The following is a 144,179-nucleotide window of genomic DNA, read 5'->3' as shown; positions in this document are numbered from 1 at the left end:
GAAGAAGAAACGGGACGTTGATGAGGAAGCATTCGAGGAATCGGACGATGGAGATGAGGAAGGTCGGGAGTTGGATTACATTTCGGATTCGTCGGACAGCGAGTCGGAACCGGAGGCGAAGGCAAACAAGGAGCTGCAGTCGGTAGCGGAGGAAGATGCTCTGCGTAAATTGTTGACTTCGGACGAAGATTCCGAGGATGAAGAGAAGAAATCGGACGAGGATGAAAACAAGAAAGATGAAGAGAAGAATGGTAAAGCAAAGGACAAGGAGAAGGAAACGAAGGAAAAGGATACCAAGGATCAGTCGAAGAAAAAGAAGAAGGACAAAAAGAAGAAGAAGAAGCCGGAGAACGATAAGAAGGATTCATCGAGCGGTTCCAGCTCGGACACTTCCGACTCTGATGGGGACAATAGTAATTCCAAGCAGAAGAAGAAGAAGCACAAGAAGGAGAAGGAAGGTGCGGCGTCGAATCTGTCCAGCGCGAACAATTCCCGATCGGCTTCACCGAGCATGTCCCAGCTGGAGAGTAACAAGCGAAAGCTGGCCGGTTCCAACATGCCAATGACTGATTTCAATGGATCGGACAACAGCAACAGTCCGATGTCGACGCCGGCCAAGAAGGCCAAGATGGATTCGGGATTGTCACTACCACCGACCTTCACCGGGCTCGTCAGTTCCAACAGCAAAGAGTGAGTTTGTGATAGGCTTATTTCTAAAATGTACGGATTCTTTAACAATTGTCTTGATAATTTTGCAGTGACTACGGCATTACGGAGGAGGCCGTTCGGCGCTATCTTATGCGTAAGCCGATGACAACAACCGAATTGCTGACCAAGTTCAAGAACAAGAAAACGGGTGTCTCGAGCGAGAAGCTGGTGGAAACGATGACCGCCATACTGAAGAAGATCAACCCGGTCAAGCAGACGATCCAAGGGAAGATGTATCTCAGCATCAAGGTTCCCAAGTGAGGAGGAGAAAGGTGCTTCCATGGGGGCAGACGAGGTAAGTTTGCTTCGGGTTTTTAAAAAAGTATATCGTATTCTAGCGTAATTTATTACTCATAGTTCCATAATCAAACAATTGAATACAGACGCCAAGTCTAATTTTGCAACAAGTGTTTAATCATATTCGAAATCCTTTATCAAACAATTATTTAAATAGAATCATGTACTTAAATCTAAAATTTGAAAACATCCTCCCCTAACAAGTCAGTTTCGTGTATGGCACCTTTTTCACTGGTTTTAAATGCAGCACTCTGGAAACGAGTCTGGTCACGCGCCTCCTCATGGTCCCCGTCTTGCGATTGCGATGCGAGCTACTTGTACTCATCCTTCTCGTGTGACGCTTCCGCAGCGATCTTCGTCCGGTTAGATACGGTGACGTCCTCGGCGTCAGTGGTCGTTTGTCGCTGCTGCCGCCACCCGTCGATGGGGTGATACTTCTGTCCAGATTGCTTCCTTTCACCGAGGGAAGCTCAGTGGGTTCCGAAATGGGTTTCCTCACTGATGGCGAACGTTTCACTACCGGTTGATGCTTCTTGAACCGGATCGGTTTCCGTAGACGCGATGATCGTTCGAAGAATGTACTGTGCTGCTCCATATTGATTGCCGCTGGGATATCACTAAACTGATGGCAATGACCTGCTGGGTAGACTTTTAAGTAGCAATCATCCCCTCTCCATGCACACTATCAAAGCGGTCGAGGATGCTGGGTAGTGTTTGATCATTCGCTACCTGGCGAAACATCGGAGGATAAGGTGACGTGGAATTCTACCAGTAGCTCTACCTCGAAGGAGGTCAAGTTTAGTGGATAGGTACATTTGGGAATAAGTATTAGTGTAAAGGGAGAACGTGACAAAATAAGTTTGGCGACAGGAGAGATTAACGTTTATAATCCTGTTATTAAGTATGTCTGACTGGGAGATTTCCATGTCCTTTTTCACATGACTTATCAACTGGTGACACATAATTTAATCGGTATTAACTTTCAATATAAGATAAGTGCGAAAGCTCTACCAAAAGTGTGTTCAACATTAAATTGAATGGCTGCGACGTCATCACCATAGGGGAGCATGCATTAAGTACGTCACTCGAAATGGATGTGGTATAACATTTTGCGGTAAACCATTTCACGATCGACTGACAGCCGGCGCCGGTGGTGTAGTGGTAAGCGTGACTGCTTTCTAACACCCCGATGGGTCTGGGTTCAATCCCAGCCGAGGTCGGTGGGATTTTTCTGAGGCATAAAAATCTCTGGTCACGTCTTCCTTCGGAAGGGAAGTAAAGCCGTTGGTCCCGGCCCATGTGTGTTGAATGGGTGCGATATCCTACGCAGGTGTGGAAGCTGCCTTCCTTGCACATTCGATTGCCGTCATTGGATGGCAATCGATGTCCGTCGGTGATTGGCACTAGATTGCAAAACAGAGACCGACGTTAAAAAAAAAAAAAAAAAAAAATTCACGATCGACTGGTCTAGCCAATTTGAAGCTAAAGAGATAATACAAATAATTATCACATATGTTGAGTTACTAGATAACAAAACAAATACAATTTTAGTGGATGAAATATATTTATAATCATCGTTTTTTTTTATTGTTTGCCGTCTAAGGTTTTTGTGATGCTTAACGATGTTAGTAAAGTATTCCGGGTAGTTTTGGTGCATACTATTTCGCTCCAGTTGGCAAATTCGTTTTGGTACATTTTTAGATGGACAAAAAAGACAGCTGATCGCAACTGTCTCGTGGACAGCCTTATTGACATAACACTGGAGCTATCAAATCGCTGTCGGGGTGGTGTTGATTCAACGATGAACAATACATTCCCTGATATAAGGCCTGATTGTTTACCAAGATTTTGTGACAGATCACAGTAGAACTGGCAGTTTATTATCATATGAATTTCTGCTTTGTTTATCCCTGTCCATGGATGAGGGGCTTGATGATGATTTGTCAAATGCCGCTATGATTTTTTTTGCAATTTGTTTAAATTGTAGTTTTTTTTTTCCAGTTCATTGATTTGAAAGGTTCAAGCGAGTTAATTTCACGGAGCCGTAAATTGTAGTGTAGAGATTGGCACACCCCTGGTTGCCACTTTCATTCAGAGAGAGAGAGATGACTTTCAGAGGGAGAGGCAGAAAAAGTGAATTGCGAACGTGTCACGACGCGAAGAATTGAAGCGAAAATAAATACAAGTTAAATAGTTGATTTTGCGTTCGTTTATTCGGTGTTCCATATCCGTCCGTGTCTGTACACCACATTGGTGACCCCGAGTGAAAAAATCGCGTAAAAAACGGTCGATTATACCGTGTTTCGTACGTACGAAATTTTCGCGAAAATACCCTCGCCATCTTGTTTTTCTAATTCTAACCGAACCGGGAAAATGGCGACTGGACAGCAAGAGGAAAATCCGGCGGCTACAGCCTCCGTAGCTATCAAGCTGCCTGAGTTTTGGAAGACCGATCCGGCTATGTGGTTCGCTCAAGCCGAAGCCCAGTTCATCCTGGCAGGAGTAACGCGTGATGCAACCAAATTTTACCACATAATCGCCAAAGTGGACCAGAGCGTGTTGTGCCACATCTCGGATTTGGTTGCAAATTCACCAGAAAACGACAAGTACCTGTCAATCAAGACCAGACTGCTAAGCCGCTTCGAAATGTTCGAAGTCGATTTAGGCGACATGAAGCACCGCACCTACTGGCCCGGATGCAGGATCTGGCGGCTGGGCTTAATGTTGATGATGGATTGATGAAAATGTTGTTTTTGCAGCGGCTTCCTGCAAATGTCAAAACGGTGTTGATGATCCACGACGGCACACTGACCAAATTGGCTGAAATGGCAGATAAGATGGTGGAGTCTTCTTACACGCATCCGTCTGTAGCAGCAACTACTTCGCAACCAGCATTCCCTACCCAGGAGGATCTCGGCGAACAAATCGCCTATCTCACGGCGGAAATCCGGAAGTTCAAGGGAATCAGCAGAGGCAAGAACGAGTCGATCGTCGTCCCGCGTACGACAGAGTGCTAATGAGCCAATTTGCTGGTACCACAAAAAGTACGGTGTAAACGATCTCCAGTGCCGCGAGCCGTGTGTCTTCAAAAATTCGCCAAAAAACTAGACAGCAGCCCATCTTTCACGGCGGGGGTGGGTATGAACAAGGAAAGCCGCCGCTTATCCGTTTTTGACAGAACCAACAACATTCGCTTCTTAATCGATACCGGATCGGATGTTTCTATCCTACCAGCTACCAGAAGAGACAAAACCAAGCCACCGATTCCGTTCCTGTTGCATGCAGCAAATAGCTCGAACATCAAAACTTTCGACACACGTTTCCTGTACGTGGATCTCGGTCTCCGCAGGAGATTATCCTGGAATTTCCTCGTCGCAGACGTTAGTTTAGCTATTATCGAAGCAGACTTCCTGTCTTATTTCGGATTGATGGTGGATCTCAGACACATCGATGGGACAACAAAACTCAAGTCCACAGGTGGGATGGTAAATTCGCTTCTTCACGACGTCACAACAATCAGTTATGATCATCCGTTCCGGCAGCTGCTTGAGGAGTTCCAGACTATAACACGTCCGTCGACGTTGCGTGCAGAAGTTCGTCATGGTATTACTCATCACATAGTGACCAAAGGACCACCTACCGCTTGTAAAGCGCGCCGGATGTCGCCAGACAAGCTGTCGCTCGCTAAGCAGGAATTTCAAACGATGATGGATCTTGGCATTTGTCGTCGTTCTAGCAGCGGTTGGGTCAACCCGTTACATTGCGTGCCAAAAAAGTCTGGACAACTGCGCTTTGTTAGAGATTATCGCAAGCTAAACCATGTCACTGTTCCGGATAGGTATCCGGTCCCGCACATTCACGATTTGCTAAACGCCTTCCACGGTAAGTCAATATTCAGTACTATCGACCTTGAACGAGCTTACCATCAGATACCAGTGGAGGAAGAAGACGTACCAAAACAGCCGTTATAACTCCATTTGGTCTATTCGAATTTACTAGGATGCAGTTTGGCCTGTGTAATGCAGGTCAAACGTTCCAAAGATTCATGCATAGGCTTTTTGGAGACCTCGATTTTGTTGTCGTCTTTATCGACGATATGTGCGTTGCTTCGTCTTCAATTGAAGAGCACCATCAGCACATGCGAATAGTGTTCGACAGACTTCGATCAAATGGCCTTGTAATAAACTTACCTAGATGTAAATTCGCCCAACAAGAAGTCGAATTCATCGGTTCCCTCATCGGAAGAGACGGCGTAAAACCGTTACCTAGTCGAGTGTCAGTGGTTTTAAATTTTCCTCGCCCAACGACAATCAAAGACCTTCGGCGATTCCTTGCACTTGTTAACGGGTACAAACGTTTCGTAAGCCAAGCGACCGATATGCAGGCAGAACTAAGGTGTCTCATCACAGGTAACAAGAAAAACGATTCCAGGAAAATCGAATGGACCGAACCAGCCATAGAAGCGTTTGAGAACAGTAAGAAAGCACTAGCAGAAGCAGCGTTACTATATTACCCAGATCCAGATAAACCTTTGGGGCTTCTAGTAGATGCTGCCGGAGCCGTTCTGCAGCAATGTGTCAACGGGACTTGGCAGCCGTTAGGTTTTTATTCGGAGAAATTCACCCTGGGCCAACGAAGCTATTCCACTTTTGGACGGGAGCTAATAGCTATGACAATGGCCGTAAGGTACTTCAGACATCTGTTAGAGGGCCGCCGATTTACGATTTTTACCGATCATAACCCTCTAACGCATGCTATGACTTCCAATTCTGCTTGTCGTCGGCCCCACGAAGAGAGAGCGTTACAGTACATTTCACAATTTACTACGGACATCAAACACATCAGTGGACAGCTTAATATTATTGCAGACACGCTCTCCAGAGTAGACACGATTAGTTCTCCATCTCCAATCGATTACAAAATCATTGCATTGGACCAGGACAATGACCGAAAACTCCATAAATTACTCAGCTCGACGAGTTCTTCGTTGAATTTGAAACAAGTTACCCTGCAGCTGTGTTCAAAACCACTTTATTGTGACGTCTCCGTAAATGGTTGCACTCGTCCGTACATACCAGAGCCGCATCGCCGCATGATTATGGAGCACTTCCACAACATTGCTCATCCTGGCATACGAGCAACTCGTAGGTTTTTGTCCAGTAGATTCGTTTGGCCAAAAATGAACAAAGACATCGCCGAGTTCGTGAGAAATTGTATGGCTTGTCAAAAATCAAAGGTTCACCGTCATATCACCGCATTGCTGGCTTCGTTTGGCTTGCCAAAGTGTCGTTTCTACCACATCCACATCGATTTAGTTGGCCCTCTACCACCATCTAACGGTGGCGTTTATCTTCTTACAATTGTAGATCGTTTCACCAGATGGCCCGAGGCTATTCCGTTGGAAGATATGACGGCACATACTGTGGCAACGGCACTCTACTCTCAGTGGATTTCACGATTTGGCTGTCCTGAGTACATCACATCGGATCAGGGACGTCAATTCGAATTGAGAGTTGTTCAGGGAATTAGCATCTCTACTTGGAAGTAATCATACTCGAACAACCGCCTACCACCCACAAGCAAATGGGATGGTCGAACGCTTCCACCGTAAACTGAAGGAAGCCATCATGTGCGTAGACGCGAAGAAATGGTTCTTTCGACTTCTTTCAATTTTGCTGGGTTTGAGAACCGCATACAAAGAGGACATGTTTACAAGAGGATTGTTCTCCTGCTGAGGTGTACGGGCAAACTTTACGTGTACTAGGAGAATTTTTCGAACCGCCGGAGCAGAATGCAAGTAGAGCAAATTTTTCGTCGGACCTTCGTCGTGCTCTGGACCAGATTAGACCGATCGAAGCCAAACATCACACCAAAGGAAAGTTTTTCGTAAGCAAGAGTTTGAAGGACTGTACACATGTGTTCGTTCGCTACGACGCTGTTAAGAAATCGCTCCAGAGGCCATACGACGGACCTTACCGTGTGATAGAGAAAGTTATTTATTTTGATTAATTGTACTTGTAATTATTGAGTAAATTTTGATACCGCTATCGTCATCAGCTCACCGAGCATCTAGCATTCATCGAATGGGCTGTGGTTGCGTCGAGGGTTGCATTTTATTTCGTGGTCGTTGCTATCGATTCCGGGCTCCAGCTAGCTTGGCTGGCCAGACTTACCACCAGGTTGTTTCGTATCGGGTTGGGGTTATGATTGCTGCTATGTCCTGTTTTCCTTGTCGATCTATGTCTTCTTGCCAAATATCAGCGTTTCGGGTTAATTTGTATCTGCAGTGAGCTAATCAATCAGCATAGACTTCTAATTTCCTCCATTTCCCGCTGTGCCGGGTTCATCTTCTGGGCTGCACCGAAACCACAGACAAACAGACATAACACTCGTAAGTTGTTCATCGAACAAGTATTTAACGGACAATTTAAAAGTATCGCAGTTGGTAGTACCGGCACCTGTGGCGCGCATAGTCAATTCCCTTGCGTTTGACGTTTACTCACTACCGCCATCTGTTCAGTGTTGTGCCCACCACAGTGTACTCAACAGATGGCGGCAATGTTTTTGCGACGATGTTTTACAGTCAGAAATATTCAATGTGTTATGTCTGTTTGTCTGTGCCGAAACCCTCTTTGGAGAATGATGTCGTTTTCTTTTTCACTCCCACACTTTGTAAATCATCGAAATCATTATGAATTAACGACAGCATCAGTTCGAATTGTTTGTTGGGGTTGAGGATAAGTTCCGAAAAACATGGATTTTGGGAACTAAGTCGTACTTCTCGTATCTACTAATGCGAATTGCACGCAAAAACCACCAAATGAAAAGTTTCCTCTCTAAAGTACCACTGTGAGAATTCAATATAAAGAAGTCAAGTTAAAATGGGGGCGACCCCGGCGTAGTGGTTAACATCCAAACCTCTCACGTCAAATTCCACCTGGTTCAAAGGGGAATCCCCCAACGCTGTAGCTTGCAGTTAGATTATTACTTACCTCTTGGAGCTCCTGGAATGAAAGCCACGAGTTCTGGGTCTTCAAATATATGAAGCAAAGCCTACTTTGATCAAATCGACATAGAGTGTACGTCGACTTTAGTTCCGTATACATTTCTACCGAATCATTAATACAGCTCATTTCACACTTTCTTAAGCTCATGACTGTATACCGCACATCTCCCCTCTACCATGAGAAAAAAAAATATTTAAAAATTTCTTATAAAGACTAACTTATAGTTTTAATTATTCAGTACCTGTACATCATCTGTGTGAGTGTATGGATCGGGTGAATCATTCCTCTTCACTTGGACTCGATTAATACGTTTCTTGCGGCACACCACTGCAAAATGTCCGCATTCACCACACGAATTGCATTGCTTGTCGAGGGCTGGACAAGGGTAGTTGTTGTGTCGGAATCGGTTGCAGCGATTGCATCGTGAGCGTCGAGGCACGTGTTGAGGATTGCTCCGAGGTCGCTTCGTCAACGCCCTGTTGCTCTAGACGTCTGGTCCTGTGGGTTTCCTGCTAGCTTCGACACGTGTAGACTGAAAGCTTCCTAGATCGATAGCGTACACTTTCTGTTCTTCTGCTTCACCTATTTCCGCTTCGAAAGCTTCATCACGGGTTGCTGCTTGCACGATAAAGTCGATGTCATATCCGAACGTTCTAGATGTTTTAGCGAGGTCCCTTCAAAAGCTGTGCCCGCACAATTCGATCCTGATTGGTTGGACTATAACCACAAAACCTGACTTTTCCCATTAATCGGGCATGGAAAGCGATAGCGGATTCAGTTTTCTCCTGCTTCATGTTACAGAAAGCGTCGTGTTCGGCGGCTGTGTCGGTCATTGATTGAAAATATTTTTTAATATTTGACACGAAGACTTGGTAGCCATTTACGTTGGTCAGATCGGGTCTCAACTTCACCACTCTGATGATACCCTGCAGTTCATTTCCGATGGAAAAGAATAGCGGTTTCACTCTTCCCACAACTTGTTGGGGAAGGTTTCATGTTGTCCCAGCGAATGCTTGTTGAAGCGCCGGTCAATGGACCAGCAAGCCCAACGGATGTGTTCCAAGTTTGGTGCGAGTGTTTGTGTTAAAAAAAAACTTATTGTTTGCGAGAGGTCGGCAAGTACTTTCTCAATCTTTTGAAGACGTTCACTCGTGTCAAGACTTTCTTCGCGTGTTAGCGTTGTTTTGCATGGATGTGGTCCTGCGGTTTTCTTGAACAGAGTTTACCGTATCGGTTGTAGGGTCATCTGGTTCACTGGCGGAGCTAAACTCAAAACTCTCCTGCTGCACATATCATTGCCTTCACTGTCGGAAACATCGGTCCGGTGGTCTCGTCAGCTTCAGTGGTATCGCTCGGATGTTCTTGTACACTTGCCTCATCGTCACTGGATGGTCGTACATTTTTGTCTCCGTTCTCCATTTCCGCAATTTTTCCCACGCAGAATGCTTTCTGTGAAATATCTAAAGCTAACAAACCACCATCAGATGAAATGAAAGTAACGTCACAATTGATTTTTTTATGAATAATAATGACTGTGGGGCGTACAAATTCATTCAATAAAAGGACACCTCGTCTCACATGCGGACGGAGTGTACGTCGACTTTAGTTCCGTATACATTTCTACCGAATCATTAATACAGTTCATTTCACACTCTCTTAAGCTCATGACTGTATACCGCACACAAATTACAGCATATGTCACGTAAAACTACGTGAAAACTAGATGTATGAGTACTCATTGCAAGACACCATATATCACGTGATATACGCTGTAATGTAAACGGGGTATTAAAGTGACTATAATTTAAAAAAAAGTAAAGTTGAACAGTGGTGGGCTTTGGCCAGATTTGGATTTTTCAAATATAATCCTAAATAGGACCTAGACTATTTGATACTCTAGCCTCAAGTCCGTGCTCTGTCAATGTTTCATTGTGATTAATCAAATTTGGGGTGAATTTGAAAGAACGGGAACTGGGAGTGCAGAGCGCACTGCCCACTGGACGATTTTGAAGCCTGGCCAAGTGAGTGGGTTATGGGTTTATTTGATTGTTATTTCCAAGTTATATATTAATACATTCAAACAGATTCAATCCATTGGCATTTGGTATCTGAGATAAAACAGAGATAGGATGCGGAGGGCCCGCTTAGGGGGAGCGTAACCCATGTTATGGGTTCCATTTATTAAATAGTTCAGCTAGGCTAGAAAAAAAAATATAAAATTCATCGGGTTGAAGAAAACCATAATAACCAAAAATATAAGGTTATTTATACCTATAAGTCATAGGATTAAGGTACGGACACCCATCCCACCCAGCTAAATAGCAAACTGGTCATGAAGATTCTGGAATGTTATTCTCTACATCTCAAATTCGCCAAGGAGTATCCAATTAAATTCCAGGAGTTTCTGTCTTGGGGCAACGAAGCAGAGGCGTACGAATCGGATAGGAAACGGAAGCTGCAGGATAGGAAGCTAAACAGACTACGACACGAGTCTCAACGGAGACGGACGACACACCGAACGGGTGAGCAGATCCCATCAACCATCACCACGACACCGAGGGTTCACTCCATTGATGCGTTGGTTTTTAACCGATCGACGTTCGCATTCACGGAAGAACAATTGACACACCTCAACAAGGGGCTAGGATACGCGGTTACAACCAAGCCAGACGTGGAGCAGATCATCATTGACGTAGAGACAGCCATTACCAAGACACTTTCAACATCATCACAGAATACGGTCAGGACTATCACATCGAACATAATCAAGGACGGACAGGAACAAAGTCGCGCCGACGAAAAGGAAATTCGGATTGTATTGGAGTTGAAAAGTAAAGCAGTATACTACGTGAAAGCTGACAAGGGCAACGCGGTTGTTATCATGGACGAGGACGATTACGACAATCAGATGACAATGAAGATTAACAACGGAACGTATAGACAGCTTCGAGTAGACCCCTTAAGGTGTATTCAGATCTGAGCGATATTTCACGCGCGGAGAGAGATTTTGGGAAGGTACGAGAGGGAGAAAAGTACTAGTTGTCTCTCTCATTCCAACGCAAATTTTGCTCCGCTCCGCTAATGTACGCTTAGATCTGAATACATCTTTACAGAACATAGTGGAACGCGTGGAGAAAGCACTGAAGGAGTGCAAATCGATATTAGGAGATGGAGCAGGTCGTTTACGGGAATCCAATCCCATTCTACCCAGGATCAAAGGTCTCCCCAAAGTCCACAAACCGGGGAATGAAATGCGAGAGATCGTGTCTGCAGTTGGTTCCCCCACCCACAAACTAGCGAAGTGGCTAGTCACAGAGTTCCAGAGTATGCCGAATCAGTTCCAGAGTAAAGCAGTTAGTAACACCCAGGAGTTCGCCCAGCAACTACAATCTTCAGGAGACATCAACGAGGACGAGATTATGGTATCTTTCGACGCCACAGAGCTTTTTCCCAGCGTACCGGTCAAGGAAGCGATCAACCATTTGGAGGACTGGCTATTAACACAACGAGAGGATGCAGCATGGAGAAACAAGGTTCGGACGTACCTTAAGCTGACCTGCCTTTGTATGGAAGAGAACTACTTCTGGGAAACCCCCTAACTTTTCATGGCCAACTTGGAGACAATCCGGAAGGAGAAAGGACTATTACCAAACCGTTGGTGGAGGTTTGTTGACGATATCTTCAGCGTTGTTAAACGAAAAGCCCTTCCACAAATTTTAGATGAGATCAACAAAATTCACAAGGATATCAAATTCACTCACGAGGTAGAAAAAGACGGGAATCTCGCATTTCTCGATCTTCCAGTCATCAGGGAATCATCATCATCTACTTCGCTTGAATACGAAATTTACAGGAAACCAACAAGCACCAAGAGAGTTATCCCCTATACTTCCAACCATTCGTTTCAGCAAAAAATGGCCGCCGTCCACTACATGATTCACCGGATGCAGACTCTTCCACTCAGCGATACAGGAAAGGTTAAGGAATTACAGTACATCTTCGAAACAGTGAGTCTCAACGGATACAAGGAGACCACAATCCAGGCAATCATAGATAAAAAGCAAGAATTCTACAAAGGAGATTATTTTCAACCCTCACCGCAGAACCTGAACCCTTGAAACGAGTGTCCGTTCCATTTGATCAAGATATTACTTGTAAGCTAAGACCACAGTTAAAACAATTAGATTTAGTTTTTACCAGTAGACATAACCAGTTGAAATCATTGGATCCACTAAAGACCCAGTTAACCCAGGTAAAGTAGGTGTATATAAAATAAACTGTAATCATTGTTACAAAGTATACGTAGGACAAACCAAGAGAACTTTAGCAACTAGATTTAAAGAACATATAGCGGAGCAAGAGAAAAAAGACCTAACATATGATTTCAAATCAAAGGTTGCAGAACACATCATCACAGAGGACCATCAACTACCGACGGAAGACATCACGATTTTACGGACCGTATCCACACCATGGAAATTGGATGTTGCAGAGAGCCTCGAGATCAACAATCAACATAATTCAACTTTACTCAACAGGGATCAAGGAAACGGATACACATGGCTTTTCAAGTTACTACCTAGGACACATCAACAGCAGCAGAGTACCTGCTCCTACGGGAAATTAAATTTAAGTTTACCTAGGTTCTAAGTGAAAATGTACCTGTGCTAATATATAAGGCTGTCCACGAGACAGTTGCGATCAGCTGACTTTTTTGTTTACCAAGAACTTTTAACAGATCACAGTAGAACCATAGAGGTAACTCTAAGACCACTGGGTCCCGAAGAAAATCATTATTATTTTTGGCTCACTCAGTACCAGAACAACGGTCCCAAGCAGTCCCAAGCTATTTCACTCACCCCTGCATGTTCTGCATGAATCCACACACCCCTGATGTTATCTGTCAAACTTTCATAGCGAATCAAAACAAACATAGTGTAGTAATAGAATTTCAACTAGAATAGGGTACGTTAATCGTTTGCTTGGGACCAATAGGCTACTAAAGTGGTGAGCCAATTTAAAATCGTTAGTTTCGTATTGATTGTTGGTAGAACTGACAGTTCACTCTCATATAAATTTCTGCTTTGTTTATGTTTACATTCAGCACCATTAACACCAGATCAATCACACACTCTTGATTTCTAGCTGTCAATTCCACTGAGAAACGTCTCTTGGATCCGAGCTTCGATCACCTTATATTCAGTAAAATGCGATGTTTTTCTACAGTCGAGATAATGAAGAAGTCTGCACATTGTAGACGAAATACGCGTATAAGGATAAGCAAATAAGGTACAGGAAATAAATGGAAATTACTAATCCTTCTCTCTCTCTCTCTCTTTATAGAAATGACAGGTTTATAGTGAAAGAATCTACCATATGAAGCCCATTCACTAATCAAAATCAGATTCACATTGTCAGGCCCTGCCTAAGAATAAAGGGATTGACGATGATTTTTCAAGTTTTATTTTGAATTCGCATATAATTGTTATTTTAAGTTTGGTTTTGTAATTATAAGATAAATAGTTTACCTCATTTGAAACATTGAGTTGTATAAACTGACGAATCATACATCTAATATAGTAGTAGTTACAGTGTCGCATGATCTAACAGCCGCTGCACAGTGGGCTAAAATTGACAAAACCGCGACTAAATTGAATATCTTGGCTTCAGTCAGTGGTTTCAGTCAACATATTATACATATTCTCAAAGGAAAAATTCTGCTGTATCGATTGGTGGTAGTCTCCATATTAAGTATGCTTTAACCTCGTGATTCTGAACAAACAACAGTTCTAGAACAATTTTTATAATGTGGCCACTTTATCGGTCAATCCAGATTATCCGGAGATCCAGAATATAGCCACTATACCCCAAAATATAGTTGCCATATTAAATTCGCTTTGATCTCTTCATTCTGAACAACATAGAAAATATCGCAAGACTCTAGGACAATTGTTATAATGTGGCCACTTTATCGGTCGTTCCGGATCCTCCTTTAGGCCAGTAGAGTTACCCTGAGGGCGTATTTGGTGTCTTTACACCATATATACTTAGTACTATTAATTTCCAGTAATATACGTAAGTAAAGTGTAAAATTATGTCGATAGATAGAGGCATTTCCCGGCCCTCTATCTCGGTACGCACAAGTCTCCGGTCAATGAGACCACCACCAATCGATTCAGCAGAATTTTTCCTTTGAGAATATGTATACTAGGGTTTTTGATCTAATTTCCATCCTACCCGCACTTTACCTCTCATCTTTGAACGGGTTTGAACAGAAAATGGAATATTTCTGTCAAAGATGACTTCTAAATTTATTCACCTTTCCATATGTACCGTTAGATATGATAAAGAGTCACAAATTGTTGAGATATTGTTTAAAATCTAACACTGTTTCTTGATTCTAAATTCGTTCTACGAGTTTCAATTCCGTCCTAACGCATTGAAACGCCATTAGATTTTCTTCGTCCTACGGATAAACGTAGAAAAAGGGGATTTGTAAGGAGCGTTTCTTTTGTTTTGAGAACAATAAGCGTAAATATTCATACAATGCGCTCTAATATTATTTATGTTGTAGCTAATGAACTAACGCATCGGAACAAACCTATTATTGATTTGTGCACGGTAAAATCATTGATATTATTGATCTCGGAAATGAGCGATTACGACGAAGTAGCGCTCTACCCTATGTTGACTGAAACCGTTTGGCAGCCGAGATATTCAATTTAGTCGCGGTTTTGTCAATTTTTGCCCACTTTGCACTGCTTGCAACTAATGAACAATTTCAAACTTGTTCTGCATTATTCACATGTTGCAATCAGGGTGTCTTCCATTAGTTTTGGCTGGAATTGTGAAGTGATAGGATATATTATCAAAGAACAAAAGGGGAAGTGCAAACAAATCGGTGAATACGCCTTTTTAATGCACCACCAATGTAGAGTGCGCCACGCGAGTTCGAGAAGAAACGTCAACCAAACCGTTTGTTTACATCAGAATAAGTAATCTTGCCAATTTCCATCGGTAATTGTCTTATTGTACGATTTTCCACAAATCTGAACTGATTTGCACCTTAACTATTCACACACAAGAAATCCGGAAGATCATAACTACTAAGGCACTTTTCTAATTTTCCATTTTTCTGAACAAAAATATTGCTGAACACCAGCAGGATCTTTTCAAAAACGTTACAGAATTAAATTTTTCAACTGTAGATTAACTTTTGCAGCATCACAGATGAATCAATTTATCAGGAAAAGTAAAAAAAGTGTTCCGCTTCCTATGTCTCAAGGCAAAAATTTATGCTCACAACCGAGCTCACAACACTCTTTTGGACGTTCTCCTATTCACCACCAGAGGTTGAATCGATCGTTTAGTTTCTATCAAAAAAGGCCTATTAAAAAGTGGTTCGTATTCTGCTCAACAAGCGATGCGTTGTGGTAGCGTTCTACACGGGCTTCAATGTGCATTCACACTATCATAGCATGCTGCCTATCTTAACAGCAGGCCAAGCTGCAGGCAAAAGATGCCTTCTTCTGATCCGAAGTTCCACTTCTGTTTTGTGATATTATGGTGATGTTTTGTTTGTGTGAGTAGCGGAAGGGGATTGTGGGGTTTGTGTTTGACACGTGGGACCTGCAACTTTAGCTTTGACCGAGGGGGGCGACACATCTAAATCTCAAGTTAGATGGTCAACAAATCTCACACTAGCGAATCAATCTTCGAACAATCTTCTTTCAATTGTCGCATCAATTTTTTGCAGGAAATCTTCAGAATCGTCATCAATCTTCTTTCTATCTACTCAGCGTGCGCGCAGCTAGCCACAGCAAAACACAATCTTTTTTTGCATCCTAGATAGAGTCGTCCCCCTCGGCTTTGAAAGAGTCTTAATGAGCGTTTTCCTGATCGCAAATTTTAGTTTAGTTCACTCATAATCGCCAAAAGTGCAGGAACTCAGCGATGAGTAAAATTTGTCTCATGTTTTCCCAGGATTTACCAGGATTTTCCAGGGAAAAATTCGCGAATTTGAGAAAAGTAAAGATTGGATTCACTCAGTCTATTGGTACTACTCCGAGACTGAATAAAATTTTCGTCAATTTCCTCATTTTCTGGCAGATTTTTTAGGTTTTCCACAGGAAGCCATGACACAAATTTACTCATCGCTGAGTTCCTGCATTTTGGCGATTATGAGTGAACTAAACTCAAATGTGGGTCGTTCTCATTCGCCGTGTGAAGAGCGAAGAGAGCAGTGTTGGCAAAATCAGAAATCAATTGATATTTTTCCGCTCTCATGCGCTCGCAATATCACGCGTGATATTGGAACAAAATATCATGCTTGATATTGATTTTACAAGCTCCTTTGATATTGCGAGACTATTTACAACGTGCAAAAATCAAGCTGAGAGTTGACTCGACACAAAAATGATTCCATTGCACATCGTTTTCTTAGAAAGAGAAAGCATAGTTTGCTATCACTTTTTAATCTTCACCGATGGCAGACGCGAAGGGACTGCTGCAAGCCGTTATGGAAGTTTCGGTTGCATTCGGGTGTAAAGCATAAATCATTAACCTCAATCTCACCACAGTTTAATGAGATTTGCAGTTGGTGAGTTTTGTTAGCTTGATATTCCGAGCTGCGAAATCACAGCGTGCAAAATCAACCGTAGTTGTTTGCTTGTTGATTTTTGTCTACGAAAATCAATTGTGATCTTGGGCGTTGGTGAGCTGCAATATTTGGCAACCCGCAATTTTGTGTTTACTTCGAGTGACTTTTAATTTGTGCGACTGTCGTCTGCTTCAGTATCACGGTAAAATTAATACTTTTTTAACCGTATCGGTAGTATCGCTATTCAATGGAAGTATTTGAAGAATCAATTTTTGACAACTCTTTGTTCTTTGTTACAGAGCCTGTGTAGATGTATTTCGTTGTGCTGGAGCAAATATTTCCCTGTCCAATTTCACTTTTCATACGCAAAGTTAATTATAAATATTTAAATCTCAACAGTTAACCAGCGTCTGACTGAAAATCTCCTTAATAAAGACAACCAACCTCAACAATTAAATTCAACCCCAATCTCAATACTTCCCACGCTTTTCTTCATGAAGCGGTCGTGTTTATTCACATTGCTCGATTGGAACCGTGTTTGACGTTTTGGCTTCAGTCTTCGCGCGTCTCTTATTTAACATCGTCTCTGGCACGGGTTGAATATTATCATATTAGGGGAAATGGCTCTAATGTTGGCCATAGATCTAAGATTGGGCCCATCGCTAAAAATCTGCTATTTATCAATTTTATCTAGATGAACGAGTCATTGGGACGGTGCTAATGGATATTTTTGGTCGCTATTGAAAATTTAGTCGATTGCTGAATTTATGCATGGGCCCAAATTAGGGGCATTTAGGCCGACATTCAATCCATTTCCCCTATCTGGTTATTCCATAGTTTGGTTGAGCATTTCTTTAGCCGAAATGAGGGAGGGGAGGGCACCCTGGTTGCAATTCTAGAAAAGAGCTCGTTATAAAGTAGCTTAAAACAATTAAATAGAAATGCCACAATCTTACCGAATAGTTCCGCTGTTCTGATTTCGGTAGAGTTTGTTGAGATCGGGTATAGTTTCTGAGCATGTTGTTTGTGGATTCCCATTTTGAAATAGCTCAGGTTAGCATAGAGTAATATTTATATTGCTAGGGAACGTTCTTTCGGGATCGTTTTTGCTTCATGCATTTCTCATTACACATACTAAATTAATCATGATCAGTCTTAGAAAATGTTATATGTTTGAGCCCAGTTCTAGATTAGTTTGTTATTAATATCTTTTGCATTGCAGCTCGCGAGAGGTTACCAAATATGAGTAATATGGTTTTTCATCCACACTAGTTTGGGGGAGGGGGCGAGTCAAACGTTGCGATCTGAGAGCGAAATAGAGACAAATAAAATAGGGTACACAACACCATGACCCAAACGACTATCCAACGTATGCGGCTCACACTTAACTTGTTCTATTTCTTTCTTCTTCTCATGTACTAATATTACCTGTCTGAGAACAAATGGGAACACGGCCAGATGTTCAATAGGAAGATAAATAGCGAGAAAGCATGAGCAAGAAAAGAAGAATTAAATAAGACATGCATCGGAAAGAGTAAGCAATCAGAAGGATCACGCCGGTTGGAGACAGCTAATTTATACTGGACGAAACTGGTAAGTAGGATAAGAATTGTAAAAGTGTTTGCTTGCATGATTTACCTATTTTAGAATTACCTATAAGCCTCATTTCCTTCAATTACTACTCCATCGCAGCACACACCTAATAATGATCACTAACCATCATATAGTTTCAGCATTATCGATATTTTAATCAAAAGATGAGTTGTAAAGTATAATTACCATGCATAGAGATATGTTGATGTACCAGAACCTGGACGGACACGAGCCTACCCAGGTAAGGACCCGGATACGACCACCCATGAGTGTCTAGAGTATCGCACGAGCTGACGAGTGCAACGGGAAAGACAGTAGGTGTATAGACTAGGGGGTTAGTCCCTACACAGCAAAAATAAATTTTAATATTACATCCAAGAGGATGCACTTCAATCATGTCGAAAATCTCATGTAATTTTTATGGCAATAAAAATAAACAAATGCAGTAAAAGCAGCGTAATGTCAGTTCATGCACTGTATTAATGATAATTTTGTCCTTTTTGGCAAGTAATATTACACCATATTTTCGACACGATTGAAGTGCATCCAATTTGATGTGATATCAATTTTTTTTTTGCTGTGTAGATAAGCCAACTTAGCGGCTGGCACAGCCTATACACTAGAATGATGCCCCACAGTGCTCAAACGGTTCCAAATTGGGTCCTGCTTAGCCTCCCAAAATTTGACCTACTTTAGTAAGAAACTGACTTGCCAAAAACCATTTCAAGTTTATATGGAAATTACTATTGGAAAACTTATGGTCATCAACATTACACTGGCGACCAGACTCAATGCCCTCTCCAGCATAGCACAATAACAATAACAATAATAACTTCTTCAAGCATTCAGAATCATAAGGGCGTAACTGTGAAGATCGATCTCTTAATCGATTTTCTCTTTTATTAATAACTTGGCTTGTTTAACATATTTCGGTGCGTTTCATGTTGCTTTTGCCCTTATGATTCTGAACGCTAGAATATATTGTTTTGTTAATCCAATTTTTTCTTTGTTTACTATATTTTCGTAGGCAGTGATAAATTAAATTTTAAAGTCCAAACATAGTAAGGTACCTATAACTAACACGTTTATTTATCATTCATTATGAGTTTACATTTTAATATCCTTCATATCAGATCCACTGGTAGTAACTCATCGTATTATAAAACAAACCTTCAACAGTATTTAACGAACATCTAAAGTACGGTGCTCTGCAGCATTCGAAAGGATTTCAGTTGAGAATGACCCGTAACGGAACTGGATGGTACTACTTGATGTTTGTCCGATTTTCGGGGAAATATGCGGGTAACGACCTTAGACACCTGCTTCTTGACGGTTCTGAATTTGATCAGGCCCCCTTTTTTGCTGGATTTCTGTTGAACGTCATACTTTCTGGCTTCCTCGTAGAATGATTGCGCCACCACAGGATATTCCGGCTGGTTGATGGTGGTGGGTACCAGCTGATCTTCTTTCTCGTCGCTCAGGTCAGCCGGAATGGGTTGTGGAAGTAAGACATGATTAACAACCGAGTAAATCTCCCATCGGCGAGCACGTTGTTCGGCCAAGGCAGCCCGCTTCTGTTCGTGTAGCGATCGGAGTAGGTTCCTTGCCAGCGGTGAGGTTCCCGAAGTGGACCGAGCAAGTCGCTTGGACGAACGGAACGAGAGACGTTGGGTAGCGGAACGGCGTACTGATGGATAGTTGGCCTCCATGGCTCGGCGAATACTGTATTGTGGATGCGATGTTGAAACTTGAAGCTCCAGTACAAGAGTGATGCTTTGAGCTGCCGGTTCAGGATATTTTTATAGAAAGGAATTTCATCCCTACTCCGTTTTGGGTTATTCGTTGTCAATACCTGTCGACGGTGAGCACACGGACACGGGAAGACAATAGGACATAGATGATGATTTTTCGGGTTTGAAGATAGGCATAGGTAAATCGTAAGTCCATTTGCCTCCTTAACCTTTCCAAAGGGAGGTTGCCAAAATAAGGCGTGGCAGAAGGATGAGTGTGTTATTTTTGTATTTAGCGAGAGTTATTCAAAATTGAAGCGTTTGTTTTATCAACAGATCTCTATTCATTCATCGAATCGCAACTTTTACACTTTAGTTGGGTAATTTATTACTTAAATCAATTCGGTTCATTATGTTTAGAAGACGAATGAAGTTGTGTTCAGGTGAAATACAAATTAGAAGTGATTTTATAATTTAAAGTACTATTGCCATAGATTACTAATAATCTCATACGACATAGTTTAATGCAAAGTTAGGTTTTTTAAAATTTCAGTGCTAATCGTTTGTAGGTCGTTCAAGGTTCCTAAACATACTTCCCTTCATCAATTTTAGTCAACAATTTTAGTCAACGGCCTCATTCTATGGGTGGTTTGTTTATTCTTTTGATGATTTTGTTTAAAGCAAAATAAAAATCCACTTCAAATTTTTCTATCGACTCAGATCTAACTTCGTTGATCGGTTAAAGAACTCGTCTCTTTTTACGAAATTTGCAAAATTCGCCCTTAAAAAAATCTACCCCTGCAGCCTTTTTCTACCAAAACAAAAGATACCTGACCAAACGACGAAAGCCACCTCCGCCCCTTATGTGTGCATTTTGTTTTCTTTCGTTCCACTAACTTCCATCAAATCCTAGCCAAAACTAAACTCTACATGTTTGACCGTGCATGCAAAGTGGTCCTTCTTCCTGTAAATACGGGGAAAACCCAATTTTCAGTTCGCAGAACATAACCTAGCTCGGCACACAAGTAGAAAGATGCCTATTTCAATCGGATCAAGTTGCCGCCAGAAGCTGGGAAATCCCCACAATAATGTATACAGAGAGGAGAAAAGGATTTGATTGGATCCTTTATGCTGGGTGCTTGCCTGCATCGTGCTGAACCTAAAATTTGGAATTTCCGGAATCATGATCGCAGCTGACTTGCTACACGCGGGGAATTGTATGAATTGTTGTGAGGCCCAATTAGCTGAATTCTAATTTTGATCCTAGTGAGAGGCTTAGCTGGAGATTATGGGTTTGGTTTTCTGGTGCCAGACCGTCTTGCGGTGGGTAATAAAATATGCAAATAGAGGGACTTGAGCATCTAGAGCCCTCTCGTACTGAAGTGCTACGTAATTGCATTTAGAAGCATGTTTTGTTTATGGATGCATGATGTTTATTCGCTGGTTATAAGATAAACATGATGTCATGAGGAAATGTTGTTTGTCGAAAATGCAATATTTTGATAAATTCGGTGTCATTTGAAAGGAAAAGTGTGACTATCAGGCCACCGACAAACCGACGTGAAACTTCACTTTTGCACGAAAATATGTAACGGCCTATTCAAATGTTCAGCGATCCGAACTGTCAAAACTATCGATTTGTTTAACTAGATAAACATAGTTAGTCCAGAATAGAGCAGTCACTAATAAACTCATAAATTTTGTTCGCAAACCGTTTCAAAGCCCATTCCTCACAAATCGAAGGCCGCCCACACAAACCAACACCATCATCGTGTAGGTGGAAGTTTCCCCTATTCGATGGTGGTGGTTTGCGTGGGTGGCCTTCGCTTTGTGAGTAAATGTCTTTGGAACGGTTTGTTTACAAATGTTGATGGGCCCTTTTCTATTGTTGATCCAGAAATGTCAACCAATGCACTTGTCACGCTTATCTATACTCCTATTGAACTGTCAAACTAAAATTGCGCAGTAGTTTCCATTTAAAATGTTGTACAAGCTGGATTTACGAGCACAAGTCGCCAACCTGTTTGGACGACTCAGTACAAGTGAAATTTTAAGCGTGTTCAAAGATAAGCCTATATTTAAATCAACTATTTATCGTGTTTTGAAAGATTAAGGCGATGGTAAAGAACCGGTAAATAAAAGGAAAAGCGGTCGCCCCACAAAATTGAGTGCCAGAACAATCAAAAAATGCTGTCAAGTGCTGAAAACAAAGTTGGCCAATCAACACGCAAATTAGTACGAACATTTTCAAACATGACGATCCAAAAAAAACAACTTAATCTATCGAAAACGTCAGCGTGCACCAAAATTTACACAGCAACAACTCGAAAAAATACCAAAATGCTGCCGTGCACTTCGTCGCGAACATTTTGCGAATGGAAAGTGCGTCATTTTGGAACTGAGCAAAAATACCATTTGTACCCTGATTTGTACTGAAAAAGGACCATCCACCAAACGTGCCTGGGCTACAAAATGGTGAGTTGACAACCTGGAAGGAGCGGAATCCTAGCCCTGGTCCTTACAAGTTCCTACTTCACGCCTCCCCGAGTCATATGATAACAAAAGACTACCAGCTGAAACATGGACACAGCTGGGTGGCGTAGCCTGGGCAATGTTGCCAGTCCGGCAATAGCAAAGTGAAGAGGTGCGACGCGAACACTGGCCCGGTAACCAGAGTACGGTGATAGAGAAAATGCTTCACCAAACCCGAGCGTCTGTTCACCATGGAGGTGCGGCTCAAAACGGCGTCTGTTCTCCATGTTAGGAGCGGCTGATCACCGTCCTAGTGCCAGCGTGGGACTCTAAACAGAGCTGTGCACGATGGTCCCCCGTTGGGGGTTGGGGCAGGCCCAACAAGCCGCCCTGGAAAAAACATAAACTTGCAAATACTGAAGAAAGAAATACGGATCGGAACAATCGGCACAGACCTACGCGACGAAATAAGGACTACGATTGGAAACTCGGAACATGGAACTGCAAATCGCTCGGCTTCCCGGGCTGCGATAGGTTAATCTATGACGAACTTTAACCACGCAACTTCGAAGTCGTAGCACTGCAGGAACTTTGCTGGACGAGACAAAAGGTATGGAAAAGCGGGCATCGAGCGGCTTCTTTCTACCAGAGCTGTGGCACCACCAACGAGCTGGGAACCGGCTTTGTAGTGCAGGGTAAGATGCGCCAACGCGTGATTGGTTGGCAGCCGATCAGCGCGAGGATGTGCAAGTTGAGGATTAAGGGCCGTTTCTTCAACTACAACATCATCAACGTGCACACGAAGGGAGACCCGACGACGAGAAAGAAGCGTTCTATGCGCAGCTGTCATTTTGATGCTGGACTTTGCTCGGGAAGCTAGGCGGATTGGACTTGCCATCAACGCATCAGAGACAAAATACATGAAAGGAAGAGGTTCTAGGGAAGACAATGTTAGCCTCCCACCCTGAGTTCAGATTAACGGTGACAAAATCGAGGTGGTCAATGAGTTCGTGTATTTGGGCTCACTGGTGACCGCCGAAAATGATACCAGCAGAGAAATTCAAAGACGCATTATGGCAGGGAATCGTGCCTACTTTGGACTCCGGAGGACGCTCCGGTCGAATAAAATTCGCCGCCTCACGAAGTTGACTGTGACGCTGATTAGACCGGTGGTGCTCTACGGCCACGAGACCTGGACTATGCTCGTGGAGGACCAACGCGCCCTTGGTGTTTTCGAACGGAAGGTGTTGCGTACCATCTACGGTGGAGTGCAGATGGATGACGGAACGTGGAGGAGGCGAATGAACCACGAATTGCACCAGCTGCTGGGAGAACCATCCATCGTCCACATTGCAAAAATTGGGCGACTACGGTGGGCTGGGCACGTCGTAAGAATGCCGCACGACGACCCAGTGAAAATGGTTCTAGAAAGCGACCCAACAGGAACAAGAAGAAGAGGCGCGCAGCGGGCATGGTGGATCGACCAAGGCGACTTGCGGACCCTTCGCATACTACGAGGTTGGCGAAGTGTGGCCATGGATCGACTAAAGACGACTTCTTCGGACAGCAGAGGACAACAAGGCCTTAGTCTGATTGGTAAGGTAAGTAACCAAACGTGCATCAGGCTCGTCCAATCGGGTGTACTCAAGCGTATGGTGTACGAAAATGGCTCAAAATGAGCAACAATTGGTTGATCGAATCAAGCAAAACATAAAAGAAATCGACATAGACACCGTCCAGACCCTCATTCAACATGTTCGCCGCACACTGCGAAAAAATCGGAGACAATGGTCCATTGAGTGTACTGTGCATTTTTCAACAATTTTTAAATAGAATAAAATACCCTGAAGAGGATTTTAGAATTTGATTGTTTGATTTCAAATGGCATGCTTTTCATTTTTTTTTTCCCAGAACTAATGTTACATATGTTATGGTTGTTGTTTGAGTGCCATTGGTCATATCTTGTGAAGTAGATGTGATTTGATATTTCACTTGATATGATTCCGAAATTTACCACCCGGAATATCCGGAGCCGGTTCTACGGTGGCCATATGGGTTTATGGTTTTCGTTTTCAGAGCCTTTAGTCATATGTGATTTTATATGGTTATGAGAGATTTTATTTATTGATATGGTTATGAGAGATATCAAATTTGAACATGTGGAACCATGATCCGGAATATCTTGAACTTATACAACAGTGACCATATGGCTCCGTGGTTGTTGTTTTGAGTATCATTGGTCATATTTCGGCGAGTAGGAGTACCATCCAACAGATGCAAGAACCACTCAGTGGAATGATGTTAAAGAAATTTAAATTTAATCGGGCATGGCCTGAGATACACATTTTTGTAGCGGCGCCGGTCAGATTACCGCGGGTTCACGGTATTTTTTTTTTAATTTGGACCTTTTTGTGCAGGATTACCATATTACCACCGACGAACTATAACTGATGCATTAGTGTTAATTAATTATGATTGGCGCGATCGTGATTGGTGTGATCGAGAGAGTACAGATGGTTCCAGGCACCTTCCGTAGATACAATGTATGTTTGGAAAGACAACAATTAATCAATCTTGAGATAAACAGCGAGTGTACTAGGTACACGTCATTCAAAAATTAAAAAAGTTATGAAATATGAGCCTGCACAAGAAATTGTAAAGATTGATGTAGGTTTAGAGGTCATGCCAATGCGCACAGTGAGCAAAAATTTACAAAACCGCGACTAAATTGAATATCTCGGCTGCCAAACGGCTTCCGGCAACATGTTATAAATATTCTTATACCCCGTTCACATTACAGCCTATATCACTGCAATGAGCACTCATACATAAGATTTCCAGTGAATATGAGATGTTGTAGCCGACACTGGCCGATCTCGGTTAAGCCTGCGGCTTAAGCGTCACTCCCGGTAAAGGAGACCGCAGGCCACGTTGAGTTTGCCCGGATGAGACTGCCTCAGGGCGAGTCCAAGTGAAAATCTTCATAGAAAAGAAGAGATCGAGCCAGCTTGACTACTACCGAATTTGATCGAGTAGAAACCTCTTTGCGAAACAGCATAATCTCTAACAACATCGAAATAATTCCGAAAAGCTCCCGGTAAGAGAATACACAAACCCTAAACGGCGTTCCACGTCAAGTTCTCCTCATCGGTAGTTTCACTTAAATTCCGCCAGAGGCGCAGCTGCAGCAAAAGAGGTACGCAACATAACAGTCCGACCACGCGGAAGACAACAACATGATTACACGGACCCGAAACAACGTAAAGATACTTTTTTCCTCTCATTCTAATTTTTGATAGGACTGATTAACAACATTACAGCGACTTCAAATCAAACATTTATTTCACAACGGAAAACGGTAAGTTGAGATTTATTATTAACTAAAGCATGCTTTTTTCGAAATTTCCATTGCTTGTATTTTGCTACTCCTCTTTATTCTATTTCTATATCTAGTCCTATTATTGTGTGCGTACGGTACAACTACCTTCTATCTGAGCTGTGCTCTTGTGTTTCTTCCTTTCGAATCCCACGGCGATGCAGCAAAGCTTGGCACCCGGGTGTCTAACATTGATGGGTTGGTGGTATGACGATACGTGCGCACGTTTGTCTTGCCGACACCCAACCTTACATTTATTGAACTTATCCAAATTGTAACAAGGTTACATTTATTAAAAAAAATAAGTTAAAATACATTCCTACACAACCCCATTCAATTACTATTTTCACATGAGCGAATCGCGTTCCACGTCTCTGGATTCAAACCGACAAAGAACGTCAAACGAGGAATTCGTATGACGATTGATAAGTAGAGTTTATGCCATCGGATAGACTCGTCCGAATGTGTGCGATAATGGGAACCGAACTTCAACAAGGTAGACTTCGGGTTCGTTCACGAGTCGAGATGAGAGAGACTCCCCAATTGGACATTTATTGGTTCAAACTGCGTGAAGGGCTAGATCGGGTTAGAGCAGAGCTTAGTAGGAAACGGTGGTAGAAAAAGTTAACGAGTTTTGTAAATCACCCGAAAAAAAAGTGCATTCGAGATTTACGTTGAATACACGTGGGTGATAAGGTTTTCGTACAGGTAATTGAACATACATCCCTGCAATTAACCATAGCAAACTGTGAGGCATTACAATAAAACACAATTTGTTTGAAGATTTAAACCCTTCAAACAAGGGCGATCCCGTTTACCAGACCGACTCGACCGAGCGTCGGCCGTATTATCAACAATCAATACGAAACTAACGATTTTAAATTGGCTCACTACTTGACTAGCCTATTGGTCCCAAGCAAACGATTAACGTACCCTATTCTAGTTGAAATTCTATTACTACACTATGTTTGTTTTGATTCGCTATGAAAGTTTGACAGATAACATCAGGGGTGTGTGGATTCATGCAGAACATGCAGGGGTGAGTGAAATAGCTTGGGACTGCTTGGGACCGTTGTTCTGGTACTGAGTGAGCCAAAAATAATAATGATTTTCTTCGGGACCCAGTGGTCTTAGACTTACCTCTATGGTATTATCGGACGCCATAGACCCTAGCATCTAGTTGAGGAGAATGAAAAAGTAGTTCTGTTTTTTTAAGGATCTAATTGGATACACATTTTTTCCGCGTATCGATAAGTTTCCCCTGTAGGCAAGCCTTTGCCGCCATTAAGAGTTTGATTGAACTCGCCCTGATGTCTCCAAGCCGGGACGGGTCAATTTGAGCCCATTGCTTCTTCACGGTAGATTCGTCTACCTGGCGCTTAAGTGAAGGTAGTAATTAGTTCATCTTCCCAAAACACCCGACCCGTTACAAAATCTTAGCAATTCATGCTCTTTGACCTTATGGTTGGCAAAAAAGGTCCTCCGTGGCGCCCTCGCCAGACGGCACACTCAACGAAAAAACATAACGGACTCACTGGCGCGGCGATGATGCTCCTCAATCGATGCGCGTTCGACCGTTTGTGTCGAAGGGCCAACGATTTCCACGTGGGTGGACGAACGTGACCTCAACAGCAGTGGCAGTTGTCAACCGCTCAGCGATGTAGATGCGGATCGCTTTCCACCGGACAAGGTGACGGTTGCCGGGATGATTCGCCCCGGGGATGCAGATGATGGCGTTGGAAGTTAAACGTACACACTTAGAAATAACTAATTTTACACGTGACGGAATCCGTCTTTGACATAAAAGATGAGACGTAAACAAACATGTCATGTAATATTAAGTGCTCCGAGACTGAAAAGTGCGTTGCTCGACGAAAAGTACGTTTGATTGAGTTGAATTTCGCGTCTGTTATGACTCAAATTTATGTCAAAATTGACGCTCGTATATGTCACTCTCAGAGAACCTAAATTTACATGAACTTTTCTAAGTGTGTAGCTATTGAAAAGAACATTAAGCACAATGTACAGATTTTCTTTAACGAGCACACTAGCTTGTTTTTCGCACACACAAAGTCTAGCCTATGGCGCACACTACGTTTAGATTTATAACTATAACTATACATTAGAATTTAAGTATAAAAGTAAAACCACTTTGCTTTAAATAACTCACTTTAGTTTTGTTTACGAAACTATCACGCGAACAAAACTAAACACTTCCACTGTAATCTGCGGTTCGGACGAAACTGAAGTGAAACCGTGACCCTCAGATTAGGGAAGGTGACCTCGGCCGAACTTAACGGAAGTTCGATTTTCCCGCGAACTTCTTCGAACGAGATCGGTAATGCGAGAGATTATTCTGATCGTTGGCCCTTCGTTCAAAGTCGGGTGTAGCCACACTCTCTCTTTCCTCAAATTTCCCGAAGGTTTCCCTGGACTCGGCCTTGGGAGAAACTACGCAAGGTCGAGTGACGTTACTGATTTTGGCGTAATGATTAGATCTATTTCATCCTAATTTATGTATGGCTAATTAAATATTTACAACGTTAACGTACACTTGGTGTACCTGTTACAATGTATGAGTACTCATTGCAAGACAGCCTATATTACCTCTTCCTTTCATGTATTTTGTCTTTGATGCGATGATGGCAAGTCCAATCCACCTAGCTTCAGCCTTCAGTCTGATGTACGTTTCCGCCATCGTCTCAAAGTTCCGTGCCATGATGTCAATGTCATCGGCGAAGCCAAGAAGCTGGATGAACTTCCTGAAGATCGTGCCACTCGTGTCTATCTCTGCTCTTCTGATCACACCTTCTAACACGATGTTGAATAACAGACACGAAAGGCCATCACCTTGCCGTAACCCCCTTCGAGATTCAAAGGGACTCGAGAGTGTTCCCGATACTCGAACAACGCACATCACTCGATCCGTGGTCGCCTCGACCAATCGCGTCAGTTTATCCGGAAAACCGTACTCGTGCATAATCTGCCATAGCTGATCTCGATCGATTGTGTCGTATGCGGATTTGAAATCGATGAACAAATGATGTGTGGGCACGTTGTATTCGCGGCATTTCTGCAGAACCTGCCGAATCACGAAAATTTGGTCCGTGGTAGCGCGGACACCCATGAATCCCGCCTGGTATTGCCCCACGAACTCTCTTGCATATGGTGACAGACGGCGGCATAGAATTTGGGAGAGTACCTTGTAGGCGGCGCTCAGCAGTGTGATCGCGCGGTAGTTGCAGCAATCCAACTGGTCGCCCTTTTTGTAGATTGGGCATACGACACCTTCCATCCACTCCTCCGGTAATATCTCCTCCTCCTAAATCTTGGCAATTACCCAGTGCAGCGCTCTAGCCAGTGCTTCACCACCGTATTTTAATAGCTCACTTGGTAGATGATCTACACCAGTTGATTTGTCGTTCTTCAGCCGACCGATCCTAGGTCTGTTGCCGTGCCACCTTCGTTTTCTGCTGCTTCACCGTGGAGGTCATTTCGTCATAGTACTGCTTCCACCTCTCAATCACCTCACACTCGTTTGTGAGAAGGTTACCGTCCAAGTCCTTGCACTATTGAACTACCGTATGCGTGATAATGTTTGCACCATCGTACAAATAAGGTTCCCGTTTCACCTGTGCATACAATGCCTTGGTTTTCTTTGCATGCACGTAACCTATAGCTCATACCGTAGTAGGCTGTGTATAAAAGAAAATGATTTACTTAGTTTGACAGTTACACCATGACGAAGTGGCAGCGTATTCGTTATTTGTCCCACGCGCAAATGTCGCAAAAAGACATTTCAATCGCCGTGGGAGTGTCCCGGTGGACCGTCAAAAGGGTTTTAGACCGGGAAAAGAAAGGACAACTATCCGCGAAGGGTTCCGAGGGTTATCGCTGCTATCAAAAGGAAGATTCGGGTGAATCCAGTGCGTTCAATAAGGAAAATGGCAAAGGAACACGGGATCAGTGACTTTACGGCATGGAAGATCGCAAAGGAAGATTGCGGGGCGAAGTCGAGGGAACGGAAAAAAACTCACATGATTACCAACCACATCCGGGAGCTACGAGTCGAACGATGCAAGAAAATCTTGAACTTCCAAGTGAAAAAATCCGGTAATCCTGTTCACCGACGAGAGCATGTTTACCGTCGATCCCTTATCAAATTCCAGAACCGACCGGTATATTAGTTCTCTTCCGGTAAAAGACGTCGTCGACGAGCACAAGAACGTGTATCTGACCAAGCATTGTGCTAGCGTTATGGTGTTTGGATTGGTGGCTTCCGATGGCAAAAAAATGAACCCGGTGTTCATTCCAGAAGGCGACAAGGTCAACACGGAGGTCTACATCGGGATTTTAAGTAAGTATGTTCTTCTGTGGATTAAAGAACTGTACGGTCCAAAGCCAAATGTTGTATTTCAACAAGATGGGGCTCAGTGCCACACCTCGAACCGCACTTAGAAGTGGTTGTAGGAACATCTTCCGTCCATGTGGCTGCCATCCAGCCCCGATCTGAATCCGCTGGATTACTCAATATGGCGCGTCATGAAGGCCAAGGCCTGTTCTAAACGCCACCCGAGTACAGCAAACCTCAGACAAACATTGACCCGTACATGGAGAGAAATGGATCCTGCATTATTAGAACCTGCCGTGCATTCCGGAAGCGTGTGCAGGCCGTAATTGCAGCAAGTGGAAACTCGATCTATGATTAACATAGTTTAAGACTCTGAGAAACATCCCCCCTTTGAATAAAAAAAAAACTCGAAAACGAAATCTTTGAGAATTTTTTTAATTTTGACATTGCTCAATGGTGCAAACATTATCACGCATACGGTATTTAGCTTCTCGTAGAACTTCCGTGTGTCGTTTACGCGGTACAGATTTTCCATCTCGGTCTTCCTGCTGACGCTTTTTTCTTCGGAAAACTGAGTTTTGTCTGTTCCGCGCTTGTCTGTATCGCTCCACATTTAATCTCGTGCAGTGTTGCAGTGCAGCATTTTCGCCCGTGCTACATTCTTCTGCATCTACTAACAGTTTGCGTTTTTTTCCTGCTAGATTTAATTCCTGGCCCATATCGTTCATATCGTTAATTCTTCGAAAGAAGTTAAATTTAATACTCAATAATTTAACAAACTGCAGTACTATCTTGAAAATAACATATGTGCTGATATAAATTATCGAAATTGTAATGTTATTTTTCGGAAAAAGGGAAAATTCGTTCAATTCAGGGAAAAGTTTCATTCGTGGAAAAGTCGTCAATCAGTGTCAAGTTATCTGTCCTTCCAGAGAATTCCCCATTCTTGTTTGGATTCCATTTTCGGATGTCAGAAAAAAAAATAATATCCATCAATTTTTCATTAGAATATATTTCGGTCACAAGAAAATTGATTCAAGGTGTATTTAGTCAAAACGTACGTGTCGCTTGCCAATAAGTAGGTTATTATGTGCGTGACAAAATCATGTAATCACTCAGTTCAAGGTAGTTGTCTTCTTTGTTTCTTAGATTAATCAATTCAATAGTTTATTATTCGATCACTGGATGCACGTCAAACAAATCCCAAACAGTATTTTTTTTACGCAAACGAAATAATCTTTGTGCACTATGTTACATGGCCTTTTGAACTAACAGTTTTCACAATTTGTGTGCGTTCGTGTTTGTTCGCTCGCAGATGATATCTCAAGTCTGTACTGTAGTACTCCTTAAATGTAAATTAGCGTTGCTGTTCACTCTAAAAACTAGTACGTGTTTCATCGACTGGTTACAATCTAGGCTTATACCTGAAATGCAATTCACCGATGTGGCTTTGTTCCCACATCGCGTGTCGCGGTTATCTACATATATATTCTATGAGAAGTTGTTGTCACTGTTTATTATACTAGAATATTACATTAGTTGTTTGTTTATAGAAGCATTAGAATAAATGTAATGCTAGCATGTTCGTGCTGGCTTTTGTTCCACGACACCTGCAGTTCAGTTCAGTTCATATTTCAAGGCTTTCTCCCTTTCTTAAAGAGATCGGTTATTTTACTTTTCTTTTTACATACACTACTAGTAGAATATCGCAAAAGAGGGTTACCTAATTGTTATTGATAAGGTGTTAAAATGCAAAATTAACCAAAGGATTTCGGTTTACAAGAATTGAGAAAAGTTATATCACAAATTAAAATTAAAACTTGAAAATAGACTGTGAGATAAGGAAATCATGTTTATCGGAAAATAGATCTGTTCAGTTTGTCTCTCTTTAAAACTTATTCTTAGGAAATGACGAGATCGGGAAATGTAACCTCTCTTGTTTAGACCTTTGCCGTTTGTATGCACCGCATGTTTTCGGATTTGTTCTCGTTCCTAATAAGTTTATCAAAACTGAAGCATTGCAGCGATTCTTAGATTAATCGAAATTTCTATTACTAACGAGTTTGGTGGGGAATATTTTGGAGCTCACGCAAAAAAGTCTTTAATTTGGGAATACGTTACGAAATCATACAAATAAGATGCGTAACAATCAGCTAGGTCCATCGTTAATATAGGCGAGAGAATGTGTGCGTGTGTGTGAGAGAGAGAGAAAAGCGATATACCTAATTCACACAACAGACACTGTTTGTGCACTCGTATTCTTCGGTTGGCATTACTTTTACAGGTTATTTTAACTCTACAAAAACTCCTATCGACAGTCTTATGTTGCTCTTGAAATATATGGTTATTGTTGCTTGTGCGTGAAAGCGAGTCCAGTAGTTTGATAATAATAAGGCACACGTGGTGATCAATAGTGGTCTTGTTTTGCGCTAGCACCGCTATTGGAACAAAAACAAAATGGCAACCGTTCGCATCTGGCGAATTCGAACGGCTTGTATTCGTGATTAAATGCTTGTATCAAAGTGATAATTGGCGCAAACTCACCGCTCCGAGTGAGCATCATCGTACGTGGAAGACTAGTTGCAGTCTTAGTAAATATCAGTGCGTCTTAAACCTATTATAAAAAAATAGTAGATAGAAACAAAATGCAATGGAAATCTTGTTCATTACTGCAAACCGTTGTTGGTGGCGGCAACAACGATCGCCGGGGCGCCGCCGTTATCCATTAGTTTTGGTGAGATCAGTTGTTGCTGCAGCTGGAACTTAGCGTGTTGACTTTGGAGTTCCTTCTGCAGGTTCAGGTGCTGCTGCATCTGGATGGCGCTCAGTACGGACTCGATTTTGGCCGTAGCGTGATTCGGTGGGATTTGATTCGCCTCGTTGGCGCCGACGATGAAGCTCATCGGGTACACTGGATCCGATTTGGGCATGTAGGATTCATGGGTTGTCTTGAGGTGGTTCTTCATCTTGTCCGGACGGGAGAACTCCTTGTTGCACACTGGACAGGGAAATACCTTCCGTTGGGCGCCCTCGTGATACAGGAAGGCATGACGCTGGAAGCTGTATTTGTTTTTGAATGTCTTTTGCACGTTTTCCTTGGCACACTCCATACACTGGTAGACTCCGTCGCTGATGCTGGCGTAGCGAAACAGATTCAGCCCGCGTACGGACATTTCGGTCAGCGCTTCGGCTTGATCGTCCGAAGCGAGATTCTTTCTCCGTGGGCGGCGTCTCGCCGGTTGTCGGCCGGACGGAGTAAGATGGCTATTGTTACCGTTTGGTTCGTCGAAGGAATCCTGCGAAGGAGTTCTGCCCTGAGACAACGGCGTTTCCGGTGAGCCGATGTCTTGATCTTCGGGATCGCTACCGATCGCCGGTCCGCCTCCATTGCTGTCGCCATTTTCTCCCTTCGGACCGTGAATCATTTGCATCTTCGTCAAGGAACGATGCTGCAATTGTAGATTTTGAAGATGCTGTTGCTGCAGCTGATGTATGAACAATTGCTGTTGTTCCTGTCGTTTGCTATTTGGTTGCGATTGTTGTTGCTGAGCTTGGTCCTTGGACTGTGGCTCCTGCGGTGGGTTGGTTTCTACGATAGTACAATCGTCGGAGGCTTCCATCTTCGGTAGGATGAATTCCAGGTCACTATCGCTGTCGTCTTCCTCGTCATCGTCTTCGGTGGCATCGTCCGCTTCCATCGGAACGGGTTCGACCGGTTGTGCAACGGCTGTCGGCTTCGGAGGCTGTGGGATGATGGTGATCTCGGGCTTGTTCGCAAGTTCTGTTGAAGGAAGATAAAACGATGCTATAGTTCTGCTGTGGTGTTCGGGCTTGGAGGGCATTGAATGAGGCTAATTTTCTACTGCACTGAATCAGGACAGCACAGGATTGTTACGGCTGGCGTAGATTTTACACTTTTATTCAAGTGGTTATACCAACTACCATGGACCCCTGTGAATCTGAACGACCCATCATGTATATTAACGAGGTTGATTTGAGGGGGTTAGAAGCAAAGGGGTCGTTAATAATTCAGCTGCAAACACATTCCTTGATTCGTGTGCCATTCTGGATGCTAGATGAGAACCTCCTTTATCAAACTATGTGGCATAAATAGCGCAAAATCTGTTTATAAAGCTGTGGCTATCAAAAGAGAAAGTCGATGAAGAGAATCGATCAAAGTCACTTACACCCCTTTTCTTCTAACCCCCTCATTTTTAATTTAAACTTCTAGTAACCCTACGACCATTGGAAAAGCGAGTTTCTGGTAGCCTTATTTGCTATTTTGTTTTGATTCTGCGTTTCGTTTAGCTTTACTGTATTCTATGTGCTAGATGACGTTTGAGCAATCGTGCAGATTAGCGGGGTTCAAATTAAAAAGCGTTCAGATTAAGAACGGTCAGATTACCGAGGGTCCACGGTATTAAAATTGTGTTGTTCGATATTCTGAAAAATTAATATTTTTTTAAAGGTATTTTCGTAGATTTTTATTTTTAGATTATTATAACTATCAATAGATCTCATCTAATTTACTCAGTTAATTTTCTTGTAGCAAAAATTCACAGGATTTTAAGTCCAATTAATAGTGAAAGGTGAATGGAAGATTAATCCACCTCCATACACGCAAAACTGATTTCTCTTACATTCAATGTATGGTTGGATTTATTACATCCTCTGCATATGTTTCATACAACAAATGTAATGACAGTTCTTGCAATGGACTGCAGTGCGTACAAGCAAGTTTTCCAGAATGCATATTTTGTATAATGATGAGATGAGTGTTCCAGCAGTATCCAGATCTGAGATCTTAAGTTTTGTTAGCTTCAAAGATTCCTTAGGTTCTGGAAGTTTCCAGGAATTGTCGTACATACGATGTTTTGGAACTTCCTAAAAATTCTAGTTACACACAAATTTCGGATTTAATCTTCAATTCTCAGAGATAATCGTGGATTATTTTCAGTTCTCACAGTTACTGGGGTTTTCTGATGTACCCTAAATTGAGGCATTGCCGTGAATTCCACAAGCTGATCTTCCGGAAAATCTTGAGAAACTACCAAGCTATTGAGACGCGCCTACAGCTCCGATATTGGTTCGCAAACACTGGTAGTAGAATACATTTGGGATTGTGATATAAATATAGAATGAATAGAAGAAAGCATTTGGATCAGTTTCGATGACAAAATGCCAAAATCACAAGAATTAAAAAAAAAATCAGGTTTCCTGAAACTGTTTGAAAGTCTCAGATTTAGAACAAATTTAAAGATCCAAGGCAAATATTTCAAAATGTTGTCCCGTACTAAGAAAACTACAAGGGACAGCCCTATGGGGTTGTACGCAATGGTGACGTAGGATTACGTGGCTTATATAATAAATCTTATTTGTTAACTGCAGCAGGAGCTTGTGTTTTGTGTAGGAATAGGAATTTGAGTGGAGTTCTCTCTGTTTATACTCTTTAGTTTGACGCGCTTGACATAGATGGCCCACAGCGACTCACGAAGAGCTACTGATTCCGATCAATAGCGGTGTGGCTTCTTCCTCCTTCTATGGATGCTCATGTGGGCTGCAGCTTGCTGCTTGCAGGCAGCCTTTCGTTGTGTACTGGAGAACATCACCACTCACCACGCGGTGATTGAATAAACACCATTTGGTGAGACCGGATGGAATTCAACTTTGAAATCTGTGTTAGGGAAATCGCGTTTCGCAGGCAATCGGTGATAATTTTAATTATCATAGCAGCAGTTGCACATTCGTGCAATTTTCAATAGTAACATTTTGAAAAATGATAAAGTTTTTAATTAAGCAGATGCGTAGAAATATTTCTGATTCATTGGAGATAAAAATAATAAAATTGGTCCAGGGGCAGCTGAGTTATTAACGTTCAAAATCTTTCATAATTTTGTTACATGTTCCATTTTCAGTTTTCACAAAGTGTACCCCCATATAGAAATCACAGACGTAGTCTTACGTCAAAACATTAAACATTCCAGACTTGGGGATATGTTCACGATCTGCGACTGTGCGTGATTGGGTGGACATTAAGCTCAAAATTTTCACATTCCTCACAGACTTTGAAAAACTGCACAGAAATCTTTTCACAGTTTGAAGTTGAAGAGCTTTTGGAGTGGGTTGAGAAATTCCCTTTTTATTCCGTTATAATGGCCTATCTTTTGAGAGATGGGTACGTGTATTTCGTCCAGTGTTGCGATATTTCATCAACGTCACGTGACAACTGACGTGTAACATTTATCGAATCTCATTGACGAAACCCCTATTGAAATGCTGCCTGGCAAAATATTATGCGACACGACATGCGTTGTTTTGTTTCGCCAATACACTTTGACAGACAAAGTAGTCCGATAAATTGTTTGTTACATGTTGAGATTGTCGCAAACTGTTATTTTTCTTCATTGAGCAACATTGTTTTCTCCTTGTGAAACCAACATTAACTTTAAAAAAATTATGATTTTGAAATAAACTATAAGAGCACCCCTTGTATCAACTGATTCAATGGACGGCACACCACGGCGATCGATGTAACGGCTGTTAGTCGTTCCCTCGCTGGAAGAATGCAGTGGAGCGTCAATCCGGACCTCTACGGTAGCGATCATTACGGCGGTTCTTTGCCGCCGATATACCGACAGCACCTGGCGCTATGACGAAGCCGATTGGGAGAGATACGGTGAAACCTTTCAGTCCCTCCTTCAACAACGTAACCTAGACAGTAACGAGAATTTCATTGAAGCAATAAACGCAACTGCGTCAGCAACTATCCCGAAAACCAACACCATTCCGGGGCGTAAGCCCTCAGATGGCGCAACGAGGAAACGAAGAAGGCAGTCAAGGCCCGGCGAAAAGCCCTTCGACGAGTCAAACGGATTCCCCTCGATTATACGGATAGGGAAATCGCGCTCTGTACCTATCGAGAACAGCACACCAGTGGTGCCAATAGTTCCGAGATGTCAAACGATCCAGACTTCCTCGAAAGCATAAACGCCTTACAGTCTTCGGCGGAGCTCTGGGGTAAGGTCAACGCTTTCAGTGGCAAGCGCCGCACGACCCTACTGCATATCCAAGTAGACGGCGCTGCAATGTCCGACCCCGCAATCGTTGCAGATAAGCTTAGCGATTACTTCGCTGACCTCTCGGCGATTTCCAAGTACGAGGAGGCCTTCCAACGGCAAGCAAACCCATCGATTTCGTTCTTAAGCAGTTTTTGCGTTTCTCCGGACACGAACAACCTGAGGATCAATCAACCAGGATTTCACCTGGCAGGAACTTCAGTTCGCGATTAGGGGCGATCCATTTATTATAACACGCTAAATTGAGGAAAAATCAATCCCCCTCCCTCCTTGCGTGACATTTTTCCTGTACCTACACGGTAACCGCAAAATACCCAATAATGACTACAAAGTAAGCATTTTCGAGGGAGACTGGGACTACCCATTAAATGAGTAAACATATTACCCATTTATGAGTATTTGTTACTCAAAAATGAATACTTACTACTTATTTTTGTAGTTGTAATTACTCATAAATGGGTAAAATTTTACTCATTTAATGGGTAGTCCCAGTTTCCCTCGAAAATGCTTACTTTGTAGTCATTATTGGGTATTTTGCGGTTACCGTGTAATGCATTGCTTGTCACAAAATCATAGAGCGTGACATAATATGTGCATCACCCCTTTAGTAGCAGCAACGGGAAATCGGCCGGTTTAGACGAGATTGGCTACCCGCTGCTCAAGAACCTGCCTACTCCGGGTAAAGTAAAATTGCTGAAACTCTTCAACCAGCTTTGGCGGACAGACTTTTTTTTTTTTAATTCTTTATTTAAGAGATTTTTAGCCTTAGGCTAGTTCATCTCTAAGGCGGACAGACTCGTATCCAGAGCATTGGAGGGAGAGCTTAGTTGTTCGCATCCCCAAAGCAAACGAGCCGACACGGGACGTGGTGAAGTTAAGGCCAATTGCGCTCACCTGCTACATGGTAAAGGTGTTCGAGTGGATGGTCAACCGACGCCTGAAGCAGTTTCTCGATGCTTTCTAGACCATCGACAACACGCATTCCGACAAGGCCACTGTACATCCACGTATTTTGCGACGCTAAAATAGCTCCAAAAGGACGTCAAGGATAACGGTCTCCATACGGAGTTGGTTTCCCTGGACATTGCGAAAGCTTTCAACCGTACATGGACGGTACTGAAGAAACTCGTCAGCAGGAGCCTTATAGTACGTTCAGATTACAGAGTTATAACATGTTATAGCGCTATCTTGATGGTGGTTTCTGTGTTGCAATTATTTGACAACCGTTCTAACATGTTATAACTCTCCAGTCTGGACAGCGTTTTAGCGGCCATATCATCCATTTCATCCGAAATTTCCTGACTTGCAGATCCTTCCTAGTCTCGGTAGGTAATACCAAATCCCGCACTTTCTGCGAGGACACTAGCGTTCCTCCAGGTTCAGTGATAGCTGGTAGCCATGGACAGTGTCTTCGAGCGGTTACCAGCGAACATCTACATCTTCGTGTACGCAGGCGACGTGCCAATCGTAGCCACAGGTCAGACTCCGGGACGAACGAGGATCAGGGCCCAAGCAGGGGTTTCTGCCGTGGTCAGATGGGCCGCTTCGAAAGGCTTTCAGCTGTCTGCTGGAAAGATCGCTAGTATGTTTGCCAGTACCGACCGATCAAGCCATCCCACTGAAGAAAACTGTGAAACTGCTGGAAGTTGTCATTGACCGCTCGCTGAGTTTTGATCAGCGACTGTAAGGGGTCAAGGCCAGCTGTCACAGCAGAATCAACCACTCCAACAACAGAGAAGACGAAGGTTAGGCATAATAAACTTCGTGTTGTCGTTTCTAACCTGAAGCAGGCTAACGAGATTGCTGCCTCCCAGCTCTTCACGCTCGAGTACAGAGTTTACATCCCAGCTCGTGATGTGGAGATCGAAGGTGTGGTCACCGAAGCGAGTCTGACTCCCGAGATCTTGGAGAAGCAGGCGGTTGGCCGTTTCAAGAACCCCTTGCTCCCCCCGGTGAAGATACTGGATGTTCAAAAACTGGGCTCAGTATCTGTCAGCGAGGGTAAAAAGAGTTTTACCCCCACAGACTCGTTTCGCGTGACCTTTTCTGGTTCAGCCCTTCCTCAGTATATCGAGCTGGGAAAACTTCGACTACCTGTGCGCTTGTTCGTTCCCCGGGTCATGAACTGCCAAAACTGTAAGCAGTTGGGACATACGGCGTCCCACTGTGGCAGCAAGGCACGCTGTTCCAAATGCGGGGAGAAGCACGAGGATGGCGCCTGCACAGTCACGGCACCAAAATGCGTGTACTGCAAAGGATCTCCTCCTCATGGTCTCTCGTCGTGTCCGGTGTACAAACAACGCGGGGAAAAACTAGAGCGCTCTCTTAAAGAACGTTCCAGGCGGTCTTTTGCAGAAATGCTTAAGACAGCCAAGCCATCGACCAACGAAACAAATCCCTTCGCTCTTTTGTCAGATGACGAGTCTGGCTCTGACTTGGCTGAGGAGGGAGTTTCTTTCAGTTTTCCGGAAGGTTCTACCCGGAAACGAAAACGCATCCGTTCGCGGAAAGTTGCAGATCAAGAACCCCAAATCAGCTTGCCCAAATCAAGGAGTGGTGGAAAAAAGGAGACTTCTACTCCTCCTGGATTCCGCAGAACTGATTATACCCAGGATTTTCCACCTCTCCCGGGGACATCCAAAACCCCCGATGCCCCAATTTTCAGAACACAAGCCCCTTCTTCATCTGGGTTGTTCTCATTTGATAACATTGTGGACAGTATCCTCAATTATCTCGATATTTCTGATCCTCTGAAAAGCATTGTTCTGGCAATGCTTCCTACTGTGAAAACCCTCTTGAAGCAGTTGACATTAAAGTGGCCCCTCCTTGCAGCAATCATCTCCTTCGATGGATAATTTTCCAAACGAGGTCGGGGATTTGATCACTGTTCTACAGTGGAATTGTCGAAGTCTTATTCCTAAGATAGAATCGTTTAAGTTTTTGGTTCACAATAATGATTGTGATGCAGTTGCTCTGTGTGAAACTTGGCTCTCTTCAGATATCGATCTTCCTTTTCATGATTTTAACATTATTCGACTGGATCGTGAGGATTCGCGTGGAGGAGGAGTACTTTTGGGGATCAAAAAGTGCCATTCCTTCTATAGAGTGAATCTTCCACAATTTCCAGGTATTGAAGTTGTCGCATGTCAGGCTTTTGTTAAAGGCAAGAGCCTTTGTATTGCTTCTGTGTATATTCCTCCCCGAGTTTCGATTAGTCAAAAACAACTTTCAGATATCTGTTCAGTTCTTCCTACTCCACGGTTGATTATGGGAGATTTTAATTCCCACGGTACAGGCTGGGGGGAACTGTATGATGACAACCGTTCTACTTTGATATATGACCTCTGTGATAACTTCAATATGACAATTCTTAACAATGGAGAAGTAACACGTCTGGCTGGTCCATCCTCAAATGGAAGTAGATTAGACCTCACACTTTGCTCTAACTCATTATCGTTGGATTGCACGTGGAATGTGATCCAGGATCCCCACGGTAGTGATCACTTGCCGATCAAAATTTCGATTGCCAGTGGGTTCAATCCGTCGGAATCCGTTAACGTCGCGTACGACCTCACCCGTAATATCGATTGGACAACGTTCAAGACCGCGATAGATGAAGCCGTGTCGTCGGTAGAAGAGCTTCCACCGTTGGAGGAATATAACTTCCTCTCCAATCTGATCTTGGACAGCGCGCTTCGAGCTCAAACTCGGCCGGTTCCAGGAACGTCTTTTCGTAGGAAACCTCCTACCCCTTGGTGGGACCAGCAATGCACTGAGGTTTATCGTAAAAAGTCCGACGCGTTTAAGCTTTTCCGAAAACGCGGAACACCCGAATATTTCGAAGCGTACTCGACTCTTGAACACGAACTCAAGAGCCTCATCAAAGCCAAGAAACGCGGATACTGGCGGCAATTCGTGGACGGTTTATCGCGCGAAACGTCGATGAATACGCTTTGGAACACGGCGCGAAGGATGCGTAACCGGTCTTCAAACAACGAGAGCGAGGAGTACTCGGATCGGTGGATTCTCAAGTTCGCGCGAAAAGTATGTCCTGATTCCGTGCCGGCACAGATGATTCCTCGCGAAACGACGAATTCGGTAGACGAGATCAGCCAGCCTTTTTCAATGCTGGAGCTCTCACTCGCGCTCCTTTCGTGTCGCAATTCGGCTCCGGGGGCTGATAGGATCAAGTTCGACTTGTTGAAGAACCTCCCAGACGTCGCTAAGAGGCGCATGTTGAACTTGTTTTGTCAGTTCCTGGAGTTCAATATTGTTCCAGATGATTGGAGGCGAGTGAGAGTTATAGCCATTAAAAAGCCTGGAAAACCCGCGTCAGATCATAACTCGTATCGTCCCATCGCGATGTTATCGTGCATTCGAAAATTGTTGGAGAAAATGATCCTTTTTCGCCTCGACAAATGGGTTGAGACGAACCACCTACTCTCAGATACTCAATTTGGTTTCCGTAGGGGTAAGGGAACGAACGACTGTCTCGCGTTGCTTTCCACAGAAATCCAGTTGGCTTTTGCTAAAAAAGAGCAAATGGCTTCTGTGTTCTTGGATATTAAGGGGGCTTTTGATTCAGTATCGGTTGAAGTCCTTTCAGACAAACTCCACGCTTGTGACCTTTCCCCATTAATTAATAACTTTTTGTACAATTTGCTGTCAGAGAAACATATGAGCTTTTCTCATGGAAACTCTACAGCTTCTCGATTTAGTTACATGGGTCTCCCCCAGGGCTCATGTTTAAGCCCCCTTTTGTACAATTTCTATGTCAGAGAAATTGACAATTGTCTAAGTGACAACTGCACGTTGAGACAACTTGCAGATGATGGCGTAGTGTCTATGACAGGGCCCACAGGGGTCAACCTGCAAGGACCCTTACAGGATACCTTGGACAATTTGTCTACTTGGGCTATTCAGCTAGGTATCGAATTCTCCACGGAGAAAACTGAGTTGGTCGTTTTTTCTAGGAAGCATAGCCCAGCACAACCGAAGCTTCAACTTTTGGGTAAGCCGATCACTCATTCCATGTCTTTCAAATATCTTGGGGTCTGGTTCGATTCCAAATGCACCTGGAGATCCCACATTGAGTATCTGAGACGAAAATGCCAACAAAGGATCAATTTTCTCCGAACAATTACCGGAACGTGGTGGGGAGCTCATCCGCAAGATCTTCTAACGTTGTACCGGACAACGATTTTATCGGTTTTAGAGTACGGTAGTTTTTGCTTCCAGTCGGCGGCTAAAACTCACATCATCAAACTGGAACGTATCCAGTATCGTTGTCTTCGTATTGCGTTAGGATGCATGCACTCGACTCATACGATGAGTCTCGAAGTGTTGGCGGGCATGTTGCCACTATCGGATCGGTTTTCGGAATTGTCCCTCAGGCTCCTCACCCGTTGTGAAGTTATGAACCCACTGGTAATCGTAAACTTTGAGAAGCTTCTTGAGCTGAACCCTCAAACTCGTTTTATGTCATTGTACTACGTGTACATAACTCAGGATGTCAGTCCTTCACAGCATAATCCCCATCGTGTATGCTTCTCCGACTTCGGCAATTCAGTTAGTTTTGATTTATCTATGACGCGGGAGATTCGTGGGATCCCAGAACATCATCGTTCCATGATTGTTCCGTCAATTTTCGCTGCAAAGTTTGGCCAAGTTGATTCCGCAAGATCGTTCTTCACAGATGGATCACTAATAGAGTCGTCCGCTGGTTTTGGTATTTTTAACGAATTTCATAGCGCCTCTCGAATGCTTCAAGCTCCTTGTTCCGTATATGTTGCTGAACTGGCGGCAATACTCTATACGCTAGAAACGATCGCCTCACTTGCACCAGATCACTATTTTATTTTTACGGATAGTCTCAGTTCTGTCGAGGCTATTCGATCCATGAGGCCGGTAAAGCACTTCTCATATTTTCTCATGAAAATACGAGAGCTTCTGAGTGCTTTATCTTTAAGATCTTTTGTCATCACCTTTGCATGGGTCCCATCTCATTGCTCGATTCCGGGCAATGAGAAGGCGGACTCACTTGCTAAGGTGGGCGCTATGCAAGGCGATATTTACGATCGACAAATCGCCTACAATGAATTTTTCTTCATTTATCGTCAACAGTCGCTCGCCAGCTGGCAAAATAAATGGAGTGAAGGAAGTTTGGGACGATGGCTATTCTCGATCATCCCTAAGGTGTCGAAGAGTCCTTGGTTCAAGGGGTTGGATGTGGGTCGAGACTTCATTCGTCTGATGTCTCGCCTCATGTCCAATCACTACTCGTTAAACGCTCACTTGTTTCGTGTTGGGCTGGGAGACAGCAATCTCTGTGAATGTGGACAAGGTTACCAAGACGCCGATCACATCCTTTGGTCTTGTGCTGAGCATCGTGGAGTCAGATCTGAGCTGTGCGATTCCCTTCGGGCTCGAGGTAGACAACCTAATGTTCCAGTTCGGGATATTTTGGCTAGACGTGATCTGGAGTTTATGAAACTCATATATGTTTACTTTAAGAATACTAACCTTAGATTGTAAGTTTGATTAACCTTGTGTTTAGTTTGTGTATTGTGGGTGTAGTTTTTTTTTTTTAATGTTTGTTTTCAAGATGAATAGAAATAAGTTCATGTTTTAGGATTAATTAAATATTTGTATAATAAATCATATTTCAAACCTCCTTCTCCCTTTCCCCATCCAAAAAAATGTAAATCTCCACTAACCTCGAGACGACCGCGAGTAATCGGTTCAATTCCTTTAACTCTAGATTTAAGACATTATTCATGTATAATGCAAATGATAACTCGGCTCTGTAAAGTTTATTCGATTGAGCCTGTACAAATAAATTAATAGAAAAAAAAAAAAAAACAACAGAGAAGTACGTTTCTGCGTTGCCCGGGCCATCGTAGACAGCCGGCTGATGTATGGACTCGGGCTGACCTGCATCGCCACCGACAAGGCAATACAAACACTCGCTCCGGTGTACAATAGCTACACGTGCATCATCTTTGGGCTCCTGCTCTCGACGCAAGCCGATGCCAGCTGTATCGAAGCCGACACTCTCGCTTTCCGGTACCGCATCTACGCAGCCAGTACCAACAAAGCCGCTGCATTTTCAGTAAATACCGCCGGAAACGACAGAATCTGCCTCCTCAGCGAGCAGGGACAGAGTTCTCCGTAAAATCGCCAACGCAGAGCTCCTCCCAGTGGCCAAGATTCACTGGTACGGAGATAAGAGTTTGCCAATCTCCCGCACAAATAATCCAAAGCCGGATAAAGGAGAAATTCAGAGCCGGGGACAATTTCGTAGCCCTTAGGAGATCGGTAGCAGAGCTGACCAGATCGTACCCCAACTACATGCATCGCTACATGGATGGGTCAAGATCAAGAGCTGGAGTTGGTATGGGAATCGCTGGTGACATTTCCCCAACGAGTAGAAGTCTGCCAAAACAATGTTCGGTGATCTTTGCAGAGGCAGTGGCTATTTTTCATGCAGCATCAAACCACCGACAAACCGACATGAATGACCATACCAAAAACAATAAAATTTCGGACCAAAGCACAGTACTGACATCCGCATGCAAAAGTTAGGAATAGGTTCGTGTCTAATCTATTCTCCACAAATTATTTTTATTTAGATCAAAAAAATCCTATGGTTTTGACAGTTCGGATCACTGCACATTTAAATCGGCCGTTTACGATTATCGGGCATAGGTCAGAATTAAGTGTCATGTCGGTTTGTCGGTGACCAAACACTACCTATTCCAGAACATTGTGGAATCCCAGGGAACATCGAGGCGGACAACCTAGCCGGGTCAAGCCCATCTGGTCTTCGCACAAGGTGCCCCTGCAGGAAGTGAAGAGATGGATCGCTTGCACAGTGCGGATGGCGTGGGCAACGGAATGGTCCCATGCCATACTTCCGTTCATTAGAAAGATTAAAGCCGACATCGGAAAGTGGACGGACCTTGAGAACTTGCGAGACCAGAAGATTTTTTCCAGGTTCCGGACAGGGCACGCCCTAATCTCACGGGATTTTAGCGGAGAACCCTTCAGGAAGACCTGTGAAATTTGCCATATTCCTTCGACGGTGGAGCACGTGTTATGCGTATGCCTACAATTCTTCGTTGCCTCCACGGTCTGCCCGCCAGCGTACGGGTCATGCTAGGAGACGTGCTCTCAACCCAAGCAGCTGTACCAACAATCAATACGAAACTAACGATTTTCAATTGGCTCACTGCTTGACTAGCCTATTGGACCCAAGAAAGATAAAATGGACATTTTCAATGGATTTTCCTATGTTTCGAGGGGTGCATCGATTAGCTTGGGACCGAAGATAGTACCACAGCTGAGCTAAAAAGTTGAGCTCGTTTCTTCGGGACCTTCTAGTCTTAGAGTTACCTCTGCGTTTTTTGAAGGCGGTGAAGCTATATTTCAGGATTTAGCACCATCGGTTCTTTCGGTCGTCGGGACATCCCCGCAGGACGGGGGCTCCCATGGACCTCCTACAGTTGAGCGTTTTTAGTTTAGTAGATAATGAAATGTTGAAGTAGCATGATATTCTAGTAATGTGGCTGGGGAACCTCTTTCTAAGGCTTCCCATCGTTTACGGAGATAAACTAGCCTATGGCTAAAAATCTCCTAAATGAAGTTTGAAAAAAAAAATTGTATCAAATTGAAACGAGATACAATTTGGAGCTCAGCGTGCCATGATTTGTTTTTCATTGAATCGCACGGTGTCTCTGGTAGAACAACATTAATAAAAAAAAATCAGTATCGCTAAAACACTTACCAAACGAAAGCTTATGCTCTCCCCTTTCAAATGAGGCTAACCTCGAAATGTTCTATCGGGGGGTCTAGAATTTTTTTTTTGTATGAATTACGGTTGAAAATTATCAAAAATCATCATTTTCAAAGGATGGTTTGAAAAAAATCAGTGGAACTTATGATTTGGATACAATTTGATCGTAGCAGGTCATGACTCTAAAAGCCTATCTGTCATATGCATTCTGCGCACGTGGTATTGTGAACCAACTGGTATTTGTTTCTTGTGAAAAAGTGAACTTTTGTTGTTTTGTGTCATCGTTTTGATTTGCTGAAGAAAGGTATGGCTCTATCTAATTAAAAAATATTCAAACGTTTATCTATATACACATATAATTCTAACAGCAAAACTTAAACATGAAACCGAAAAGTCACGAAGAAAATCGTTTGGTGGTGTGCATACTGTGCTTGAAGAAGCTGCATCTTCAACCACTATTAACAAAGGTGGTTGATATTATCGAACAACACTTTCTTCACGATGTTAGATCGATAGGTTGGTATTATCCTACAAAAATTTGTCGAGCATGTTCGTTTACAGTTTATTCGAATAGTAATCAGAATAATTCTGATAATACATGATACCACGCTGTACAAGTATAAGTACAATTTAAAACTTGCCACTCGAAGCGCTGATATTTGCGCATGCGAGATATGCATTGCTGCAAGAGTGACAATTTCACCTAAATCCAAGGGGAAACGTGGCAGACCCAGCTCCTCGGGTAATGCGAAAAAAAGTGCCAGTTTAGTTTGTGTCCATATTGCTATTCGGAAATGGCGAAGCGCAATTTGCTCGGGATTGCCCAGAACGCTCAAAATGCTGGAGACCCTGTCGTTGTGAAGTATATGAGGGACAAACCCACGGATGGAGATGGTCAGGTAAAGCTCTCTAATCTACACAGACTACCATCCAGCTGGAAATCCACTACTACTGGTATTCAGGTGAAAAGGAAACCACATCTGTCCGCTGACGATTTGTTTTTGATAAAAAAAGACTTGCGATTTGAGTACCAGACGGACATTACAACTGAGCACCTGTCTAAGGGGCTTAGATATCGAAATCGCCCCCAACGTCTCTTCCAAAATAACAATCCTAAACCAATCACTCCAGCGTTTTTTCGAGGTAGCTGAATTACCATTCTATTTGAACGATAGTGAAGAAATGGTTTTGAAGCCAGTGGTCTATTGTAACGACGTGCAAGGATTGGTAGAGCATGTTATATCCAAAAGAGGCGTTGATTTGACAAGCTCGTTCTGTAAAATCGGTGTTGACGGAGGGGGCGGTTCTTTTAAAGTGACTCTGTCCATTATCGAAAGATCTCAAACCACGAACTCCAAGTTGAATGAAACACGAGGCCATTGCAAGGATACTGGTGTAAAAATGCTATTACTGTTAGCAGTTGCTCCTGGAGTCCCCGAGAAATATGCTAATATCGCAAATATATGGAGTACACTCTTGCACCTGAACAATTTCAAGTGCTTTGTTGCCGGGGATTTGAAGATTGTCAACCTCCTTAGTGGAATAATGGGACACAGCTCGACATTTCCTTGTCCTTATTACACCGCACCGAAGAATAATCTTTGCAATACAGCTGCACAGCCTCGAACTCTCGGACATATTCGTGAGATGTCAGCGGCATGGAAAAGCCAGGGGTCCGCAAATAAACTGGCGAGAAACTTTTTCAATTGTATTGATGAGCCATTGCTGTGCGGATCATCTGACGACCAAATCATAACCCTCTGTCCACCGCCTTCCTTACACATTACGCTTGGAATTATAAATGCAATCTACAAGAAGGTGGAATCCATTGATTCAGACACTGCTATGGATTGGGCAAGTATCAGTAGCTGCCAACGTCACAGCAAATACGGATTTACCGGACGGAATTGCCACAAACTGCTGCAAAATCGACATGTTTTGCAATCTGATGGAACCTTGAAGTTGCTAAGAACTGCAAGTAATCTTATCGTTATTTCAATTATCGTTTTATAATGCTAATTATATTGCAGGTACTCGATCAATTTGATCTTGTCTACAAGGGTTGTTTTCAAGAAAATCTATGTGAAGATTACGTAGAAAAGGTTGAGAACTTTTCTAGGACGTGGATTGCAGCCAGCTTACCCAATAGCTCCAAATTCCATATTTTGCGATACCATGTCCCAGAATTTTTTTAAAATCACTGGAAGTGGTTTGAGCAAATATGGGGAGCAAGCCAGTGAAACTGCACATTTCGATTTTCAAATTGTTTGGAATCGTGTCGAGGCCCCAGAAACCTCTGAAGTATATGATCGGCAGCTTATTCGTGCTGTAGTGATGTACAATAGTGGACATTTGTAAACTGTTAATTATTTTTAGTTATATTTTAAACAATCCTTGTTCACAATTGAATTCAATGAATAAAAATTAATATTAACTAAAACATTCCTTTTTTAAGATCACAAATCAAAAAAAAAATCTAAATATTTGTCATGGCTACCTAGACAACCGTAGAAATGGCTAATGCGATATCCATAAGATTCAAATCACAAAGGATACATTTTTAAATGTAATGTTTTGAAAAAAATGTTCTAGACCCCCCGATAGAACATTTCGAGGTTAGTCTCATTTGAAAGGGGAGAGCATAAGGTTTCGTTTGGTGATTATTTTAGCGATACTGATTTTTTTTATTAATGTTTTCTGCCAGAGACACCGTGAATCATTGATTGTCATATAAGTGCTGCCCGGGATGAACGAAGCGCTTTGTGTTTTTCTCTGCTACAACTGTATTTGCTTAATCTCATGTTTCACCGGGACAACGTTTAATCATAGAGGTAACTCTAAGACTAGAAGGTCCCGAAATAACGTGCTCAACTTTTTGGCTCAGCTCTGGTACTCTCTTCGGTCCCAAGCTAATCGATTCACCCCTCGAAACATAGGAAAAACCAATAACCCCTCATTTTATCTGTCAAACTTTCATAGCGAATCAAAACAAACATTGCGTAGTACTAGAATTTCGACTAGAATAGGGTACGTTAATCGTTTGCTTGGGACCAATAGGCTACTAAAGTGGTGAGCCAATTTAAAATCGTTATTTTCGTTTTGATTGTTGATATAACCATAGAGGTAACTCTAAGACCAGAAGGTCCCGGAAAAACGAGCTCAACTTTTTGGCTCAGCTCTGGTACTATCATCGGTCCCAAGCTAATCGATGCACCCCTCGAAACATAAGAAAATCCACGATCCCTTCATTTTATCTGTCAAACTTTCATAGCGAATCAAAACAAACATAGTGTAGTACTGGAATTTATACTAGAATGGGGTACGTTAATCGATTTGCTTGGGACCAATAGGCTAGTCAAGTAGTGAGCCAATTTAAAATCGTTAGTTTCGTATTGATTGTTGATATAACTCTGTCAATAGCGGATGGATTATAATTCTAAATAAGCCAATCGATTAGAAATTTTGCTACGAATCTGCTAAATTGAACACTTTATTAATTTTCAAAAGTCACTACTGAAAATTACACAAAAGTCCAACTGTTGCAAAAGTGATCAAAATTATCACCGATTGCCTGCAAACAGCGCATTCCCTAACACAGATTTCAAAATCGAATTCGATCCTGTCTCCCTGAACGGTGCTTATTCAACCACCGTGTTTAATGGTGTCCGGTGGGTCGTCAGCAGCAGTAGCAGCAGTGCTTTCGGCGCGTAGCGTTGAACATTATACACAACGAAAGGCTGCCTACAAGCAGCGAGCTGCAGTCCACATGAGCTCCATTCACCGAAGAAGGAGGAAGAAGCCTCACCGCTACTGATCGGGATCCATCTTCGTGAGTCGATTTGTGCCATCTATGCCAAGCGCGTCACCCTCGCTCAAAACAACATACAGCTCGTCAGCCTCATCCGTGATGAACAGCCTAATAGCTCAGCATCACTTAACCATCACGACCAAACGGTCCTTTTCAGGACCACCATAAATTTGATAAAGAGTATTTGTTGGACATTTTTAAATCTAACATACCATATATTTTTAAGGCAACATTGGCCGCAGTGATGCAAAATATCATGACTCTCAAGTGACACTCGTCTACGCATCAACCGACTATCGCTGACAGAACGTTTTGTCACGCAGTGAGAGGTAGAGCCATGGCATACAACAATCACCAGTAATGGTCGCCGCTCACAAGCAAAACGTTACACTCGCTTCTGATGATGAAAAGCACAACGAAAACAGTGAAGACTTCTGCAGTACGATCATGAGAAAAGCGAAACGACAGAAGAAAATGAAAACAATGCCTACGCATTCCAAGTTCGTCTCGACAGGCGCGACTGTGTGAGTTACAAACAAAACAGGCAACATTAAACGGAAGCTGTTGGGCTCACTCATCAACACACTCACATAAGCAAGCAAAGCAGCAACTGCTTCAAAAAGAGCACAGATGAGTGTCATGATTGTCGGGAATGACCAGATCGGTGATGTATGTGTTTGACTCATAAAACCTGTCAATTTTGCTTTCAGAGCGTCACAATAAGCGATCTTATGATTCGTGATCGTTTACTCAGAGTGAGCACTCACGAGTCGTAAAATTGCTGATTGTGACGCACTGAAAGCAATATTGACAGATTTCATGTGTCAAACACATACTTCACGTCCTCATCTTGTAACTTACAAGTACTAATTATCACAATACCATCTCATTATTTCATAATTCTGAAAAACATTTTTTTATAGCAAGTGAGTGGAAGTAACCCTGATGACATTCACCAGTTGCTTTTTACTTCTTTCGTCAACTAGATTGATGCAGACTGATGCAAAAATTGAAATTTTCACTCCACAGTGCTCAAACGGCTTCAAATCAGGTCCTGATTAGCCTCCCAAAATTTAAACTCATTTGGTAAGAAACTGACTTGGCACAAATCATTCGAAGTTTATATTGAAATTACTATGGGAAAACAAAACTTTTTGTTCATTGTCTTCTTGCCTTTTTACATATTGTACTGTTATCAAATTATATTGCTATTCTTATGGGAATTTTTATCAGCTACAACTTTGCAGAAAATCGTTTTTCAGCCAAACGTCAAATTAAATAGTTATTAATTGTTTAAGAGATTGATAATCTTATGGCAAGGTTAAGCAACTGTATTGTGGGCAACACTGTATTCTGCAGTGTGACATAGTAGCCATGATATTTGTGCTCTATTCTTCGCACCAGAAACACCAATGTTGCCTGCTGAACAGTTGAATGAGCATAATCATAAGACATCAGTGACTTGAATCATTAAAAACTTTTGTTCCATGCATTTGATTAAAAAGTGGTTTTCAACAAAGTTGTAGCTGAGAAAATTTGCTACAATCACTGCTATCATTTTCAAAAGCACAGTGATGTGGTGAATTGTTAGATATATATAAACAAAAACTTAAGTTTTCCCATAGTAATTTCCATATAAACTTGAAATGGTTTGTGCCAAGTCAGTTTCTTACTAAAGTAGTTCAAATTTTGGGAGGCTAAGCAGGACCCAATTTGGAACCTTTTGAGCACTGTGGAGCGAAAATTTCAAATTTTGCATCAGTCTAATGGTCATGGAGAGAGCTTCGACGAGCATATTGATAGGAGTGTACAAAGCGTTACTACCATCAGCTGTTTGACGATCGTGATTGTGATATGGCGCAACTCTGATTGGCAGTGCAATTTCAGCATACATACGGTCGTTTCATGATTGTGGTCTGATTTTGATTCATAGGTGATGAATTTTAATTCTGAATACGCAAATCGATAGGAAATTTTTCTACGAATCCGTTAAAATTAAGGATTTATCATTTTTCAAAATGTCACTATTGAAAATTGCACGCATGTGCAAGTGTGGCTATGATAATAAAATGGTCACCGTTTGCCTGCGAAATGCGCTTTCCCTAACACAGATTTCAAAATTGAATTCCATCCAGTCTCACCGACCGCTGTTGATTCAATCACCGTCGTGAGCCGCTGTAGGCCATCTATGCCGAGCGCATCACCCTCGTTCCAAACAACATACAGCTCATCAGTCTCATCCGTGCAACCAAAATTCTCGCAATGACTGAATACCGAAAAATTTTAGCAAGAAATTCCTCCAATCAATTTTCGCTTTTTTTATTATCTATTGAATAAACCAAAAGTTCTGTGTGTTTTGTGCACGAAAGTGTGTAATTTTGACATCAGAAAACGAGGCGTTTCCGTGATGAGAAAAGTGGTTTCCCTAACACGGTCGCCGAATATTGATACCAAGCACTGAGCAGGCCATTTTAAGCCCCTCCTATTAAGAGACTTATGCTAAAAAGATCTTGCCGAATTCTCTTAATAGAAGAGGCTTAAAATTGGCATCAATAAGCATAAGTAGGTATCGTCCGGTAGGTTCAGATTCTGTTATTGATGTGTTTTCCCCAATACATATTTCATTTTCGCACCTCTATCATCTCCAAGAACATCGAAGACAAATTTCCATAGCATTGTTTTAAACTAGCTTCCAAGCTCGCTTTTTCCATCGGTCCTTTTCAGGACCACAAATGACTGATAAAAAAAGTTAACCAAAGAGTAAGAGCTTGAATCCAAGCCATATCGTTCAGGATTGGCTTGTACTACATGGGCATCGACAGAGTACCTCACAAACAGAACTCTCAAATTGCTTCCGAATTTCAATCTATCGTACTTTTTCACTGATAACGAGTTAAGAAAGCAATTTAATTTATACTATACTTATGCTGTGACATTAAAACTACCTTTGGTAATCCTACGTCAAATCTACGGTCGTATCTTGGATACAACCTCTTACTTTTTTTTAAATCTTTATTTTAGAGAGTTGGTTGGAACTGCTATCTAACATGAAGCTTTTAGTGTGATAATTTATTAGCTGTGAACGGCAGTATGAAAATTGAATATAAATTGAAAATGAGCGAAGGGCCATTAATGCGACAGTACAAAGTCAAACGCACACTTTTTGCCTAACCCGTACGATGTACGCGGAGATTTAAAGTATGTTCAGTCGATGGTGTGTCATAATGCAATTCTTCTTTATCCAACTATTGTGTTGCTCCTCTCGTCATGACCAACGTGGTCATCTCAGAGAGAAAGCAGTAGGGTGGTTGTTGCGTGCTGTACTTCATACGCGAAGTTTGCGATTTTCAAAGTTGGTTGGAAATGGTTTCTATCATGAAGCTTTAGTAATTTATTAGCTAGAAAATGATCTTAGAAGAGGGTAGGTGGATAGTTCCGTTAGAGTACGGCAGTATGAAAATTGAATAGTTAATCAATGTTTATGAACAACTGCTTGGGGAATAAAACTGACATTTTTACGGTAATCCATTCAGAATGTGGCGACGATTTCAAAAACTGGGAGCAGGGTAGGAATAAATCAGAAATAGACGTCGTTGATTGTTAGGGAGTATTTTACCATTTTCGGATTCCGCTTGTTGCTGTGTAGGGATGGTCCAATAAAACAAGCTATATATTATTTTTTACATTTACATTTTCTCTTTATTGAAAATTGCATCATTATTTTTCTTTTCCACGTTTGATTTTCCTTTTAAATATATAGGTTGTGTTGGGTGTGGGTGTGTTTGTGTAGTTTTTTGCATTTTATATATATTAATAGTATAATAAAATATATTTCCATAGCATATTCGTTAAAGAATATAAAAATGATTATTAATTAGGCTACGATTAAAAACATAGTAATTACTTATGCTTGCTTTTTGTTTAATATTTTTTGTATTTTACCATCTTTCTTTGCAGTAGATCAGATAAAGGAGAGAAACAAACAACAGGTGAAAATTATGCTGATTAGCCGAAAAACCTCCAGCGTGTCAGTTACTACTTAGCAGTCACAGGTAAGTGCCGAAGGAAAATTAGGATGCGGTTGTGCGTTTTACCTAGGTGTTTTATTATCCTATCACTAGCTAACTATGGGAGGTGCTGTAGATGCTGTGTCCACAAGAGGATAAAAACAAATTGTCGGTTAGCAGCAATAGTATTAAGCTTCTGTTTTAGTTTGCCTTTTAAAAATTCAACTATTCATCTTTCACTACTAGACTGCCAGCCCTGCTATCGTGCACTGCTTCGCTACTATTATTAAAAAATATAGATAAAACAAAATAAAACTGCTGCAGTGCGCTGTTCGAAAGCCTTAAAATTAAAATTGCACTATCTACCTTTGCATGACGGTGTGTGTTGCATTCTTGCTAGCATGTATGTATGGGTGTGGTTGTTTAAAATTACTAGATTAGTGCGCGGAGGTGAGTCAGTGAGAATCGGTGCTCGCTAAGAAAAAATTAAGAGCACGGTTTGAATTGCATCGAAATTAATTAAATATATACACGTTTCTTGGTTCTTGCGGACAGTGCGGGTAAACAAGAAAGGTTAAAAAAATACAACAGGCATTTAAAACACAATACAAACCGATTGTTATTCACCGATTTAAATATTTGATTGTTTCCTCTCGCCTTCTACCTACATACAAACGTTGTGTACCACCTACTTCCAAATGATTAGTTAACTAAAATAGTGTATAAATATTACTCTCTAGTACTTTTTTCTGTTTTCTCTTATTGGTTCTTAGATTCTAGTTCTTTTTCTGCCTGTGGCAACTATTTTTCCAAAATAGTTGTTTCTCACAGTGTTTTTTCTTTCTCTGATTAAAAATTCTGTAAAAATAGACTCTGCCTTCAACATGCTTGTTGTTGTTTTTTTTTGTTTGTTAAAACTTACTATCTCAGACTTAAGGTTTGCTTCTACTTTTCATATTTGTTTTCTCGACGATTTCTCTTTTATTATTAACAAAATTTCTAAAACAAAATGTAGAATTCGGCATTGAAATGCATTTGTTTGACTCCACGCGGCTGGTGCGAGTGACGGGAAAGGCTACCAATTTGACTCGAAAGAATATATTTCAACCGGAGAAAAAAGCTCTAAAACATATTTATGCGATGATTTCTAATCGAAGCAACAAAAAATGAACGTAAAAAAAAAACTGTAGTACAAATTAAACGTAAAAAATTAAAAGGAAAAATCACAGAATTTTGTTATTATACGTTTCTGATGCCGTGCCGCACTGAATGTGTGTGTGCGTGAAGTACGAGGATTTTTGTTTTGTTTGAGGGTGGCCTTGGAGGCGAACATTTCATTTATCTTTTTATGGGAACGGGAACCAGTGAAGTAAAAACAGAAAGGAAAGACATCGAATGCGGGGGGGAAATTCGTGATTTGAAACGCTTGGTCTCGATTTGGATCGCGTCGGTAGCTGGGCAGTATTTTTGAATGATTCTAATCCAATCGAACACGCAGAAAATTCTAGCCATTCTAGAGCAACGTAGCATGGGCCTAACTCGAAAGTGGAGTGCCTGTAGAGACCTGGACCAATATCTGTCAACGGCTTGGAAAAAGTCAAATGGACGCCACTCTCTTTACAGGCACTCCGAAACTTAGTAGGCCCAGTTTACACTTGTGCTGATGCAACTGTCGTTCATGATGTAAACAGTTGATCGCAGCTGATTAATATTGATATAGGGTAGAGCACTACTTCGTCGTAATCGCGCATTTCCGTTATATCGATCAGAAAAGATCAATAATATCAATGATTTCACTGTGCCCACATCAAGAATAGGTTTGTTCTGATGCGTTAATTCATTAGCTACAACATAAATCCTGTTAGAGCGCATTGTATCATTGTTCTCAAAACAAACGAAGCGCTCCTAGCGAATTCCCTTTTTCTACGTTTATCCGTAGGTAGAGATGAACTAGCCTGAGGCTAAAAATCTTTTAAATAAAGTCTTAAAAAAAAAGTTTATCCGTAGGACGAAGAAAATCTTATGGCGTTTCAATGCGTTAGGACGGCATTGAAACTCGTAGAACGAATTTAGAATCAAGAAGCAGTACCAGATTTTAAACAATATCTCAAAAATTTGTGACTCTTTATCATATCCAGCGGTACGTATGGAAAGGTGAATACATTTAGAAGTCATCTTTGACAGAAATATTACATTTTTTGTTTAAACTCGTTCAACAAAGAGAGGTAAAGCGCGGTTGTGCTTAGTAGGACGAAAATTAGATCAAAAACCCTACATCAATTTCAGGCACAAACTTGGCCGGATTACACCAATTTTGATTAATCTACATTATGAGATAGCACTAGTGTAAGCCGGGCATTGAGGGATTTCCTTGTTAGTCCTTTTTCTTATTATACTTCGCAATTTAAGGAGCACAAATCTCAAAATTTACGAGGCTAATAAATCCGTAAATTTCATAAATTACGTGCATCTCCGCAGTAAACAAGTACCATAGTAGTTTCAGCTGCGTGCACGCGGAATGAAAATGACACGTTGATTAAAACATTGATTTTCATACAAATTGCGCTATTGTTAAATCCTATAAAATGCTTCTTTCTTTTCCAGGTGACTTCTGTTCTCCGAAATATGTGCCTTAAATGATGGTCCGATGAAAATCACATTGACACATCATTTTCATTGGATTTTTCAAAGCGGTATCTTCATTGGACATCCAATGACATTTAAAGGATTTCACCAATGGCGATTACGTGAAGTTTTGCTTCAGTGCATTCACAAAAGAGCAGTTCCACGCCAAATGACGAATAAATTTGACGCAACCTTCTCTGATTTTTATGAAACTTTGCAATTGAAAAGGCCTCAACTCCTTTTTGTAAACAAACCTTGTAAGGCCATTTTCTCACGAACCGAAACCTAAAACACAATCAGGTAGATGAGAATTTCATTTTGTTGAATGTTCATTTTGTTGAATGTTCATTTTGTTGAATGTTCATTTTGTTGGTTTGCGTTGATGGACTTCGGTTCGCTACAAAATGGCCTTACAAGGTTTGTTTACAAAATGGAGTTGAGGCCTTTTCAATTGTTGGTCTTGAACTGTTAGTTATGATCAATCAATCATATTTCTCGCGTCACTTTTCAAATAGACCAATGTAACATATCCACCATTTTGAGAAAATCGAAGTTGAAGTTCGACAGTTTATTATTTTAACTGTTTAAAAACAATACATTTTGCAATACTATTTTTAATGTAGTCAGTGTATAATAACGTTGAAAATGTAGAAGAAACGGTAAAATCACAATTTTACTTTGAATTTCATGCTGCAACATAGAAAAAACCACATAGGACGTTTTGACAAGTCGTGGTGTACATTGGACATGTTACATTGGACGATTTTTCTCAATGACATAATCAATGAGTGTTACATTGGACGTTTTGTCTACATGATACTAGATTCCCTTTCACAGATTTCAGAGTATAGTACCTAACTTTAGATTGGCCCCGCCTTTGGAAAATGAGCACCAATCATGTTAGGCAGTCCGAATGACCGAAGTAACAATCATGTACTCATCATTTCAAACTGTACATTGAACAATTTTTGATCAATGATTATCTTAAATACATGAAAGTAAATTTGGATGGATGTTTTTGTACCACATACAATGATAGAAGAACAATAGTTTGTATCGCTTAACTCGATTTGTTTACATTTGTTACATTGGTCTATTTGAAAAGTGACGCGAGATTTGAGCTAGAATTCGGCCATTTTGAATCTCGCAATAAATGACGACTGAGACAAATTTGAACACGGCGAATGAGAATGACCCAAATTTGAGTTTAGCTTGCTCATAAATGTAGTGCAAGAACTCGGCAATTACTAAATTTGCCTCATGTTCTTCCAGGTTTTTCCAGGAACAAATTCACGAATATAAGAAAAGTAAAGATTGGATTGGTACTGCTCCTAGAGTGAGTAAAATTTTCGTCTTTTTTTTTTAGGTTTTCCACAGAAAAACATGAGGCAGAATTACTCATCAAGTAGTGCTCACTCGGCTGTCGACAGAAGCAGGTCACTCTCAATGTGTGTCACGCGATCGTCTGTTTACTCGGCAGCAACCATTGTGTGGTCCTCCTCATTGTTCTTCATCCGCAGTTCTATCAGTCGATGCGTCGTCGACTTTGGAAAGCAACCGTTTCGTGATGAATGTGTGAGTGCTGACCAAGTTTTGCGTCCATGGCTGCAATGGAAGCGCTCTGACCCCCGGTGGCGAATCTGCCATTCAATCAAACCACTGGAAGCGGCTCCCGTTCTGATGGAGGAGGCTTTTTGGATAGCGGAAGATAAAGTGTTTATTGTTTTGTACCTTTTGACTATAGTTTCAAGATGTATTGTATAGTGAACAACAATAATCGGTTCTGTAAAGTTAATTCGGTTGAGCCTTATCAAATGGATAAGTGCCTGCTCTTTTGGCGATTATGAATAAACTTAACTGTCAAAAAGGTTCAGCCGATTAACACTGAGTTCATTTATGACGTCACGATGCAGTACCTAGGCTGTGAACCATTTGCTGAGTCAAATTTAACTCGTGGTTAAAAGTGACATTTCGAAAGTTATTTTCTATGTTCGAAAATCCCCGTGCTGTCGATCGACCGGTTTTCGAGCCACGGTTGTCAAAAATTAACTTCTTGTCTGTCAGAAATAACCATACTCGGATAGCAGGGTTAATCGATAACTTTCCATCTGTCAAATTTTAACCAAAAGTTAAAATAATCCACCAAATGGTTCAGAGCCCTAGTTGTGTCAATTTTTGTTCAGTACATGAACAAAAGTTCACCCGTGCGCTCGTCTATAGGATGCTGCACGCTGACGTCACGAATGAACGCGATGAGCTCGCATTCATCAGTTTGACATTCAGTGGTGGTTTGTTTACCTTTGCCTGTTAGTCGATTCAAGTGGATTCGAGTTATTCGGATGACCAAACGACGTGTTATCCGACTATGTTCTTTTTCAAAATCTTCCTCTAAAAAAAACTAATGAAAAATTTCCAGTCCAGTTACAGTCCGTGTAAACAAACCACCGCCAGATGTCAAAAAAGTGAAGTTAATCCGATGGAGCAGCTCTCCATATACGAGCACACCGACGGGTTTGAGTTCATGCACTGAATTTGACAGGAGTTCCCAGGTCAAATAGCAAAAAAATTAACAAATTTTAGATTTTACCTCTCAGAATTCCATGAAACTTAGCAATGAACCAAGTTTGTGCTGGAATTCAGCCATGTTGACTCACGCCTAATTTTTAAAAATGACGTATTCAAAATTTTTCAATAAATCCTAGCGCGAAAACGACTCAACTAATCGAAATGACGTCTGAGAAAAAGTTTTAGGAAAGTAAATTGCCTTTACAGAAAAAATGCACACTGAAAAAAAATTCAAATTTTTTTCAAAAAATTAAAAATTTCAGTTACAAAAATGTAAATTTTTAATATTTTCAAATTTATGCTCATTTGAAAGCTTGACAAAAATGCAAATTTTTCTGAAATGGATGCTTCAAAATTGACCTAAATCGTAGAACATAAACTTTTATTAAATTTTTTGAACTTTTTTTCACGCAATATTTATTGTGCATAGGAAACGATTTTCTGAATTAAAAAATATGTTTTTCACACCTGATTAGACTCATGTGCTTACGTAGTAATATTTCCGCACTGAAAATAGATTTTAAACATTAAAATATTAAAGATTTCTAGAGCTAGAACTTATTAGTGTAGCTGGCCAGCTGTTCTAAAGCTGCTATTTGCCTTCAATTGACCACTTTGTCAAGCAGTTTTGGCGTGACTTTCTACCAGCGATTTCACAAAACTGGACCAATTAATTTCTATTTTTTTCATAAAACGCACTAATGTTGGCTACTTTTCTCGAGGTTCTAGAGGAAAAAATCTCAAAATAATGTTTTATTTCAAAGTTCGAGTGGTAGTAAACGTCATTTTAGCTGCTCGAATGAAGTAGTTAATTCAAATAAGTCGATTTTTTATTTAGTTATTCTTCGGTGCGAAAATATTACTGTGCAATCATTGTTTGCACAGGAATCTTAAGTGGTGTAAAATGCGCAATTTGAAACATAAATAAAAGTGTAAAAAACAGCGCCAAATTCTACGATTTTCGTCAAAAGTCAGCACTTTTTATAAGCTTTCACATAAACATAAGTTTAAACATCTTAAAAATGCCCTTTTTTGTTATTGAAGTTTTTCATTTTTTGACGAAAAATTGTGATTTTTTTCAGCGTGTATTTTGTTCTAAAAAGGAAATCAATTTTCATACAATTTTGTCTCTGACCTCATTGCGATTAGATGAGCCGTTTTCGTACTATGATTTATTTGAAAATATCGAATGCACCATTTTGAAAAATCAAGGCGCGAGTAAAAATGGCTGAATTCCAGCACAAAACTACAGGCCAATCGGTAGAGAAATGAATTTTTGGTAGAATTTCAAAGAACAAAAATGCGAAAAATGCTAGCCAAATTATGTTTTCCATATGGACGAGTTCTAACAGCTGTTTAAAAATTAAATTAAGGCTTTTATTTTTATTTTCGGTTGTTATCAAATCCAGAAAATAAATCATGAATTACAAAAATAACATCAAATTTAGTCTCTACCAATTTGGCACTGTCCACAAAAAGACGTTTTTTAAGCTTTTCAAAAATCACATCCCTATGTTTCGCAAACTTTTGAAAGTTAGCGAAAAATTATGTTTTTTTATATCAAGTCTGATAAACAAGACAAACCGATTCTGCACCAAAACAAGCGTGGTATCGAAGTAGGCTATAACCAAGGTATGCTTGGAATATCTGTAATTGGGGGTTTAAACAAATTATCACTCAAAATATATAGCGTGACTGCTTTCTCATCCCAATGGGTCTGGGTTCAATCTCAGCCGAGGTCGGTGGGATTTTTCTGAGGCATAACAATCTCTATTCACGTCTTCCTGCCCATGTGTGGAAGCTGCCTTTCTGCATATTCGATTGCCGTCAATGGATGGCAATCGATGTCCGATTATCACTAGATTGCGGGGCATAGACCGACGTTAAATAAAGGAATGAAGAAGATGGGCCTTATTACGGGTGTCACTACACGGTGATAAGGAAGTGATACTCAGAATAAGAGCCGTGATTGCCGTACAAATCAAATGGGAATCACTTCACCGTGATGACAAGTGACAAGTTTTCACCGTGAAGTGATATCCGTAATAAGCCCCGATGTTTGCCCCTGCTTTGTGGGTACCTCTTCTGGTACCACTTCCGAATTTAGCCAATTTGTCCAAAACAGGTTCTTAGTATTGAAATGCATCGAAAGAAACCTTTGTTGGTAATTTTCAAGATATTTCAGAATTTTGTCCAAGTTTTGCTTGGATACGCCCCACTGTGCCAGGTGGTGTTTGGTTTGTTTGAGTGGGTGTGCTGTAAATCGCGAGAAATTAACGTTTAAAATCATTGTTTACATTTCGAGTTAGGCTCTTCTGACGTGTTGTTACTGAACTTGTAATGCATTGAGCTATTTGGATGCAATTCAAATATGGCGTCCACTTTTGCGAAGGGTTGGGAGGGGGTCGTACAATTTGCGACAGTACGTGTAATATGTATGGAAAAATGCGTAACACACGGGATGGAAGGTGGGACGTCTTAAAAAAATATATAAAAACTTGTGGGCGTCATACTAGGAATCGCCCCTTGGAACTTTTCTATGCGGTCATTGGCTAGTTTTGGACCTCACATTTTTCCGTCTGGGATTGTCATCCCAGTCGAAGAAAAATCAAGCTACCGCTCTGCAACTGACAGCATTGTGACAGTGCACAAAAAGTTAAAAGAAACTCAACTGATAGCAACTGGGCGGTCACCGGAAAATGGTAACATCATCCGCACACGCAGGTCAGCCATCCGGCATCAGAATGACAATAAAAAACAGGAGAAAGCGAAGGGGGGAGGAGCGGGGGATGGGGACGACGACGTACGATAAAATTAATCAACAACATCTTTAGTTCAATATATAGGATCTCCCGCAGGCGATCGGCGACCGAAGCGCGTTGGGAGAGCACAGTGCAGCCAGAGCTCGTAGATCCTACTCTTTCGCTTAATTTCCCATCTAAAAACTAATTAAATATTTGCTCTTCTTCTTGCCCTAAAATGGTAATTGTTTGATTTATATGCTTCTTTATTATTGTACTACTTTTCTTCTGTTGTCGAATCGGAAAAAAAAAACGTTCCAAGAAAAATGCCATCCGAAAGGGAACGGGAGGTCCTTTCGGTTGGATTTCTTCGATTTTAAATGTGGGAAGACTTGCGTGAAGTGGTTGTTGTCTACATGCGTACGTTTATGTATGGTTTGTAGCGTTGGTTTTTTTATTACTAACAACTAAAAAAATATATGTTACAAGGTAAAGGTAATCAGGGGAAACTTTACACTAAAATATATATTAGGACAGTAGTTGCTTCCGAGAAGGCACTTCTCGGTGTTTTGCTCTTTTGTTCCGTCGGAAAAAAAACGGGTAATTCCATTCCGATCGCGGTTTTCTCTTGTTGCTTGCTTGTCTGTACAATTCCAATTACATTAAAATTACAAATACCCTTTAAAAGGAATGATTAACGATCTCGGTCAGCGAAAAAAAAAATCAATTAAATAAACAACAGAACATAAAAATAAACAGTGATATTGCAGCTCGCTCTCTTTTTCTCTCTTTCTTTTGCTTCTATGCTTCCTCGCCAAGTCCTTTTTACGACTTTCCTTTGTGCCATCCGACCGAAACAAGCTTGCAGGACAGACGAACGACAGATACTTTAGTGTTAGTAGCCTCTTTTTGTATGTGTGTGTGTGTGTATGTTATGCATGTGATTCGACATTCCCGAAAGGCCTTTAGCGACTACTACTGACTAACGGTGGCCGTTGCCGCGGTGGCCAGCGTCGTCGAGCTCGGCGAAGTGACCGTAGTGGACGAAACCGACCGCGAGGGGGACGTTGCACCGGGCGACGACGAGGTCGGTTTCTCCTGAAACTCCTTCTTGATACTGATGGTTCCGGTTTGGGCACCGTTGTTGGACGTGGAGGCAGGTGAAGTGGTGGAAGATGAGGTGCCGCCGCTACCGATCGGAGGGAATACTATTCGAATACCAGACCCGGAATTTCCTCCTCCTGGTGACGCATTTTTGGGCTGCAAACCGACAGCGTTCGCGACGGCATTGATGATAGCTGCGTTCGTAAAGTTGTTCCCTGACGAACCCGACGTCGGAGGTACTGGTGTTGTAGATCCGTTTGTACTGCTATTGCTGTTGGTGTTCATCGTGCAAGGAGCTGCCTCCGAACCACTCTGCGATTGGGCATATTCGGTTTTGTGGATGATCTTGACGTGCGCTGTCATGTTGTCCTTGCGGGTGAACTCCTTGAAGCAGTACGGGCATGGATAGACCTTGACGTTCCGCTTGTGTGACGTCACGTAATGCCGGCAGAAGTTACTTATGTGGGTGTAGACTCGGGAGCAGATCTTACACCGATACACGTGATCGCCTTCTTTGGTACAGAAATCTCGCACGCTACCTTCGGTATCGTCGATTACGGTGTACTTGTGCGCACGCTGGCCGCTATCGCCCTTGGTCGAGGGCGAATTGGAGCTCGACCGGGTCGTCGGTGAACCGGTCACATGAAACATTTCAAACATATCCGAGCTATCCAACCCGGACAGGACACCCGTGATCTGCAGTCCACTAGGTACGCCAGCTGCTGCTCCGCTGGTCGAGGTCGAGATCATACTTTCATTCAGATTGTTGTTCAGGTTGTTCAGGATGGTCTGCGTCGCGGTGATACCGTTCTGCGACTTACCCGACAACCGGGGACGTTTCTGAAGCTTTGGTAGAGATTTTGAGTTGAGTAAACTGGCAGCGGCCGCCGCTGCAGCACTCACAGTCAGCGGCGCCAGTTTCGGCAGCAACGACATTGTCGGTACTACATTGATCAACGGCATGCGACCGCCCGTATTGCCCGTTGGCGTTCTCGGTTTAGCCTGTAGCGGCGGCAGAAAGTTGCTGTCATCCTTTGGGTCGTACTTGAATTCTACCGGGTCGTCGAACTCGTCCAGCAGCAGCTGCGGTTCCATGTAGCTCGAGTTCAGTTCGCGTTCCTCGTCCGAGTCGTCGTTCTCCTCGTCGTCATCGTCCATCGGGCCGCAGGGGTCGTCTTCGTTGAACGAATCTTTGGAATCTACAATGACGCAACGAGAGAGAGAGAGAAAAAAAAGGGAAAACATGACATTTGCTAGCACAAGCAGAACTCAGTGGACAAAATTGATTTCATTCCAATTTCCCAGGCCGCACATCAGCAAAAAATTAATGAGATTTGTTTTTCGTTTTTTTTTTTGTACTGAATGTTTCCAACACCAACAGTAAAATTATTAGACACGGATTATAAATATGAATATATATTTTCTGTACAAATGTGAGCGAAGCTTCTTTTGTTTTGTTTGTTTTTTTTTTGTTTTTTAAGTAGATTGGATGCGTTCTTGCTCACCTTCGAAAAAAATACGCGCGGGAGCAGATTTCAGGAAAAGCTAAAGGGATTATCTCCGGAGAGGCTGCACCTGGTGGTTTCGAGAGAGAGATTTCGGAGCGAGAGAATTGCTGGATAATTAGGTCGCCGGGGGCAGTATGTATGTACAGGGGATGTGGTTTCTAAGATGAGGATGATCTTTGCTGGGATTTTTTCCCATGACTGACTAGAATAGATTACCAACATTGTTATTTTTCACAATAGATGTCGCTAGTGAAAAAAAAGCTACGACGTTTTATCACCAACAAACCGACATTAAACTTAAACTTAAACTTAACTCTTGATCGAGAATCCATAACTACCGATTCAAACGTGCAGCGATCCCATCGGTCAAAACCTTAGAAATGCTTTATCTAGATAAAAATAATTTGTCCAAAATAGATTGGACTCGAATCAGCTCATACATTTTGTACGCGTGTTCGTGGCTAGGATAAATATTTTCCGCGAACACGGCGGCAGATGTCAGCTTTGTGCTTTGAACAGAAATTTCTTTGTAATTTGTATGATCATTCATGTCGGTTTGTCGGTGCTTTAATAACATATAGCAAAAAAGTTAAAAATCATTAAACATATTTTTTATAGAGTTTGGTTGGACATAATTCGTAGTGGTTTTAGGCTCAGGATCTCACATACATATTCACGCATAGATCTTGGCATGTTGTAAGCCATGATCCTGAGTTTTTTTTTTAAATTGATGTTTAGTGCATGATTCATCTCAAAGACTTCATTATGTTGGTAGTTCGAATTTTCCTATTTCGTATGCTGAGAACTTTTAATAAAATCAATACCCTGTGTTGAACACAATTTCAAATCTCCAAGATCAAAATTCCTCAAACTTAAGGTAAAGTCAAAATTCGCTCGTTGAGCTATGTTTAAGTGGGTTACGTTTTAGTTGGGCTGTAGCCCACCTAAATCGAAGCCAAACGTCATTTCTGATAGTTTTGATTCCTTTTCGAGAGGCATCAATTATAAACAATTTGGATAGTTGCTAAAGGATTGTGATTCAGTAATGACCCGATATTGTCAGCCCCTTTTTGGAAAATATTTTCAAATGTTCTACGTAGCCCATGCGCTTTTTCAGTGATCTAATTGCACCAAAATATACCTGAACCCTTTCAATAACGCTGTGAACCATTTGCCGAGTAAAATTTATCTCGTGGTTAAAAGTGACATTTCGAAAGTTATTCTCTATGTTCGAAAATCCCTGTGCTGTCGATCGACCGGTTTTCGAGAAGAACTCTGCCTAGGTTGTCAAAAATTAACTTCTTGTCTGTCAGAAATAACCACACTTGGATAACATTAACTTCTAATCTGTCAAATTTTGACCAAAAGCAGACCCCCTTAACTCTTTGGAATTTATAGAGACAGATAACAGCGCCAAACGGTTTGCGACGAGACAACGTTAAACCATAGAAGTAACTCTAAGACCAGAATGTCCCGAAGAAACGTGCTCAACTTTTTGGCTCAGCTCTGGTACTTTCTTCGGTCCCAAGCTAATGGATGCACCCCTCGAAATATAGGAAATACCACTAACCCCTCATTTTATCTGTCAAACTTTCATAGCAAATCAAAACAAACATAGTATAGTACTAGAATTTCGACTGAAATGGGGTAATCGATTTGCTTGGGACCAATAGGCTAGTCAAGAAGTGAGCCAATTTTAAATCGTTAGTTTCGTATTGATTGTCGATAAGACTGCGTATGTAAGTGGCAGATGTATGAACCTCCCTGGATAACGGGTGGGAATACGAGCGGCAATCATTTTGCATCATTAAAATAAATAAAAACAAATGCTGTTGTTAATGTTCCAGTTACTGGGTATAGGAAATTTTGAGAGGAACAATTTTCATGACCCATTTGTTTACATCATAATGACGATTTTCAAAACTCTAAATAATGTATATTTTATTGCACATCCTGCAAATTTCCATGGGGGAGCGGTCTTATTTTTCGAATATCTACAGATCTGAACAGATTTACAGCTCAAATAACCATACATTAAAAATCCGGAAGACTATAACTGTTGGGGCGATTTTATAAATCTTCATTTTTCTCATCAAACATATATGGAAGCACCAGGCCTGGTCACTGCTAAATCGATACAGAAAACATAATATTCCATGTTGTGGATGACGATTTCAAGCACATGCGGTGGATAAATTATTCAGGAAAGGTGAAAATAGGCCTTTTTAATGCACACCAACGTAGAGTGCGCCCCGTGAGTTCGAAAGGAAAAGTCGAGCAAATCGTTTGTTTACATCAGAATAAGAATTTTTCACAACACAAATTAAAACATTTCTAGACAACAATTGAAATATGCGGAACAACCAAACGTAAACAATGGCTTTAAACACAAAATTCTCGAGAATCAAAACATTCCCACGCAAACTAACAATGCCATTCGATAAAGGAAGTTTGCTCTATCAGTTGACAGTCTAGATTTTTCATTCAACATCTTAAATTTCCATCGGTAATTGTCTTATTGTATGATTTTCCACTGATCTGAACTAGTTTGCACTCGAACTATGTGCGCACAAGAAATCCGGAAGATCATAACCACTAACGCACTATTCTAATTTTCATTTTTTTTTTCTCAACAAAAATATTCTTGAACACCAGATCCTTGCAAAAGTTAGTTGTACCCAGTGGCGTCGCGTCCACATGTGCAACCTGTGCACGAAACAGGTGTAAATAATTTAAAAAAAAAATGCGTTTAGATTTTTATAGATTTTAATGGACACATTATAGCTGTACTTCTTTACTCCAGACCACAATTGACCATGAATGCACTATTTTATAGTGTGGTTCAATTAAATCTTCGACCTTGGTTTGCTTCAAAAAGAGTTAAATTCAGTTCGGATGGTCTGCCTAATCCCTAATGCATTGATTTCTAAGCGGGTGGCGGGTGACAAATTTGTGAATGGTCAAATGCCTGATGTAAGCCAAGCAGACCTTCTATCACCTCTTGAAACATACCACAATTCATGGCGGTTTGCACCACTGGTTTTAATTGAAGCTTTCAGCAGTTTCGCGTTAAACGGAAGCAACACGGACACAGCAGTCTGGTACGCTTTGGACGTTATCATACTTGCAGACCGGTTTGAATGTGTGAGTTTAAATTAGAAGAACATTTCAAGCTGAACATTGCATTAGGTCCTAAGTAATATTGATCGATTCTCTTCGTCGACTTTCTCTTTCTTTAATAACTTGATCACAGAACCGTTTTTTGATGTGTTTGTCGTTTTATATGCTAGATAAAAGCTTCTTGTATCGATTTGTGTGCTGAAAATACCTAGGAATGTCTTTACATGGCCGTGGGAATACAAAGAGAAAGTCGATGAAGAGAATCTGTCAATGTCAATGTAACAATGTAATGGAGAATATGTCCCTTGAATTCATGGAGCATTGAAAGATAAAACAAAAACTAATATCCGGAGAACTTCGAAATTAGGGCGTAATTGCTTTTGTAAACAAACACGTCATTTGCTGATTTCTCGCGAATCAAAGCTAAATCTATAAAACTAACAACACAAACAGGTAGAGGAATGATTCCTTTATAGTTTGGTATAGTTTTTTTTTGAGAGATTGTGTTTTTATTCGCGAGAAATCAGTTATGGACCTGTTTGTTTACAAAAGCAATTACGCCCAAATCTCAAAGTTCTCCGGATATGTGGTTGTATACTAATAACGAACAAAGCTTGGTACACAGGTAAACAAATGAGGCACGTGACGCCTCTGGTTGTACCCAACAGGAGGTAAATATGATTATACTCAACGTTGGGTTCCCACACTTTACTACCCCTGTTGGGTGGTTTTGCTCCTCCGTTTTTGACAACATTAGAAGGAGAAAAGGAGACAAACTAGTCAAAAGTAGGTAAAAGTGAACTGGCCGTTGGGTACTTTTTTCTTACCGTGTATCTCACGGCAGAAATTTCTACTCACAACACTCTTTTTGACGTTCTCCTGTGCATCTTAGCGTGTATGCTTCACGGTGAAAATTTCCGCCCTCATCACTCTTTGGAGAGTTTCCCTATTCACCGTCAGAGGCTGAAACGATCGGTTAGTTTCTATTGGATTAGCCTGTTATTAAATTTCGTTTCAATTTGAAATCACACGATCAAGGTTGGTTGGTTGCCTTTATTAAAGGTCCGTCTAGACTATCTGATTTCTTAGTCTGATTTTGACCGCCGCCATATTGAAAAATATGCCCGCTTTTAATTTCGACACACTTTGTCGAACCCCACTGTTTGCTGGTGTTCACACTGCTTGCACATGTCGAAAGAATTGTCAATTTAGATTTCAAAACAAAATTGTATCCGGAATCAAAAGTAAATGCTTCCATAATGAATTACCGGAAAATTGCTCTAGCTTTGGCAGGCGTATTTGCTTTTATTATTTTAAATAAAATGAGAAGGAGAAGGTGATTTTTGTTGAGTAGAAAATGGTTGCTCAGGAAGAACACCGGCAGGGATCTGGCTCATCTTGTCCTTCAAGAACTGCGATATTAAGACGAAAAAGGATTTCAAAACTTTGCCAGGATGTCGATAACAACTTTCGACAAGCTAGTGGGAAAATTTCTCTATAGATCTACATGACTCCTTGAGTTCTGTTCTGAATTTCTGTTAAGATCTCAATTCTGCATATTTCTCTGAAGAACTTCGGACGTCCCCAAGTTTCATTTCTGTTCCCTGGTAAAATATCTTTGAAGATCAACAAACTTTCCTAAAGATCTGCAAATTTCTCGGTAGTTCTGCAAATTTATTAGAAGTCGTGCGTGTTCTTTAGGAGATCTGCAAATTTCTCTAAAAATTTACAAAGTTCCTGAATCCATGCAGATTTAAGATCCTTAAATATCAACAATTATCTCTGATGTTCACTAAATGTCCAATAATCTACGAATGTCTCGAAAGTTATATAATTTTCTCTGTAGATTATCATGATTCAATTAATATCTGCAAATATCTCTGAACATCTACGCAATTCCCTTAAGTATAAAAAAAATCTAGAAATTTATGAGCTTCCCGGAAATTTAAGGAAGTTCTCTGAAGATCTACTTATTTTTCTGAAGTTGTGCAAATATCTATAAAGATCATCGTACTTCCCAGAATTTCTGTAAATTTCACTTACAATCCAAGAACCTCAATAAAATTCTACAGATTTTTCAGTAGATGTTCTCTAAAGTTCTGTACATTTCTTTGTGGATTCTTGGACTAAAGTTCTGCAGATTTATCTGAATTTCTTTAAAATTCCTTAAAGCTCTACAAATTATCTGAAAATATTTGAATTTCTCTGAAGTTGTGTAAATACTTCTAAAGATCGGCGAACGTTCCAGACGTTTTGTGTGTTTTGTAGAAGTTTTGCATTTTTTTTTCTAAAAATGTACGAGCTTTCTGAAATTCTACAGGCTTCTCTTAAGGCCTACGGACTTTTCTGAAGTTCTTCAGATCTATCTATTTCCAGTTTTCCATGGAGTTCTGCAAAATCTTGGACTTTCCGTACTTCGCTGAGATTTCTTTTTGGAATTGAAGTACTGTCCTGAAACACTGAATCACTGAATGTCTCTGAAGATCCTCAAAATTCCTTGCAGTTCTACAGATTTTTCCAAATATCTACTCTCCTGAAGTTCTGAAAATATCTTTAAAGCTTTGTAAAGTTGTCTGAAGCTCTGTAGTTTAATTCCCAAGATCTACGAATTACCTTGAGGCTCAATACATTTCGCAGTAGATCTGCAAACTTGTCTTAGGTTTTGTAAATTCCTATGTAGGCTCTCGGGCTACCCTGAATATCTGAAAATGTCCCTGCAGATCGTAATAAATATAAAAATATATTTTTAAACCGCTAAACGTCCCTGAAGTTCTGCAAATTTCGCTGAAGATGCATTGAAATTTCTGACATTCTAAAAATGGATCAGAAAAGCTGCACTCTTTCTTGAAGGTCTAAAAATTTAATCTGAGGATCTATGACCATTCTTGTGATTTTTCTAAAGTTCTGTAGCTTTGATTTGAAAATCTAGGAACTTTTCTGATATGCAATAATTTTTCAGTAGATCTCCAAACTTCTGTGAAATTCTTTACATTTCACTGTAGATTCTTGGACTTTTCTGATGGTCTGTGAAGTTCCCTGAATATTTACCAAAATTTCCCTTATAGTTTTACAAATTGATCTGAAAATATTTAAGCTTGCTTGAAGTTTTGAAAATTTCTTTGAACATTTTTCTGAAGATCTAGGGGAAATGTCTCTAATGTTGGCCTATGGATCTAAGATTGGGCTCATCGCTAAAAGTCTGCTATTTATCAATGTTAACTAGATGAACGCGTTATTGGGACGTTACTAATGGATATTTTTGGTTGCTATTGAAAATTAGTCGATTGCTGAATTTATGTATGAGACCAAATTAGGGACACTTAGGCCGACATTACCTGCATTTCCCCTACGATCTCTCTTGTTAATTTTTCTGAATTTCTTCTAATTTCTTTAAATTTCTGTAAAATTTTCTAAAGTTTTCTAGTTCTGTTCTCAAGATCTACGAACTACCCTGAAGCTCAATAAATTTCTCAGTAGATCTCCAAATATGTTTGAAGCTCTAAAAAATTCTTAGTAGGCTCTCAGACATGCTTGTTCTTATATAATACATACTTCGTATTATACAAACACTGTTTTGTTGACGGCCAAACACACTGGAAAATAAAAATCAGTCAAATTATACACATTGAATAGTAAAATCGGTTTACCTTGCTGCTGGATGTCATCAAAACACAAATCAAATCCTTTAAATTTTAGAAGAAAAACAAAATCAATATTTTCATTTCACTTGTGGCTATTTTGCTGAATGAGTCGAATGAAAATTAACCACAAACCTATTACGTTCGACAAATCAAACGTCAAAACAAATCATCATGTCGAAAAAGTGTGAATGTATTCGAACATTGCATCCGACAAAATTATCAAGCAGTCCGCTCGAATCAGACCAACAAATCAGATAGTCTCAACGTACCTTAAGAGTCAGACTCTGGTTCATCTCCGAGACCACACACACCCACACGATCAAGAATAAAAGCGAAAAAAATCGCGTAAAAACTGAATTGAATGTATACTCATAGGCTGAGTAAAATATTCATCGATTTTTCTGATATTCGAGCCGATTTGTGAGGAAAAACGTGGAAAATTTTGCTCATTCACTGAGTAACTCCACTTTTTTGCAATTTTTAGTCGAGTGTTCTACTACAAACGAAGTGACAGACGGAGCAGCTCGAGAACTTTAGTGGCGAATCTGCTATTGCAATTTTTCAGTGTACCACATTGCAAAACTAACTCTAAGACAAGATGGTCCCGAAGAAACGTGCTCAACTTTTTGGCTCAGCTCTGGTACTATCTTCGGTCCCAAGCTAATCGATTCACCCCTCGAAACATAGGGAAATCCACTAACCCCTCATTTTATCTGTCAAACTTTCATAGCGAATCAAAACAAACATAGTGTAGTACTGGAATTAATACTAGAATGGGGTACGTTAATCGATTTGCTTGGGACCAATAGGCTAGTCAAGTAATAAGCCAATTTAAAATCGTTCATTTCCACCGGTTGCTTCTATCACAAACGAAGTGACAGACGACTAACTGGCGAAGAAATCAATTAAAATAATGTGGATCTCTGTAATAGAATTTTTTTAGAAGCTTGAGCCTTCAGCCACCAGATGGGCTAGTATTTTTATTTTTATTTGAACAAAGTTGATTTTGTGTGCAATGATCTTTGACAGTGTGCAAAGAGTGTATCACTTTTTCATTTTTTATGCATTTCAGTTTTGAGTAAAGTGAAAGAGATAGAACCAAAACATTCTAGTACATTTGGTGAAAATGCTATACAATCCAGGTGTAGTGTTGCCATGTGGTATACTAAAAAATTGCAATAGCAGGTTCGTCACCAAAGTTTTCGAGCCACTTCGTTTGTGCTACTACATCAACCACGATCCCAAAATGCAGAAACTGATGGTAAACGGTGACATTTATGTCGTAAGTCTTAAATTTTGCAACAATCAAATATTTCAACAAAAGATCAAAAACTAACTCTGATGAATTCTTGAAAATCCCGAAATCAAACCTCAGGTCAAAAACCATTCACTCATCCGCGAAGTTCTAACCCCCCCACCTAATTATCTCCCTCTCTCTTTTTCTCCTTCTCACTTTCCCGTACATAAACGTTAATCGCATCGCGTCTCTCTCTCTCTCTCTGACTGTTTCGAGTGGGGAATTTCCTTCAATCTCTTAATTTTCGACTGCTGCAGCGGCGCATGGGAAGCCGGAAACTCACCTCGTTGAGTTTTCCCGTATCGAAGAAGTAGTTTGTCTCGGATTGGATTTTTTTTTTGATTTTCGTTACAACACTTCCGTCGTTCAACAATCATCACTACTGCACAAACAAAAAACGAACGCGACTTGAATTGACTGCTTGTTTTGTTTTTTTTTTCGTTTTGATTTTCTTTTTTGTGGCTTTCACTAATAATCGAGAAACAATCCCTTTTAGCTTTTCCGGAATAGAACGAGAGCGAGAGAGTTTTGTCAATTGGATTGGAATTTTTTTTTATGTTGATGGTACTACTACTGCTAAGGTGAGACAAATTTGCTTCCTTCCCTTTAGGCCCGGATTTAAGACAATAAAAAAAAAGAAAACAAATGAAATAAGTAGTGGTAGGAACACAGATGATGGAAAAAAGGGAAGAGAAATGATGATGATGGTGTTAGCTTAATGAGTGGGGAATCTATGTTTTTTTTTTGTTGTTGATGCTCCTAGGCTATGGGAGATTACAATCGAGTAACGGTGAATTTTGAAGTATAGGAGATCATAGGTGAGAAAGAGTGAGCGAACAGGAATGGCAGAAGGAACGACCAAAAACGAGATAGAGAGAGAGAAAAAAAAACTTGGAAGCCATTGGCCACATACCTGACATGCTGTTTTCGTTTCTCAGCCTACTGGCCGAACTCTTCACGTTGCTACTGTTGGAAGAGTTGGTCGTGGTGGTATTGTTCGTACTGGCCGCGGCGGCGGATGTTACCGTGGTACCGGAAGGGGCGGGACTGCTTCTGGCGGTTTTGCTGATGTTGTTGTTATTGTTGTTAACAACCGGTGGGCTCCTGGAGGTGTCCATCGAGTCCTCGGGGTCGTTGTCTTCCGAGCGGCTGATAACGTTTTCGTCGCCCGAGTTCGAGGTACCGTCCGTTGCCATTTTAACGTCCATTAGGTCCGGCGAGCCTTGCACAATACTGTCGCTTTCGTAGCCATCGTACTCCCCTTCGCCGGTATCACTACCGGATAGTTTTCGCGGCCGGACGCGTTTCCGCCTCTGTTGGGAGAGCGCAGAACCAAGCAGGGGATTCGTCAGCAGCATACTTTGGCTGGATTTTTGCTTCTGCTGGAGCAACTGCTGACTTTGCTGCAGTGCTGCCAGCTGTGCATTTCGGCTTGCAGCCGCGGCTAGCTGCTGTTGAAGCTGTTGCTGCTGGTTCTGAGGCTGTTGGGATGGTTGATTTTGGTTTGATGAAGACCCGCTGGTTAGCGACGCCGTTTGGAGCGGAGGTTTATCGTCATTGACTTCGGTGAGACCCTTTATTCGTAGACTTTCCGCTACTCGCAAGAAAGCTGCCAGACGGTCCTGATCAACAGAAACCTCTCCGCGGTACATAAAGTCTAGCAGACATTTCATGTCTTTGAAGGGGACATCCTTCAGGATGACGATGGGATGTTTTTCAGGGGTTTCGACAAATAATGCCTGAAAGTACGGGCTGCAGGCCGATAGCACCATCTGTAATGAAACGGGATGGAAATCAAACATCAATTTCCGAAACAAAGCACACAAAGCTAGGCAGCAATCCTATCGCAGTTGGTGGTAGTTGTCCTGAACGCTTATCACTTGCTCGGTTCTGTGCTTATCATATAGCTCTAAAGCCTTGCGCCTGACGAAGCGACAAAAGATAACTACGGGAGGAATGGTACGAGAGGGAGGAAAAGTGGTGCTAGCGATGATAACAGAGAATATTTGTTTTTGCCGTGATACGAGTCCTTTTCTCGGTCTTATCTCCTGGGGTGGCTATTGCTCTTATCAGGAGAATTGATTTTCTCCTTCTCCTTCTACTACACAAATACATGCATATGCTTTGTTGGATGTGTGTGTGTGTGTGTGTCCGTCCTGCTATCGTGTGTTCGGTCTAGGTTAGTGTCACATGGTTTGTTTTTATGAGTCAGGCACAAGTGAGATAAGCGATTTTCGACTACATATTTTGAAAAGGGGCAGTTTGAGACTTACCTTGTGTGCTTTCAGGGACTGTCCTTCGACGGCCAGGGTGACATCGGTGAACGTTTCCGCATGTAGTAGCTGATCGAATACCGATAGCAGGTTAGTCTGGTGGTTGTTCCACCGGAGGCAGAATCTTTGGGACGACATGGTGCGCTAATGACCTAGTGTTGATTACTGTATGAGATAATAGTACGTTCGTGAATCACACGTTCCGCGATGACGCCTTGAATGACGTTGAATGTTTGTTTTTTTTCCAAGGTTTTTGCGTTGTTCTTCACCAAAATCCGAACTGGGTTCGGTCCTGCGAATGGAAGCGAGAGAAAAGACACAGTATTAGTTGTTTTGCTGGATGGTTGCGCAATTCCGCCGCAGCACCCCTAAGTTGGAATCATCCTACGATCGATCAATGGACGCTTGAAAATTCCCTTCGCCGCCAAACCAGTCTTGGGCCGCATACGACCAAATCCACCAATACTCGAAGCACTGCGAGCACGGGGAATACACCCACTTGTTATCTTCAACTGCCGCACCATTCTAGCGTCACCGTAGGACTCGACGCCACGCTGTATTCTAATGATATGCAAAAGGTTCGAGTTCGCTCGAGAAGGACCATAAACGACCACGCGCACTACGGGTCAGAGCTTCGAATGAGATAAGTGACCTCGAGTGCGACTGTAAGCCATCGGTGCTCTTTACCCCCACGAAAAATTCAATTGATGATAGTGATTACAGTTTGGAAGATAAATGCTGCCTTAACAAACTCACAATAATTCACTTGCTGGCGACACCCTTCTTTAGCCTTGACAACGCAACTCCTCTCGAGGGTAGTAGCATCGAATACATTTAGCGACCACTCTACTGCCAACGACCAGTGTTGGGTAAATATTTAGTCAAGAGCAAATTCCGGTTTTCGGTGTTGTTCTCCCTTTGAGCAATTCCAGGCCAAGTAGCGAAAAATTAAACGAATTTTAGATTTCATTTCTCAGAATTTCATGGCATTTCGGCATGATTGTTCGCTAGAGGTAAGTTGGTCAAGTTTGCGCCGGAATTCGGCCAATTGACTGCCGCCTATTTTGTCTCACGTATGCGATATTTTTCAACAAATCATAGCACGAAACGGCTTATCGAATCGAAATGACGTCTGCAGACAAAGCTGTAGGAAAGTCAAGCATAACTTTTCAAAAGGACGTAAGTCGCAAAAATAAACAAATCGATATTTTGCATCTAACCGAACATAAAATACATGCTTTTCCTACGAGTTAATGAAAAACAAGGTTTGAAATTGTAATGCATTATAGAAAATATATTTAATGAACGCCCTATGTGACCTTCTTTCATTGTTTTTAAAATGGTGTTGATACACCCTTTTATTGTCAACATGACTTAACTGCTAAAATTTGTTGATAACACAAAAACTGCAGATACGCTCACAGTGAAGCGTCGTATGTGAAAAAACAAAGCAACCACTATAAATCAGCAGATACGTCAAGTTGTTTCTAAGTAGATACAAAATGGATTTCAACGGTATTCAGCTACTGCTAGGTATGTTTTATTAAAGCACAAACGAAGTGACAGACGACTAATTGGCGAAGAAATGAATTAAAATAATGTGGTTCGCTGTAATAGAATTTTCTTAGAAGCTTGTGTCATCATCCACCAGATGGGATAGTATTTTTGTTTTGGTTTTGCACAAAGTTGATTTTGTGTACAATGATTCTTTGACAGTGTGCAAAGAGTGCGTATCATTTTGTCATTTTTTTATGCATTTCAGTTTTGAGTAGAGTGAAAGAGATAGAACCAAAACATTCTAGTACTTTTGGTGAAAATGCTAGTTCAATCCAGTATGTTGCCATGTGGTACAATCCAGTAGTAGTGGTGTTGCCATGTGTTACACTGAAAAATTGCAATAGCAGGTTAGTCACCAAAGTTTTCGAGCCGCTCCGTCTGTCACTTCGTTTGTGATTAAAGCGTGGGATATTTCGAAGAAGTGGAAACAGTTCCGCAAGAAGGATTGCCTCCAAGCCTAGATCTAAACGTGCACGATGATGCTTCTCCTCTTCAGAATAATGACAACGCTTTACGACAATTGGTTGATGATATCCGAGCCGCTTTACAAACTGATGGCGAGTGCTTTTGAAACCCGTATTCAGATTCACGCAAAATTCCTGATTGCTTTACTTTGTTGAATCTTGATTAGAGTTTTGAAAACATTATCTTTTGTTTGTCTGTGATTAACCTTGTGATCAAAACATTCACTCAATAACATTCTGCCTGGTAACATTCAAGCACTCTTTTTTTCTACATTCCCAGCAGGTGTCAAACTATATTCAGCTTCAGTTCTTTTAGTAGTTCTAGTAGTGATTTTTTTGTATAACGTTTCACTCGAGCACAGAAATACTACCAACGAAAGGAATCAAACGGCCAGAGATGTCACAAAGCAATTCTGTCCCAGATAATGATGATGCTTCGTGGCAACCCGATACTGGTTGTGGGTTTAATCATGTAGGATTACATCCGATTACGATGAAGTCTCTGTTTGAATCCTGCTAAAAAAAAAGTTATGATATGTTTGTTTTTGTATTTCCTTGAGCAACATGTTTATTATTTCAAAGGTATTCTAATACAATTGCACTTTAATCTTTACTTTAATACTGAACTTCACATGCCAATCTAACCAGCGCTTTCTTAATATGAAAAACGCAAAACGTATAACATCTGACAGCAGATAATGCGATGAACCTCTCATATCCGCTTTTCACATCGATTATTTCACAACTCTGGGTAGTTATGTAAATAAACCAACCAACCGACAATTCCTCAATGCTTTTCGAGCTGCCGACGTATCTTCACAACAAAACAAAAACCGGTGTATCTGATTTGACGTATGTGAAAACCCTTCTGTCAAATAGACGAATCATGCAGGGTGTATGTAACAATCAAGGTGTGATACCGACGAATCAATCAGGGTGTATGTGAGTAGTACAAAAGTAAAAGGTGTATGATTTTGTTTTATCAAAAATCTTGTCCGTGTTTGCAAAACTCGACATTTTTCACAATTCTCTTAAACGCAATCCCTTTATCCAACTAATAGCACAAACAGATTTAAAAAAATAGCATTAACTTTTAAATAGCATTTACTAATCTCATATAGACATTGCTATCCAATGTTTCTAATTTCCTATCCAATGTTACATACGTCCTTTTGAAAAGTTATGCTTGAAGTGGTTTGCCTTTTCATAAAAAAATAAACACTGAAAAAAATCACATATTCGAAACTGTTAATAGCTTCAATAACAACAACACTTATGTTTATTTGAAAGATTATCACAAATGCTAACTTTTCTGAAATAGAAACAATGGGCACTTCAAAATTGGTCTAAATCGAAGTAAATACAATGAAATTTCTGTTTAACTCAACAAATTTTCCATTTTGCTCTAGTGACAAACAAGCAGCCGAGCACAGTGACAATTTGTCGCGCAACAAGGTAACTGTTTTCTCACTTAACTGTCAAAATATGAACCTTGCTTGCATCAATTTGATTTAGCGAAATTAACTGCGAAATTCAACTGTGATAATCCTTATTTCTAACGAGTCTAAACGGGTGTAAACGAGGGGGAAGACGACTTTCATATGAGTACCGCTTTTACAAAGAGTTGCTCAGAGTTACTCTGGTTTGCGACGAAAACAGAATTAGTAGGGCATATAGCATTGGAATCTGACCCAGCATGTCAGTTCGACAACAATAAAAGAAGGAAAGCAATGGATGAAGTGGCGTCGCCCTAACCTCAATCTTCCTATTCAACAACTGTCAACACCTAAACAAATAAAATTATAGTTTGATTTAAATCGATACACATCTGCGAGAATAGAAGACCTCATGTATTTTAGGGCCGATTTGAATGCTATGGCTCTAAATTACGTTTTCAAAGTTGTTGAACAGATAAAAAGGAATGGATAATCAGGAAATGATCTTGTTTTCTACCAGTTAATTGTAGTTTTTGATTTTTTATGGAAGTCACTGTGGACTCACGGGCGAGAGTCTCTGTTGCTAGAACAGTAGAATACATCCACAGACACACCCCCTCAAGCTCCATTTATTTTGTATCTGAACAACAACGTTTTTGCGTGTTGTGTGGTTTGCTAGCAGGTTTTCAGATGAACTACACCGTTACACTTCACAAGAGTGAAGCGGCTTTAAAACAAACTGCCTTGGCAGCCTATGCCTAGGTACTTTCTAGCAACACTGCCAATGCAATCAAGATAGGCGCTGCTCGATTGGCTCAAAACCAGTCATTCCACTCCTCTCTTATACTAGACCCTCTCTAATAAAATCGTTCATCGGAGAGCACGAGAGCTCCTCAGAGTTACTCTGCTTTGAATTCTTCACTGTCTTCCCCCTCGGATGTAAATGTCGCAACTAGATTTTTCAAATTGATCGATTTAATTCTTGATTGCGTCTTCAAAGAGACGCTTTTTCTCTCTTTATTCGTGGTTTTTAAGAGGAAGATTTGAATATTTCTTTGAATAATTCAAGCTGAACATTGCATTAGGTCCTAAGTAACATTGACAGATTCTCTTCGTCGACTTTCTCTTTGCATCCCCACGGCCATGGAAAGCCATTCCCAGGTATTTTCAGCACACAGATCGATAAAAGATGCTTTTATCTAGCATCTAATATGACAAACACATCAAAAAACGGTTCTGTGATCAAGTTATTAAAGAAAGAGAAAGTCGACGAAGAGAATCGATCAGTGTTACTTAGGACCTAATGCAATGTTCAGCTTGAATTGTTTTACAATCCTGGACAATTTACATAAACATCAAAATTTTACGAAAACAGAATAGTGTCGAGATCTAGAGGATGGAAAATCATTTCGGCTTTTGGAGGAACATTTTCAAGATTTTATAAATTAACATTTTTAAAATTTGTGAACTATGGATTTATTTTTCAAGATCTCCGATTTTATGAACTAAGGAACATTTTTAAGATTCTCAATCCTCATGACTTCTATTGCAGGTTTTAGAACCATTTGAACCCAGAAGAAGGGACCTCTCTTAGCTCAGTCGGTAAAGACGCAGCTACAAAGCAAGACCATGCTGAAGGTGGCTGGGTTCGATTCCCGGTTCGGTCTAGGAATTTTTCAGGTTGGAAAATGTCTCGACTTCCCAGGGCATAGAAGTATGATTGAACATGGCAAACAATTATACCAATGCAACAATGGTACAGGCATCGAAAGCTCTCAATTAATAACTGTGGAAGTGCATCTAGAACACTAAGTTGAGAGCACGCAATAAGCTACTATGCGATATGCAATAAGCTTGAAATGCGAATAAGAAGAAGAAGAAAAGATTTCGAGCTTTACAAAATTTTCAGAATTCTGGAGCTTAGTAAAATATTGAAAAATTAATAAAATCTCAAACTTTGAAAAAGTTGCTAATCTCGGACTTCAAAAATGAGATCCTAGACATAGAATTAATTTTTCAAGATTCAATTACCTCAAGAATCCTAATTTTCATAGCCTGAAACTCCGAAAAAACTTGAGATCTCTGATTTGGCGAAACGTTTAAAAATTCAGTCACTCCAAAAAATAATCTGGATCTTGAACATTTGAAAAATTTCAAATATTCAAGACCTAGATAAATTTTAAAAATAAATTAAGATTTAAATTGGTAAACAAATTATTATAATGATCGCTTTTTCCCGATTCAGTGGCCCCGCTGATAGAGGCTTCAGCTACTGGCTGGTTCACCTCATAGGGGCGTATATGTTTTTTTTTTTGTAAACCAAGAATTTATGGAAACTCTGAGCACTCCATCGCAAACTACTATCACGATCTTGTTGGAGGATTCTTTCTGATTTTGGTGTTAGTTTACGTGGGAGTGGGATGTTTCACAAAACCAGGTACGTCGCTTTGAAAACGTAATCGAGAATTGAGTACTTCCGATGGCAGCATTCGAAATCTCCACCGGCATCGTGTGGAACCTTCTCCGCCGAAAACTTTAGTAAACTCCGTCGAAATCCACTGAAACTTTCGATGGCAGCATCTAAAACCGCCACCGAGATCATGCGGAACCACTTCCGCCGAGAGCTTGAGAAAACTGCGTCAAAATCCCCAGGAACTTTCGTTGGCTTCATCTAAAATCTTTACCGAAATCGTGTGGAGCCTCATCCGTCGAAAACTTAAGAAAAATCCGTCGAAATCCATTGGAACATCCGCATCTGCAATCTCCACCAAAATCGTGCGGAACCTCCTCCGACGAGACAAGAAATCTCTCTACTGGAACCACCACCTCCATCGAGAATGGCAGAAAACTCCCTCGAAATAGAGTGGAACATCCGATGGCAGCATCTAAAATCGCCACCGAAATCGTGCGGAACCTCCTCCACCAAGAGCTTGAGAAAACTACGTCAAAAGCCCCAGGAACTTTCGTTGGCTTCATCTAAAATCTTCAGCGAAATCGTGTGGAGCCTCCCCGTCGAAATCCACTGATACATTAGTTGACAGCATCTGAAATCACCACCAAAATCGTGTTGAACCTACTCCGGCGAGACCGTCAACTATCTCCGTCGAACAGCATCAGAAATCTCTCCATAGGAACCACCTCCATCGAGAATGTTAGCAAACCTCTCTCAAAATCCACTGCAACTTTCGATGGCAGCATCTAAAATCACCACCGAAATCATGAGGAACCTCCTCCGTCGAAATCCACGGGAACATCCGATGGCAGCGACTAAAATCTTCACCGAAATCGTGCGGAACCTCCTCCGCCGAGAGCTTGAGAAAACTACTATAAAATGCACAGGAACCTTCGTTAGCTTTATTTAGAATTTTCACCGAAATCGTGTGGAGCATCCTTCGTCGAAATCCATTGGAACATCCGTTGACAGCATCTTAAATCGCCACCAAAATCGTGAGAAACCTCCTCCGACGAGAACGTCAACAATCTCTGTAGAAATCCAGTGGAATTTTGATTGACAGCTTCAGAAATCATCACCAAAATCGTGTGGAACCTCCTCCAAAGAGACTGTGAGCGATCTGCGGCGAAATCTACTGGAATTTTGATTGGCAGCATCAGAAATCTCTCTACTGGAATCACCATCTCCATCGAGAATGGCAGAAAACTCCCTCGAAATAGAGTGGAACTTCCGATGGCACCATCTAAAATCTCCACCGAAATCGTGTGGAACCTCCTCCGCCAACAGCTTGAGAAAACTCTACGTCAAAATACCCAGGAAATTTCGTTGGCTTCATCTAAAATCTTCACCGAAATCGTGCGGAACCTCCTCCACCGAAATCCACGGGAACATCCGATGGCAGCATATAAAATCTTCACCGAAATCGTGCGGAACCTCCTCCGCCGGGAGATTGAGAAAATTCACAGGAACCTTCGTTAGCTTTATCTAGAATTTTCCCCGAAATCTAGTGGAGCATCCTTCGTCGAAAACTTGAGAAAAATCCATTGAAATCCATTGGAACATCCGTTGACAGCATCTGAAATCTCCACCAAAATCGTGCGGAACCTCCTCCGACGAGACCGCCAGCAATTTCCGTCGAAATCCACTGGAATTTTGATTGACAACACCAGAAACCTCCATCGAAATCCACTGAAACTTTCATCGTTGGCAGCATCTAAAACCGCCACCAACACAATTCCAGTCACAAACTTCATTCATTGCCCCTAGCGAACAATTAGGCGAAGTTGCATAGAATTCGGCGAGCGAAAAATAAAATCGATTTGTCACTTGGCATGGAACTGCTCCTTTGGCTTCTATCGATTGTCCCTGTACGTGAAAGGATGACAAACGTCCAAAAATCTCCGAAAAAAAAACTTCAAAGGTGATAAATAGACGACGGCGGTGGCATCATCGGTCGTCGTCGTCGTCGTCACCGCAATCCTCACTGCCATCTCACGGCGTAACTGAACAAACAATTCCAACTGGAAACCGGCTCAAGAGAGCTCATCGCCGAAGCTATTTAGCATTTATGATGGAGAGCAACAAGCAACGAGCAACGAGCGCGGCCAGCAGTTGGCGTTGCTTCATTTCTATTTGTTTAATTTTTTGGATGATTGGGTAATTACGATCGCCGCGAGGGCGCCCAATACTTTCGCAACAACTATGCTGTCAACCAACTGACAGCAAAACCCCACATAGGAGATTTTCCGCAAGCGCGATGCAAAAAAAAACATCGAATTCATGTTAACCGGACCCGATCATGACCTTCAAGCTGTCAACCTGTCAAACTGACTGCATATTTATCACGCCTCGCAAGATTACCAGTTGTTAAAGATGCAAAACCTGAACAGAGCTTCTCGTCGGGGGTTGCCACCGCAAATTCAGAGGTTTATTTATTTTCGTCCACTTTGCTTTGCCCCGTTTTTCACATATCGGCGGTGTGGCGGTGGCGTCGCTCCCTTCCCACACACACACACAGTACAGCAAGTGAGCGCGCGATAAGCGTCGAGTCGAGAGACTCCATTAAAATAAAACACTAAATTAATGACGTAATTTGAATGTGTGGCGGTGGCGGCGTGCGAGCCGGAGGCTGATGAAGGTGGAAGCACAGTAGGCTAGTTCGCACTGTTCGCTCGCATCTACGGAAGTCATGGTGGTGATGATGATGATGATGCTGCTTCTTTACAGTTACATCATAGTATGCGCGGCGAGAAGTGTGTGCGGTTGTCTCTGGGTGTTGCGTTTGTTGTCGTGGGAAGGTGGGTGGTTTCCGACGAGCGATTATTCCCGCTCGCGGTGTATGTGCGCCCGCACATGGTTTGGGGATGTTTCCGCACAATACGTTGGCAGTGCAGTGCCAGTGCACAACAGTGCAGGAGAACTATTTCCATGTGCACTTTTTTTTCTCTTCTTGTTGTATTGTTCTCCGTTTGCGTTAGGGTTTTTTTTTATTCATTCTATACAGCGCGCGCGAGTCAGTCGCGGGGGGTAATTGCTATTCATACAGGAGGTTTTTCTAAAATGGACATACAGTAGTTTTGTGGTTTCCAGCGCGAAGCGGATGCGGGCGTAGGCTGACAAGTAATCGGTCGGGAGGGTTTCATAACAAATGGCAATTATTGCTTTTTCCTGGATTCGGGGATTCTGCAAATTTGATTTGATTGAAGAATGTAACTCGTTTCTTGAATCGATTCTTTTCAAAGATTTTCTCTTTTGTTGATAAGTCGGCTGGATTAACATTTCTCGTTGCGTTTGTTATTACTTTAGCTAACCAATACAAGCGTCTAAATCAGTGAATTAAAAAACATCGAAAAATTAAATCATCGCCGTTAGGCCCTTATGATTAGGAACACTGTATTCGATGTTTTTCGGCCACAAGAAAGGAAATTCTTAATCGGAATCTGCTTTGCTGCAAAGCGCGCTTCATCACAGAAAGAAACCAACGAAGTATCCTCCGCGACTGAGCTTGTGACCTAAATATACAGTAGCAAGCGCGACAGCAAACAAAAAAAAAAGATGGATGAAAATCTAGCGCTGTCATAGAAAGAAGACCGATAACATCTGAATACATCACACAGAGTGCAAGTCTCATCAATGGTGTAGGCCCCCAGTGTCAGAGAGCCGAGGTTGACTGCACACAAACATTCGTGGTGGATGGCGGCAGGGGCGGCGGCAACGGGCATCGCGTTCCTCACGCTCCTATCTCTATATACAGACATAGATTTCCACCATCATCTGGCAATGGCAGCAGCGGAAGACGACGATCAGGCCGCGAGATACGCGTCTGACGTCCGTCCGACCCCTCGTCCGTTCCCCCATCCCGTCGTAGAGCAACAGAGACAACGCGATGAACCAACTTCCGGAAATGCTACATTTAATTATAGCCGTTCCCTGTTGAACCCCCCCCCCCCTCCCCTCCACCGAACACCCAAACTACACGAGTTGTCCCCATTATTCCTAGCTTCTCGCCATATTCCATGTGACGAACCGCCGCCGTGCCGTTTTCCCTAATGGCGGATATTGGCTCGCTACAGCACACCAACACATTCCAAGCACCGTTTGCCCGTTTTTTTTTCTCTATTTATGGGCGCAGGAAAAATACAAAAGACAGGAAGAAGCTGATGCGGTCCAGTCCGGTCGTAAAGCAGACTCGCAGTACGGCGGCAATTGCGCATCCAACCAACCGTGCTGCTGCCCCCTCCTCGGTTCCCCCCTTTTCGGCGCCCGATGTTCTGATTGCGAGGCTGTGTGGAGTGGAGCATGCCCAGCTTTTCGAATGAATTCCACCACGGTGGCAATGATGATGGGAAAACATGCACCCCTTTTGTGCCGCCGAGAGTTCGCACCCTCCTTATTGTGTTACGTGAATAATCCATTGTTTTCCCGTACAAGCGGATACAAGATGTTGATTCGTCCCTTGGTTACGGTACCTGCGCAGTAGGCGAGCAACTGGTTAGGATCGTCGTAGGTACCCTCAAGCGGATCTTCTTGCACGGGAGTTAGCCACGTCCCTAAAAAATCCCATCTCGTAGAGAATCCGTTCGCACACATACCATCGCAAAAAAAAACCCGTCAGAACACTCCGTAGTCCGTGCGCACTACAGGCTAGAGAGCAGCAATTCGCCATATTTATTTCCCGCTTTCCTGTTGCCTGCCTTTCTTCGCTACGCCTATCCCCGCCCCTTCTGGCCTAGGCCTACTTTGCTGCCGTGCTGCTCCTGCCGCCAACACTGAATGCCATTTTTATTCCTCGCTAGTTTGCTCGTCCTCGTCGGTTTTGACTTCGTGGCAATCCGCTCGGGCATGTATAGAGCGCGCACCACCGGGCGGCTAAGAGATGCTGCGCCGCTGCTGGAGCAAAATCACCATGAAACCTCCTCTCTAATGCCTCCATCTACCACGATGATGAAGCATAAGGAGTGAGCGTGAGACTTTTCAGAGTGAAACTGCCTATCTATATTGCCTTTGCTATTTACCCGCGCGCGCGCGGCGGACGGGAAGGATTGGCATGTTGTGGGGATGGGGGGGCTGAGAGGACAAAATGAGCGCACAGAAACGATAAAAAAAATGTGTGGAAAATAACATTCTATCCTATCGCGCTCGGTTCCTCTGTGTTCACGGCACTCAGCGAAGCAGCGGCAGCAGCAGCAGCATCAAAGCGTTGCTACATGTGGTTGTCGAAGAGATAAAAATGGGAAAAGGGATGGCACCACCCGAATAGACCGGGACAGCACCGAAGGGCGTTTTGGCTTGGAAAACGGGTTCAAACCGGTTCACCAAAGGGAAAACATCGAATTTGGGGGCGATGTTTTTTGTGATGTGGTTGGTTTTGATGGAACCACAACAGATGAATGGAAAACAAGGGATCCCACGTGACTGTATGTATTCGAAAGTGTTGGAAGTGGGATGCAGCGTTGCCAGATATACCGATTTATCGGTACCGTGCCGATTCAAATTTCGGACACTTAAACTCGAATTTCGGACACTTTTAAAAGTTGATTATCTCGGTCGAATATGATCCACATGTCTTGTAAATTTTAAATTTTTTTGACTAGTGCCCTCAACGATCATCTAACATTATTACTTTGTTTCTAACTGGATGTAATATTTAATTAAAAATGAAAGTGTCCGAAATTTGAATAGGAACGGTATTTATTCCGATGTACAGATTGGTTTCTCAGAAAATCGATTTTTGAGATTTTTTTAATAATCAAAATAATTATTGCCTGTCCGTGCTGAACTGTCAGAGAAAACTATTGTGAGACTGCGGAGTAAATCGATTTCATTTTGCAAGCCAATGGAAAACTGCTTGAAAATTTGTTCAAGTTTAAAATTGTTTTGTTCTTTCTCAGTTGATTCCCGCCAAAAGCTCTAAGCCAGGAGTGCTCGAGCTCCCATGACTCTATCAAAGCTTGTTTACATACATGTTTCGCCAAAGTATGTTTTACTGCAATTGAAAACTCAGCTGAGTCATACAAACTATGCTGGTTTTTATACTTTCATCATTGAGTCTGTTGGTTTTGGTCTTTGAGGTTACAATTAAGAATGTGTTATGAAAAAGTATGAATAATTTTTTTTGAGATTGCAATGCTTGACGAGAGGTAAGAACAGTAAATGAATTTGTTGCTTCTGAATGTTTGGCTCCCATTTGACAGTTCTGACTGACTCTTAAGTGACAAGCACATTGAGTGTGTCTGCAGTACCCAGTTATCGTTTTTGTATGTCTCAATTTTTTTGAGCCTGCTTCGATTTCCTCACCTTTTTGGCTACCTAGAAATCGAACAATACAGGGGAAACATGTCAGAAGGGTCTAACTCGAAACGTAAACAATGACTTGGACCGTCGGTTTCTTACGAATGACAACACACCTACTCAAACTAACTAAATCATCTGACAGAGAAATGTTTGTCCTATGAGCTGGTGTCGTCAGATTCCGTGGGTGTGTGGTCATTCAAGAGAAATCGACGTTCAAAGTCATTGCTTTCATTTCGAGTTATACCCATCTGACATGTTTCCCCTGAATAGCTCGATTGCTCACTTCGGTAATTCCTGGGAATCGGTGTCCAAATTAGCATTGGGCGATCTTGAGGCAAGAATCGATCTTAGTGAATCGATTCATTTTTCAAAATGGCACAAACATGTTTCAAATATAACGGATCATAGGAAAGTTGGTACGACGCTAAGTAACCGCTGTGCCCTTCATTGTTAAGTAGAACCTTGTTCAATCTTCTTGGCATTGACTCAACCAAGCACTGACAAGTTTCCTTTGATGTAGCATACCACTCTTTTTGAACTGTGGTCCATAGTTAATCCTTATTTGAAAATGCTTGACAAGATAACTTTCTTTTAAGCTCGTTCCATAAATATTCGATGGGGTTGATGTCAGAAGAGTGGCTAGGCCATGAAATAACCGACACTTTGTTTGCATGAAACCATTCCTTTACATACTTAGAAGTGTGTTTCGGATCGTTGTCTGGCTGAAAATGCCATATAGCACGTTCTCTTCTACATAAGGGAGCATAACCTCCTCCATGGTTTCTTTGTATGCAAATCTTGTCATGATGGAATTAGTACGGAAAATGGGGCTACGGATTTTCTCCCATCATCGTAGAAGATCGACAGAACGTGGAAAAACAGGCTGATGCAAGAAATTTTGTAATTCTGCCGATATGCCCCCATGGCGATCCAGTTCTGACCGAGGGGGGACACATCTAAATCTCAATTTTAGATGCTCGAAAAATATTACACTAGCGAATGAGTCTTCGAAAAATCTTCTATCATTTTTCGCATCTACTTGCATGGCGTCTCATCTTTTTGCAGGAAATCTTCAGAATCGTCATCAATCTTCTTTCTATCTACTCAGCGTGCACGCAGCTAACCACAGCAAAAGAAAATCTTTCCTGTATCGCAGATAGAGTCGCCCCCCTCGGACTGATTAACCCGAAATTTGTCATAAGAAGTGAATGTTGGTACATATGTAGATTAATAACATTCGTTACCATTTCGTCATGAATATCCCACAGGCCTCCGGTTGGTTTTGACAGATGTGTGCAATCATGCAATCGAATGAAAAGGATCAATCCAGATGATTTTTGTCATGTTTGAGATCGATTCAAATAATCGATTAATCGAACCAAAAGAATCGATCTTTTGTGTTTCGATCCAAGATCGCCCATTGCTAGTCCAAATACGTCCAAATTAAAGAGCCTGAATTTATAAAGAGACGACGTGTCAAAATTGGAACAATCGATTATCTGTCAAAGTCATAAGAAAAGTCATTCCAATCGAGCAGAATACCTGTCAAATGGATAAGATGTCGCCTCTTTATAAATTCAGGCTCTTTAGTCCAAATATGTTCATCTTTTATCATCCTGAGGTTTATTTAATATTCCCGTAGAAGGTTCGTCCAACTTTTCCCTGAAATTTTCATCCACCATACTCCGTAAGTTATTTTCCGATTCCTAACAGAAAGTTATTTCGGCTTCCCTTCTTCTGGCTTCGCTGGAATGGTTCTTCCGTCTTCTCCCGCTAGTTTGTTTTTCAACCTCCTCGGGACTTCAGGGATGCTTCCAAAGTGTTATTGCGATTCCATTAGTTTCAAGAAAACTGCAGGAACCTTTAAGAAGATCTGAAACTTCAGAGAAGTTTGGAATTTAGGGTAGGTTTAAAGATCTATAAGAGTAAGTTCCAATTCAGTTCAGAGTTAAAATTCAAGAACCCGGGAAGTTCACAAAAGTTCAGAGGACTACAATGAACCTAAGGAAACATCAGAAACAGGTTGGAAACTTAACAAGTCCAAAGAACTTCAGGATTTAATAGTTTTCAGGCCAGTTCCATTTGTATCAGGAGAATTTAGAAAGCTTTCGGGAAGCTATGAGAACTTCACAACAGATAAAATAATTCCAATAAATTTGCTGAAACTTTAGAGGAGCTCTAATATACTCAGGGTATTCCGAAATCTTCAACAAAGGTCCGAGAGGTTCATGACAATTATGGAAACAACATTGGAAAATTATGAGAACATTTTAAAGGAAGGTCTGTGTTTTTTTAATAGCAGTATGGACAACTTTTAAAATCACAAAAATTCGGGAGGATCAGTGAACTTCAATGTTGATGTTCCATTATTTTCATGAAAATTGTGAGATTACTTCAGAAGTTCCGGAAACCTTCAAGAAAGTCCAGAGACCTTCGCACGGAAGCTAGTTTAATAATGACTTCGAGGTTCTTCGATCCAAGATTCCTGAAGTTACCGGCGCCAGGGAGGCAGCTCCCACACCGGGAACCTACCTATCGACCCATCAACTCACAGACCGGGGACCAACGGCTTTACTTCCCTTCCGAAGAAAGACGTGATCAGGCCTTTTGGGGTGAGAGGCAATCGCGCTTACATTGGAAATTTCACTTTATTGATAGTTCTTAGATCAGATTTACTTTTCCGGGAATGCTTTACTTTTGATCGATGAGGTCTATGTTTTGTGAATATTTCAGCATGTATTTTTTTCAACTGTTTCGCAGGCCCTATTGGCGTTCAAATCAAAACCCTCTTGTCGCCAGTGTTGGCATAATCATCAATCAAATTATATTTTTCCGCTCTCATACGCTCTCAATATCACGCGTGAATTCGGATCAAAATATAATGCCTGATATTGAGCTTGATACAAGCTCGTTTGATATTACAAGACTATTCACAACATGTAAAGCTGGGTTTAGACAGGGCAAGTCAGTTGAATTCAACTGACTTGAACGCGAATTGAACGTGTAAATCATGCCATTCAACTGACTTGATCAACTCATTTGAATTGAAAAAAGTTGAACCAGGCTCAACTTTTCAAGCCAATTGAATTCAACTGAGTTGATCATTTGACTTGCCTAGTTTTTTTTTTTTTTTTCCTTTGGTTTGTTTTTTCCGTCGATCTTGTTTTCCGTGCTGAGCACCAATGCTACCGACGTGCCAGGAAGGCAGCTCCCACACCTGGACCCTACCTATCGACCCATCAACTCATGAACCGGGGACCAACGGCTTTACTTCCCATCCGAAGGAAGGCGTGATCAGAGATGTTATGCCTCAGAACATCCCGGCGGCGCCGACTGGGATTGAACCCAGGCCTGCTGGGGTGAGAGGTAATCACGCTTACCACTACACCACCGGCGCCGTTACTTGCCTAGTCTAAACCCAGCTTAAAAATGAAGCTGAGAGTTGACTTGACACACAAAAATAATTCCGTTTCACTTCGTTTTCTTAGAAAGAGAAAGTATAATTTGCTATCTCTCTTTGCTGTTTGCCGATGGCAGACACGAAGTTACTGCTGCCAGCAGTGACGGTAGTTTCGGGTCGCTATCGGATGTAAAGCAAAAATCATGAAACTCAAGCTCACCACGGTTTGGTTGGAAATGTAGCTGGTGAGTTTTTGTTTTGCTTGATATTCGTAGCTGCGATATCACAGCTCTTAAAGTTTGATTTACACCCGATTCTGGATGATGTGGGATTACGTCTTTCGGCAACATATTGGAGGCGCAATTTAAAAAAAAAAAAAACAAAATCAACCGCGTTACGAAAAGTGGTCAGGTTTTGACCACTTATAACTCTGTCAATAGCGGATAGATTTTAATTATAAACAAGTCAATCGATTGGTAATTTTTCCACGAAGCTGCTAAAATGAATACTTTATCAATTTTTAATAGAATTAATGCAATGGTGATCAAAATTATCACCGATTGCCTGCAAATAGTTGTTTCCCTAACATAGTCGCCAACTACTGATACCGAGCACGTAATCCTACGTCAAATCTACGGTCGAGTCTTGGATACAACCTCTTACCTTTTTTTTTAAATTTTCTTGCTTTGTGGCGAGGAAGGGCGACACATCTAAATCTCAATTCTAGATGCTCAAAAAATTCTCACACTAGCGAATAAATCTTCGAAAAATCTTCTTTCACATCTCGCATCTACTTGCGTCGAGCATCATCTTTTTGCAGGAAATCTTCAAATCTTATTTCCATCTACTCAGCGTACGGGCAGCTAGCCACAGCAAAACACAACATTTCCTGCATCGTAGATAGAGTCGTCCCCCTCGCTTTGTGGTGAACTTGGACACTTTTTGTGGGTGCCATGTTTTCCTATGACTTGTTTCTGAACTCAGTTTTGAAATGATTTGCATTCAATTTTGGTTTCATTTCAACACAGTAGGAGTAATATGAAAGAATCGGGTGTATTTACAAACATCCTCAAATGAGAGAGGTTTAAGTAATATTTCCCAAAATTTGAAAAAAATTCCCTGATTTTGCAGGTAGTCAAAACCCTGCTTATTAACCATAGGCATTTGCGTAGCATAAAAACGATCAGATAATTAGTATTCAGGATAAAAAGAGAGAGAGAGAGAGAGACAGAGAAAAAAAGAGAGAAGGATTAGTAAGTTCCATTTTATTCCACTACCTTATTTGCTTATCCTTGACAGTGTGTTGTACTAATACTCGTCGAGTATTAGTACAAGACACTGAATAAGTCTGCACATTGTAGACGAAATACGCGTATCTATAAAGGATAAGCAAATAAGGTAGTGGAATTAAATGGAAATTACTAATCCTTCTCTCTCTTCATACAGGTATTCCACTAAGCCGCCCACATTCATCAGGATAGTATTCAGTGCCTACAGTGGGGTAATTGGGGCAAAACGGATATTTTAAGAGGTCAGCAGTTAACGTTGCCTAGCGCAATGGACCACTATGCTGTCAGTTTTAATACCACCACTACTGACAGCATGGGGCCACCATCCTATAGGCAAAATTAAAGGAGATTTGTTTTTTTACTAGCAAACTGTTGCAAAAATAAGCCATGCTTTTAATCCATTGATTGCGTGGACATGCGATAAGTCGAAAATTTGCTAATTGGATTATTTAAGGGTGTTGAGGAAAATGCATAATCGTAATCAGAATTAAAAATAGAACCCAATTCCAAAACTTCATAAATGTTGGTACACTGGAACTACTTCAAATAAGTGCAATTACATTAGTAAAAATCGCCATCTTAGCACCCCTCGGTGGGACTTTGTATGGGAGCGAGCTGCAATTTCTTAGTTTAGTGAAGTTATTATTTTGCTTCGGAAGACATTTCAATTTGATAGCTTATTGTGATGTAAGGGGCCCGGTGGCCTCAGAGCGACCGTTTTTGCTTACTGTGCAGAAGATTATGGGTTAGAACTCAAGCCCCTTTACAATACTTAGTTGAGAGGGTCGCGTCATTTGCTTACCAGGCTTTGAAAGATCGCATCACTTTCCAATGTAAATCCAGATCTGATTCACCCTTCCCGTGACAACCGTGGAGATGCAGAGGTAAACTCGGTGTCTAGTAACAACGGGTGTCGTCGTAACAATCCTTTCGCTCCCCGACGACCGTAAGGACGTGGCCGGCGCCGCTATTGACCTCAAATCTAATTGCCAATCCCAACCCCCATTCATATGGTTCTTTGTGCAAATTTCGCTAAATCTGGTCAATCACGGAGTAGCAACTACTGAACTGTATGATCGTAAATGTTCACGCTCATGCTCAACAGTCAATTTATTATTTTGATTTAAATCTTGATTTAAAAATCGAGATGAAATTCTATGCGTTCGAAACAAGGTGGTAGGTCACTCCGCACACCAGTTTTGGGTTATCTTTTTTTGTCAGTGTGCCTTAAGTGTGCCGATTGTGCCAGTCGTAGAGCAAGCTGCGAATGTTTGTAAAACATCCACTCCCGGCAACCCGGTATTTCTGACACCTTGAATGTTTTGGTTTGATATCGCAAGGATAAATCGGATTGAGGATGACGCGGGAAGTGGCGAGAGTGCGAAATGCGTTTTAGGGTTTTATAATGCCCTCAAAGGCACACCAGAAACCTAACCTTTCGTTATGTGAAAGCAGCCGGAAAGAGTTGGAACCGGTGGGGAACATTGTTGGAGACCGACTATAGAGGATGATGAATAGACTTCTGTAGTTTGTTTTGTGTGGATTGCAGGGGTCTTATTAACTGCCTCTTTCTCGTGAGCCTTCCCTAGAACCTACATTTCGTATTAAGATCTATAAGTGAACTGCTGATCTGAGTTCCTCAGTTAGTCAAACAGCACATAATGTTGTGAATAACTTCAATGACAGTTGTCCAGCAGTGCTCCCATTTTATCTACATTAATCCAATGCCTACGAGATTGTGCCGAAGGTGAGCCGATGGATGTGCCCAAGCTGTGCCGAATTTAATTTCGGCACAATGTGCTGAGTGACCCTTGGATGATATATCAAAACCGATAAATTTTGCAAAATTGAAGAACCCACTTATACACGTTTATGTTCCGAAAAACGAACTCAAAATAGGCGCAAAACGGGCATTTCAAGTTGTCTGTCGCCAATGAGACCTTGGACAATCGATTCCTTGACCTCCCTGGCATTACGAGAAAATCAGTTTAGGGTTACTATTACCAGATTTTTTTTCCATTGTGGGCCGTTGCAAGATATGAAATGTTGTCAGTTACGAGTTCACAAGCAGCTGTTCACTAAATGTGTTACGTTGTGATAAACTCAGGCTCAACGGTAAACGGAATTTAATGCAATGTTTTGTTATTTCTTATCCAATATTTTACGATCGCTTATGGCCGCCACAATCTGGCTGAGTTTCTGGTAGGGAACATAAGATTTGAAGTTTGGCTTGTGTCGTTTGACTTGTAAACGTTCAAATGTAATTGTACTTGTAATGTCGCCATCGAGACTGTTCAGTGTGTGCGTTTCGAGAAGAACTACTGGCATATTTCACCCACTCTGGGACGTTCTAAGGCTGTGTTCCATTTGGTGAATTTTCAATAAAATTTGACAGATGGAGAATTTTCAATTAACCATGCTATTCGTCCAGACTTATTTCTGACGGACAAGGAATCAATTTAGGCAAACACTTTCTCGAAAGTTGGCCGATCAACAACGAGGAATTTTCGAATTGATTTTCAAAATGTGTCACATTTAAATGAAAATTCACTAATTGGAACACAGGGTGGTCCATAAAATTGGTGAATTGAAAATACAAACTTTTTTATTATTTGAGATAGACCAGTGCAATGTTCTAAAATGTTGAAGAACAATCAATTGGAAGCAACTTTGCGGAAAACATCAAATTTCTATCGCTTATGGTTCATGAGTTATGATTTTTTTTTAAACAAGCAGGTTAGGGTGGCCCCTAAAAAAACAATTTTCTTTGAATCTCTTTTTAAAGTTCATTTTTTGTAAAAACTTTTGATGAAGCATATTTTTGCTGAAGCAACCAGGTTACTATCTTTTTTGATTAGAAAGTGAGGGAGATTTTCTTCGAAAAAATGGGTTTTTTCAACTGTCAATATCTCTAAATGGAGCAAACCGTTTTTTCTTAATTTTTGGTGAAAAAACTGCGAGGGCGTTTTTTGTTTAAAGCATTTTATTTAATAAAAAAAGTAATATTTTTCAGCAAAAACAAGCCATAACTTTCCAATAAAAGAGATAATGACTCAAATGCTTCAGGAAAAAAAAAGTTCTAAAAGTATCTACCTTGAAGTTTTTACGAGAAATGAACGTATGAAAAGATGTTCAAAGAAAACCGATTTTCGGGGGGCCACCCTAACCTGCTAGTCTAAAATAGTCATAACTCATGAACCTTAAGAGACAGAAAATTGATATCTTTAGCAAAGTTGCTTCAAATTGACTGTTCTACATTTTTTTAGAACATTGCACTTGTCTATCTTAAATAATAAAAAAAAGTTTATATTTTCAATTCCCAAATTTTATGAACCACCCTAATTTCACTAACATAAAAAGATCGACCAAAAATTATGAAGAAACTTTCCCGAAGACACTATTTACCTAAAACTGACGGTTTGGGCGCAAACATTTTTGCCTTCCTAAATACGGCTTTGGGACCATAATAAATCGCTGTCAAGCTCATTTTGGAAGATCTCACTTACTACATTTTTTAGACAGAGGAAAATAATTACCAACTCGTCAGTGAGCGTTCATAAAGGCGTAATTGCAAGGATCGTTTGTTAATAACTCGCTTGCATTAACATTTCTCGGTGCGTTTGCTGTTGCTTTTGATAGCATTGCATCTGTCAAATGTCAGAAAATTGTTTCGTTTATCTGAGTAGCAATTTAATGATGACGATGAAGAGAATCGATCATTGCAATAAGGCCCTTATAAACGCTCACTGTCGAACTTTACACGGCGATGCACTCGCTAGTGTGCGTGCTTTAAACGTCACCAATTTCTATGGAAAACATCGAATTTTATGCGATGTTTCTGTTTTTTTTTTCAGAGTAAAAAACTCAAGATCCCACATAGCAAACTGTCACACGGCGGGGCATAGCAATAGAAAAACATCGAATTTTGCGTCATGATTTTTCATTTCAACCGCAACAATAGATTCTATCGACCAGTCGAGCATATCAATCCCACATGATGAGAATGATCAGAGGACAGAAATGGGGCGTTTCAAGGAATTGCTATCTCAAAATGCTGTCAGTTCCGAACCAGCAACAAGTAGTCGCCTACGAAACTAGGTGTATTTTGCAAAACATGTTGCGTTGTGACTGCAAACCCCCTCCCCACCACTGCAGGAAAAATCCTATTGTTATAACAATGAAAACAGAAAAAAAAAAGAATGCGTTCCAACCCCCTCCGCCTCTGGCTCCGCGCGATCGCACAGTCAGTCAGGGCATGAGGCCATGGGAAGCAACAAGCACACTATACACTATCGTTCGCCTGCCATGTAGCGGACGATTGGGAGCACAAAAAGGGCGGGGGGAGGGGGAGGGAAACAAAACAAACTCCGGATCCAAAAGCTAACTGTTGCGCTTTTTACGAGTTTTTCATTTCGTTGCACGCCTGGTATGTAGGAGAACGAGCCCTACCCAGCGCGCCCTTTGCGCCCGCCCGTTTCGGTCCATCCCCCTCTCCGCTAGAGACTCTATTTTGGATTCATTGGAAGAGGCAGCCTATAATTACCGAGCGGTTGACAATGTGTTAGTTGTTCTATGTGAATCTACTCGCTAGTGGTGCGCAGCGCACACACAGAGACACGTGGATTCCAAGTGTGACACATACCCACGTCGTCGTCCACGCACTTTGCGAGACTGGGTGTGGCGTGGACTTCTCCGATATAGCGCTTCTTCCAACAATCAACGCGATTTCCGACTGTCTGTCGGACTGATACCAAACCAAAAATGTCATTTGATGGTCCTCGGTTGGATTCGGATTTCAGTTGCTCCTTCGCCTTGCGCTGGCGAGAGGATCAATTACAGAGCAGCAGCAAGAAAATAAAACAGAAACGGAATTAAAACCGTCACAAATTTGCCACAAACAACTTTCAAAGGAGGCAAATCTAGCGTAACTTTTCAACAGGAGCAATGGGACATTCCTTATGCAATGATACTAGATTCCCTATCACAGACATTAGAATAGAGTACCTAACACCGCCTTTTGAATATGAGCACACCAACCATGTTAGGCAGACCAAATGTCCAAAGTAACAATCAAGCACCCCTCATTCCGAACTGTACCCGATTTGCTTGCATTTGCCACTGAGGACCTTTTGGAAAGTTACGCGAGCAATGATCAACGAGTCGAGTCGCGCAAGGAAGGAGACGGGCATTCATTTGCTTCCTTCGCTTTGCGGGATCGTTTTCCTTCTCACCGCCACAGACTCTGCCAGTTCGAGATGGCAAACTACTATGGCGAAAGGCATGTGGCGCGCAGTGCACGAAAGGAGGAAGAGGTTATGTTCACATAGAAAAGAAGTGAAAAAAATCATGAGAAAATAATAATCTCATTTTGTGTTGTTTCTTCAGTTTCCCAGAGCTGTTTGTAACTTTTGCCACTCCTCTTCGGTTCCACCCAGCCAGCCTCACCGCAATTGGCTCCGGCTGTTCGGTCGGTGTGTGTGTGTGTGTGTGTGTGGCAATCTTCCATCCATCCGTCCTTTCCCGCAGCAGTAAACTATTTAGAGTTCACAGCAGCAGCCAAGCAATGCGATCGCTGGGAAATTAGGAAGCGCTAATGTTGCATAACTGTGCTTTGGGAAGGTCCGTTCCGTAGATGGAAATCCAGATCGAACTGTACACGCGAAGTACGTTCGTAGCAAGTGCCTGGGTGCTGAAAATCCTTATCATTCAAACGGCGAAAAATTCTCGGTAGACGAAACATAAACAGAAGAATGGAATGATGAACCGCAAGAAGTCCTTGAGAATATATTCATTGCTCGCATTGGTCGAGAGCGAAGAGGAGGAATCGAAAAATGCTCGACAAACTCGTTGAGCATCCACCCGAAACGTAGCGAGTTTCGATTGAGCATCTCGTATAAAATAAATTTATTTAACGCTGCTGCCTGCTGCCTATCCCCCGTTTTCAGTTCAGGATGCTTTAATGTTTCAAGCATTTCAAACCTTAGAAGTATGTATAGGCAGCGAACGACCGACAGACCGGCGACGAGTAGGACGAAATTGGCATATAAAAGCGATCAATTTTAATCCGCTCGAAGTCGGGTTCGCCTACTGGCACGGCCCGTTGCCAGTGGATATCCTTGGCATTCTTTCTACCTGTGTTCCCATAATTGGATATCCTAAGTTGGTTTTATTGTAGTCCTCTTGGCAGTATCGATTCTGCGAAAAAAAAAAGGCTGGGGCTGTGTGGGACTCACTTGACAGGTTTCCGGATCACGTTCGTACGCCGTTATTCGATACTGGGATCCTGTGATGTCCTTTTACTGTCCTTGACGAGCGCTCGTAAGCTCTACACAGTTCCATAGGCACACACTCTACAGCCTACATACATAGCTCGTTCAATAAGAACACCAGGAAAAGCAAACAGAATATCCACTCTAAAACCAATTGTATACATATAATTTTAAAACATCCGCACACTTGATGTCTGTTCACAGAGCACTTTGCTTGCAATTGTGGACCGTTTCGTCGTCCGTGCGCGCACCACACTCCCCGACACAGTTCCTGACTGCACCGCTATCCGCCCTAGACTACGCTAGTAGGTACTACACAGCGAGTGTATAGGAATTTCAAACCTCTTCAAATGCCAGTCACACTAAGCGGCGGCCGCACAAGGAAACCCCACATACAGTGTGTGGGGATCCAAGCTCTCCCAGGATAGGGCACTACCGTATCCATCGAATGCGCGAGGGGGCACCAACACATCGCCCGGCTCCAAAGTCGCACCAACACCTCTTAGCCGGAAAGTGCCGCTTCCCACATCGAAAAACCAAAACAGATCGCGAGTTGTGTGTATGACCGCACTCACAAACATCGAATCGCGTGTGCTGCCGCCGTAACCGATATCTACTACCCAGAGAGAGAGCAAGCCGGTTTCGCGTTCACGCGACTCTCGCTCTCACTCGTCTCAATCTCAAGCTCAAGACGGCCGCTCGGTGGAGAGTTCTTGAGGTTACGTCAGCAAACTCACTCGCTGCTAGAAGTCGTCGTCAGCGCTTGCTATATACAACTTCTATAAGTGGAGAATAAGGTTTCCGATGAACTGTAAACCGCTCCAGGAATTGCCACGACGAAATAGGCGAGGATTCTTTCGCAATCTATGGAGCAGCAGCACGATGGCGACCCTGAGTAAATTTTGAACAAATAATGGTATCGTTTCCGACTGTTGTGTCAATCGAGTGATGCTAATTGCTGTCCCTAGGCGAATCGGTGGAATTTCAACACCAAATCTTCGCCGAACGAGTAACGGGATAAAATGCTATGTTTTCTGTGTGTGTGTGTGTGAAGATCTAGAATCAGCACACGTGTCCCAAATTTCCCCGAGAGTAACTGCTCCCATTTCACTTGAAGTGTCCAATCTGTGCTCAAGAGTAAAACTTTCCGAGCTAATCAACGGATTTCCCATAAAAACCGCAGCTCATTACAGCCACGACGATACACCATGGATCAAAATTAGAACACGAAACCGCGACCGACTCGTTCCACAAAGGAAGGAGACAATACCCGCTGCTTAGTGTGAACGAGCCATAAAAACGCTCTTGCCCAATCAACCGCACCGGGGCGTCCAATAAAGCGGGCTTAAACTCCGTCAATTATACAGTTAGATTAATTTGATTTTCCACTTTCAATCTGTTATTACTTCGTCGTCCACCGTTCCTCCTCGATTCCATTCAATTATGTTTTTCTCGAGCTGCACTCGAAAATTACAAAACCCTGGCAGTTGTCGTGCTTTTTTTGTCTTCTTCGTGCCTCGCTTGTTCTATGAGTAATTCCTTTAAAAAAAATCGCGTCCGATAATGATAATTTGTGAGGCGTTTTGTTTCATTCCCGCTCCGGCACACACACACACATTCACAAAAACACGGGCACAGGGCGGACAACAAAACAACTGTGACGAAATCAGTGAAGCAGAAAATAGATAGTGGCGAAAGAAATGGAAACGAACGAAAGAAATAACAACTCACCAGAAGATTGGAGAACGCGCAGAGGAAAAGGAGTGTACATAAGCGAAGCAGAAGAAAACTGAGTACGTACAGACCGAGACGCCGATGGAGGTCAATCACCGCTAAGCTAGGCTAGCTTAGCTGCTGCTGGAGAGCGCATAGAGTATGCTGGCGCGGCTGGCGGTTGTTGGCCACCGCAACCTTTTCGAGAAGCCTACGAGGAGACCTCCACCGAGCAGCCAGTAGCAGCCAATGGCCACGATTTGCTTGGTTGTTGGAGCTTTTCTTGGGGGCCATTTTCCACCAGCTGAGGCCGGGGCTCGACAGAAGAGAGCGCAAAAATGAACCAAAAAAGGAGCAACACGGAAAATGGCAGGGCTGGAGGAGGTGATAAAGCGTGCAATTTTCTATTTTTTCCTCTTTGGTTTTGTTTTTTTTTTTTGCTTTTCGGTTTTCGTAGGTTCGAGTCGAAGGTACTTCTGTGCGGGTCTAATTCCACTGCTTACACACATTGCAGCAGCATATGCAATGTGCGGTTTTCGAGTCATTAAACTTTCTGATTGGTTTCGGGGGTTCGAGGGTGGTCTGAAATCAAAACCCCGCGCCACGCAATCGATCTCCAGCTCGGATAGTGGATGCAGGCTGGTGGATTTCTGTTGAAGGAATTACGGTTTGTTCACTTGGAAATCGTTTCCTCGTGGCTTTGGTGGGATTAACAATCGCTGATGTTCTCAGGAATCAACTCGACAGACTACGGTGGGCTTGGCATGGGCCACGAATGCCAAAAGCACAACAAGCGGCGATAATATTCAACAGTTAACCCGGACACGTTGCACTTTTTGCAGGACACTAGAATGGAATGGAATGGAAGCAATGGATCACTGTATGCTGGCAGTCTTGATCTCACAACCAGGATTATCGCTTCAACCCAGTGTAGATATATTGCGTTTATTTTGAAAATCTTCGCTGTTACGTACGAGCGAAATGAACAAATGAGTACATTAAACATCAACGAGTACGCGTTTGTTGATACTCTCCATTGCTTGATTATCCAACCCAAAATTGTCGAAATCAGAAATGATCCTCAAAAGCAAAATAATCAAATTCATTTTGTCGACTACTGAGCCTAAAACTGGGATTTTATCATCAGTTCAGCTTGAGGCAATGATTTTCCATCGGCTTGTGTGTAAAAACTAACAGGACACGTTCTTCAGCGGTATATTTGAGTAAAATGAAAATAATCATTTTGTATTTGATCCTCAAAATCATCCCCACCAAGATGAAGACGAATATTAATATTGACAACAACGGAGGCGATAATGAACATCCAGCCACGAATGAAGGAAAACAAATACAAAACAATACTCAGAGGTTGCCTTGATCAAGAGAATGTTGCTATGTCAAAATTCAGATTCATGCAGGTAGTTGGTCTATCTGTTAAGGTTGTCTTCATTTTCAGCTATGTTGAGTGTAGAATGAATGATTTTTATCAGCATTGTTCACAACTTCTGTCAGCATCACGCCACTTTCCTAGAGGCGAAAATTGTCGAAAATATCGTTTTTGGAAGCGAATTCAGAAAAACAATATTTGGTTGGGCTGTTGCGTTATAAATTGACCCAGCACTAGTACCATAGAGGTAACTCTAAGACCAGAAGGTCCCGAAGAAACGCTCAACTTTTTGGCTCATCTCTGGTACTCTTTTCGGTCCCAAGCTAATCGATGCACCCCTCGAAACATAGGAAAATCCACGAACCCCTCATTTTATCTGTCAAACTTTCATAGCAAATCAAAACAAACATTGTGTAGTACTAGAATTTAGACTGGAATGGGGTTCGTTAATCGATTTGCTTGGACCATTTTTTTTCAGAGAAGGTCCTTATTTCATTAAAATCGACATTTACCGGTTTTCTACACACAAAATAAATCGCCGTAATTTTTTACTAGCGACATCTGTTGCAAAAATCAGCCATCTTATCCAATGTGTTGGAACGAAGTTCAAGTATCAACTTGAAATCAATCAATAGAGCGTCTTCTTTGGCTAAATCAGTGGCCAACATTTCAAAGGGGAGGAGGTGGCAGGGTTCGATTCCTGGTCTGGTCTAGGAATTGTTCGGGTTGGAAAATTTTATCGACTTCCCTAGACATAGAGTATTATGATTGTACTTGCTACGCAATTATACTTACGCAAAAATGGGCATCGAAAGTGGAAGTGCATATTAGAACACTAAGGCTCTGAACCATTTGGCGGATTTTTTTTAACTTTTGGTTAAAATTTGACAGATGGAAAGTTATCGATTAACCCTGCTATTCGATCATGAATATTTCTTACAGTCAAAAGTTAAATTTTGACACCCGTAGCTGAGTTCTGCTCGAAAACCGATCGATTGGTAACACCGGGATTTTCGAACATAAGAAATAACTTTTGAAATGTCACTTTTAACCACGAGTTAAATTTAACTCGGCAAATGGTTCACAGCCTAAAGGTCCGTTTCGACTATCTGATTTCTTGGTCTGATTTTGTGAAAAATCTGCTCGAATTTACTTTCGACACACTTTGTCGAACCCCCCATGTTTGCTGGTGTTCACACTGCCTGCACATGTCGAAAGAACTGTCAATTTAGATTCCAAAACAAAACTGTATCAGGAATCAAAAGTAAATACCATCATGAAATACCGGAAAATTGCTCTAGTTTCGGCAGACGTATTTGCGTCTTTATTGTGTAAATAAAATGAGAAGGAGAAGGTGAACTTTGTGGAGTAGGAAATGGTTGCTCAGGAGGAACACCGGCAGGGATCTGGCTCATCTTGTCCTTCAAGAGCTGCGATATGAAGATGAAAATGGATGTCAAAACTTCTCCAGGATGTCGATACCAACTTTAGTGGGAAAAGTTTTCACTAGATCTACATGATTGCTTGAGTTCTGAAAATTGCTTTTAACAACTCAATTCAGCATAATTCTTCGAAGACCTTCGGACGTCCCTGAAGTTTTGTTTCTGTTCTCCGGTAAAAATTCTTTAAATATCAACAAAAGATTCTTGACGATCTACAAATTTCTCCGTAGTTCTACAGATTTTTTTAAAGTTCTGTGTGTTCTTCAGAAATTCTGCAAATTTTCCTAAAAATCTACAAAGTTTTTATTTTTTATTTCTTTATTATCGAGATTTTCAGCCGCAGGCTGGTTCATCTCCCATCTACAATGTTCCTGAATCCCTGAAGATTTAAGATCATTAAAGATCATCTCTGATCTCTGATCTCTGATGTTCACAAAATTTCTAATAATCTACGAACTTCTCGAAAGTTCTGTAATTTTCTCTGTAGATTTTTATGATTCAATGAATATCTGCGAATATCTCTGAACATCTACACAATTTCCTAAATAATTAAAAGACTTTCTAGAAATTTTTGAGCTTTCCGGAAGTTTTAGAAAGGTTTCTGAAGATTTACTATTTTTCTGAAGTTGTGCAAATATCTCTAGAGATTAGCAAACTTAACTGAAGTTCTGTAAATTTCTCTTAAAATCCAAGAACCGCAATAACATTCTGAAAACATCATTTAAACACTCTGAAGTTCCTAAAATTTATTTCAACTTCTATTAAGTTTTCTGAAGTACTGTATTTCTGCTCTAAAGATCTACGAACTGCCCTGCAGTTCAATAAATTTCTCAGTGGATATCCAAACTTTTCTAAAGTTCTGTAAATTTCTTGGTGGATTCTTGTGTTTCCATAAAGTTCTACAGATTTATCAGAAATTCTTGGAAATTCACCAAAGCTCTATAAATTTTCTGAAAATATTTGAACTTCGCTGAAGTTTAAAAATTTTACCTGAAGATTTACGAATTTCTCTGAAGTTGTGTAAATACTTCTAAAGAGACGAACTTTCCCGAAGATCTGTGAATTTTACTGAAGTTTTGCAAATTTTTCTAAAAACGTACTAACTTTCTGACGTTCTACAGACTTCTCTTAAGCTCTACGGACTTCTCTGAAGTTCTTCAGATCTATCTCTTTCGAATTTCCATGGAGTTCTGCAAAATCTTGTACTTTTGTACTTCGCTGCGATTTGTTTTTGGAATTGAGGTACTTTTCTGACATTTAACGAATTTTTCTGAACATCTCACATTTGTTTGAAACTATGAACTTTCTGAAAAATTCCTGCAAATATCTTTAAAGTTCTGTAAAGTTGTCTGAAGCTCCGTAGTTCTATTCCAATGATCTTTGAAAAAAAAAAAAACCTTGAGGCTCAATAATTTCTCAGTAGATCTGCAAACTTCTCTAAAGTTTTGTAAATTTCTCTGTAGGCTCTCGGGCTACCCTGAAGATCTGAAAATTACCCTGAAGATCTTCTAAATTACCTAAAGTTCTCAAAATTTATCAGATAATATTTGAGCTTCCTTGCAGTTTTAAATGTTTCTCTCAAGATCTACAATTTTTTCTGAAACCGTTTAAATATTTTTTAAAAAAATCACCGGACTTCCCTGAAGTTCTGCAAATTTTACTGAAGATCCATTAACATTTCTGAGATTCTAAAAATGTATCAGAAAATCTGCACACTTTCTTGGAGGTCTTCAAATTTCTCTGAAGATCTATGACCATTCTTGTGATTTTTTAAAGTTCTGTAGCTTTGTTCTGAAGATCTACGAACTTTTCTGATGTTGAATAATGTTTCAGTAGATCTCCAAACTTCTGTGAAATACTGTATATTTCATTTTAGATTCATGGACTTGTCTGAAGTTATGCGAATTTCCCTGAAGATTTGCAAAATTTCGCGTATAGTTTTACAAAATGATCTGAAATTATTTTAGCTTGCTTGAAAATTTCTTTGCACATTTGTCTGAATATCTACGACCTCTCTTGTGTATTTTTTTTATGACTTTCTGTAAATTTCTTTGTAGTTCTGTTCTCAAGATCTACGAACTACCCTGAAGCTCAACAAATTTCTCATTAGATCTCCGAACCTCTCTGAAGCTCTAAAAAAAATCTTAGTAGGCTCTCAGACCTGCTGTCTGGCATGCTTATTATTATACAATACATGCTTCGTATTATATAAACACTGTTTTGTTGACCATGCCATGATCCAAGCCATTACATCTTTCGGTCAATCACACTGGAAAATAAAAATCAGTCAAACCATACACAGGACATTATTGAATAGTGAAATCCATACCCTAACGATAACCCAAATGATTGAACTTTTCCACAAATGGTTGGGATGATACTCTGATCACGCTGTTAAGCAAAATAACCATACACATTTTATTAGGGTTGCTGCTGGATGCCATCCAAACACAAATCAAGCGTTCTTTAGCGGTTCAAATCCGTGAAATTTTTCACCTAACTTGCGGCTATTTTGCTGGATGAGTCGAATGAAAATTAAACGCAAACCTATTTCGTTCGACAAATCAAACGTCAAATCTAATCATCCTGTCGAAAAAGTGTGAACGCATCCGAACATTGCATCCGAAAAAAAAAACGAGCAGTCCGCTCGAATCAGACCAACTTATATGCGATAATCAATAAGCTTGAAATGCGAGGAAGAAGAAGAAGAATTGCTTTTGTAGATTTCCTGCAACGAAAAGCTCACCTCTCCAAATTAACAATGCTAGCTGGTAGAGCAAACATTAATTTAAAATTCAGTGAGGGATGCAAATGGGTTGCAAAATCGGAAGTATGCATTTTGGTAGGATTGGATGAAGATACTAAGGGTTATCGTTTATTTGATCTGAAGGCCAGAAAGATTGTCAAGAGTCGGGTTGTTGGATTCATCAACGAAGGGACAATTGAAAGTCGTGAATTGGAAGCTGATCGAGGAGGTGGTCGGACGGTGATCAGACTGGATGTTGAAGAGACTGTGACCAATTATTCCCCAGAGTGACTTCGAAGACGATGATTACGATGCCCTGTTGCCGTTTCTCACAGCCTTCCCAGTCTGATGTTGCGCAAGGTGCGGAGTCGATCCAATCTGTGGAGCCGGACGAGTTGGTCCAATTCAGTGGATTGGCGACTTCAGCAGCAGCTCGACAATGTGAATATCTACATTTCAAACGATCCTGTCACGCCACAAGAAGCGATGTTGCATCCCGATGCCGAAAAATGGAAGGTAGCCATGCAGGATGAGTACGATGCGTTGATCAGCAGAAGGTACCTGGAACCTGGCGAAACTCAGGAAGGCGATAAAATGCAAGACAGAGCACGATTCGAGCGGAAATGTGGACCGACACGAGGCGAGGCTGGTGATTAAAGGATTCTCGCAGCGAAAGGCGGCGCATTGGAAGCAAGGTACGATTTGCGAATCCAACAGATGGACGCCGTCATCGCTGTTCGCCAAGGAGATCTGGAAGAGGAAATCTACATGGAGCAGCCTCCTATGTTCGAAAATCGTCAAAACCGTGAGATGGTGTGCGCTTGAACAAAGCGTTGTATGGACTCAAACAGTTGAGCCGAGTCTGGAACAACAAGTTGATTTCGATGCTGAAGAAGTTTGGTCTTGTAGCAGTCTATGTTGATGACGTGATTATATTTTCCACCGATGGCGATTGTATCGAGCAAGTCAAGGTGTTCTTGAACGAGAACTTCCGGATGAAGGACTTAGGCGAAGCTAAGAGCTGCTTGGGCATACACATCAACCGTTGCGTTAGATCAAGAAGCTTACGTTGAAGCAATGCTGACTAAATTCAACGCAACGAAGACACTGATGCCCGACAAGCTTAACAAGGAAATGTCGCCAGATGGCGAACATTCCGTATCAAGAAGTAATTGGCAGCCTAATGTACGTCGCTCAATGTACCCGACCGGATATTCTTTTCGCTGTGAACCAGCTCAGCCGTTACAATTCAAATCCAGTCATGTATTTGTTCCGTTACCTCCGTGGAACTTCGAAAATGAAACTAGTGTACAAGAAGGATGCCAACGAAGTAGTTATTAGATACAGTGACGCGGACACAGGGCAGATGATCTCGACGACAGGGAATCAACAAGTGGTTAATTCAAGCTAGAATTTCCTGGTGCTGTTAGCGGCAGCTTACGATCGCTTTATCTACGTGTGAAGCTGAGTATATGGCCGTAACTGCAGTAGCTCAAGAAAAAAGCGTGGTGGAAAGGATTGATGTCACAATTCCAAGAGATTGGTTCGATCAAGATCCTTTGTGACAATCAAAGCACAATTGTCGTTGCTAAAGCTGGTGGTTATAATCCCACGCTAAAGCATATCGATATTAGGCATCATCACTATATTCAAGATGCACTGAAGAAAGAAGTGGTCAGCCTGTTTTGGTCCGATTTCCGTATCCACATTTTTTGTTTCAAACAAATAACTCTTGTCTTCAATGAAGCAATCCCAGCAAATAAAGTTCTTCTTGGAGAAAATCACAAAAATTCATAGGGGTACGGTTTTTAAGGTCTGATTTAAGGGATTTTTAAGTCAAAATCACCTGCACCACAACTTTCACAGGATCAAGATGAATCCAATTTCATTCGATTCCTGGGACTTTTTTTCTGTTGGAACGACTATATTTGATTAAGTTTAATCAGCGGGAACGATGGTTATTGAATTTTGATACATTTTTGCGTTTTATGCCCAGAGAATCCTTCGAAATTTATTAGACTTTTGAAAGGTAAATCATGAGTAATTTATGAAAATCGGGCCAATTTTTGGAAGATACTTGATGCAGATTCACCTGCCAAGAATTTTTAAGAGTGAGTACCTTGAGAAAATTAAGAATTCTCGCGCAAAATGAGAAAAGGGCCTGTCATTGTTGATCGATTTTCTTCATCGATTTTCTCTTTCGCGAATAACCCGACTGCAAATGAATTTCCCATTCAGTATGTTGTTTCAGGCGCAAGCTAACATAATCTTCTGTCGAACTGTGCTGCGAGCTTAGCGAGGAATTCGTTTATGTTACCGTGGTAAACCAAAGAGAAAGTCGATGAAGAGAATCGATCAACGAGGATAGGCCCTTTTCAAATGTTACGCGAGAATTGTGCACCTTGCCAGGCAGTTCCAGCATGAATTCATACATGCGATCTGAAATAGAGTCAACAAGTAGGGGAAATAGATGTAATGTCGGCCTAAATGCTGCTAATTTGGACCCATACATAAATTCAGCAATCGACTAAATTTTCAATAGCAACCAATAATATCCATTAGTACCGTCCCAATGACGCGTTCATCTAGATAAAAATGAAAAATAGCAGAATTTTAGCGATGGGCCCAACCTTAGATCCATAGGCCAACATTAGAGCCATTTCCCCTATTACGATGTTTTAGAGACACACATTTTTATCTGTTTTGTCTAGATGTAAAATTCTTCAAGCAGAAAGTTATTACCATTTGAAACTGCCCAATAATGAAACAATGGAAGTCAATAGTTTGCCATGAGAAAATTTTCAGAAAAATGTGCTCATTTCCATTTGATTGAAGAATTATAAAATTAAGTGTATTATCTACCGCAGCATAACCTCAATCTACCTATGCACCCGCTCTTAAAACGTTCACAAATATGAAAATATTACTTGCTTTGAATGAATATCAGTTAAACGAAGATTCTGAGCCTTTTGCAATCGATTTGAATGCTAGATATCACATTTTTAAAGTTGGTGCACAGGTAAAAAGTGAGGTTACGCGACGCCACTGATCCAACGTCTGGAACTATTCCAAGCAGACATGGAAAATCATTTACAATCACTTGCCTCTAACTTTTTCCATCAACAGAATTCCGTAAAACGATGTATGACACTTTTGTAGGTTTTACGATCAACTACAACTTTTGTGAAAAACTCAAATCTGTATCTCTTATGCAAGTGAGAACTAGAGAGAACTAGAGCGCGCAGAACTTGCTACTGTTTTTCAGTGAATGTAATTTACATTCACTGAAAAGCAATGGTGGGTTCTGTTCGCTCTGGTTCATGCATAAGAGATAAAGATTTGCGATTTTCACAAAATTTGTAGCTAACCATAAAAGCTACAAAAGTTTCATGCATTATTTTACGGAATTCTGTAACTGATTTTCCATGCCTGATTCCAAGAACAAAAAATAAGAAATGTTAGAATTTGGATATGATAAACTTGAAGGCATCTGATGAGGCAACGAAAACTAATTTTCAAACTGCGGGTTTCCGATAGCACCTGTCCTCCTTTTCACTAGACTTAGAATTGGGAATATTTCGAGAAAACTAAATCACGGCTCCGTAAAGCTCCCGCGATTGAGCCTTTCAAATAAATTAATTGGAAAAACAATTTTTAGCCATACACTATTTGTCCGGCTTAAATTTTCTCACAGTACAGTCAACAATTCATTCGTAGATGAAGAAAAGTAGCTTGAAATTTGATTCATGCTTTAAAATTGACTGAAAAATCCTGAAAATTTCAGACCTAGACCTAGACCTAGATAAATTTGATATTGCACCCATTTCGTAATTTCTGATTTTGTAAATGATGGCCATAATATTCGCTTAAGTTTTAAAATATTCAAGAACTGGGAGGGTGGGGTCAAAATTACTATTAGAAAAAAAAAACCGGTTTGACCTGATTCCAAGAACAAAAAAATAAGGAATGTTCGAATTTAAATATGATAAACTTGAAGGCATCTGATGAGGCAACGAAAACTAATTTTCAAACTGCGGGTTTCCGGTACCACCTGTCCTTCTCTTCGCTAGACTTCGAATTGGGAATATTTTGTAAAAATCCAACAAACTAAATCATGGCTCCGCAAAGCTCCCGCGATTGAGTTGAAAAAAAAAATCTTTTAGGCATAAACACTTTTTTTTTCTGGCGTAAATTTTCTCACAGTGCAGTTTGCAATTCATTCGTCGATGAAGAAAAGTAGCTTAAAATTTGATTCATGCTTTAAAATTGACTTTAAAATCCTGAAAATTGCAGAATGATCATTATTCTTGTAGGCGAGCAGTTTGAAAGTTCTCGAATTTCCACCTAGATAAATTTGATATTGCTGCCATTTCGTAATTTTTTCTTGATCAATTTTTCATTGTTCAGCTTCGCTTCTACTTATTTTTGATTTGGTAAATGATGGCCATAATATTCGCTTAAGTTTTAAAATATTCAAGAACTCGTGACGTCAAGATCACTTTTCGAAAACACCGTTTTGACCCAATACAAAATAGTGAAATTCAATCGAAGCACAGACTTGAGAAAATCAAAAACTAAAAGTTATTCCTGATCGATTGGAACCCCTGTTATCATAATCGGTTGAGAACTGACGATATGGGAGCAATTAATTGTTTTAGGCGAAAACTTTTTGAGTACCTGCGGTTCATGACCATCACTCGAATAAATCATAAACAATAAATCACCAATAGGAAAGCCAAACAATTTGAACACCGCCCCAAAAACTTGACCGCCCGCCACTGCGTAATGTCTAAATTTTATCCAACTGGGGTTTTCATTCGAAAAAAAAAACATCGCAACACTTGCCACACGCCCCTTGGCTGAAGGCTCTTCCGCCTTCAAATGGAAATCAACTCGATTTCTGTTTGAAAAAACAAAAAACTACAGCATTCACCGACTACTATGATGGGGCATCATCCCGATCCAGTACAGACTCAAATTTCGATGATTATTCACAGATTTTTGCATCAGGATATGCGACCAAAAAAAAGGCGAATAACCTCCCCAATGTATCACAGAACATACAAAAAAAAATCAGTCATTGTTGCCACGTACCTATTTTACATTTTTCTCCTTTCCGGACGAGTTGGTTTTGAATTAAAATAATTTTTCTCCGGCTTATTTTTCCACACACTTCAACTTTTCTCCACAGCACACTGTGCTCGCTTGCTTCCTTTTTATTTTCCTGCGCCGCTTGCTGGGACGGACAACGCGACTACTTTGATTTGTGTATTCGCCCCCCGACGACGATTGCTCTTCGGTTCTTCGTCGTCGTCGTCGTTCTTCGTGTATACTCAGGGAGCAGACAGAGCAAGCGATCCTACACAATGCACACTTCTACTTACAGCAGGAGGGCAGGGCACCAACAACGTCGAAGTGCTGTAGTTGTAAATTCCTTCGCAACAACTTCCTCGGCCAGCGATAAAAACATTTTCCACTCTTTTTCTCTTGAATAGATTTTTTTTTTCTGCTTGGTTTCAACTTTAAGCCGACTCGTTTTGCTCACTGTCGTTTGATTGCTCTTTTCCTATAGCCTCACAGGAATTTTTTTTATTCACATGCTTTTTTTTTCCGGTTAGAACTTTTCACTTTTTCCTGTTTTCCGATCAGAATCTGCGACTTACATATATAATTTTTTTTTTTTTGATCGGCTTAGAGAGGTCGCACTGTACTGGCGCTGATTTTTTTTTATCTTCCGATTCCAAATCCCAAACTTAATCCTTGAACTCACGTTCTCTTCCCAGAAAAAAATAAATCACTTTTGTTTCTTAACAAGTATAATAAACTTAAAACGAAAAAAAATCACAAGTTCCCGCAGTCGAGGAGAGGATCCTTTTTGGCCACACCGCACACCTAACTGCGCTGGAGCGACACTATGCACTGACTGGCAATTTAAATGCAGAAGGTCCTGCGCACTACCAACCGAGAAAGGCGGAAAACGTTGTTACTCAAACCGCGGCACATATCCAACTAAAAGTATTATAAATATAACTTTTTGACTTCCACCACACCAGCACACAACGAGTACGGGTTGGCTGCGAATGGCGCTGACTTCTACACCACACTACACTCAACCGAACCCACACATTCAAGTGACGGACGACTTTACTACGCAGCGAGCTGATCGTGATTCGTAGGAGCTCGGTGATTTCCTTTCGCTTCGGTCGGGATCGTATGCGAATGAGAGAGAGAAGGATAGCGACGTCGGCTCGCCGAGTGGCGAGAGAATGAATTCATTCATCACAATCGGGACGGCACTCACCCTCTGTTCATAATGGGAATTAACTGTTGCGTTTGTATTACGTTGGTGTTCGTTCGGTTGTTGGCTGGTTGTATTGCTATGTACGGATACGGGAATCTTCCTTTTTGTGCAACAGTATGTTTTGTTGAATGAACTTAAAGAGAATAGCGGTGCGCACTAGCGAAGTATTGTGGAATGAATGGGTACATGAGTGATGAAAGAGTACATAGTCGTATTGATGGGGTGTAAAATGTGTATCGGTGTGTATAGAATGAAAAAGGTTTACAAGGTGTGTTAGTGAACTAGGGCTCCACTATATGCCAGCTAATGCTTCCAGCGGATGGTTTTGGAGTCAACTCCTATAGGAAAATAAACAAAAGATAGTGGGAGAATCATGAAAATCATTCATTAATTAATGATTGACTTTGGGATAATGAGTTGATACATTCATTAAATGGGTGGGTTTTCGAGATATTCGAAGTAATGATAGACGATTTTGATTTGTTAGTACCGGACGCATCGTAGATCTATTGTAATAACAATAATTGTATGATATACGTACAATAAGACAGTATTATATTTTATGGTAATTGTATAGTTATTTGTTTTTCCAAAAAGTCACTAAAGTCACTATTTTCATTTTTTTTTTCAGCGTGAATTTATTTCAAGATTGATCATTCTTCTTTTGCAATGTGTAGGATCTGATGTTCCAATCGATGCCTACATTTTATTCTAATTTTCGAACAATTCGAAGATGTGCTTATATAGAGATTTTTGACGTTTATTCGTCACTTTATTTTATCTACAGGGTGTCTAATATTTTGGCTAAATAAAATTCCCTGAGTTTTGCAGGTTTTTCCACATCCTCAACGGATAATCTTCAGGATTATAATAAAGAAACCTATTTTTTAATGTGTTATAAATATGTTTTTTTTTTGTTAATTAACAACACCAGACATTAACGCAAACGTATTTAAGACATGAAAATCAGTTTAAAGAATCAGCTTTACAATCAAAACCAGTAAATGTTGAAGTTTAACACTTACTTAATCTTTTAATTTTGAGTGTGTTGATTTATTTCCGTTTCATGTGTTGATTTATTTCTTTTAAATTTCGCGAAATTTGTAGCGGATTTGAACTATCAGTCGCAAAAATCGCGGAAATATTAAATGATGTCGTGAAAATCACGATGGAACTGATGTGTTATCACAAAAATTGCAGAACTCAATGTGAATGCTTGAATTATTTTAAGAAATAATTATCACGATTTTATACCCAAGTAACCAAAAGTTCTGATAAAAGACTATTTGTGGCTTAGGCAGCTTGGTTGAAGGCGGTCTATAGATTTCTAAGCAGCCTCATTTTTAAGTCGTTATAAGAACTTGAAAGTTCTGGTACTATAATTGAAGGGCATTCTAAGCAGCTTCTGGCGGAACTTGAACGGAACTTTTAGAAAATAAGCTAAAAAAAGGTTTTTTGCCCTCTACACCAATTCTATATTTAATGCGCACTTTTATGAAAGTTAATTCTAAAGTCAAGTCTTTATGAAAGTTGTTTCTAAAGGCAGGTATGAACGTGTATTGATGTATCATCATTAGTTAGTAGTAGTATTGGAGCTGTTTGAAGAATTAAACCCAGTTTATTGCGCAAGAGTCCCAGCTTGAACTGCTACGCCATCTGAGTTATATTAAAGTAAGCTGTTGTCCCGCCTACTGTTGGAGTTTTCAGAGCCACCTGACTGACTTGTATACGAAACACAACTCCTTGATGAATTTTAAATTGTTGTTTGCCCGCATGATATTCCAACACACTTGTGGCGCAGTTTTCTGCGTTCGTAGATCGCATGCCAAATACACGGGTTCGAATCCAGGAAATTACTCTTTATTTTTTTTTGTTTGGATAGAGTATTGATGCACTGCACAAATATAAGAATTATGATTTATTTGAGCCACTGTTTATTTCATATTTACGCACATTAAATTTAGTTACTAATAAAGACTTGTGTGGATTGCTTCATGTGGGCTATGACGGACCTTTTTAGAAGCTTTAAAGTTACTAAGAAGTTCCACTGGGAACTTGTTCGGATCTTTGTTGTGGCCATGTTTTCAGCCTTGCCTGAAGTTCCTAAGCAGTGCTTATGGATGCTTTTTGGAACTTTTTTTGAACTTCAAGTTGCTAAGAGTACGTATCGGAACTTTTTGGAGCCTGAAGTTCCTCGTGTGCTTTCTATAGCTTCTAAAGTAGGCAGAAAGTTGTGTTGGAACTCTATATGCACTTGATGGAACTTGAAAGTGGGTTTTATCATTGAATGCAGAACTTTTGGTTGCTTGGGAAGAAAGTTCTGTCGGAACTTTATTTGAACTTTATGGAACTTGAAAGTGAGTTTTATCGTTGAATGCAAGACTTTTGGTTACTTTGGTTACAAACACGGTGCGGTTTATCCAGCTTTCGATTATTAGTTGCAACATATTTTGAAGTATGGTTACCAATGACTCAGGTGTATACAACTTTTATAATGGCAGAGCTGTTACAACGAGCGCAGTTTTCGCTATTTTCGGGAATTTGTCACGGAAGAAGAAAGTCGACGAACAGAATCTGTCAATGTTACTTAGGACCTAATACAATGTTCAGCTTGAAATGATGTCTCAAAAATTGTGGAATTTTTTTTTAATGGCGCGAATTGTTTATGGTAATTTTTAGGAAAATATATGACGATTTTCTTTTTATCGTGTATTATGATGTACAGAACAGTGATGCCAACATTTAAATCTAATCTCATCTAATCTAATACAAACGCAGCCAGTGCGAGAAAGCATCCTGGAAAATGATTAGGTAAGATAACGCCCAATCATGTTTATGGTCAACATTGGTGTTTGCAGCATGATAATGGAGAAGGGGTCTTCCAAACCGTCATCGCAGGCTAGTACACACATGATTGGAATACTTCTCCTCCAGTAATGCCCATCGCTCCTAGTGACCACACTTCAGACGGGTTTCACTCGGATATTGGCGCTTTCGAAGCTGCTGAATCATCTTTAGCAGTTTAGCTGCTGCACGTGATATCGTCTCTTCAAGCATGCCACCGAGTCCCATACGCCCTCCGCAAAAAAAAAACTGTACCAGCGATCGCATATTTTCTGTGTATTATCAGAATGTCAGAGGTTTGCGCACAAAAATTACTCAACTCCGTCTGCTTTTATCCAGCTGTGATAATGACGTACTTGTCTTTACGGAAACATGACTCCGTGCTGATATTGACAGCAGTGAAATTTCTTCGGATTATGTTTTCTTCCACTGTGATCGCAATGAGTTAACCAGTACTCATTTGCGGGTGGGTGGTGGTGTACTAATTGCGGCCAAAAACTACCTGGTGTGTGAATCTATTTCGATAGCTAACTGTGACAATCTTGAGCAAATTTCAGTATGCATAAAGTCGCAATTTCATTCGCTTTGTGTAGTGGCTATCTATCTTCCACCTAACTCGAGTGCCGAGTTATATACTGCTCATTAGACTGATGCAAAATTTGACTTTTTCGCTCCACTGAGCTTAAATGGTTTCAAATCGGGTCCTGATTAGCCTCTCATAGTTACAACTCATTTGGTTAGAAACAGACTTCGCACAAGCCATTTGAAGTTTACATGTAAATTTCTATGGGAAATCTCAACTTTTTGTTAATTGCCTTCTAATCTTTTTCCATATTGAGCTGCAAAACAGTTCGATAGCCATTCTTATAGAAAATTTTCTCAGCTACAACTTTGTTCAAGATCGTTTCTATGCAAAACGAGACAGGAAAAAGTTATTAATTATTTAATTGATTAGTAAACTTATGACATGATCAAGCAGCTGCTCTGTAGGCAACACTGTATTTTGCAGTGTGACATAGTAGCCATGAATTTTGTGTCCTATTCAACGCCCCAGAAACACCAATGTTGCCTGCTGAGCAGTTGATTGAGCATGATCATAAGACATCAGCGCATTGAACTATTGATAACTTTCGATCCTTGCATTTAATCAAAAAGTGGTCTTCAGCAAAGTTGTAGCTGGGAAAATTTCCTACAAGTACAGTTGAAAGCTTTTGAAGCAAACAGATATGGTGAATTATTAGACAGACATGAACAAAAATCTTGGTTTTACCATAGTAATTCCCATACAAACTTCAAATGGTTTGTGCCATCTCAGTTTCTCACCAAAAGGGTTCAAATTTTGAGAGGTTAGTCAGGATCCGATTTGGAATCGTTTAAGTATTGTGGAGCGAAAACTTCAAATTTTGCATCACTCTACTGCACATACAAGGGCCGTTCAACAAGTGACAGATCGTTTATTGAAGACTGACATAATCCTATCAATCGGTGACTTTAATCTTCCTAATCTGCGATGGCAACTTGACGAGGACATTAATAATTTTATTCGTTCAAACGCCTTGCCTGATACTGAGAGAAACTTTACAGAAGCTATGTTTTCCAATGGCTTGAGGCAAATTAATAACATTGTTAACACGAACGAAAGACTCCTTGACCTGGCGTGCCAGAATCAAGAAAAAATAAATAAATAAATTACTTCAAGTTTGTTAGGTTAGAGATCTTCAGTGAAGTCCCATTAACTTCACAACAGTTGTAGGAACTTTACTGAAGTTCTGAGGAATGAAGGGAAATGCTGAGAATTTCAGTGAAGCTTAATAAGCAAGCTGCGGGAACGTAGGGGATGTAAACATCCTGAACATATTGGGAACTTACTGGAAGCTTTAAGAACTTCAAAGCGGTTCTATTAGCTTAAAAAAAATGTTGGAGGTTGGTGTACAAGACAGGACCGCATTGTTGACGTAGGACTACGAAGTTTTTGTTCGATTTTCTAGTTTGTTGTTTCGGCTATTGTTTTGGAATTAAGTGAATTTCATAACTCAACTTTTTCATAGAAAGTTCTGGTGGCCCTGAAAAGGGCCGATGGTTTGGGTGGTTTAGTATAACCAGTTGATGGTTGATGAAGTGCCTTCCGAGATCGATGTTGTCCTGGGAGTGTTGGAGGCCTTGGGCAATATGGAGGCCCTGCAATACGATCGAGAACATGACACTATGATGGATTGATGATTGACCTTAGGCATGATTGATGGCATCGATGATACAGCTGTGGAGCGAATGAGAAGTGCGTGTATACAAGAAGATTAGTGAAATGTTTCGTTTGTGATATCGAGTTGGATATAAAACTTACCACAATTTTAGATTTCCAGTATCGACAGAATTGGCCTGTGATACAAGAAGTACGCACAGTACCACATACATTCTACCCGAATATTTCTAAAGAACGTCAGGTAAATACATGAACCACCAAGGATAGTCGCTTGGGAAGGGTTGGATGCCAAATTCAACCGAAGATATTTCAACATAAAATCGATGAACTCAACACTCTCCTGCTTCGAAACAGATGTTGAAATCTCCAGTGACGATGAAGAGCATAGTAGCATAGGTGCACATCATCAGGTGACGTGTCAAGAAGAACTTCTTCTGCTTGATTGTGGTACCTAGTGAGAATAAGAATGTTAGATTAAGAATACGAGATTTTCTTATTTTAATTACCTGGTGGAATATACACGCAAATCAGCAACACTCTGGTGTTACTGACGGTAATTTCAGCAGCACAAATGTTACCAAGTTCGTCCGCAACCCTCAGTAGCGTGGTGTTCGCTAAGCTTTTCGATAGTATGATAACTAACCTTAGTGGAGTCATTGTCCTTTTGGTAGATTGCAACTCCTCCAGCTCTCGTACCACCACGGTTTGACTGCACTACGCAGTTGAATGCGGCTATTTCAACTGATGCATTGTCATCCATCCACGTCTCACTCTGAGCCAGCAAGTCCACACCAGTCAGTACATGATCGGAAGCGATATCTGATGAGTGTGCATTGAGACTTTGCACATTCATACTCATCACTTTGCACGCAAAGTTACGAGTCTCTAGCACCTTAACGATCTCCTGTCCAATGGTTCGAAGCCGGTGATTAGACAAGCGCTGAAGCTCTGTTCGCAGCTCTTGTACCTCGGCGAGGAAGTTCCCTTCGCGTGATGAAACTTGAATACATTTCTGGCATTCGTCAAGTACAATCCTTCGATGGATGTGACTCTGGAAAGCCCAACGTATACCAGCTGTTGTTCTTGCCCTTTATCGTACTCGTACACAATCTCCGAAAACGTACCGCCTTGAGACTTGTGCACGGTAAGGGCACTCGCGCTCACCACAGGAATCTGGATCCGCTTGCATTTTATGCTTCTTCTGCTTCTTCTTCTTCTTCTTCTTCTTCTTCTTCTTCTTCTTCGCATTTCAAGCTTAATGCTTATCACATTTTTAGCTTATTGCGTGCCCTCAACATAGTGTTGTAGATGCACTTCCACAGTTATTAATTCGGTTTTCCTCGTAAATCAGACCGGATATACACGTCGAGCCAGACGACAAATGGCAGGCCCTGGATGTTATCACGCAGAACTTCCGATGCCGCTTAGCGCCTCCTTTTCCAAGACCTTTGCCTCCCTTGCCACGACCAGTCATTGATGCTTGTTGTTTGTCGTTGAACAGGTGAATAAACCAAAAGCGTAGTTAGCTACCTGTTATATAGACAACCAGCTCTGCCGGTACCATATTTTCTCGCTTCCCATTGGCTATATACAGTCATGATGATGCAGCTTTGTCAATATTGGGAAATTGCCGTAAAAGCTCTACGCAGATTTCGCCACTGCATGATAATGATAATGTTGACAGGCTACATAGCAAATTTATGGAAATAAGCAATTTCAGAAAAGAGTTCGAATAGAATTTATATAGAGTATCCCCTGCTTTCAAATTTGGTTACAAGATTACAACTCTGGAGAGCAGTGGCGCCGGTGGTGTAGTGGTAAGCGTGATTACATCTCATCCCAGCAGGCCTGGGTTCAATCCCAGTCGGCTCTGCCGGGAAGTTCTGAGGCATAACATCTCTGATCACGTCTTCCTTCGGGGAGTAAAGCCGTTGGTCCCCGGTTTATGAGTTGTGATGGGTCGATAGGTAGGGTCCAGGTAAGGGTAGCATTGGTGCTCAGCACGGAAAAAAAGATCAACGGAAAAAAAACGGAGAGCATTTTGTAGGGTCGTTGGGGGCGTGTGCTTCTGAATTGGTGATGAGTGTGCAAAATTTTACGCAATTCTTCTTCTTCTTCTTCTTCGCATTTCAAGCTTATTGCATATCGCATATTAGCTTATTGCGTGCTCTCAACTTAGTGTTCTAGATGCACTTCCACAGTTATTAATTGAGAGCTTTCGATGCCTGTACCATTTTTGCATTGGTATAATTGTGTGGCAAGTCCAATCATACTTCTATGCCCAGGGAAGTCGAGAAATTTTCCAACCCGAAAAATTCCTAGACCGGACCGGGAATCGAACCCAGCCACCTCCAGCATGGTCTTGCTTTGTAGCTGCGCCTTTACCGACTGAGCTAAGGGAGACCCCGCAATTGCATTCATTACGCAATTGCATCCTTCCTATTCGCACACGCCCAAAGATCGGAGGCGAATGCCACTTCGACATATTTCGTCTACCAACGACTCTCTGATGACTGTGTTGGGGAAGCAGCATATGCATTTATGTAATTGGTGGATTTGTTAGTTATTTCGAAGCTTTTGGACAATGCTTGACATTTACCACTTTTTCAATAGTTTCAATTTAAAAATCAACAGTCGGAAACATTGTTATCGATGCGTAGAAATGTTTCTGATCGATTGGTGATAAGTTTTTTGAAATTGGTCCAGGGGCAGCTAGGTTATTAACGTTCAAAATCTTTCATAACTTCATTTTTCGGTTTTCATAAAGTGTTCCACCATCTTCCCGAAAGACGTAGTCCTACGTAAAAAAAATGCTCATTAGTGTTAGTAGTTTTAGATGATCGCACCTCTCACTTTATTCAACTTGAATCTGTCATAGCTCATGCTGCCTATCACGAGATATTGTTCAACGCAAATTTGGATATACAGTTATGTACAAACGCTTGCACTACCTATGATCAACCTGCATAGATGCAGAATCATCAATACAGCTGGTAGCAACATACAAATCATGGAGCCAACAGCAGAACGGACGCGGTTCTCCTGACTCATCAAGATAATACGACGGACGCAGTTCTCTTGAATCAACAAGATAACACACCGGACGCAGTTCTCCTCACTCATCAAGACGCCAGGCTGGACGCAGTTCTCCTGACCCAGCATGACAACTGCATCGGTGATGACAACGCAGAACGAATGGGAACGGACGTGGACTCCTGACGCAGCAGCTAATTGACCATTGATCGGTAGGCACCATCCATTTTACTAAATTAATCATTCAGTCCCGGGACGGGACTTGACAATCCAGCTTCTTACTCTTCTCCAGACCACAATACACTATTTTATAGTGTGGCTGAATTGAATCTTCGAACTAGGTTTGCTTCAAAAAGGATTAAATTCAGTTCGGATGGTCTGCCCTAATGCATTGATTTCTAAGCATGTCGATATCACTACCATGACAAAACTCGTTAAATAGTGCACCTAAATCGAGCTTTTTTGGGTGGCGGGTGGCAAGTTTGTGAATGGCCAAATGCCTGATGTAAGCCTAGCCGACCTTATATCACCTCTTGAAGCATACCACACATTTTCCACAATACATAGCGTAAACCGTAGTTTTTTTTCCTTTGGTTTGTTTTTTCCGTCGATCTTGTTTTCCGTGCTGAGCACCAATGCTACTGACGTGCCAGGAAGGCAGCTCCCACACCTGGACCCTACCTATCGACCCATCAACTCATGAACCGAGGACCAACGGCTTACTTCCCATCCGAAGGAAGGCGTGATCAGAGATGTTATGCCTCAGAACATCCCGGCGGCGCCGACTGGGATTGAACCCAGGCCTGCTGGGGTGAGAGGTAATCACGCTTACCACTACACCACCGGCGCCGTTAGCACCACTAGTTGTAATTGAAACTTTCAGCAGTCACGCGTCAAACGGGAGCAACACGGAAACAGCAGTCTAGTACGCTTTGGACGTGTATCATACTTGCAGACCGGTGTGAATGTTTCAGTTTAAATTAGATGAACATTTGTGATGTATGGGTGCTTGAAGCGTGCATTTCTCGCTGTGCACTTGGATATCTGATTGGCGTTGACGGCACCGTCGAAAAGTCGTCTCTTCTAGAAGAGATTGACAGTTTCTTATAGGATTTTTCGGTGGAGTGAAAGGATAGTACAAAGTCCGCCATGTTTCACGCACAGTCTGACGTTTGCTTGTGGATTTTACCATAGGAGTAAAGAGCTACAGAGTCGCCGTCACCGCCAATTGCAGGCAAAGAGAGTAATGGAGAAAGAGAGCGCAAAAGCTCGCTCTCACTTTCTTGTCAGTTGTAAATCTCTCAATTATCGATGGTTGCGCCGGTGCGCCTGTTAAAACTTATGAGGTTCCCCTGGCTCATACTGATAGTGTTGTTCTGATGAATAAAAAGTTGATTAATTCAAGTTTGCTACCCAGGGGACTTCATGAATTTTCTCTAGATTTTGACACTGTTTTGTATCAAAAAATGTTTTCGGAAGTGTTTAACGGAAATTCTTCATTACGATTCAGTCGAAAGATAACTCTTCGACTTCCTTGTGATAAAAACGAGAATTAGTTAAGTTTTGCAATTCCTCCTACTTCGGTTAACGCGAAAAGGGGCATAGAAGTTTTATTTACACAAGATGATAGGCCCTCCAAATTTTACGTTAGGTAGTAATAGAGAATATGTCCTTCAAATTCATGGAGCATTGACAAAAAAAAAACAAAAATTAATATGTGGTGGTAAACTATATAACGAACAAAGTTTGGTGCACAGGTAAACAAATGAGCACGAGTGTAATCAATTAAAAATGAGCATGAGTTTAATCAATTAAAAACTTGGTGAAATAGTGATGAAAAGTGTTTTTTTAAAAATGGAATGGAAAGAAACCCATAATTATACTTTTTGCGTTCTTAAATCGAAACCAAGCAAATTGCCGTTGCTGTGCGGAAGCTCATCGTGCGAGACTGTGAAAATCAAATGCCTTTGCGTAAAATTGCAGCCATGTATACGTAGTAAGTTATTTGAGGGCCCGGAAGGTATGGAAAAAAGTGATCAAAGAAAACCTGCAGCTAACCATATTTGAACATACTGTGCGTTCTAGACTCCGTGACTCAGGTTTGAAACATATACTGACAGTGCGTCGCCCATTGATTCGAAAGCAGAACAAAATGAAACGATTGATGTTTAATTGAAAAAATACGCCGAAAAACCTGTTGAGTTTTGAAAACAAGTTCTATGGAGCGATGAGAGTAAATTGGACCTCTTCGGGACCAAAGGGCGTCAAAAATTATGGTGTGGGGGTGCTTCGCGAGGTCAAGAGTTGGAAATTTAACAATTGGGGCAATTTGACCATTGATGGAATATTGACAGCTGACAGGTATATTGACATCATCAACGAGAATTTGGAGCCTCCCCTCGAGACCCATCGAAACATAGAAATTACCACGAACCCCTCATTTTATCTGTCAAAATTTCATGGCGAATCAAAACAAACATAGTGTAGTACTAGAGTTTCGACTAGAATGGGGTAAGTTAATCGATTTGCTTGGGACCAATAGGCTAGTCAAGTAGTGCGCCAATTTAAAATCGTTAGTTTCCACCGGTTCATATTACGAAGTTATAGCAATCAAACGAAAAAAAAAATCGATATGAGCACTTTATTTTTGCCAGTACTATATGAACAACCGAAAAATGTTAGAGTATTTTAAAGGTGTTATATCATGGAAATTTTTAGAACATTGTGAACGATTAAGCTAAGTTTATAAGCAAACATCAACAAAGTTTCATTAATAAAAAAAAAAACTGGGGGAAATTTTAGCAAGCACCGATATTTTCAGGAAATTATGGTGAAATTCTAAAAAATTCAGATATTTTCATGATATTCAGCAAAGTTAGGAGAAGTACGAGCACGATCAGATAACTTCAGAATAATCCTAAGGAAATTTTGAGTTCCGTCTCATGGGATATTCCGAAAATTCTATGATTGGTCCGAAAACTTCAGAAGCGTCAGGTAATTATGAACATAACGGGTGTTCAATAAAAAATGAGAATGATTTCAATACCTTTCTGTAACTTAAGCAAAGAGCGTAAATTTTTTCTCTCCAAGCCAAGAGAATTGCTCTCTGGACTCCCTAAAAATGGGTGGCATGTTTCTTTTCGCTTGGGTGCTGTCAGTTCAATCGAAGATGGCGTCGAAACAGCAAGCACTCCGCGAGCGTGTTGTACGGTTTTACGAAACGCATGGTCATCGTGGAAAAAAGTTTACGGTAGACCACTTTCGAGACGAAAACGTGCCCGTGAGTATAGTTTACCGGATCCTGGCATCCCTGAGCGTGGAGCGGAAGGCCGGTAGCGGCCGTCTGGTGAAGATAATGACGAAGAAGAAGAAGGAAGCGTTGAAAAAGTTGTTCGACAACAAGGACGGAACGAGTTTGCGTGACGCCGGCCGAAAATATCACTGCTCCCATACCTTGATTCACCGAACCCTCAAGATGGAGGGCATCATCTGTCGGAAGAAGACTCGGACCCCCGAGTACACGGACGAGACGATAGCGACCGTGAAATCGCAGTGTCTGTGGATGACGAAGAACTACCCCGGGACGTCGTTCGTGCTGGACGACGAAAGTTACTTTCCGCTCTCGAAGACCCACATTCCAGGAAATGACAGCCACTATTCGAAGTAAAATATAAGTTTAAGGGGGTATTCCCAATCTTTTGCCTTTTTTCGGCCTGTTTTTCAATTAATTTTTTTTTCAAGGAAAATGAATAGTAATGCGCCTAACTCTTTGGGATTCTTGTTTATTGAACATTAAAGTTTACAAATAAATTTTTTTCGACATAAAAAAAGACATTATTGACGTCACAAAATGGCGACAAACAGCCCCTGTTCGCCGCAAACGCCTGGACGGGCGAAGACTTTTCTCTGGAACGGCTTCATCTGAAACAGATTTCGTGATGAAATTAATAATCTGCATAAGATTCTCTGGAGCTTCTCCCGTTGGCAGCAAAAAATCTTGCAAATTAACAAAATGGCGGCCATATGAAAAAACAGGCGATTTTTAGCCCGCTTTTTTGCAGCTTTAAGGTGCTTCAAACAATGTTAAATGTTAATATTTTTGGCTGAAAGTGAGAGAAGCTCCAAAAAATTTAATAAGGAACAAAATGCGCAAAGATTCAAGTCAATATCTCTTATAGTTTCTGAGAAAAATCTTCGCCCGATAAAAAAAAATGTGGTCTCGAGAAAAACGCGTTTAAAGTTTTGACTTTAGTTAAAACCATTTTGGGGGTTCTTACCATTAGTCAGCTATGCCTGGACACCGAATTCGCTGATCGGAAAACGGCTTGGGGGGAAAGTAGAAAGTAGAAAAAAACGTGAAAAAAAAATTGATTTTTTGAAAAAAAAAACGATCGGGAATACCCTCTTAAGGAAAGATCCGAGAACTTCAGGAACTTTCATAAACATTAGCAAAATGCGAGAGTTGAAAAGTTTAGTAAGCTGCATAAAAAGGGGGAAGTTCAGGGGGAGTTCAATTCCATTAGTTTCAGAAAATTTGCAAAGAAGAAAGAAGTTCCTAAAATTTCAGAGATCCTTAGAGGTGTTTTTAAAATTATTGAGATCTTCATATAAATTCAGAAGTTCACGGAAACACTTCTGTCCTAAAAATTAAATTCAGGGCAGTACAACAATCTTCATGAGAACTGCATAAGCTTGAGAGAAGTTTTGGGAACTTCAGGAAAGAACAGAGGGCCTCAGAGCAGTTCCGATACCATGAGAGAAATTACATAAATGTTAATGAAGTTTCGAGAAATTCAGCGAATTTTTAGAACTTTAGAGAAGATGCATGATCATTAGGGAAATTCAAGACGCTTTAGGAAGTTCGAAAAAGTTCAGGCGCCCTCGGGATCTGGAACTAAACCAATGATGCCCGACCTGAACAACTTTGCCCAAGAAACCAAACTTCCAGGATGCATCGGTGGAACGCTACGATTTTTGTCCAACAAAAGTACCATTCTGCCCCAGTGTGCTATGTGCAGTTCTGCGTATAGTCTCGCGAGATCGGTTTTGGCTACTGAATTTTATCATCAATAACTCATCATCTTCTGCATCCCAGTGTGCTCCGTTCCTAGCAAGTACTGCACACACCACTACGTGCAAGAGCCCCAGTTGAAGCTAGATGAAGCATCACGTCCAATTCACTCTCTATCGTATCCACTTTACCGTAATGTTTCTACCACCCCCTCTGATACCCCCTTCTTTTCCTATCTATGTACCATCCATTCGAAAAGCACTACAAACCGAAGAATCGCTTCGCATGGAAAAATGTACTCTCTCATCATCATCATCATCATCATCGTCATAGATCCATTTTTCCTTCGTGGAGATTCGACGGCTCTCATTCACCCTTCTTTTCTGTGGAATGAAAAATAAAAACCCTCCTTACACTCACAATTCAAAATAAGCGATCGCGTGAGAAAAACTTCCTCTCCAACACAGACACGAGCGGAGATCACGCATAGAGCTAAACCTATGTGCCTTGCCGCCGATGTAAGTTTTAATTTATTCTCTTCTCCCCTTCACGTTCATCGCCGATCGTATGAAATAATAATAATTTTCTCGGGATTTCTTCTTCTACCAGCCTGCATAAGAATCCCGGTCCCAAGGGGAGAACCTGCCTGGACTGTGTTGTGTCACGTTCACGTTATTCCGTTGTTGCTCCCCATCAAGAGACACGTGTGTGCTTGCAGGGTGTGTGTGTGAGTAGCCCCTGATTGAATCCAGCTGAGTCCCCTTGTGCTAGGCTTTGTTTGTATTGGTGAATTCCTCTAATAAGAATCTAACAACATCGCATAGGCATATACATTTCGAGTTTTCAACAACTAGCCTTTCTGCTCCCCACTCGCCCACCGCCACCGCCCGCAGACTCAGCGTCATCCACCACCCACCCACTCGCCTACACTCCGCTCGCGATCGTTCGGAGCGATTAGGGTTGCTATAGAGGTATCGAAGGTTGCTTTGATCTGTTGGGTTTGACCGGCTTCGTCTGGTAGCCCTATGGGCACGGCTCCCCTATTTCGTTCGCGATGGATCTACGTGACTGCGACGGCGAACGAGCGAGGATCTAACGATCGCTTGAGCGTAACATCAGCCTGCCTGGATGAACATGTGGTAGTATGTTTGCTACGACTGTGTGGATGTTCTTTAGCCTATTTCTATGAAATTGACTTTTATTGCACGGACTCGCATCGTCGTCGTCATGGTTTGTGATGGGGAGCACACTACGAAGGGAAAACAAAGAGAACAAACGAGAGGGCACGATCGCCGGAGGACACGGGAGTGAACGGGACATGGCCGTGCTCCGGTCGGATGAGCCGCCGAGGGAATTGAAAGGAATCGCGGTAGTGTCTATTTTATCTGGTAAAATATAGCCCCAACAAGCAACACACAATCTCTGTGTGTCGATCGTGAAGCTGGGGGGGTAGACACAGCGGAGGGTGAACGAAAAGGGGAATTAGAAAATCCCGACCAGAGTGAAATGTTGCGCCTGGCTTTTTTTTTCGGTGTGCCTTTTGACTCTCAACAAGGAAGATCGGGGGGATTCAACTGTGTGTGCAATCGACATATGCGCTCGGCTCAAGTGTCGACTGCGGATAGAATTGGATGGAGTTGAAAGGAAGAAACTAAGGGGAAAAAGCATGTCGAAGAAAGATAGAGGAATAAACTTGACTGTGTGTTTCCTACTTGATTTTTTTTTTCCACAAATCTTTGGGGTGGATGAGTTCTTTGAAAGGAATCTTCCCGTTGGGGTCAAGTTGCTAGATGCCTCTTTTTGTCGGATTGTTCGTTTGGTTAGAGTTCTGGGAAAAAGTCCTTGGTAATTTTTCAAAGTCTAGCTCGTTTAGTGATACAGAGAGTGATGCTTTCGTTGTTTTATTTAAGGCTCATGCAAATAGCGTTATTATTGTTATTGATTAGTACGTCTCAAATGGGAGTTTTAGTGTTCTTTGAGTCTTCCACAATTATTAATTGACAGCTTTCTACGCCTATAAAATATCTGCATTTGGAATTGCGTGGCTAGCAGAGTGATACCTTATGCTCAAAAAAAAAATCTGAAAATTTTCTAACACGAAAAGTTGCATGACCGGATCGAGAATCCACAGCCTAAACCCTATGGTGAGATCTGACGCTTCTTACTTAATCAAATTTCGAGCAACTTCCCAGTGGGTATTCGTACCATATCCAAGTGTTTGGTCAATGAGCTGGTTTTAGAGTTCTCATGTAACTTAATGGGTCGCACGATGGGTTTTGGCTCTAGTTTTTAAACTGGGGTGGATGTGAACAATGTAGTCTGGGACACTCGATGTGTCCCAAATCGATCAGGATCTTGTTTTCAAATTACAATGTTATTTGGTGTGTTGTATGATGTGTTTTGTCCTAGGACTGGCCACTTCCTCGGGGGTATCCGGAACATTTTCGGATGTGGCTAATGTGGTCTTTTATGATATACAATATGATATACAATATATTGACGCGAAGGGGAATTATTGACAATAATATTGATGATGTGAATTCAGAAATATTGTCAATCTATGTATTGACGTCAATATAGAATGTATTGACAATACGATTATTGTCAATAAAAGCAATCGTGTGGGGTCCACTTAAGACAACACCTCAATATTTTGCCATAGAGAAAGGAATTATGAGTAGGTACCTATATCAAATTGCCCGAGTTCTTATGCTACGAAATGGTTTTAATTTCTCATATACGTATGTGGGAGTTTTTGTTTTCCTTGATTTGTTTTCCGTCGATCTTGTTTTCCGTGCTGAGCATCGATGCTACCAACGCCAGAGAGGCAGCTCCTACACCTGGATCCTACCTATCGACCCATCAACTCAACAGAGATCAGAGATGTTATGCCTCAGAACATCCCGGTGGCGCCGACTGGAATTGAACCCAGGCCTAAAAGGGAGACAGAGTCAATTCCACCCAAATTGTAAATAAATCATTTACAGGAGTTTAAACCGATCTTCAGTCTATCCTGATATATAATGAGGCATTTATAAAACTTTTAAATAATTTAAGTTCACTGGAATAATTCAAAACACGCTTTTTCAAGTATATGAGCATGAGCATGATGGACCACTCGCGATTGTTACTCTGTTATTGTATTCATCCTCAATGTGTGAGGATCTCAAACTAGGCAATACCAGCGCCGGCCGCAATTAGTAGAAATGTGTTGACGTGATAACCGCTATGTTGGAAACCGAGAAATCCTCTACACTTCCACGAGAAATCACTGGGATGTTGGATAAAAGGTTTGAGATTGCAGCAGGATTTACAGGGTGTCGACTATCTGGAAAAACCTGGAAAATCAGGGAATATCAGGGAAGTCCTTTTTGGTCCTGGTAAATCAGTGATTGTCAGGGAATTTAATTCAAAGTCAGGGAAATATTTCTTTATAACAGAAACAAATAAATAAGCATGGCTGACTTCGCTAGTTTCAAACTCTTTGTAGTTTGAGGTTGGTTTTCAATTTCAAATTTTAAATAGAGTTGCATGTTGTGGTTGTTCAATGTTGCAGTTTTGCAAGTGGAGCAAAAGTTACTGAAATAAAAGGGTATTTCGATGCACAGCAAAAAAATAATTTTGATATCACGTCAAAGTGGATGCACTACAATCATGTCGAAAATATGGTGTTGAGCCTATTATAAATTCAGCTCCCACTGGGTGTTGTCACATCCCAGAGTTGAACCGAGATAAAAAGACAAAATTTAACCTTCAAGTAGATTCTGCGTCTGCTCGATCCAGCTGTGTCCAACAAAAATCAATCCCTTGAGCACATTGGAGCGCTTTTGAGTAAATGCAAGAATGGTTAAGAGTTAAGCGGCGCTTAGACCAGGCAAGTCATTGATCAATTCAGTTGAATTCAATTGGCTTGAAAAGTTGAGCCTGGTTCAACTTTGTTCAATTCAAGTCAGTTAAATGGCATACTTTACAAGTTCAAGTCAATTGAATTCAACTTACATTATCTAAACCCAGCTTTATGAGAAGATAATGATTTTTTCTGAATACTTCTAGTTCTTGTTCCTTATTGGGTTCTTAACAGCTTGATTAGCTCAGAGAACTACCCAAGTAATCAACAAGCCCGTTAATCGCCCTTTTTGGTATATAAGGCTGCTATACGACTGATATAAAATTCGGAAACCCTATATTTACCTTATATCGCAAAAAGTACGATTATCGGGTAGTTAGCGGGCTTGGTGGTTACTTGGGTATCTAAATTAGAATTTAGGATAATGGTCTTACTTGGGAGTTTTTTTATTGCTTGGAGTAACACTTTTATAATTCAAAGATACGTAGACAAGCATTTCTTTGACGGCATAGAGTGACTGTATTGAGTATTCTAGGTCTTCTTTGTAAACCTGGTTAGCTGTAAAATTAGCTTCAGAGTTAAGTTTTAGTATGGTAATGTTGCTACTATTGCAATTTAGATGGAATTACCTTACATAATTTTGGAGATGAAAGCGTTGTTTTTATTATTTCCCATCGGAGGAATCCGCCCGCGAATTAGCTTTTGTTTAAGCATATTATACGGAATAGTTTGCTTACGGAGCTGGATCTCATAGTGTACTCAAGGCAAAACCAATATAATAGGATTAAAAACAAGCGTTTCATATGTGAAACGTAGAGTGACCAGTAAACCGGGAAAATCGGAAAAAGCTGGAGTTTGAAGTTACCGAGAAAATCTCATGAATTTAGTTGACAAATCTGGAAAAATATACCTCGTCCTCTCTCCGAAAACAATAAGATTTCAAGGCCCTTGGACTGGTCTAGATTTTCAGGATAGCGACAGTCACTTTGAAGAACTATTAAAGGGTGTCCACGATGAAATTGCCACACTATGAAATTGCTCTAACTTTTTAACCGTTGGGTAGAATTTAATGAAAATTTGGGTGGATTTAGTTCATAGTGCATTATTTACATCCTGCAAGTTTTAAAGTCCTGTGATCAAAACTCGCGGAAATGAAGTCGAAAGAACAGCTCGTGCGTGATAAAATCTTGCGCATTCATCACGAGAACAAGGATCTCTCGCATCGTTCCATCACTAAAACGTTGGGAATCGCGAATTCCACGGTGTCGCGAGTGATTAAGCGGTTCGAGGAACGGTTGACCACCGATCGGAAGCCCAGAAGTGAAGGAAAAAGTATTCCGTACAACACCAAAAATCACAACCGCGTAGTTGTAATCAACAAGCCCGTTAATCGCCCTTTTTGGTATATAAGGCTGCTATACGACTGATATAAAATTCGGAAACCCTATATTTACCTTATATCGCAAAAAGTACGATTATCGGGTAGTTAGCGGGCTTGGTGGTTACTTGGGTATCTAAATTAGAATTTAGGATAATGGTCTTACTTGGGAGTTTTTTTATTGCTTGGAGTAACACTTTTATAATTCAAAGATACGTAGACAAGCATTTCTTTGACGGCATAGAGTGACTGTATTGAGTATTCTAGGTCTTCTTTGTAAACCTGGTTAGCTGTAAAATTAGCTTCAGAGTTAAGTTTTAGTATGGTAATGTTGCTACTATTGCAATTTAGATGGAATTACCTTACATAATTTTGGAGATGAAAGCGTTGTTTTTATTATTTCCCATCGGAGGAATCCGCCCGCGAATTAGCTTTTGTTTAAGCATATTATACGGAATAGTTTGCTTACGGAGCTGGATCTCATAGTGTACTCAAGGCAAAACCAATATAATAGGATTAAAAACAAGCGTTTCATATGTGAAACGTAGAGTGACCAGTAAACCGGGAAAATCGGAAAAAGCTGGAGTTTGAAGTTACCGAGAAAATCTCATGAATTTAGTTGACAAATCTGGAAAAATATACCTCGTCCTCTCTCCGAAAACAATAAGATTTCAAGGCCCTTGGACTGGTCTAGATTTTCAGGATAGCGACAGTCACTTTGAAGAACTATTAAAGGGTGTCCACGATGAAATTGCCACACTATGAAATTGCTCTAACTTTTTAACCGTTGGGTAGAATTTAATGAAAATTTGGGTGGATTTAGTTCATAGTGCATTATTTACATCCTGCAAGTTTTAAAGTCCTGTGATCAAAACTCGCGGAAATGGAGTCGAAAGAACAGCTCGTGCGTGATAAAATCTTGCGCATTCATCACGAGAACAAGGATCTCTCGCATCGTTCCATCACTAAAACGTTGGGAATCGCGAATTCCACGGTGTCGCGAGTGATTAAGCGGTTCGAGGAACGGTTGACCACCGATCGGAAGCCCAGAAGTGAAGGAAAAAGTATTCCGTACAACACCAAAAATCACAACCGCGTAGTTGGGGTCTTCAACCGAAATCCGAACGCCTCCGTTAGGGATGTGGCTAAGAAGCTGCTCCTAAGCCGAACTTTTGTCCAGAAGGCCAAAACTAAGGCTGGGCTTCGAACGTTCAAGGTACAAAAGGCCCCTAATCGCGACGAGAAGCAGAACAAGTCCGCCAAAACCCGTGCCAGGAAGTTGTACCTCAACATGCTGACGAAAGTTGAATGCTGCATCATGGACGACGAAACATATGTGAAGGCCGACTTCAAACAGATCCCCGGCAACCTGTTTTTCACGGCCAAGGATAAGTTCAGCGTTCCGGAGCATGTCCGCACTCAGAAGATGTCCAAATTTGCGAAGAAATTCCTGGTTTGGCAAGCCATCTGCACGTGCGGGAAGCGGAGTGCACCTTTCGTGACCCAGGACACGATGAACGGACAGATGTACATAAAAGAGTGCCTCCAGAAGCGGCTGCTTCCTCTCCTGAAGGCCCACAACGTCCCAACAATCTTCTGGCCGGATTTGGCCTCATGCCACTACTCCAAGGACGTGCTGAAGTGGTATGCGGACAATAAGGTCAATTTCGTGCCGAAAATGTTCAACCCTCCCTACACTCCGGAGCTCCGCCCCATCGAGAAGTACTGGGCGATTATGAAGCAGCACCTTCTTAAACGACCTAAGGTAGTGAAGACAGTCGAGGAACTGAAGAAAGTATGGGTTTACATGCAAAAAACGGTTGATTCACAGGTTGTGCAGAATCTTATGGCCGGGGTTAAGGCCAAGGTGCGGGCATTTGCGTATGGACTGTAAATAAAATACGAGTAAAATGGTAAAATGAAGTTTAATAGTTATTTCTCAATCCCTGAAAATTTGATGGCAATCGGATGAAAACTCGAATTTTGCGAATCAATTTTGTGTGTGGCAATTTCATCGTGGACACCCTTTAAGAGAATTTTAGAATTTTTTTCCAAAACAAATTTGAGCAGATTGTAGAATGAATTCTAGAGATAACACCAAGGTATTTCAGAGAATACTTTCTAGGGAGCTTTAGGAAAACCTCTAGGAAAGTTTTTACTAGATCTCCCAAGAGTGAAGAGGATTCCAGGATTCTTGAAAAAATACCAAGGAACGTGAATTTTGAAGGTACAGTTCCAAAATAATTAGGCGAAAATCCGAGTATAATTCCAAGCGCATTTTGAAAAAAAAAATTGTAGAGAGTGTTAATGAGAATTCCATGCAATTTTCAGACGAATTTAGAGGAGAACTCCATGATAATTCTGAGCAAAATTTGAAGACAATTCTCGGCGGGAGAATTTCCCCTGCCAGATGGTGTTCGCAGGGAAGGGGGATTACAAGTTTTGCTCACAAAAGCTAATAGGACCTTTTCAATTGTTGGTCTGAGGTGAATTCTACGGAGAATTTCATGCATATTTAAAAAAAAAATGATGCTCAAGTGAATTCTTAGAAAGAGTTTAAAATTCGAAGAAAGGATGAATTTTAAGAATTTTTTAGAGTGTTCCATAGAGAATTTCTGTACTATTTAAAAAAAATCAAGGGATTTCCAGAGAGAATTTCAAATTTATTTTAGAAAAAAAAATAATGGCTTGAGAACAATCAAATAAAAGCCTGTAAAGTTTTGAGCGAACTTTTCATACACAAATTGTGAAGACTTCGAACCTGTGCAGATCCAAATTCAAGATCCAGCAAAGGTGCTGCTGTCTTAAAAATTACCCATTTAACCTTCGGCTTAATCGCATACAGTTTTGAGCTTAATTGAAATACCTAAACCGCGATAATTTCCAAAATTCCGGGAGAAAAACGGGTCAATTGCTAATCGATATTAGCTGGTCACCTTGAAAATGAAGGAGAATATGATGAATTTTTGCCCCTAGGGTAGAATGCGGATCCTTTCCGTTTTTGGCAACACGAGATTTATGTCTTTTTTGCATTCTATGAAATGTATAGAACGGTTTATTTCATGGGTTAGAGGTCCGTGTGGTATTTCATGAAAAATGTCCATAAAGCACTAATATATTCTGAGGAAAGTTATAGTTGATGGAGTTGTGTTGTCAAAACAGGGTAGGCACTGCACCTGGAATTTTTTTGAAAATTACTGGAAAATCAGGGAATATCAGGGAATTTTGTTTTCTCCGTTGAGTCGACACCCTGGATTCGTTTTGGTAAACGATATGCTGAATTGATGTCCTAACGATTAAATAGCGCAATGGAGCTTGGGTTTGAACCTATGGTCTTCTGCTAAGTAAGCAAAATCGGTCGCCAATAGGCCACCGAGCTCCTTATATCACAAAACAGTTACGATCAAGTTTCCGTTCAATTTGTTGTTACTATGTTTCGATCCCGGTGACGACCTCATCGACGACGGTAACAATTGCTCTTGTGAAGAATTTGATATGGATTTCCAATCAACACGTTTTTTCTAAAACTCAAATATTACTTCTTTTACGTTCTTTCAAGAATTTGATATGGATTTCCAATCAACACATTTTTCCTAAAACTCAAATATTACTTCTTTTACATACCCGTTCTTTCAACCTAATTTCATTACGCTGAATAGTGTAAGGTGCTTGGGTTCTAACCCACGATCTTCTGCTCAGTAAGCACCGTACTCTAAAGTCACCGTGCTCCTTACATCACAACAAGCTACGCCCGACGATCATTATCGGTTACAAGAAGCTATTACCACAGACAAACAGACGTAACTCTTCATTGTCTATCTTCGTTCATGCATTTAACGGTTGATTTGAATATTATCAATTCCGCGAACTACTCGCCGCAGCGCTGGCATCGAATCACTTTGACGTTTCTATATATTCTATAGAAATTTTATGCAATATTGTTTACGAGTTAGCGAGCAAGTTTGTTTTCCGCGAGAAGCCAGATAGATGTCGCTACTGAGGTTATATGTTTTGAGATACTATGTTTTAAAGAACAAATTTTTCAAAGAGTTACGTCTGTTTGTCTGTGCTATTACAATGAAAAGAAATCCCTGAAAGTAGTTAACAATGTATTCCGAACCGGATCAGGCTTACGGCACATTTGTCCAAATATACGTATTACTTTTGCGAATCCACCGATTTCTATTATTCACGATTTGCTACAAAACAGGCCTGGATAGATCAACTCAGTAATGTAACGTGGGTTTCAACCCATGATTTTTTACTCAATAAGCAAAACGGTTGCTCTATAGCCACCGTGCCGCTTACATTACCTAAATCTACGACCGACATCTCCGAAAGCAGCCAATAATATCTATCAAAGTGGATCACGCATACACCCTTTCCGAAATTCATAGTTATTAACTGCATTTTATGCTCTCGGATCCCAACGATGGCGGTTTATTCTGTTGCGGGAGAGCTTGGGATTAAACTCATGATATTCTGTTCATTAAGCTAAAATGATCCCTCCAGGGACATCGAGCATCTAAAAACCACAACAACTAGTGCCCGGCACCTCCTGGATCTTCATGTCCGCTATCTGTCACTGTTTGCAAAAATATCTAATGGCAATTACCTTTGTCGTAGGGGAAATGGCTCTAATGTTGGCCTATGGATCTAATATTGGGCCCATCGCTGAAAATCTGCTATTTATCAATTTTATCTAGATTAATGCGTCATTGGGACGATACTAATGGATATTTTTGGTCGCTATCGGAAATTTAGTCGATTGCTGAATTTATGTATGGGCCCAAATAAGGGGCATTTAGGCCGACATTACATCGATTTCCCCTAATACTTCCTTTAACGAACACACATTTTCTTGCATTGCCATGGTCATCTGGGAAGAGGCGCTTTCAGATTGCTCGCACTCTGCAACACTGGTGAGAGACCAGCAGCCGAGTACTTTATGGGATGTTTACACTTATGCTATTTCACTAGCGCTAATGAGCTAGCTGCTAGCAAAAAAGCTCACTAGCATAATGTAAATAGGGCATCAGCGTCTACCAGCATGAGACTTCAGGAGCAACTGAAATTCGTACTAGTTTGCGAGTACACTAGCGCTAGCAAATCCGCACAGACGTAAACACCCCATTAGCAAACGGAAAACTTGCTGATTCACGGCCACATCAGCCACCGAATCACCACCAAAACTCACGATGGACACATTATCAGCACTTTCCTGGGCTAATTCACCAACCGGACCGGGTTCAAACTCGCCCACGGTGACGAATCTCTTAATAGAACTACACGCCGAAAGTATGGCACCCGAACCTCAAAACACGCTTATGCGAGTAGGGGAAACGCTCCATATATTAGCCATGTTCCTATTTTGGCTATGTTTTGGCGAGATTTAACGTTATTTACATGTTTGAGCTCTTGAGTTGTGTTAAGATTCTTGATTCAAATTATATTCTCGGGGTACACATACACACAAAATGCACGAAGATTGTGATTCAATCGTTTTTCTGATGTATGGCTAAATAGGAACCCATGGCCAATACTGGTGCACTTACCCTACAGTGTACGAAGACAAGAACAGATGCTATCAAACTGACCAATTAAATCCCTTTGTATTGTAAAGAGAATAATAGATTATTACTATGAACATAGGAACATAGCTGACTCTTCAGAATCCTTTCAAACTCAGTATGCTAAGTTGTCCAACGAAGCTAAATTTGGCTTCTTTCGAAACGGAATGAGTTTAGATATTTTCCATACTTTAGGATAAATGCACGTGTCAATAATATTATTAAAAATATGGGCCAATGGGCCTAGCAATAAGGGCAAGATGTATTTAATAAACTTGATAGGTATATCATCGAGCTCTACTGCATTTGATGGGATTTCATGTACAGAATTAATTATTTCATATATTTGCACCTGTCTAAAACTAAAACTATGTTGGTATTAACATTCACTGAAATTTTTTTCTGAAAATATTCATCAATTTCAGGGCAATTAGGGCTGAAATTGCGTTCTATATTGAAGGGAGATTTGCCAAGTCTCCAACTGACGAATCTTATACCAAACATTTTTTGAAGACATATCAGTACTCAATTGTGTATTATAGTAATTACGCTTAGCTTGTGTGACCATTCGATTTGCTGCATTCCGTAAAATTATGAACTTTAAAAAGTCATTGTTGTCATTGGTCAGTTTCCATTTTGTGTTAATTTTTCTTCAGATGCCACTGCTGTCCTTAATGGTGACATCTATCAGAAATTGCGCATACACTTAGATCCGTTAATTGTTAACAAAGGGCAGTACGGTAAAAACATGTATGGTACCTCTATATAAAGGATGTACACGAAAAAATCCGAACACGAAAATCTTGTAGGTGTTTAAAAATGCGTTTTATTTTTCATAGTTCAATGTAACAGCTACAAGTTAGTAGGTATTATGCTTATTGTATTCCTTCTTACAATAGGTTATTGCTCGAACTTTTCTTTGTACATGGCCCATCATTTGTTGAGTTGTTAAATTTTTGGAGCTTATTGAAGGTTTTCGATATTTACCAGAAATTAATGTAACTGTCCTATAGTTCTTGAAATTGACGTTAAGTTTTTAGAACACTCCTGAAGTTCCTGAAATTTTCCTGATATTCATGAAACTGCCCTGAAGTTTTCAAAACTGATTCTCTGCAAAGTTTTCGTACGAACTTTTACAGAACATTATTAACGATACTGTTTTATGAGATGACGATAACAAATGGACTCGACTTTTGGTTGGATTCATTCATATGGGCTACGCTTGTTTTATAATATTCGCACAACATCCTGTTTGGTGCCGAAAACGATTCCTTTTTTATTCAGTTTGGGTATCTTCTTTTTTAGAGCTTCCTTTTGGCGTAGCTTTCGCTTTATCAATTTCCTTTCCGTTTGTTCGTTTAACCCATTAACGCCCATATTATTTCACACTCATAATAAACACTCGATTTTTTTCTGTAGCACTTTGATACAGTCTAAGAATTTTTTTAACGACATTAAACTTAAAATCTACACAGATAAGAAATCTGAATTTTAATTGTGATGTAAACATTCATTCACGTAGACTTGTATTTCATTTCACGCAACCGAGCAATTAGCAAACAATGTTGTTTACAAAGATGGGCTTTTGTATACAATATTTGCTACAAGGCATGAAATGTGTCAGAACTTTACATGATATATAATATAAACGTTTATGATATGTGACGCTCCATTTATGTGCATCATATTGAACAGAAATTTACACTACTTTTTCGAACTGTGTACTGCCACAATTTTGTATAAAAACGGTGGGTCATATGCTCACAAAAAAATAATTAGTCATAATTTTTGAGTGTCCTTTGATACATTTGACGGTCATAAATTGTAACTAGGGGCTATTCATAAACTACGTAGAAACTTTATCGGTGCGGGTTGGTGATTGTCTACGGTTTATTCAAATTTTCAGAAAAAATACGGACGATTGTATACGCAGGGTCCTGTCAAAATCGATCTACGTAGTCTATGAACAGCCTCTTATTTAAAAAAAAATATATCATAATCTGAATACAGGTAGAATTAGATCAGTATTGAAAGTGTTCGTAAAATGATTGATTTCTGTGATCCTGTGTCATACTTAAACACACACACACTCACACACAGGAAGTACCTGCATCGGTTCGGACACGCAGCGTCACCCCTCTGTCCGGAGTGTGGCAATGTCGATGGAACGTCGGAGCATATGGTCTCCGACTGTCCAAGTTTCGAGGCAGTTCGAAGGGATATGCCCGTCCTTAACGCGGAGAATGTCGCCGTTGAAATGTCTCGAGAGGAGGACACTTGGAATGCCGTCAGCAGGGTAGTCACGAAGATTATGTCGGAGCTGCAGCGTAAATCGAGAGAAGAGGAGCGATCTAGCAAGGCCAGCTAGCGCTGAGAGTATCGACAGATTAGATACCCTATTATTACAGTATTACAGATTAGATACCCTATTATTGAAAATAATATGTCCTAAAATATAAAAAAGGGCGGTGTTTTAGTCTATTTAGATGAATCGGTCCTATAATTGATAATCCACATTGAACCTTGCTTAGATTTGTTTAATTTGTATATCATCGTCATCGGAATATGTTATAAGACAACAATGTGCTTAATATTGTGTGTGTCATCCTCTACCCTTCACGCAGCTGGGAGTGTTGGACGAATAGAACTGCGAATAATTTGATCAAATCTAATGCTCCGTAATGGTGCTCTTTATGTTGTGAAGATCATTACTTTAAAAAGGATAGCTTTTGAGGCAAGACAAGGCGTCCTCAACAAGTTTAGGGAAAAGGATGTTCTAATGTCCACAACAGGTACAGCAAAACATCACATAGACACATAGAAAACAACAATGCACAATTATAGAATTTATGTAAAAACTGCCCCATTTCTCCTATTTTACCTCGGTAAGAGTGATATAATATTATTTGAGAGATTATTTGATGTATAGCATCAAAGTTATAGCATAATTGCGACTTACTAAAACAATTGTTGGAGGAAACGAATAGAAAAGAGATGTGTGCCTCTGCATGACAGGCAAAAAAGGCCTTGCTTACCAACACAACTGGGTCCCTTGTATCGACGGTGGATTGCTCCTCCTCAACTTTGACGAACTCGATTGGTGGCATTCCGTTTTCTTTGGATGTGCTGATCCCGGGAACGGATAGTTCGCAGACTAGGCGGGACGAGGGTTCATCATATATTACCACCCCATTTGGCGGTGGTTTGATGCTGCTCGCCTTAGGATCTGGAACGCCATTTTCGGTCATTTCCATTTTAACCACCGAGAAGTAGTCTGATTGCTCACGTTCCTCTCGTTCCTTCGCCTCCGGTATTGATGACAACAAATGCGCCGACCCTGTGATCGTTGTCAATACGGAGTTATTATGTGTTCCAGGCTGCTGACTATGAACTAGCCGCTCCCGCTGAAGGATGCTGGCATTACCAGCTGGCTTTCTATTCACAGAAGTGGAACTTCGAACAAATGATCGAGCGAAAGCTGGCACCTAGGAATTTGACAACGGTTTTCCAAAGTGGAGCACATTTTCTTGTTTTTCAAATATGAGTGTATCAGATTTGAAAAACTCGTCTAAAAGTTTGTTTGTTTACATCTGATTTGTACCAGTTCAGTACGATTAAGTGCACAACGGGTGCAACCTTTCATTACTAATTTTCTATGGTTACAATTTCTAAACTGTTCATAGTTACTAATCAAATGAGCCGTATTCCTGACATTGGAAAAGACATTTTAATTGAGCTAATGGAAAAATATCATCAAGGCTTATTTGATGGATTTACCCGCTATGCGGTGGCATAATGTCAACCGTGGGAAGGGCTAGCAGGTCTGGGTGTTGTAAAATTAGCCGTCCTTTTCATTCCTCCACTTTTCAATAGAAGTTGACGTCACGCTGGCTGGTACATGCTCGGTGTAAGAATAAATGAGAAAACAACTTCTCTCTGCCAGACATTATTCGTGACACCAGATCTGTTTCATTTAGACGAATCCTCAAGGCGGGAGTATCCGACAACAATGCTGATGATGGTACAGCACGCAACAACCACCCTACTGCTTTCTCTCTGAGATGATCACGTTGGTCATGACGAGAGGAGCAACACAATAGTTGGGTAAAGAAGAATTGCATTATAACACACCATCGACTGGAAATGCTCTCGCAACGTGGGGCTTTAGGTAGTGATGAAAACGTCGCTAGAACTATTCCACAGCCGCAGTCAGTTTATGAGCAAAAGAGGGATGCACATTTTTTGCCTGTAGACTTGGAGAAATACTTCAAGTCTCCGCGTACATCGTACGGGTTAGGGAAAAGATGTGCGTCTATCTTCAAAAAAAAAACTGTCGCATTAATGGCCCTTCGCTCATTTTCAACTTCTATTCAATTTTCATACTGCCGTACTCTAACGGAACTATCCACCTACTCTCTTCTAAAATATCATTCTCTAGCTAATAAATGATCACACTAAAGCTTCATGTTAGCATTTCCAACCAACTCTGAAGTATTTTGGGTCAGCTGTCACTTGTGATATAATATATGCCAATGTATAACAATTTTCTGATAAACTGTAAAGTGCCTAATTCTCCATTCTCGATCTAACGCTTCAACCCCAACGATCCTTTTGTGAGCTACTACATAAAACTATAAACGCTATATTTTACACAGTCGGCCAACATTTTAAGTATTTAAAGATATAACATTTTAGGATTTTTGAACAACTGAAAAAATGAAACGCAAAAACAATTGTACCTACTAATCGTGGTCCTACGTCAAGCATCATTTCGTTTCCCTATGCACAGACTCTTTTTTCACCGCAAAAAGAAATGTGTGATGAGAAATTGACGATTTGTCGAATTTCTCCATATCGCAAAACTAAACTGTCCAACACTGGCAGGGCGACATCTGTCGAATTTGAAGGTGGATAATCCAATAGTGCTGATTATTTCACTTATCGGTATTGCTAATTTGTTGTTGATATTCGGAAATAAATTCTAGCAACTCTGTTAAATTTTTTTAGCATAAATTATACGAGTTGGTTTGTTTAAAACTAGCAAGAATTATACTTATTTTCCGTGTAAAAAGCTTGCCCGATACCGCCAGGCGTCGCTACTACTTCTTTTCTTTGTTTCTACGCTTTTGCGTTTGGTCATCCGGTGTCACATCACACGTTGTGCGGAAGTACTTTTCGTTTCCGTGTGCCCGCTGAGCGTTTGGCGTCTCCGCTAATCCGCTGATTGCCTTCCACTGGTTCGGCTACTCAAACCAATCCCGAGCCGGATCTTCAAGATCCCGAAGCTTGTATCATGTCAGTTGATCCCTTCCGTATCTTCCGGCTTCGTTTGGGATCTTTGGCGATTCGCTGGTCGCCCTCCACTGGTTCAGCTACCTGGACCAATCCCGTCTCGAGTCTCCGAGATGCCGGAGCTCGGTTTACGCCTACCTGACCTAATTCCGGTTCGTATTTCCAAGATGTGATCTTGCCCACCTGACTCAATTTCGGCTCGGAACTTTGAGAAGCTGGAGTTGTGATCTCGCGAGGCATGGAAAATCATTTACATTCATTTCATGCATTCATTTACATTCATTTGCCTCTAACTTTTTTCATCAACAGCATTTCACAAAATGATGTATAGAGGTTTTGTTATTAGCTACAACTTTTTCACATAGCTCAAATCTGTATCTCTTATGCATCACGAATTAGAGCAGGCAGAACTCGTTACTGTTTTTCAGTGAATGTAAAATACATTCACTGAAAAACAGTAGTAGATTCTGTTTGCTCTGGTTCGTCATGCATAAGATATACGGATTTGAGTTCCTAATAAAAGTTGTAGCTAACAACAAAACTTACAAAAGCTCAATACTTCATTTTGCGGAATTCTGTTGATGAAAAAAGTTAGGGGCAAATGAATGTAAATGAATGCACGAAATGAATGTAAATGATTTTCCATGCCTGGATCTCGCCTTAATTTCCCGTCTTTGCAAAAACAGCAGCTTCGCTTTCCGACTTCGCTCTAATTCAATAGAGCTCCGTCGAGTGATAGTTGCCATTTTTCGAAAATAAATGGCCAATTAAATATAATTACTTCGCTGTTTTGCACACACTTGCCGGCAACTCACTGGTAGAATACACAAAACCGATTCCATATACCAAACTTGGACACTCCTCACCATCTCTCTCCAAAGGGGGAGTTTGGTAAAGAGAGATGATAAAACCGATTTGTACCTTCCTAAAGTTGTCCTAGCTCGCGTTCTACTCTCTATATGCAATTTTCACACTCTAAACGGAACTATCAATTCTATACTTTGATCTACTCATCTATCTAATCTAATCTAATCTAATCTAATACAAACGCAGCCAGTACGAGAAAGCATCCTGGAAAATGATTAGATTAGATGAGATCTAATCATTTTTCTTGTCTAATTGATGTTTACTGCATATCTGAGATATGATATAAACATCAATACGGCCAGGCCTACTGCGTTGTATTTGCCGCAAAGATGATTCTTGGAAATGAATGGGAGCATTTCTTGAATCTACAGGGGTGGAAGGATGCGTGGACATACCGTACCAAACGCTCCGAGTTACTATGTGTAGTTGTGTGTAATGTGTAAATATTTGTACAATATTGAAGAATCATAAAATAATGCAATGGAAGGATCTAATCGAATTTTCTCCTATGTTGGTAATGATTCTTTTGCGCTTAAAAGTTTCGTTGGATGCATCCGCTCCTTGTTTATCATGGGGTTTGGGGTTCAGTTCCTAGTCATAGCTCGTGGTTATGTTTAGTGATGTGATGGAGATCATTTCTTTCACTAGAAACTACTACTGCGAAAACAAAGAGAAACAGAAACAAAACTAAACTAAAACAACAATCGCAACCATTCAGTTGATCAATTACGGCTCTTACTAAACAATTCCCATCTCCTTCTATCCGCCTAATCTTCAACACATTACTAGAATTGAATTCCTTCGCGTAATGAAGTTTGTCTGACTCACTTTTTTATTTCCATTTGCTTGAATCATTTCCTTGATCCTTTTATTCTTCTTCCCCTTTAAACAGTCATCATCTTCTTTTGTTCTTCCTGCATTGAACTCCAATTCACGTCCAATAAAATATCAACATTTGCTAATACGCTACCAAATGATTATGAAGCTCCATGATCCATCCACACAATTATTGCTTTAACTGGTCTATTACTATTCGTTACCGCAAAATACTCATCTCTTCCTCCATCCTTCAAAATTTTAATATTAACCCCGAGAATATCTGCAATCTCCTCCAATAAATTGAACTCCACTGCGTTAATATTTTTCTCGCTATACTTTTTCAATTTGTCTACTTTTAACCTGATAACATTTTCCTTCTCCTCGATTCAATACAACTGGTGCATAACCGCCTCAACTAGCAAATCAGTTTTGAATCTTTTCATTTTACTTTTTTAAGTAATTCATCGTGTTTTTCCTCAAATCTTTCATTTGGATGCATCACTTTTTCACCAACTGTAAAATCATTGGCATTCCCTCTATTATTGCTCATGTTTAATGTATCCATATGTATAACACTAGCAAAGCAAACTACTTCTTCTTCAAAAGGGATAATTCTAATATTTATTTCCGATCACTCATTAAGATCCTTCTGACCATCCCTAATAATGAAAATGTCTCCAAAACCATTGAATACCTTAACACTTTTCCCAAACATTATTGCCGTGACTTGCAAAATCTCGATTTCGATATCCCTCTCTCCCATTTTCATTAAATCTATGTTCTTCTTGGTATCGGTTCCCCACAGCGGAATTCTTCCAGCTCCATATCGTCTGAAAAAGATGGACTAATCTGATCCATCACCGAACGTACCAAAGAATTTTTGTGGAAAGTGCGGACTGAGTATTATATCGTGTAGTTTGATAATGTAATGCCATATTTAATGAAATTTTCTCACTTACCCAACAGGCGTTGAAGCTTACTATCTTAATCAACCTCGCTTCCGATCTGGTTTGCTTCAACCCTGTATCCCACTTTCTTATTTACATATGCCGAAGTAAGGGGCTTCATACACGTTCATATACTTTCATCTCCTCATCTATCGTTCAAAAATTACCACTTTAGTCTGTTATTTGAAATTAGCATCTTCAACTATGTAAATCGTTGACTTCATGCAGAAGTAATACTAAAGATATAGTCAAAGTGCAATATGATGCAAATGGAGCCTCATATATTATACAAGTTTCCATTTTAGATCATGTAAAGTTATGATACATTTCATTAAATATGCAACAATCCAGTTCATTGAGCAAATTCTTTGTGCAGTGGAATAATTGTTCGAACATTATATTCATTTGAGCTCAAGTTTTTCGGCAATAACGAAGACAAAACTGATCCATAAACATATCACTGAGCGTAACCTGCATATGTTTTGGATTCGTAAATTTTGCGCATTTATTTGAACTTTAGTTGAATGCGGTTTTTTAGATTCAAAATAATGAAAAAAATACAGCAACTTTATAAAAAAGTAGTGAGCTCCAACATATGATGGTTATTATGTTTGTTCCGATCCGTTAGCTCATAAGCCACAACATGAAGTCAAACCCTTTCAAAAAAGACAGGTAAAGTGTGGGATGAGTTTAGTAGGACGGAAATTAGATCAAAAACCCTACCATAGATGTCTGCTAAATGTAATTACTTTTCCACCACAGAACAGAAGGGGAAGTGCAAACAAATCGGGGAATCAAAAAGTGGTTCGGTTTGCTGCTCATCAAGCGATGTGTTCCACACCGGCTTCTATGTGCACTCACACTATCATAGCATGCTGCCTATCTTTACTTCAGGCAGAAGATGCCTTCTACCGCTAGGTGCACTTGTG

At 41.0% G+C, this 144,179-nt stretch overlaps 3 protein-coding genes across 5 annotated transcripts in view; 2 read left to right on the top strand and 1 right to left on the bottom strand.

Moving 5' to 3' along the window:
- Window positions 1-1,084, top strand: part of TfIIFalpha (transcription factor IIFalpha) — a 2,103-nt gene extending 1,019 nt beyond the window's left edge. The window contains exons 2-3 of the mRNA XM_065227233.1: window positions 1-690; window positions 759-1,084. The exon at window positions 1-690 is cut by the window's left edge and continues 803 nt beyond it. Of these exons, the coding sequence (XP_065083305.1) occupies window positions 1-690; window positions 759-969 (901 nt within the window). The 3' untranslated portion in view covers window positions 970-1,084. The remainder of the gene's footprint in view (window positions 691-758) is intronic.
- Window positions 1,085-10,344: 9,260 nt separating this feature from the next.
- On the top strand, window positions 10,345-10,992 carry LOC135705461 (uncharacterized). The gene has a single exon (XM_065227209.1). The coding sequence runs from the start codon at window positions 10,345-10,347 to the stop codon at window positions 10,990-10,992; it is 648 nt and encodes a 215-aa protein (XP_065083281.1).
- Window positions 10,993-31,161: 20,169 nt separating this feature from the next.
- Window positions 31,162-111,134, bottom strand: ttk (zinc finger and BTB domain-containing protein ttk). 3 transcript variants are annotated; one of them, XM_065227184.1, is made up of 4 exons: window positions 110,236-111,134; window positions 74,693-74,984; window positions 73,333-74,191; window positions 31,162-33,914 (listed from the first exon to the last, which is right to left on the bottom strand). In XM_065227184.1, the coding sequence occupies exons 2-4, from the start codon at window positions 74,828-74,830 to the stop codon at window positions 32,800-32,802; spliced, it is 2,112 nt and encodes a 703-aa protein (XP_065083256.1). In that variant the 5' UTR covers window positions 74,831-74,984; window positions 110,236-111,134; the 3' UTR covers window positions 31,162-32,799. The 3 variants fall into 3 exon arrangements, with proteins under 3 accessions (XP_065083256.1, XP_065083254.1, XP_065083255.1); XM_065227182.1 differs by lacking the exon at window positions 31,162-33,914 and adding an exon at window positions 62,580-64,052; XM_065227183.1 differs by lacking the exons at window positions 31,162-33,914; window positions 110,236-111,134 and adding exons at window positions 62,580-64,052; window positions 97,818-98,296.
- Window positions 111,135-144,179: the final 33,045 nt, after the last annotated feature.

The sequence above is a fragment of the Ochlerotatus camptorhynchus genome, unplaced genomic scaffold, assembly GCF_037179485.1.
Source record: "Ochlerotatus camptorhynchus isolate MF236.1 unplaced genomic scaffold, CSIRO-AGI_Acam_v1.1 ptg000267l, whole genome shotgun sequence".
NCBI classification, from domain to species: Eukaryota; Metazoa; Arthropoda; class Insecta; order Diptera; family Culicidae; genus Ochlerotatus; species Ochlerotatus camptorhynchus.
Note: the sequence above shows the minus strand (reverse complement) of the source record. Positions and strands in the feature narration are given on the sequence as shown.

What these genes read in the sequence shown, in the direction of transcription:
- LOC135705461 (XM_065227209.1), top strand. Translation starts at nt 10,345, where the DNA reads ATGAAGATTCTGGAATGTTATTCTCTACATCTCAAATTCGCCAAGGAG.
- ttk (XM_065227182.1), bottom strand. Translation starts at nt 74,830, where the DNA reads ATGTCGTCCCAAAGATTCTGCCTCCGGTGGAACAACCACCAGACTAAC. An exon ending in AGTCCCTGAAAGCACACAAG is followed by an intron (nt 74,192 to 74,692) that starts GTAAGTCTCAAA and finishes GTTTCATTACAG; the next exon opens with ATGGTGCTATCGGCCTGCAG. An exon ending in AAACGAAAACAGCATGTCAG is followed by an intron (nt 64,053 to 73,332) that starts GTATGTGGCCAA and finishes GCGTCATTGTAG; the next exon opens with ATTCCAAAGATTCGTTCAAC.